At 37.1% G+C, this 121,896-nt stretch overlaps 2 protein-coding genes across 3 annotated transcripts; both read right to left on the minus strand.

The window, feature by feature from the left end:
• Nucleotides 1-4,304: 4,304 nt before the first annotated feature.
• On the minus strand, nucleotides 4,305-73,706 carry nup160 (nucleoporin 160). Of its 2 annotated transcripts, none has more exons than XM_084396353.1 (35): nucleotides 73,604-73,706; nucleotides 72,958-73,066; nucleotides 57,765-57,975; nucleotides 54,661-54,886; nucleotides 47,029-47,104; nucleotides 46,817-46,931; nucleotides 46,407-46,646; nucleotides 46,223-46,320; nucleotides 40,735-40,819; nucleotides 40,583-40,651; nucleotides 40,127-40,210; nucleotides 39,882-40,052; nucleotides 35,861-35,960; nucleotides 35,044-35,206; nucleotides 34,836-34,960; nucleotides 32,054-32,214; nucleotides 31,817-31,953; nucleotides 29,503-29,573; nucleotides 29,255-29,414; nucleotides 27,165-27,234; nucleotides 25,526-25,624; nucleotides 24,240-24,360; nucleotides 24,055-24,149; nucleotides 23,329-23,423; nucleotides 23,111-23,207; nucleotides 20,815-20,920; nucleotides 20,572-20,732; nucleotides 19,493-19,553; nucleotides 18,993-19,103; nucleotides 18,045-18,168; nucleotides 17,860-17,961; nucleotides 17,636-17,777; nucleotides 15,113-15,238; nucleotides 9,314-9,409; nucleotides 4,305-4,670 (listed from the first exon to the last, which is right to left on the minus strand). In XM_084396353.1, the coding sequence occupies exons 1-35, from the start codon at nucleotides 73,692-73,694 to the stop codon at nucleotides 4,587-4,589; spliced, it is 4,182 nt and encodes a 1,393-aa protein (XP_084252479.1). In that variant the 5' UTR covers nucleotides 73,695-73,706; the 3' UTR covers nucleotides 4,305-4,586. The 2 variants fall into 2 exon arrangements, with proteins under 2 accessions (XP_084252479.1, XP_084252478.1); XM_084396352.1 differs by having other exon boundaries at nucleotides 72,958-73,069; nucleotides 73,604-73,704.
• Nucleotides 73,707-94,139: 20,433 nt separating this feature from the next.
• Nucleotides 94,140-121,334, minus strand: frs2b (fibroblast growth factor receptor substrate 2b). Its single transcript, XM_084397163.1, has 7 exons — nucleotides 120,986-121,334; nucleotides 111,339-111,446; nucleotides 107,776-107,864; nucleotides 107,473-107,659; nucleotides 105,696-105,854; nucleotides 99,639-99,808; nucleotides 94,140-95,617 (listed from the first exon to the last, which is right to left on the minus strand). The coding sequence occupies exons 2-7, from the start codon at nucleotides 111,367-111,369 to the stop codon at nucleotides 94,631-94,633; spliced, it is 1,623 nt and encodes a 540-aa protein (XP_084253289.1). The 5' UTR covers nucleotides 111,370-111,446; nucleotides 120,986-121,334; the 3' UTR covers nucleotides 94,140-94,630.
• Between the last annotated feature and the right edge of the window lie 562 nt (nucleotides 121,335-121,896).

Consider the following 121,896-nt stretch of genomic DNA (forward strand, 5'->3'; position numbering starts at 1 on the left):
CACAAGATAGTTCTTCCTTCCGCACTGATCCAGCAAGCTTTGAAAATTGCACACGAGACACATCAAGGTGTAATTCGCACAAAGCAATTCTTGAGAAGCAAATTCTATTGGCCTAATATGGACATGGAGGTTGAAAGAATGGTCAAAAACTGTAAAATGCATGTGTTCTGAATCAACCCTTGCATGAAGATCAACCACTGCATCCATTAGAACTACCACCTAGACCGTGGACCAAGATAGGTATTGATTTGGTGGGTCCTATTCAGAATGTCTATATACTTACTGTTATAGACTACTACACGTCATACCCTGAAGCATTAGTCATTGCAGATACAACTTACAAGACCGTTACCAAGGAAATGATGAAAATATTTCCCAGATTTGGGTATCCCTTGGAAGTAGTGACTGACAACGGAAAGCAGTTTGTCGGAAACGTCTTCGAGGCATTTCTGAGAACTAACTTAAGCACATCACGGCCTCACCTTACTACCCGAAAAGTAATGGTAAAATAGAAAGATTTAATCGTTACTTGAAGAAAGCCTTAAAAGCAGCTAAAAGTGAGGGAAGGAATTGGAGTGATGATCTCTCAAAGAAGATTTAAAGAGACGAGACGTAGGCTATGACAGATAAAATAAAAACATGACTGTGATAGCCTTTAAGATTGGTCTGATTTCTTCAAGCGTTTGCTATGTTTTTTTTTTTTACTATGCCTATCTTCAAGCGTTTACTATGTTTACTATGGTAACGGCTAGCGCATAGTCTTTTGCATCACAAACAGAAGGCATTCAAACATGAACGCGATTTCAATTATTTTATTTTTAAGTCTTAAATGCTGACAGAATCATCCGGCGCTGCCGTCTCCCAACGGTAAACTCCTCCTCTGTTGGTAACCACTCCTCTAGCCCGAGCTGGCCCGCTTTGGCCCAAGGTATTCGACGGGCCAGAAATCCTGGCCGTTGGCCCAGAGTAAGCCCCGATCAAGCCCCGGAAGTGACAGTGGAAACGCGACTGGCCCTGGCACGCACTAGCACGGCCCGGCCCTGGCCCGACAGTGGAAACGCGGCTATGGATTCCACCCAATTGGAGAGAATATAGAAACCCAATGCAAAATGGATCAGGAGGAATTGGACACAACTTCCCTCCGTATATCATATTCTCACTTATTCCATCATGTACACTCATTGTACATTTCATGTTCTATATACTCCACTGTGCTTCCGACACCTGCCTGCGGCTTGATCTAAAGGAACTACCTCCCAAACTGCAGATCCATTAAGAGAGAGACTAAACATTGTAGAGCATGAGCAAATTACCCACCCATGTTCCTCAACACAACAGTCTGTGGTAGTAATCGTTTCACCTTCAGCCCAATATCCATTTCTCCCTAATCTAATCACTGAATCTCCTTGTCTAACACCCACTGATTTGGATAGTCTAATTGTCATTATATTGCGCTTCTCATACTGAGGCAAGAGAAAACATAATTAAAGGTAATGTTCCAGAACCTGACAAAGAATTTTCATCAATAGCGATTTTAACTAATGGAATGTTTTAGCCTGACATCGTCATACTCAGATTCTAGTCAGAATGTGAGTCTGATACTGCTCCATTGAGCTTTGATTATGGGGCGTGTTTCAACCGAATCAGGAAGGAAAATGCCTCTGCACTCAATTGGATAGACCTACAACCAATCAGAGCAACGGAGTAAGTTTTCATTCATGTTTCCGATCGACAAATGCCTTGATCGCGGTTCTCTGTTCCTCTTTTAAAATGAATGCGCTGTCGATATCTTCTATAACAGACGCGATGGCGGAATCTACACATGATGTTTCATAAACAAAGTTCGGCAGGAGCACGTTCACATAATCAATCCAATCAACTTGTCATCAAACACCATGTCTACCCTATCAGCATGAGAGGAAACATATATTCACTCTGTCAACTCACCTAACATTCCTTGACAGTTTTCAGCATCCCTCCACTCATTCTTGGCCTGTTCTTCCACAGCCAGGAATACGGTGGGAGTACTTTGGGTTCGGGCCGAATACCGAGCCCGGAGCCTCTCCTCGGACAGCACGTCAAATATGCATTTATTCTATCTGACTTATTTGTAAGTGTGAACTCGTGAAATCTCAATTCTCAAGCGGCTGTCGTCTTTGTTGTTAACGAATTCAACCCAAGCGCTCGTTGGTGACGTAGATGATTACGTTGCTCATCTGTCCATCATCGTATAAAGCCCGCCCTGACAATTTGATTGGTCCGAACAATTTTTGTTCGGGCATAATAGCTCCTCAACGGAGCGAGTCCAGACCGAACTTCACGAACAAAAAAATTTGTGGGCGGGGCTAAGTTCGGCTGGCATCCAGGCTAGGAATGTTTATAAGTCAAATTAAGTTGATTACCGAAAACCAGTAACAAAGGTTCCGCTATTCGCTCAGAACCCTTTCGAATAACTTGAACATCCTCTAACATTTGATCCTTTAAATTCTGAGCAAAAAATATACATGCCGCACAATGTGTCTCAAAATTAGATGATTTTGTTAATGCATCTGCCAATTCCTTCACTGCATTATTAAGATGCTGACCCGCTGCTATAATGTGTAAAGAGTCCTTTACCAGTCATTTCCCACACCCACTGAGTGTATTCACTTTATTGATTCATTTGAGCAGTATTAGTTTTTGAACTGACAGAACCAAATACCCCTGCTATTGACAGAACCAAATACCCCTGCTACGTTCGATGGCACAGACCCAGAGCCGAGAGACAACAGCCAGCGGAGGAGATGAGGGAGGAGCCAAAGTGGAGTGGAACTGACGTCAACTGGGGGACGACCGACGGAGGCGGAGCCGATGGATCCCAGTGTGCAGACTGCGACATCGCTGTCCGTTTCCCCCGTTAACTCTGTTCCCCCGTTAGTTCATTGTCTGGAATAGCTTCACTAAGCCAAGTTTCAATTAAGTACAATGCAGTAGAGTTTGAAAAGTCCTTATTTGTGCAGGTGAAAAGTAGTTCATCCATTTTGTTGGGAAGGGATCAGAGATTCACTAGGGAGCGCGGTTCAGAAGCTGCGCTCACGGTGCTTAATCAGCGATCTTTTCCCGTTTGCGTCTGACTGTGCATTTGAACGGCACCGCGACAACTCCCACTAGAATGTCCAGTCAGAATAATCAGAAACTGGAAAAATGGTGTCTGTTACCTGATGTCCATAGTTGTTCGTCTCTGGTGAAACTGATAAAAAAAAAACAAAAAAAAAAAAACAACTGTCTAAACAGAACAAACAAAACCAACAATAATCAGAGAGCTCCACATCCAGGCTGCCACCCATGCCATCTTGTGATCAATCCAGGTTCTAGTAACCTGCTGCGTTTTGGACCAGCTGGAGTTTGTTTATTAAGCATGCAGGGCAACCACCCAGTACAGCATTACAATAATCTAGGAACGCATGAACTAACTATTCCGCATTTATCATTGAGAGCATGTTGTAATTTAGATATACTGTATTTTTAAGATGGATAAAATGTGGTTTTACAGACTTTCAAACGAAAGATTGGTATCAAAGAGCACACTCAAGCTTCCTAGAATTGAAAGAGCAGCCATAGGAGTCCGTGACATCTGGAGTGATACTGTAGTAGTTGTTGCATGGTTATAATTTTCTCTCTAATAGTATCAGTCTTGCAAGTATAGAAATTCATAAAAATCATTACTGCTGTGCTGTTTGGAAACAAACATCCAAAGTTGAAGCTTTATTTCTCGTTAATTTAGCCACTGTATCAAATAAATACCCAGGGCTGTGTTTGTTCACAACTTACATCTCATCTTAGTGAATACACACACTGCAAACCGTGGACACGCACACCTGGAGCAGTGGTTTTTATTGCTGTGGCACCTGGGTGGCCTTTTAATGAATGAATGTTGACACGTCAAATAGACACAGCGAATTAAAATGAGTGCAAGCATTCTTATCTCTTCCCCCAATTACAACAGCACCATAAACTGCAGTGTGTGTTGCTGCCGGTTGCAGGAATATTAACTTTTATTTTTAATTTAAAGACATGCATAGTTTATTCAATATACCATTGTTAATGGTAATAATAAAAAGGTTTTTTTCCCTGCAAAACCAGAAACATACTGAACAGTGACTTCAAACAGAGGTACGTACTAAACCATAATTTTTGTATTTAGACCCATACATTTTTATATATTTATATTCAATGAGTGGTTTTTGCAGCTTGTTTTCAAAATAGGCTCCTTTTGGACCAAAAAAAAAAAGTAATGAAGTTATAAAGTAAAGACATTACACATCTTAATTAAACAAAACTGTTTTATTGCATTCCTAATTCAAATCACACCAGTTAAGTCAAGAGAACAACATACAAAGTTTAAGATGTTTTTAACAGTGTCTTTATAAAAATACATTTTATCTTATCAAGAGACTGAACTGACACACATCAAATCATTGGAGTTAATATGTTTTCCATACATTGTTAGCATGGGACATCAAACAACTGCACGCCACCAACAAACTTCAATTTCATCTACATTACTCATAGTAAGTAAACATCCGAAAGGAAATTCTGAGCGGCGGTTAACGGGCCGTAAGTCTATGTCTGCTGCTCTGATCCACCAGTCTGTGATATTCTGACAGTTTATCTTTCAGATTCTTGTACATCTGTAGACAGAGAAGCCAGAGAGCATCAAGAAGCCATACATGCAGAATGTCATCATACTCAGATTTCAAATTAATTACATACAGTACTTTCATCAAATTGCTTACTCATCTTTAGTTGAATTTCCATTATCATTTTATGTATAGGAGTGGCTTCTGAGGTTTAAGACCTGAATGTTTATAGTAAAGCCTTGAATGTTTTTTTAAGTACCTTTCCCAAAAAGTTAAGCCTGGACATTTTTTTTTCCCACAGTGAAATCACTCAGAGCTACAATTTAATCATGACTCTTTACTTTTAGTTAATAGTGTGGTTGGACAAGCGCAGCCCTCTGCGGAGAACCTAGCGTTATTTACTCTAGCATGATTTTTGTTGCGATTTCCTGGGAAATCCGAAATGGTGCAACTGACCCAAATGTCAACACATAGGTTACTCTAGGTCTGCTGTAATTTAAATGAGCTTTAATTGTTTCAGAACATCTACATTATGTGCTACACTAAGCCTAATTTATAAATCAGGGATGAAAAATTTATGTTTAATGTAATTGTAACAATTTACATTCTAACAATTTTACTAATCTGAAATGAAGCACTTTACAGATCATTAATTTATTAAATACACTTTTATGCTTAAAAATAAAATTCAGATGATCTCCCAGTCTGAGTCCTGCATATGGGCACAAACTACTAATATTTGATCTAATGGTTGGAAAATGATTTACATTTGTCAATTGCAGTGCAGGGATCAATGGCTTGGACGGACCACAGATCAAATAGCTTATGTTTATTGCATATATTATTTTATTTACACCTTAAGTCACCTTCATCTCTGATTATGACGCATGTAATAATAAAACTCCATCCATTTTGTCTACCTGATGGGGACACTTAATATTCAACAATCTATCATTGATCTGACTGTAGCACAGTCACTGTACTGACGTTGTTGTATGAGAACTGAACTGGGCGATGACATTTTTTGTAGAGCTGCTTTATAGATGAAATTAACTAATTTAACTGAACCAACACTGAACTGACTTCAGCTGAACAACAGCCGAAATGCATCATTTTCCTGTTTATCACTGTAAAGCTGCTTGGAAATAATCTGTATTGTATAAAGGTGACTTGATGTACTTAAATTTTGTTAATGCAGGTATGGTTTAGATTTTAGATCAGTCTTTATGTTAAACGGGTCAAGCACAGAATTAAATTAGTGCTGCTGTCAGATAACGAGTCTGGTGTTCTGTGTGTGCGGGTTTAACAAACAAGAACCGTGCAGAACTTTGCCCTAAACTCAGACAGACAGACAGACATATTAGAGGTGTAACGGTACATAAAACTGACGTCTCGGTTCGGTACAGTGAACTTGTGTCTCCGTCTTTAAATGAATTAAGCTTAAATTAAAAGTTTCTTTAGAATACTAAAGGTTAACAACAGGGCCCAAACTATTAGCCCAAATTCAGTTATTTTTTTAGATATAATAATCACCTCATACATTTTTTATGCAAACATGTAAACTGCACATAAGGAAGTTTTTGCAATAACTTTAAATTTAATTAAATGTTTTTACTCCAATTCGTTGCTGAAATATAATCATTTACACACTGGCTGTCATTTTCATGACAGATATTTTAAATAATCAAGACATCACTAACAGGTTAAGTAAAATATAATTAATATATAGGCTAATATAGTGCATATACGGACTAACAAGCTGTGGACACTGAATGACTTGCCTGAGGCTCTACGTGGGATATTGTTACAAGCTGTTTTACTGATGTGTTTCCGCCGTTGAAACACTGAGCGATTACACGAGATCTAATACGTTTTAGTAAGTTATACTGTATCTTTCAACATACCTTCAGATGTTCATTCATGTTTATTAGGAAGAGAGGACTGCGTTCACATGCACTGCTGTTTAAACTGAGGCGCCTATATGGTGATTTGTCACGCCACATTAAAGGGGTCATATAATGCCATCTTTGTACAAGCTAATATGATTCTTTAGGGTAAAAAAAAACCAAAAAAACGGGTCGGATGCGGTTTTAAGCACTGTGGACAAAATCGGACCCGTGCAGGACTCTGGTTTAAGTGCATGTGTCTTTAAATGATAATGAGCTTTGCTCACCCCGCCCCTCTGTGGGGTGTTTTGACAACACCACACGTGGAGTGTTGCCTTGACAACAGTTGAGGGTATATTTTGAAGAATGGCAGCGGGAGTCTCTGAGGACACTGTGCAACCGTATCAATTTGAGAGTCGGAAAACAGGACGTTTCTGAATGGTTGGTTAACGTAATGTCACTTTGATCTATCTTTGTATGTACTGGCAGGGAAGACTAGTGAGATACGAACTGTCACGAACTGAGCCGTGACGTGCTCATGAAGCGGGCAGGCAGCCAAACGCCGGCGCTAACATTCAAGCTGTTTTGCCGCTATTCTCCGTGTCATATCGCTTTCATTGCCGTTTGCTGTTCTATTACTGGTGCACTATTTACAATGTCATTTACCACAGTTTGCCATAATTGCCAGCTAGTATGCAATGTTGTTTAAGCTGCAGGGAAAGGCCTACCGGCATTCTTAAATAGCAAATGTTTGTGCATGATCCCAGGCATATATTACACGAACTATACATTGTCATTTTATCACCCATCTGTATTAACGTCTTTTGATTTCAAGTAATGAAAATATACACACTGGCTGTCAAACTTCTTATTTATTTAGTTAAAAGCTTTGTAATTACAACACTGTACATACTTAACCCACCACCGTCCCGATCTCCGGTTCAACTTCCTGGTTTCGCGTGGGGAAGCCGAGGGGATGTGCCACTGGGTTGAAATAGAGGGGTTTCGTGGGTGATGGGTGGGAGAAACCAATATTGCAGGGGTGTTTTTGTGTTTATTTCTTGTATGGGTTTTTCTCTACAAATGTGATTTTGGTGGGGGAGAAACGTTTGGTATATGTTTGTTTATGTGTTGTTTGTTTGTTTGATTTATTATTCAATTATTTTCATGTGATTACATGGATAATTGTTTTGTTACCAATGGGGCAATCTAGTGGGTGGGGCTACAGCTAATTTAAGGCTGTATTAGGCCCCATGGCCTCGGTAGCAGAGGGGCTGAGCAGAGAGAAAGAACTGTGGCATAGTAATGCTGGTGGGTAAAGTGTGCAGGGTCTTGAGAGACGTAGCCTGGCAACTTAATGCCTATTTATTTTCTTTATGAACAGTTTTTGTTTTGCATTTTTTTGACTATCCTGACACTGTAAATATTTGCACGTTTTGAAAATATAAAAGGAAAAATAAACAAGAGGCTTTCTAGAAAGCTTGCATCTTCCCTGACTCCGCCATCGGTCATTTTGCCACACGAACGCTGTGTGTTTACTGATGTATACGTTAGTTCATTGACAGATTGATGTTACAGCTAATGGTCATGAGTCATGACTTTTTTTTTTCCGGTAAATGTAGGCTTGTCCGTGATGCGTAACGTTATCTATGCAGTGTTGTTAGGTACAACTGTCAGGGCTGAAGCACTAACATTTTACTGATCTGTTTAAAAAATAACCAGTCTGTGAGACAATATGACAGTCATTAGGCACATGAACAACACATACTCAGACAGGAGCTAATACCTTTTTCAATGTTCTCGTTTATAAAGCAGTCTGGTGTGTGAAATGATTCGCGCAAACATGAAAGCATTGACGTTGATCGTGGGGAATATTCCCTTCCAAAACAAAACTCAGCCTCTGCGTCTTCAGCGGTTCGGATTTAGGAACATCAAAATGACTGCTGTGTTCGTTATTACACCCAAGAACAGAACACCACAATCGCTTAGACGCTATTCTGCTCCAGCGTATCAACAATGCGGACTATGATGACAGCTCGCTCACGAGGGTCTGTGTTGAAACGCTGCTGTCAATCAACAATTGTGGGAGGGGCGTCCGACCGTGTGACGTCACACGGTCGAACGGCTTGATTTGAGAGAGGGGAAAACATATAAGAAGATAAAAAAAAAACCACTGGATGGATTTTTATCATTTTATGATAGTTGTGTACAGGCACTGCCAACACACATTTCAGTACAACCAACTTGTAAAAGTGCATGTACCATTATATGACCCCTTTAAAGACCGTCAAAACGGCATTTATTGTTTGAATTTCGTGATAACATGGACAATTTAAAAAATGACACCGTTTCTTATCGAAAATAACACCACACAGAGCTTATTGTGATTATTGGTGGATAGGCTAGAACGCTGTATTCGTCTTGTACACACAAGACATGAACATTTGCGGGACGAATACGTTTATGGTTACACCCTTAATTACTATTTAATCAAATGTCAAGGAAGAAAAATTAGTTTTGTGACATAAGGTCAATTGAGGTCAACCTCAACAACAGGCCAGGGCTGGCCGGGGCAGGGAGCGTTCGGTACAACATGAGAGTATTGCGATACATACTGTGGGTGGTACATCACGGTTTTTCTGTTTGGTTTGAATACCGTTACACCCCTATTGTATATAAAACTTTTGTGATTTTATATTTATTCCATCATTTCTGAATCCCTTACTAACCCATCTAAATTAAGTTTCTAAACTTAAACAAGAAATTAACATCTCAGACATTGATAATTGCAAGTGAACAATGTTTCACCTTTTCATTGATCTGACTTTCACTGAGGCTTCGTAAGAGCTGGTCGATAGATGTATAAGGCAGCCACACCAGAGATGCTGTAGCTGAAAGCGGCCGCTGTGAGGAAATCAAAAGACAATAATAAATACAATATAAACATTACTGTGCTAAAGTTAATCACATAGAGATGTTTGACAAAGTTGCAAACATTTATTTTGCAAAGAATGTAATAATCCAGTGAGATATATACACACATATACACAAGTTTTTGCTGGTCTCTTGAGTTAATGCAGGGTTTATCAAACCATTCCTAAAAGCCCCAAAACACCGTACAATCCGCTCGGGATGTAACAAATACCGTTTCTGTGTTCGATCCTCTACTAGTCCCAATTGAGAATACTCTCTCAATCGCACTATTTATAGTAAAAAAAAGAATAATTAAGCTAAGCTTTTAATGTCCCATACATCAATATTTGAATGATTCATAAAAGATAATCGCTGTCTGACTGTCTGAGATCATGATTAGTATTACAGGAGACAGTGAATGTACAGTCGTGGCCAAAAGTTTTGAGAATGAAACTACTTTTCTACTAAACTACTTTTAGATCTTTTTTTTCAGTTGTTTCTGTGATGTACTGAAATATAATTACAAGCACTTTATACGTTACAAAGGCTTTTATTGACAATTACATGACATTTATGCAAAGAGTCAGTATTTGCAGTGTTGGCCCTTCTTTTTCAGGACCTCTGCAATTCGACTGGGCATGCTCTCAATCAACTTCTGGGCCAAATCCTGACTGATAGCAACCCATTCTTTCATAATCACTTCTTGGAGTTTGTCAGAATTAGTGGGTTTTTGTTTGTCCACCCGCCTCTTGAGGATTGACCACAAGTTCTCAATGGGATTAAGATCTGGGGAGTTTCCAGGCCATGGACCCAAAATTTCAACGTTTTGGTCCTCGAGCCACTTAGTTATCACTTTTGCCTTATGGCACGGTGCTCCATCGTGCTGGAAAATGCATTGTTCTTCACCAAACTGTTGTTGGATTGTTGGAAGAAGTTGCTGTTGGAGGGTGTTTTGGTACCATTCTTTATTCATGGCTGTGTTTTTGGGCAAAATCGTAAGTGAGCCCACTCCCTTGGATGAGAAGAGAAGGGCAAATTTTCAATTTGCGCAATTTGAAGGACAATGGAAATGCAGCTACAGAAACATTCAGGTGGAGCACAGACACTGTCAGGTGACTTTTACTCTTACCGATATTGCTTATCGATCCGGTCCTTTAACAGTATTCTTAACGGTTCTCATTCACATATATATATATATATATATATATATATATATATATATATATATATATATATATATATATATATATATATATATATATATATATATATAACCAGCTGTTGTCAAGACTCATTTGTGCATACAAAAATCTCACTGGAGTATTGCAATTAATGGCAAAAGGAATGTTTGGAAATGTAAAGTGATATTTCCTGACACACTACAGAAAATATATAAATAATTAGGGCTGGGTATCGTTCAAAAAAAATTCGATACCAATACCGATACCTTGATTTCGATACCGGTTCTTTACAATACTTTTTTCGATACCAATTTTATGAAATCCATTTTAACAAGATTACATAACACATTACCTCAGAAAAACTTTGGTTTATTTTTTTCAGTTTGACTCATGCTCCTTAGCCAGTGCACAAAGCAACACATTTTTTTTAATAAAGAGCTCATGCTCACCAAAGCTGAATTTGTTTGATCAAAAATACTGTAAAACTTGTAACATTGTGAAATAGTATTACAATTTAAAATCTTATTTGAATATATTTCAAAATGTAATTTATTCCTGTGATGTCAAAGCTGAATTTTCAAAATCATTACTTCAGTGTCACATGATCCTTCAGATATATGAAAACAGTTTGCTGCTTAATATTTTGGAAACTATGATAAATGTTTTCATGATTCTTTGATGAATAACATTTTCAAAAGAACAGCATTTATTTGAAACAGAAATCTTTTGAAACATTACACGTTTTAATGTCACGATTTGAATCACTTTAATGCATCCTTACTGATAAATAATTCTGACTAACCAACACATTTTTGAACGGCAGTGCACATTCAGAAGGTCATTATTGCAATATAAACACTGTCAGAGTGATCAACAAGATATATCTTCATTTACCAGTCGAAGACGGAGCAACTTTCTGCTCTCATGTTTACTCCGTGCACTGTCAAGGTCTTCATCATATTTGTTGTGGTACCGGTCTTTGCAGCAATTATTTTACCGCAAATACTGCATCGTGCGCTGTTGGCATCGAGCTTGGAGAAATGTAGCCACGTACATCGACTTTTCCACATCTTTAGGGTATTGTGTGTGGGTGCTCGCATCACATATGAGTATGTGCGCGGAGAGTTTGTGTGTGTGTGTGTGTGTGTGTGTGTGTGCTCGCGTCTCATATGAGTATGTTTTAGGTGTGTCGTTGTGCATTTCATATATATTTGTTTGAGCACTGACGTTGACGAGTTAACCCCTTAGGTATCGAAATCTGGTACCGAACAAGAAGTCATTTTTCGATACTCGATAGTATCGAGGCAATTCGGTCGGTACCTAAAAAGTATTCAACTCGGTACCCAGCCCTATAAATAATTGGCTTAAAATCGTGTGTGTGGATGCACCAATACCACTTTTTACAGAATGAGTCCAATACTGATACTTTTATTTTTAGTACTTGCCGATACAGAGTACCGATACCTATATTTTCATTGAATTATTATTATTATTTTTTTTATATTGGGCAAATAAACCAAAATAATATGAATTAAATTAGTTGGCTTATTAAACAGATATTTCCTTAAGTTATTTACATGCCTAATTATGCCTGTTAAAATGTATTGTAGGGGCCACTGTTACTTTCTCTTTTCATATTATTGCTCCGTCATATATTCTTTAATTTAATAGCACAGTGAATATTTAGAGCTGCTCCACAGCAGTGAGTGATTTTCTCTGTCATGAATGTTAATCTAACAAAAGAAAGACAGCAATAGGTTTATTAGGCTGCTGTCACATCAAGAGCTGCACGTATACAACATACTGTTACACACGCATTTTCTTCTCTACTGCTTACGCTCACTTAAGACATAACCAACTATGTTTCACAAGGATGCTTGCCAATACGGGAATTTTGACATTTTGAGTGAATTTCTCCATTAAAGCGTAAGAAAAAATGAAAGAGAAGTCGATTTAATAGGCTATCTGCACGCCGTCTTTCTGGGCACAAGCTTCAGATGTTTTGCGCACAGAAAACTGCCTGTCATGTAATTATTGTACAGTTTTCCTGTAATAATGTAGGGAACAGTTATGCATAACAGTTTATGTTTTTACTTGCACCTACGATTTAGTTTTACGCATGTGTGCTGAGTGAACAATCAGCAATCAAGAGTATGCACCAGAAGTGCGCTCTTTCTCTCTTAACATTAGTAATATGCTCCTCATTTTTACTTTCTTTGCTATTGCCATATGACCAAACTACAAACTTTCCAGCGATGTCTGTGCAAAAGGGATGTGCGCTCGACAAGCTCGCGCTCAATCCACTCCGCGTTTCGTTTATCTGCTTGCACACAGCAGCTATATAGGTTTAAATATCAAATTTGTTTAACCAAATTATTAATTCAATACATTTACTTCATAGACATCCTTCTATGTAATATTCAACAATATTATTGATCTGCCTGCTTTGACACCATTAAATGAGAACTGAGCTGGACGATGACATCACTGTTTTCTCCAGAACGGCTGTATGGATAAATTAACTATATAAAATAACACAGGGTTCCCAACTTCAAATTCAAGGGCCTTTCAAGGACTTTCAGGTCCAATACCCTCAAATTCAAGGACTTAAAGTAGGGACACATTTCAAGTGAGAGCAAGGTTACATCGTGTTACTGCAGGGCTCCAGACTGCGACCAATTGGTCGCATTTTGCGACCATTTTTCCTGCCGGTGCGACCAAATATTTATTTAGGTCGCGCTGGCGCGACCACAACGTTGCTGAATTGTTGAAAACAATTCGCTATTGTCAGCGAATCCAAACAAAATGAAAGCGGAACGAAAATGCGCTACTCCTTTATGCTTCACGGACCGTTTATTAGTTCGGACCAATAATAGACAGCGCAGCGCCCCGAACTTGCCTGTCGCGGGCCGATTTCGATCACGCAACACTGTTACTAGGAGATCCAGACTCTGGAGATCCAGTGAAGAAATCCATTGAATTCGCCTCAGAATAACAATCGCTGCGAGATCCAGTGAGAAACATTCCGATTCGGCGCAGAGTTCTCTGTTATAAACCATAGATATCAGATCAAACAGCGCTGACGTGCAAACCAGGAGAAACACTTACAGAAGGCTTTCAGTCCATAAATCAGCAACATTCACCATGGATTTAATGTAGTAACTGTAACCATAATGTGACAGAAATAGTCAAACGCTTACAAGTACTACTCATCTTTTTCCAGCACTTCAAAACTATCATATATAAATGTGATTTTGTAAAATTTTTGTCATATATACATTTTTAATGTGATGACCAACACATTTTTTGTTCCTCCTTCAAAAATTGTCTTATTTAAACACTTATTTAAAAATAATAAAATAAATAAATTACCATTGTAAACAGTAGGATGCTTATTGGCTATTTTCACACCCTAATATAAATTTTTTTCACTCGGTTTGCTTTTTAATTAATATTAAGACATTATGATTGATAATAATTAAAGTTAATTTCATCTACACCCTAAATTAAGCTTAGTGCTTTATTGTCAGCCCCAGATATTTTTTTGTAGAACTCCGGTGCTGCTGCCCTCAGATGTTAGTCTGGAGCCTGTGAACTTCAAATAAAACTGCACATTGTAATATCTGTACGTTAAGTATTTATCATTAAATAATTTGTCAGTATTACAGTGATTTTGGGGGAAATTTGAATAATTGCATTGCAAGCTGATTTAAGGTGTGCCCCTAAATTTTCTGCTTGCGCTCCTAAAATTTTCAGTCAGGGGCTACAGCGCTCCTAGTAAAAAAAGTTAGTCTGGAGCCCTGTACTGAGTATTCGCTGACTTTAGCTAGCTTCTTTGCACGAAGAACAACAGTGACGAAACACGTTTGTCTGTTTAGGGCCACTGTAGAAACATGGTGGTGCAAAATGGTTATTTCAATGTAAGTGGACACACAATGTATGTAGATAGATATGGCTCATTCTAAGGTAATAAAAACATAACGGTTCATTATGTAAGGTCTTTATACACCACTGAAAATATAGTTATGTATATTATATTGCATTTTTGTCAACAGATCCTCCTAAATATTACACACTGCACCTTTAAAATATATGAATAAAATATATGAAATATATGCTTTTAAGTTCTTGCCTTATGGGTTTACATTATCTTAACAAGCAAAGCAATTCAAGGGCGACAGATTATCAAAAATGTTTTATGTTTATTGTTTATTATGTTTATTTATTGTTTATATAGCAGCATGCTTAACATTAGGAATAAGCAACCTTTTTTACATATGTCCAACCTACTTGTACATACTGCTATTTGCAAAATTGTATTATTGTTAGTAAAAACACCCATGAATTGCAAATGCACTTTGTAAGATTTCAAAAGCAAATTTACATCTATTATTTGCAATCTTGTAAATAAGAACCTTAGTGTCTACTACAGACTGTTTTTGGTGAATTTCACCTGTCTAAAATTAATTCTCTATTGTAATGAATGGTTGTAATAGTATGCAGGACTCCATACCTCTATTCCAAAATACTGATGTCCCTTTCCAAGCAAAGCATCCACATAATCCAGCACAAGCTCAGCTGCACACTCCAGGTGATCATAGTTCAGATAGAGACGCAGCAGCGCTGCAGCATCAACTTCCTGAAAGAGAACCACAAACATCCTTTATGTTATACTAATAGAGAAGAGGGATAGCATGGAAATCACATCTGTAAACTTACAAAAGGTAAGGTAAAGAAAGTAAGTTAAAAAAAAAAAGCAATGCAGTCTTGATCTAGATTGATGGAGGTAAAATGTGTGAAATGGTACTCTTGGATTTCCAAAAAGCTTTTGACAGTGAATCATTCAATACTGTTAGATAACTTAAGTGTCATGGGTTTTTCCAATTATGGTGATTGCCGGGTTGAACTCTTATTTAACTAGGAGAGTTCAAAGGGTAGAACATTGATGGGATTCTCTACGAGGAAACAATTATTAATAATGGAGTTCCCCAGAGAAGTGTTTTAGGCCCTCTTTTATTCCTCCTATACATAAATGATAGGGGAGCAGTTTGTGATTGTAATTTGTTTTTAAATGCTGATGACTCTGCTTTACTGGTTTCAGACAAGGATGTCGGCAAAATAGAAGTGAGGAGCTACAGTATGTAAGACTGGCTAAGATAAACTTATTGCATTTAGGTAAAACAGAATCCATGTTATTTGGGTTTAAAAGTAAACTGAACAAGGTTCCTAACATGTCTATTAATGTAGCGGTATTGTGTAACATCAAACAGAACTAGTGATAATTATCTCGGTTGTGTCCTTGACAATGATTTAAGTGGTGCAAGTATGGCTATGAAAACTTTAGGTAAGGTTAATGCTAGGACAAAATTTGTTGCTAGATATGTTAGTTTTCTGGATAAACAATTTAAAATGACTGGCATCATGTCTAGTGCATCACCATTTTTAGTACCAATGCATTTCTTGGGAGTCTGATCAGTCTTGTGTATGGTTGGATAAGTTCTCTAAAAATAGTTTTAATATGGTTAGTTTTAGGCTTTAGTAGTTGATGTATGACACATGTCGATGTATTCCATTTTAGATGTCTTGATTGGTTACCTATAGAAAGCAGAGTAGCACATCTTAAACTAAAAATGGTATCAAGATAATCAGTAAAAGAGCTCCTACATATTTTAATACATATTTCTCTAGGGCAAGTGAGAAACATTGTTATAATACTAGGCAGCCTTAAAGTCTTATTTTAATATATTTTCCATACATCACCGTTAATTAATGCGCCAGTGGGCGGGTCAAAGAGGCGATGATGATAAAGTATGCTTTGATCTATGTCTGTGCAGGCAGCCTTGCGCTCATGTATTCATCTCTATATGCCTTGGTCACACTACTGCGTTCGAAAAGCGAAAGCTTCTAATAGGAGAGTAAAAACTCTTCCGCTGCAGCTGTGACTTCTTGTTGTAAAATTCAGCACAGATACTTCTAAAAGACAGCAACTTCAGTTTACAATCATTAATTGGTATTGTGAAAAAGAAAAAAATGTGTCAATATTCTGATGCATATTTTGTGGCTTAAAGAGGATTACGCAAGCCGTATGCCCAATACTTCATGAGTCTGATTACCTTATTTTATTGCAGAACTGCAAGAATACAATACAAACACCACATCACATTAAAGAGCATTAGAATTAGACAAATTGTCATGAAATTAAAATTTACCATATTTACTTTGTAAGCGCACATTACTAGTCTTCTGGTGAACAATTTATCCGTGCGAAAAAAATATTTGTTTGTCGTGGTAATCTAATCAAAATCTGAAATTTTCCTTCCGCTCTGGATGGGTGTTCCTTTTCTGATGACGTCAGTTTGACGGCTTGGATTGAATATCTTTAACTCCTCTTCAACATCAGTCTGCTATGAGTGAGGGATGGAGAGGAGGTGTGCTAAAATAAAACCCTGCCCTCTATTCAATATTCCGTTTCACATGGAAAAAATACGTCACAACGCTTTTTTTAATCTAAAACTTATATTTAACAATATTAAGGTTCAAATATTTTCATGCGCTTACTTTATGATGCAATCATCAATAATTTGATCAAATTGAAATAAAGGAATATGTCCAGCCAATAGACGATTATTCAAAAATAACTAGTTTAATCATCGCAAAGTAAGTCTAAATAAACAGTATTAAATATTGACAATGCAGGTGGAAATTCCTTTACGCTAATAATCGGAGCAGGATGTGACGATATGCGGACTGTGATAAAGGCCTATTGCATAATAGAAACCAAGAAGTCCAAACAGAGTCGTTTTGGCAGCTTGGTTTCAATAAAAGCTTGTTTTAAGATCAACAAATAAGTTTTGAGTTCTAAAACTTATAGAATGTTTCTATAGTACAATGAACTCTTCTGTCAAAAGATGAGGGAAAATTTTATGTCTTGATTCATAACCCCCTTGAAAGAAATAGACAGAGACAATTAAACAACGGTAATGGCTTTTCTCTGTCTGACTGTTGGATATAATGCTGAAAAAACAACAACAACCACCTTGTAGGCATTGATCAGCCAATCAGGCACTGGCACCCCATGTGACAGCAGCTTGTTGATGACACAGCGGTGATATTGAGCATTCTGTGAGGGATATTTCTCCAAATAATGAGCTAAAAGTCGCCAAGCTTCATCTGTGGCGCTGTGTGGAGAGAAATTCAGTTTAGGAAGACATGCAGCGAAGTTCATCGTAATGATAAAGATCAGAGAGTATTTTGACAAACCTGGACTCTTTAGTAGTAATGATAGTTGGCAGCTGATTGGCTGCAAGCCAGTTCCACACCTCTGTCTGGTCCTGATCACCTTTATATTGCAGTTTGATACACCTACACAGAGAGAAAAATCTGCACTTCAGAAATCTGAGGAAATGGATTTAAAATGTCCAGACACTGGATAGATCATAACGCACTTGAATGTCAGTCCCTCAAAGATGGGTGTAAGGGATAAGTTAAAGGTCTGACACAGCGTCAGGGATGTGTCAAAAAGTCCTGTTTGGACAAGCAGAGCAACCATCTCTCGTGAAGACGCACCTCCTGTAAGAGAAATAACACCAGGATTAAATTAACCTTTCAAAATACTTTAGTTGACACTCTTGAGCAAAATGTTCAGTTTGTGTGTGCAAGATAACAAAATAAAAATAAAAGCAGCAAGTTTAGTCATACGCTATAGTGAAACAACCTGATGGCACATAAAAATTTTAAAAGCATACTCTGTGAAAAAATCAGAAATGAGGGCATATTCACACCGGATCTTCATGTGAACAGTGTTTAGCAGTATTGTCTGCTTTGGAAGAAAATCTTTCTCCACTTCAATTGTCTCAGGCCACATTTCCACTTATTCATTGTGACAAATAAAATATATACATTTTATTTAAAAACAAAATTACAATAATAATAATAATAATATTTTTGGCTGTCTGAATTTCTTTGCTTTCAACAAACTCAGCGCTTGCGGACAGAGATGGAGTTTGTGAGGGGCAGCATGTACTACACATCGAGATCACGAGCTGCTCGCATGCAAATGAACATAGCCACGCTTCATTCTGGAAAAGCAATTGCGACTTAAATGGTCACAAAGTAGAGCCCGGATGTAGTTTTGAGATTGTGTTTATAGTTAGTTAATATTTAATTGTTTCATAAAATGTGCCAGAAAAACTAATCTGTACAAATGACAGAATGTACATCTATTAAATTATATTGCCTTTAATAAATATTTCTGAAATGACCATCTATATGTATTAATATGTTGAAAAAGACTTCAATAGGATGTACTTTCTGACAACAATAAAACTAACACACCACACAAAGATCATGTGTGTGAGATGAAGATGGAATACACATTAGATAAGTGTGATTACCTGCGATAGCTGCTGAGGGGGGGTCCTGTTGAGCTAACGTTAGACGACTCCGGGCAAGAACATATTCTTTCTCCAAGTCTTTCAGCTCAAGAATGTCAATCTGTTGATTTACTGTGATCACATGACAAACAACTATAAAACGTGCAGCTTTTAAAAAATAAGGCAGAACACTAGATTTTGCTGATAGCGATAAAAAAAATTTAATAAAAAGATGATCAGATTAATAGACCTATTTTAAGATCTCTCTTTATATTTTGATCTCAAACATTTCATAATGTGATCCACAGAGAGTCAAGGACACATTAAATGGTAACAGCTCTCCGTTTGTGGAGGGCATAAATTGAAAGACTTTTGGACTGATTCATTAAGAGAAATCATACAATAAAGAAACGTGAGTTTTGAATGACCAATATGACTCATATGATCATATTTAGGTTTTAAATGGGGGAAACAAGAGCATAGTCCACATAATCTTAGAGGGTGTTTTTGGGAAGAATTACCTGGACTTGCAGCAAATTCACCATCATAGTTCCTTTTTGGTGATGTGCCTGGTCGTTCATACTATCAAGTCATAACATATATTAAAATACATTATGATATAATACATTTTACAATTTTATATTATAGATGTATACACATACAGTACTGTGCAAAAGTGTCTAAAAAAGTATAAATGATTCACAAAAACTTTTTTTCACATTTTTAAGGTGGTTATTTATATCCTTTACTTTACCAGTAGAATGTCAATTTAGATTTCCAGACATTCCTTTTGTAAATACTGTAATCATGCATTGAGATGTTTTTTTTTTATGGATGAACCCTACAATAGATGTATGACCACACAGAGACCTGACTGCACCAAATTAATCTAGGATTACTGAGAGAAAAAAAGTAGTAATTGAGACAGTACCAACTCTCCTGGAACATTTTAAAAACTGGACAAATTTATCTAGGAAAACTGGTGCTGTTTTAAAGGCACAGGGTGGTTATGCAGATTACTTATTTGATTTAGGTAACTGTTAATTGCTAAAAAGTATTTTTATTTTATTAAGTAATAAAAAATTTTTTTTTACATCCTCAATTCACACAAAAAATGTTTAACACGTCTAAAATGTTTGCTCTGTGAGTTTACAAGTGCATACAAACAATGGTGTGTATACAATGTGTCCAAAAACTACATGTGTAAACACTATTTATTTTCATTTAAAACAAAGAAAAAAAGATAGAATCATTGCACTCAACCATTTTTTTGGGGTATGTGGATCCGTAGAAATAATACTTTTAAATGAAAAAACAAAAAGATATGCACTCGCTTGTCTTCCTTTTTAAATTATATATATATAAAAAAAAAAGATTTATGCAACAAAGCACATCCGGGATCATTCAATTCAAATGAATTCGTTTGAGTTGAATGATCCAGATAAATCATTTAAAGTATATATATATTTTTTTAATAATTTAAAAAGGAAGACAACCGAGTGCCGATTTTTTGTTTTTTAAATTTAAAACAAATAGAAAATTCTTACTGAGCTATTCTAAGCACTCCACCCAAAGAATTGAAAAGGTTTTGGATGCCTACCGCTGCTCCAGAAGAGGGCTGCACAATCCAAGCATAGTCCGGATGAACAAGACGCAGGCAGTTGAGGGCAGCTAGGTAACAGTTCACCTGTTTCTGGAGACCACGGAGAGTTCGCACCTCTCGGCCCAGACGCATGCCGTACTCAAACATCACTGTACCGGCTTAAACACAAACATTTTATTGTTAGCTTAATGACCAATTTCTGGCTGAATCCTTGAAATATCCCTGTACCATCAGTTTTACCTTTCCTATAGTTGTGACGATTGATATGAAAAGCATATAGAAGCTCATAATAGTTGTGAGTCATGAGGTCCACAGCTCTTGCGCGAGACTCAATAATGCTGACCACCTGAAGAACACAAAGCACAAAAAATACAATGGCTTGCTAAAAATACAAGTAATAATGAAGTATGTAGTTTCTGTGACACTAATGGCATCCAGCAGATGAACAAAAATACAGCATATTTTGCAAACGTCCCCTCCGCGCTTCCCTCTGGCTCCACCTGCCACAGTAGACACACCAAACTCAAGATTTAGGTTGAGCTGGAAAGATTACGGCTATGAGCAGACCACGCTCAATGTTTAGATGGTGCCTGGGAGTCTCAATGTTTACACTTTTGGGGAGATAAACCCACAAATGGCATACTAATAGTAGTCAATGAATGATAAACTGAGTTAAGAGAATGTATTTTAACAAACAATACTACAACTTTAAAGACAAAGGGTTTAATAATAAGAAATCCAGTGAAGGTGTTTTTGGCCAGTTGAACTGACCATATTAGGTGATGATCTATCTGCTTTTATCAAACTCAAACTAAAATCTTATTCTACTCAAACTAATTAATGTTTAAAATGGGGGGGGTCTATTTCACTGAACATCAGTTGTATTAATATCAGTAATACTGACGTTCATTAATAAATAGATGCCATTAAACAAGTATTTAAAATATATTGTCTTGATGTCTACACTAATTTGGAGATTAACTGTGAAATTTTACATTATAAAATATATTAAAAACGTAAGTGTTTTTGAATGCGATTAATCACAGAAGAAATGTGTGATTAATCTAGTTAATTTTTTTTAATCGATTGACAGGACTCTGATCTATCTATCTATCTATCTATCTATCTATCTATCTATCTATCTATCTATCTATCTATCTATCTATCTATGGGATAATGTAGAGCGAGGCGGTTGTTATAGCGAATACAACCCCGACAGGCTGATCAGGACCCCAGAGGAGTCTTGAATCAGCCTGAAGGGGTTGTATTGATTGTATTGTATTGACAAAATATTGATTTAAAAAAGGAGTTTATTGATTTAAAAACGATTGTATTGCTTCCGCTAAAGAAAATAGTCTGTTCCGTCTCTACGTTAGAATCCTGTGTCCATAGCAACGCTCTGTTTTGCATGGCAACGGTGTGTTATACTTAGCAGTGTTATAATGTAGCATTCTACATTAAAATTCAACCAAGCCAAGGTTCGACATCTGATCTAACAATTTTCTAATCATATCCAGTTGCGAGAAATATTCCCTTTTTTTGGTACATTTTTTGAAAAAAATATTTTGAGGGTTTTTTTTTTTACGGCTGCCTCGATGGAAATGTATAACTGTTTCAAAAAAGTATTGTCTGGACCTCCGCTGAAAAGGAAATAGAGACCGGACCTCTTGGAACCTTAATAGAATACCCCTGATCTAGACGAAGTTTGAGCATTGAGACATACGCAACTAAGATCATTCAATAAACTCTGCTCTTTTATTATCATCACTTCATCTCCTGCTTCTGCTCTTCTCATCAAACTCTCAGGCTGATAGAAGGCTGTTAATAGAGTCTTGAGTACCAGACAAGACTTTCTGTTGACAGGTTTGCTGGGTTGCACACATCATTTGACAAGATCCGGCGTCCGGGGCTGGATTTGATATTTCTAACGTGGAGATTTCATCCGATCTAACAGTCTGTTGTCAATACATTCACTTCTTTTAATCACGATCAATCGCACAAAAGGGGTCAATTGTTTTAACGCGTTCATTTTGTAGTCATTCGCTATATCCAGCAAAGCAAAGCATGAGATCGAAGGGTGATTCTCACAAAACTTAATTTACTGCAAGCTTTTTTCAAGGTAGATTTAGGTGTCTTTACCAAATGATATAAGGAGTCCATATAATTCATACATTTATGCACACCAAAGCACCCATGAGAAATAAAAATGAAAAATATTTTCAGAATTCAGCCTGTAACAGCAAAGAGCTTAAGGTCATTTGCGCTACCGAACAGAATCATGTACATAAACTCCCGACTCCCAAGATCATCTAATTGGTATTACGTTAATGACGCAATTACACGTGCTTCAGTTTATCATTTATTTGCATTCAATTTTAACGCATTAAGAATTTATTAAATCGCATGTATTAAATGTCATCAGCCCTATTTTTTTTGTGAATTTTATTTCGATGTCCGTTTCAAAAACTTGTCTAACAGGGCCAATGCAGTTTTAAATACCTAGAAGGCACATGTGTGAGTAAGTATTCTGACCTACCTCATCATGTAAATTAACAAATGAGAACTGGATAAGATCCCTGAGTTGAGCACGCTCGCACAGAACCACCACCAGCTGTCGGAGACAGTCCAGCTGCCTGCAGACACACACACACACACACACACACACACACACACACACACACACACACACACACACAGAGAGCTCAAGTATTTACATTGAACTGTGGATAAGAAAATGATGTCATTACACAGTACCTGCTAGGATCAGGGTTTTGTGTCAGGGCCTCATACGCCTGAATGTTGTGTCCAAGATCCAGATGATGCTTGAATATACGAGTCCACAGAGCAGCCTAAAATACAGGTCAGTTTCTTATTAATATTAAATGGAGATAGACATTTTCAAAATGATGTTTGCTATATATCACTATGTATGAGAAGCTGACATATTCATTATATATTTTTATGATTTAACCTTTTAACAAATTTTTGAATAAAATGGATAAATCTACAAGGAAAATTTGCATTTTAGGTACTGTGACTGGTAAGTTCTTCAACTAGTTCATTTTCAAAGGCTGTAAAAAAAGGCTGTGTTTAAATTTACAAATTTTCCACACTCTCATCTGCGTCTTATTGCACATGAATGGTTTAAAAGTATTTGAATGAATGAGTGTGTGATCATATAATGAAACACTAGGCAAAGGATGCCAGGAAAAAACGAATGCTGCGTTAAATATTTTTAATGCATAAAAAAAAAGAAAAAAAAGAATGTGTTAATTTTGATAGCCCTAATCTAATTTGATAATTTTTTTAAACCACATAACGATCTAGGTACGATCATAATGAAAGGTAGTTATGCCATTTTAGGTTCAATCCAAACAATCCATCAGACAAAAAACAACAAATAAACAAAACAAATCAATAAGACAGGAATACACTATTTAATTTTTCTTGAATTAGTCACTCAAAACACAAAGTTGTTACCTGGCTTCTCTCGTCATTGGCAGCTTCAGATATGGCCAGCGTTGCCAAATTGATCACAAGCTCAGGCAAACAAATATCCTCCAATAACCGTAAAACCTAAACAAGTAAACAATTAGAATTATTACATGCCCATTCAAATGCTGAATGATAATTTTAACCTGTTCTGTGCTTCTAGCAGACGCTTTCCTTGTTGTAATAAAGTAATCGTGGGGCGGTCGTGGCTGTCTCCTCATCTGAACCTGTGAGTTTCATTAAAAACTCTTCTTTATCCACCTCAGTGGCTGCTTCCTGGAAACACTGCAATGCCTAAAACCACAAAACGCACATCCACACATGACAAACAACATCTGCAAATAGGCATCATTTCACAACACCTCTTTTGCATCTAGAAACAACTTTGTGGACTGCAAAGACGAATTTCCATTACTACATCTGCCATGTTTTGAGCATTGGAATGTCTATATAAAAAAGGCCACTGGCTCTTTAAAGTGTTATTTTTTCCTCCCATTCATGTATTTATGTGTGGAGTGGACAGTTTCTGCCTTGTGTAGTGTCTGGAGTAAATTGCAGGAAAAAATAAACAATTGGTAAAAGAGCCAAAAGGCTGTTCGCCTACGCTTGCATGCATTCCAGAGAATGCAAACAGACATTTGTCTCTTTTAACAATTGTTTAACAATTCTAGCTTCAGAAGCATCTGCTTTCATTACGGATTCAAAATGTTACTGAAACTTGGGGTGTACTCACACTAGGCGATCTAAACCGTGCCCAAGCACGTTTGAGCCCCAAAGTCTGGTTCGTTTGACTAGTGTGATCACGGTTTGCTTAATCGTCCCTGGCCCGGTTGGAAGAGGTGAGCCAGAGCATGGTTCAGTTGGGCTCCGGTGCGGTACACGTGTAGTGTGATCGCTAACCGCACCAGAGCACAGAACAGGGCATAACTGTCATCATTACGACAGCAGACATCTTCTATTACTATTGGATACTACATTTTTCAATTAATTTTTATTAAATCAAGTATATTTAAGCTTACAACGGGTCTGGTTCTCACCTTGATGAACAGAAATTGTAGTTTGTGAGTAAAGCTGCAAATTCAGCTGCCTCTGTAATAATCTTCTGCAATTAAACTGTGCCTAGTGTGAGTACACCCTTAATTTTAACAAGTTTTGGTCTTTTCTCATTCCGGTTGACATTGCGTGATTGTACTTGCAGTAAAACAGCAGGAAAATAGCTACCCTGGAGAGTCAAGAATATGGCAACTAAGTGAAATTACTTGCATTTACATTTATACATTTAGCAGACATAATTTCAAGCTACACATTTATAAAGGTCATACATTCCCTGGGAATCGAATCCATGATCATAGTGTTGTCAAATTATGCTTGGTACCTAGAGATTAGTTTTATTATTTTTTAATCTAAATATAGAGATTTCCTTACAGAGGCCCCATTGGTCATGCATGGATTTTCTTACCTTTTGCCCCTCACCACTGGACAGATAGCACTGACCCAAAACAAAACGATAGGATCCCACATTCACCTGGCACCAGGACCCAACTAATCGAACATATTCCTGTAGAGAGGCAGGATGCAGCCACAGTGAAAGTGTTACAACATTTTTAAAAAGATAATAAATTCCTATGTTTTGGTAGAGCAACCGCATTCCATATTCTGTTTGCAGGCTACACATCCAAGTTAAGCTGTGTTCATCTATTAATTATCAGGGAATAAACACTAAACAGCCCCATCAGTACAGTCACATTTGTGCCCTAATTGAGGTTTGAATACAAAGTTTGAATAATTTTACTTTACCAATTTACCAACCAGAACTTGTTTGACCGGTAGAGTGATGGATAGAGAGTGAAACAGAGACACTTTTAGAGAAAACACGGTCTGTGCAATGTAAACTGGAGGGGAAGTTGGTCAGCTGATTTATCTGAAAGACTGGAGAGATTGCTAACTTGTATAGCCTCTTCTGTATTATCAGCACAAGGAAGAGACAAGTGTAATAAAATAAATGCAATTAACAAAAGATAAGAAACATAACTAACACCACTAATAAATGAATACCATGAATGATAAAGGAATAAAGTGCATAAGATGCATAAAATACAAGTGATTAAGTTGAGTGTGGCTTTGGAAGAGTTATATTATCTTACAGAAAGATTGTTTCTCTGAAACTAATAAGGTGAAGTACCTTATTATGCATCAAACAAATAAATGAAAGATTATTTATTAACGATTATCAGTATATGATTTTCTAATTTACATTAGAGATAATATAGCTGATGATAGTTAATCATAATAGTCCAAAAATCACAACATGAGCTGTGACGCGTTTACCAATCACTACATTACTTAGAATCCTTGAATGGGCCAAAGTAAAATAAGTAAAAGTGTAAAGTAAAAGTGCGTCTGTTTTTAACGTGTCTTGACTGCCGTACAGTCTCTTACAGTGTGACATGGCTTCCAGTGAGGATCATGTTTGTACAGTCTGGCAAGGAACAATCGTAAAGGACTATTATAAATCTCAGTGTGTCCCACAGCGATCTGTCACACCATATTAAAGAGCGCCAAAACAACATTTATTGTTTGAATTTAATAAAATTGACAATTTTAAAGTTGAGACTTTGCTTCATATTAAAATGAACAAAGCCTTTTGCAATTATTGAATGGCAGGCACGCTACAAATTTTCTTAGGTTGTTCACGCTGCGCATCAACAGAAAACAACAGAGACTAAAAGATTTTAGATTTAAGAAACCATTTTACCAAAAAATCGATAAATTAATATTGTCAATCCAGTGTCAACACAAATTAAATATTTTACTGTTGTAGCTTATTCACGTTGTGTGCATGAAATGGACGAACACAGTCAGTTTTGTTCATGTTTATCCCATCGGAGAACCACTAAATTAAACGTCTGTTTTCAGTCACTGATTTCGACCCTCCAAAACTAATTCGGCTCAAATCAGAAAATAGTTATGCAATGAAATGTTCGGCTGAAACAGCTGATTTATACTCCATGACAACAGTCCCTTAAATGTTGCATTTTTATGAAGACCATGTGCAATCTGTGAAATTAGATATGTATAATTTCATACTGGTTTCTCACCTGCAGTTGTGCATATTGGCAGTTTCCCATCAGGCATTCAGGAAAGAGGAAACTGGGATTGCTGGGCCAGCTAGTACAATGATGCAAGGCAAATACTGAACTCGTGAACGAGCACCACCCAGATACTTTACAAACAAGAACGGTCTGAATATATCAAATGTCCAGTAGTGACATCAAAAGTGCTGATGTACTATGTCGATAATAAAAAGAGAATCAATATTCGATACGCCCAACTCACTGACTGACAGGTGATTGCTTAACGCTCACGTGCAGAGGTGAGCATGAGTGTGTTCTGAAGGGAACTTGGGGCATGTGGCGGTGTTAGACTGTCCTTGTATGACGCAACATTTATTTAAACAGTTATATCTTAAGGGAATGTGAAGTTTCAAGACAAAACATTTTAATTGAATGTTCTGAATTATGTTTTGAAGTTGAAAATAAAGTTAGTTGAAAATTACTTGACATTTACAAATTCTAATGATAAAAAGTAAATAAAAATTAAGAATTAAGTATAAATTTACCATTTGGATAACACTTTATAATAACTGCACACTAGTTTTAATTAGTTAGGCATTAATAAACAGTTAATCATAAAGAATTAATAGACATAAGTAGTTTATAAATACAGCTACAAATGCTTTATTCTTGATTTATAAGCATATCTATAATCTACAAACTATTTAAATGTACATTTTCAGACATATAGTAATAGTTACTTAGTGTGTCAATAAATGCTTTATTAACATGTATTTGTACTGTAATTCATGGTTAATTCAGGTAGTTCTAAAGCATTTAGTAGTGGTCAGTTAACTATTTTTGTGAGCTCATATAAATTGAGGACTATCCATGCCTTGTAAAGATTTTACAAAGGAGATTTAAAGGCTTAGTTATCTTTTAAACAGAAAAAGGAAACAAACAACAATGATACAGAATATATATTTAAGATGTATGAATGTACATTTAAATAGTTTATTAATCATTTACTTAAACTTTCTAAGTGATCTTATGAACCACTGACAACTCTGTTGGTTTGTTACCAACAGAGGTTTGTTACTGGTTTGTAAATAAAGCAATACTTTATTTAGAAATGATAAATTGATCATTAATAAAGTATGAAAATACAATTATTAAACAGATATGCTTACAAATCAAGAATAAAGCATTTGTAGCTGTATTTATAAACTGCTTAATGTCTATTAATGCTTTATAAATGATTAACTGTTTATTAATGATTAGCTAATGATTAATAGCGTGCAGTTATTATAAAATGTTACCAACTTTGGAAGTAGATGAAAAGTTTTGTATCTTGTAGATATTTTGGACTATCGCCTCAATCGCAGTTACTCACTGTTGCTGTGCTATATGGTCAAGAAAGCTTATTGTTTGCATGCGTTTAAGCATTAAGATTTAAAAACAGGCGATTTTTAACTGTTGAAGTGCAATTAACAGCAAAAGAACTCATTTCAGTATATTCAGTACCTGAAGGAGTTTTGGTTCTTGCCACTGTTGCCTTTTTCACCTTTTTTCCCCTTCTTTGTTGCCATTGGCTTGCTTACTATATCTATCTATCTATCTATCTATCTATCTATCTATCTATCTATCTATCTATCTAAAAATTAACTAAATTAACTTTTTTTTTACAACAAAATGAAACAATCACTGAACTTAAGCTGGACTGTGACACTATTTTCTTCTGGAAATAATCTTTTTTGCATTATTTTCCTGTTATCTCTGTAAAGCTGCTTTGAAACAATCTGTATTGTAAAAAGCGCTATATAAATAAATGTGACTTGACATGTGCGCGCTCTCTGAGAGACTGTTTCTCAGTGCTGTCCGAGAGACATGCGTCAAAGAAAACACATACCGCTGCTCAGAGCACGTGTGAAATGAATGGAGTGCTTTTTCCCACATAATTGGGCTTGAACAGTTAAATATACATACTTGTGTTAAATATCATATATCATTATTGTGAAACAAAATTACTCTCACCGTGATATTAAGATTTTGGTCATTTCGCCCACCCCAAGTACAGACTACTGAAATGTTGGTCTCAACACTAGCATCCAGCATACTACACATCAAGAGGATACAGAAACTGACAGAGTAGTGTCAGGACACTGGAGATCATCTGTGGCCAGTGCAACATGTTCTGGTTGCCCTCCACATCCTGCTGGGAGAAGATCTGAGACATGATGGCTTTACGGGCCACATTCTGGTAGAACAACTCCACAACAGTTTGAGGATTCAACACTAAAGAGAGAAAAAACAGCGAGGATCAGTCAGCCTTCTCATCATCAGTCATAACCTGTGTTTCTTATATTGTGGCGATTCATTTTACCTGATCTGTTGGAAGTAGGAGTCGTTGAGTCAGACAGCTCCAGAACAGACAGATGCTGAAGATCAGCATTTCTAAAGAAAAACAGATAATGCATGAACTAATGACCTTAAATAAACCCAGTAACAATTTTATAACAATCAAAGACGAACTAAAAGAAATGACCAGCATATGTAGTTACTATAAAAAAATTATAAAATATTATTATAACATATAGAGGCAGAAGGTCAAGATAGTATTGAATTCCTTGATTCACTGAACCTATCGTTCGTCAGGAAAACAAAACAACTGTGTGAAAGCATAGATATATCTATCGATCTGTAGATTAAGGTCTATGGTTTTGCATAAAAGGACTTTATCTTGCTGTAGTTTATTGCAGTATCTTAAGCCCTATTCGGACGGGACTAGTTTAACATGGAGAGGTGGGGTAAAGTAATTATCACCAGAGCTTCTCAGTGATTTCTGTCCCGTCCGATTGTGCCATCTCAGTAATCATTACGGACAATGTCAATGTCATTACAATGTCAAAGATTACGGCGACTTTTACCTTCAGTAAAAAGGTCCGGAAAAATTACCTCAGGTAATACTAATCCCGTGCGAATAGACCCGCTGTAAATATGAAAAACTTTCTGCGGTTTTCAAGTATGGAGACACTTTAAAGCAGGGGTGTCCAAACTCAGTCCTGGAGGGCCACTGTCCTGCAGAGTTTAGCTCCAACCCCAATTAAACACACCTGAACCAGATAATCAGACCGTGATTATCTGGTTCAGGTGTGTTTAATTGGGGTTGAAGCTAAACTCTGCAGGACAGTGGCCCCCCAGGACTGAGTTTGGACACCCCTGCTTTAAAGCATTCAGTTGCGTTCTAGACACTGGGACGAGTCTGTGGCAAAACTCAAGTGTTTTACACACACCATTCAGATCAGAAAGAAGATCGAAAGCACTTGTTAGAGGCACGCTGTGACTCCATGTTGCTTCAAGCGCATCATTCTGCACACGGGATGAGCATAAACGCTTTGTGCTGCTCTGTATTGGAGCCTTTCATATTATAATACTTTTACGCAATGAAAGATTATTAATAGCCTTTCTTGTTCTGTCCTATCGATCATATGTCGCTTAAAAAGCTGCACTATAAATTTAAAAGAAATGTCTTTTAATTATAGTATATATTTATATATAAATATATTTCCTTGTTTTTCATGAATGAAAGAGCCTGACTCCTGTTTATTTTTAATGTCTGCCAAGCTAGTGAAGCACTTGGTTTATTTACAGTTGTTGCACTGGTACAATTATTTAATAAATAATTCACTACATTTGTGTCTGTTTGTTATTTTTGTTTTACAAAGTTAGGAAAGTAATGTTTAACAAGCCTGACGCCTTGAACAAAAGAATGATCCCAGTCTCTTCCACAAAGCAAGAGTTTATTAGGTAATTCAGCAGTTTTAAAATTATTATTTTAGTATCGAATCGGTACTCTGTATCGGCCAATACTGAATCCTAGGTATCGGAGGCAAAAAAGGTGGATTGGAGCATTTCTTTTATATATATATATATAATATTTATTTATTTTTAAACTGTAAAGACCAAACCGGTTTTCACACTCCAGCCTTTTGCAATTGCAGGAATCGATGCTGATCCAATCGATCCTTGTATTAATTTACAACAACTAACATCTGTCTTATTTATGCAGTTTTACAGCAAAAAAAACCCAAAACAAAACTGTCTGAGTGGAGGGTAGCATTTAAAGTCTTCGTTTTCACTGAAAAAAATTATACCCGTTTCAGCAATTAGGTTATTGTGTGTAATTCGGCAGCCATTTACACACATTTGCAATATGAATCATAGCTTAAAGGAGTCGTATGTAAGATTGTGGCCAAAACTGGTACTGCAATCACTTTCAAATTACTGTAGAGCAGTGTATCCCCTCCCCCTCCCCCCTGACTCGAGGTTGCCAGATAGGCTGCAGGATCCAGCACGAACGTTTGTAGCTGCGGTAACTAGAGCTGAGCTGGCAACCCGGATGCCGAAACACTACTGACTTTGTGATTGGTAGATAGGTGGAGGGTGGCGCTTCAGGCCAAAACACAACATGACAACATCAACATCATTTGAGGGCTGCAACTATCACTTTTAAATGACAATATCCTGGCCGGGCTACTGTTGTCAGTGATATAAGTATTTGAAATGAACATGATTTCTTAATGTCTAGTGACATATCAGGGCCATTTTATGATTAATTGAAATACATTTCTTACATACAGCTCCTTTAAATATAAATATTTGGATCTTATTTTTCTGGAATGGGCATGTGGACTCACAGTATGTCCAGTGGGACGGATGAGGAAAGCGTCAGGCTCATCTGTCTGAGCAGATGATACGTGCAAAGCAGATTAGAGCATCGAGGAATCAAGTCTTGCTGCAACTGCAGTAATTGATTACCACCCGCAAGAAACACCTGCACACACAAACAATAGGCAAAGAGTACTGAAAAACTTGCTTCAGGTTTTAATTTTACAAACAGCCCTAACTGAGACACATGCTAAGTGTGTACTCACATTGTCTCCAATCCGCAGGTAGAGTTGCAGCAGGATGAGCAGATCTCTGCAGAGGAGAGTTCGGGTCATGGCAGTCTGGCACACAGCTTGACAGATCAGACTAGCGGCCACACTGCTGCCGTACAGCTGAGAGAGACTAATACGCACTCTCAGAGACTGACCTGCAACAAACATCACATCAGTGCTGGTTAGAGGAACAGTTCAGCCTAACATTAAAAGAAATCAGTCATCCTTTAAATCACCCCTTAGTCGTTCTGAGCTCGTACAACTGTCTTTCTTAATCCATGAAAGACAAAAGAACACAAATACACAAAATAATAATAATATTCAGCTGTTTACCACTCAACAATAGCAGATTGTGACCACAACCACTAAAGATGTATTCTAGAACCTAGAGCTGCACGATTATGACAAAAGTAATAATTGCCAATTATTTCCCTTGATACTGTAATTGTGATAATACAGATTTACTGATATTTAACACGTCTGCCGTCTGGGAGATGGTAAAGGAGTGTGAAATCAAGGACAAAAAGACAAGCCAATAGATTCCTAAACACATGAAACACCAACTTCCCATTATCTTCACTGACTGATACCTTGATTGTTGCACAATGCATATTAGCACTTTTTTTGTCTCTATTTATATAGTATATTTTGTGTAAGGGAGACATGCAAAGTAAAAAGGTCACTGTGTGGTCAAAACAGAATAAAATGACCAGAATAAAAATAAACATTGTTTTATTCGTATTTGTTCGGAATGTTGTTTTTGTTCGGAAAGTAGTTTCTCTTCTTTAGTTGAGTAGTTTCTTTAGTTCTATATACCATTTCCATACAAACTTGTTTTCATAAAAAATATTATATGTAGTATTTATTAAAACAAATTTATTAACTATCTTCCAATATTTGCCTCCTGAAATTCATTTCCAGGGGCATTCTTTTAACCTTTGTAAGGACAATTTATGAGACGTGACAATTATATTTATTTACAGACTGTTTAATGCTGCTCAAAGATGTATTTACACAACAATTAGATAATGTAAATATAATCTACACACTATAAATTATAAAATAGGAACTCATTACAAAGTAGGACTGTAATATGACAAAAGTAATTATTTGAATATTGCTCTTGATATTGTAATAATGATTATTCAACTCAATAAATAGAATATATAAAAAAAACTGTTTGGGGAACCTGCATCATATGACTATAAAGACAAAATTTATTTAACTGATTACTTAGATATAATAATAATAATAATAATAATAATAATAATAATAATAATAATAATAATAATAATAATAATAATAATAATAATAATATATATTATTTATTTTTTACAAACTTGTCTTGGTATTATCATTTTAAGGCCTTCTTTCACTAATGTTTCACATATTACTTTTAACTATACATTTAAAAGGATAGTTCAACCAAGAAACATTGTCTTCATTTACTCACCCTCATGTTGATACAAAATGATATGACTTTTTTTTTAATCTGTGGAACCATATAGAGTTCAGGTCAAAAGTTTGGAAACATTACTAGTTTTAATGTTTTTGAAAGAAGTTTCTTCTTCTCATCAAGCCTGCATTTATTTGATCAAAAATACAGAAAAAAAAAGTAATATTGTGATATATTACAATTTAAAATAATTGGTTTTCAATTTATTATACTTTAAATTATCATTTATTTCTGAGATGCACAGCTGAATTTTCAGGATAATTTCTCCAGTCTATCACATGATCCTTTAGAAATCATTCTAATATGATGATTCATTATCAAAGTTGGAAGCAGTTCTGCTGCTTAATATTTTTTCATAACCTGTGATACTTCTTTTTAGGATACTTTGATGAATAAAAAGTAAAAAAGAAAAAGAAAAAAAGAAGCAAATGTTTTAAAAATAGAAATCTTTTGTAACAACAATATACACTACTGGTCAGTAATTTGGGGTCAGTAATTTTTTTCTTTCTTTTTTTGAAATAAATCAATACTTTTATTCAGCAAGGATGTTAAATTGATAAAAAGTGATAGTAAAGAAGATTTATATTATTAGAAAATATTTTTTTATTTTGAATAAATGCAGTTCTTTTTAACAAAGTTAAAAAGTTTTATTCATCAAATATATTAGGCAGCAGAACTGTTTCCAACACTCATAATAAATCAGAATATTAGAATGATTTCTAAAGGATCATGTGATAGACTGGATGTCACATGTGACACTGAAGACTTGAAGTAATGATGCTGAAAATTCAGCTTTGCATCACAGGAATAAATTATTTTTTAAAGTATATTCAAATAAAAAAACTATTATTTGAAGTTGTAATATTCCACAATATTACTTTTTTTTTTTTTTTTCTGTATTTTTGATCAAATAAACACAGCCTTGATAAGCATTAGACTTCTTTCAAAAATATAAAAAAAACTTAATGTTTCCAAACTTTTGACCTGTACTGTGTATATGTATATGTATATGTGTATGTATATGAATGTATGAATTCCTTCTTTTGTGTTCCACAGAAGAAAGAAATTCATACACAGTTTGGAAAGACATGAGTGTGGGTAAATAATGACAGTATTTTCACTTTTTGTGTGAACAATCCCTTGAAGTATTTGTAGTGATGGCATGATAATGGTTTGTCTGAAGTTGATCGAACCCTTTGATCAGATGTACTGCCAAACTCAATGTTTTTGTAATTGATTTTTCTCAATTCCAGTACACCCAGGTAGCCAGTACTGGTTTGCAAGGTTTTTATGGATTATCTTTGTGTAGCTTAATGGTACCTGTAGGTCTGGTGTCCGTCTCTGCATCAGCTTCAAGGTCCAGTTCTCTGAGCAGTGTGTTCATGGCAACAATGGGGTTAAAGATGTCTTGCAGTTTGTTTGCAATCTCCTCGACCACATTCATCCTGAAGAGAACATTTCACTTTAGACATCAAACTGATCAATTACTAATGTGATTGCATTAAATCAGTGATACAAGCATACTGACTCGCTGGCCAAAAGACCATCCAGTATTTTCTCTGACACTTTCTCTGGAGACAGTAGGTCATCAAGGGCTTTCTCCATCTCATAGGCCAAGTCCTCTGGAAGAGACTCGTTCACCAGGCGCAGACACTGAACCAGCTGCAGGACGTCACGGCTCACATCTAAGTCTAATAAAAGGCATGTGATCAGATGAAGACAAAAAAGAAGGAAACCCTAACACCTAAAACTCCACATTTGAATTTAGCAGTTGATCATGTGATGCACAGAACGTTCTAATGACACCGGTGTGATCAAAGGGTTAAGTTGCAACGAAATGAGGCACCGAAATCTGCGTTCTGATTCGGTCCGGTACATACTGGTCATATAGATATTCTGTACCCAACCTTAATGATAGGCGACTCAAACACACATACAGCACTTCCAGAGTAACATTTACTGTGAATCGAAACTGCTGTGCTTCACTCTGAAAAATGCAGCGCGTCAGACTATATATTTATATAACTGCATCACAACTGTTGCGATTTGATGACACTGAGCCATCTCACATTCTCACAACCATGCATTGTGAAAATTCATTAATAAGTTACCTGGCAAAACCGATTTTTACTAGCATTTTGCGCTTTGAACCCTAGCTAACATGCTAAGGGTGTCTTGCAGATGGCGCCGCTCGTGCAGCACTATCAGAAGCAATTTGTGCTTGAAATACTGTACATGTATTAGAAAACGTAACAATTTACAGTTTTGGTAAATGTTTAGAGCCATTTCGCAATTTTATTCATCATTCAGTAACGATGACACTGGAGTAAACACTGCCCTCTTACCCTCAGCAATTGGAGTCTCCTCTTCAGAAAACTGGTATTCATCAGAGGAAAGGTAAAGATGGTCGACTGCAAAGCAGGGTAACAGGAAAGACACAAAGCCCTGTAAAAGAGTGAAAAGATTAGCGATCAACCAATATATATCGGCAATGCCGAATCGCCGATATCTGACATTTTTTAATTATTGGCATCAACCTGTAGTTTTTTGGTCTGTTTGACCGGTAAAGGCCCCAATATAATATACTCACAGCAAAGTTATTTTTCGTTTAGGGGTAAAACGAAGTTCGAAATACATGACCAGCGATATACTGTTAGCGAACATCCGATGCCGCCCACACTGCTGAGAGCGGCATTTGGATGAATATGTAAAATGTGCTGCGTGCTTTCCTCAAGAAAACACACACAACAAAATTGAGAAAAAGCATTTTTTAAAAAAGCATCTGATTATAGCAACGTGGATATCTTTGCACAAGCTCTGCAATTCAGCATATATGAGGTATATGTCAGTGGAGCACAGATGCACAAAAGCTCATGTTTAATTCTGAGCTCCCATTCTTTTTTACTGTCCAGTCTAATAAGTCACAGCAAAAATGGATTTATTGCATTTAAAAGGTACAATATGCAACATTTTCTGCCGCTAGAGGGCGCTACATTCCAAACAACAACAACGGCATAGCTTGATGACGATGTGAAGGAGCGTGGAATGATGGGAACTGTTGTTTTCAACTCCACCGTGGATGTAAATCAGTCAGACGGGAATCGAAAAATCATGTTCATGGATGAGGTTAAGTTCTATTTTTATAAATGTTGCATTTAATGACATGCTTTTTGTGGCGAGGGCGGCGTGGTTCAGCGCGGTCTGTAACGGGAGAGAGAGAAACGAGACGCGCAAGTAGGTCAAGTGCAGACAAACACCTGTGGCTTATTGCAGTATTATTGGCGTGGAGCTCGCTTATAAGACGCGCTGGAACGAGAGAGAGAGAGAGAGAGAGAGAGATGGACTGAGGACTGTACGAGGGACTGGAGAGAAAATTGGACGCAGAGAAAGAAAAGCCACAGTGAATGCGCGTTGTGCGCGACTTTTGTTTGTTTCGTTTTATTTTAATAAAGTACGAGTCCCAGTCATGCCGACCCCTGTCTTCTTCCTTCTTGACTCTTGAACCTTATCACACTTTTATTTCATTAAAATGAATTAACAGCAAGAAAAGTAAGCTTTAATACTAAATTGTTTATCAAGATGTTACTGTATTTGTCGAATTCATTGTTGTGATAACGCTGCAGTTTTACGTGTTCTAAACAATTGTTGTAAAAGTACATTCGAACATACCCACATCATTTGCCAAAATACTGATTAATCTTTATGAATAACACATGGCCATAAACACCTGAGGGTTGTTCCATAAAACAAGATTAGAATACAAGCCAGGCTTATTTTGGTTAGTCAGACTTATTGTTGGTGGATTCTGTTTCATAAAGCAAACTTAAAATAGTTCAAACTTGGTTACCCTAGCAACTTATGCTGGGAAACTAGCCTGGTCCAGGGCAGGCTAACTGTCAGGCTAAGCCTCAGTTGTTAAACAGATCCTCTAACACTGACCGACAAGAACACAATGATATTACCACTGACACTCTCTCATACCATTATTTGACTTTATTAACCACTATTAGTCCAAAAATAAATACACAGTATACAGAAAATCTAGATAGATAGATAGATAGATAGATAGATAGATAGACAGACTACAGGTTTTTTTTTTACTGGCTGAATGTTTTGTGGCCAAGATTTAATTAAGATTGTTTTAAAGATTTATGAATACATTTCTCTCTGGTTTTGTTTGGCAGCTGTAGAAACTAAATCTAACCACTCATTTAAAACTGGGGATTATTGCTTTCTCCAAAAAAATATTGCATCAAAAGCTGTAATTCTCAGCATTCTAAATAAGTAGGCCTATATGTCATCTTTATTAAGTAGCATAGGTCCTATACCCAAAACTATATTTTGTATCTTTATATATTTAGTTTCTTTAAAAAAATCTTCCCTGAATTAGGCTTCTTCTGTTCAATTTTTTTTTTATTAGAAGTAGCCTATAAAATATATGAGTGTAATGAGCTAGAAGTTCACTGCAACTTATCCAACATCCTAAAGATAAATTATTATAATTAGAAGATATTTCTGGTGTTATAAAATATCGCATATTAATTTTCCAAGCAAAATGTAGCTATATTTTAGTCAGAATTATTGCGCTCCTATATGGCGCGCAGCAGCGCTCGTTCAATATGAAGATTAGCAGCAAAATGGATATATTTGCATGACTTTCTAACATTTACAGATGGAGAATATAATTGTAAAATGTAAGTTTTGCACTGAGAAAAAAAAAAAAACATGTCACAAACGCATAAAACAGCACAAAATATACGCTGTTTGATGGTGGATCGATTTGATCTATGATCGACCTCTAGGGCTGCTTCAGAAACGCGTGCACACGCAGTTATCTAGACTAGATAAACCTGGATCAAATTAGTGAGATTGCGTGAACTTCAATGACCTTTTATGGAACCACTTTAGCCCCAACTTATTTGTTAGACTCATTCAAGTCCGGTTTTGGAGTTTAATCCCCGCTTTTCTAAGCGTCTTTTATGGAACAACCCTCTGACGTGATAAACAATGTCAATAAACTAAACACAAACCTAAAGCAATAATACTTTCCTTGCATAAACATAAGTATTACCGAATGCTACATTTGGAAAATATAAAATTAAGCATGCTTTGTCGACAGAACCAGCTGCAATCAGTAAAGAATAATTGTGTTCCATAACGACAGCACGAAACAAGCTAACGCGTTGCTTGATATAGACGCAACAACTTCCGCATTTTTCCAGGACTCCACTCTGACTCCACGCAGTACGAGCGGAAACCGAGGGTAACGCGGATATGACGCCATTGACTGGCGACTCCCAGATCCCCCCTGCTCTAACGCCCCGTTTCCTTGGTTAAAATCGCAATTTTCTCACGATTTAAAAATAGTTGGAAACATTTGGGATATTGTATGTAATCAACTTAAAATATATAACACTGGCCTTGAGATTTTGGGATATTTTAATGCAAAAATCTTGCATATTGTACCTTTAAACAAGTCTCTAAATATCTAAAAGGTGTAATTTCATATTCCAGCTATTAGAGCTTCTGAATTGTACATTGTCTCAGCCCGTATAAAAACGTATTTATTCTGCATGTCTCTGGACTTACGAATGCTGTGCACATCATTCAGGAGATTTTGATGCCACTTGAGGCATATGCGAGAACAACTTTTAATCCTAGAATTTTGATGTACTATATACAATTAGTAACTCAAATTAATGTCATTCAATGTGTACTGTAGCGTGACCTGGTCTTTAAGTGAGAAAATGTGATTCCCATGCACAGACTTGGACCAGACTACTAAATGCACTGCTGGTTGCAGTGCTTAATTAGTTAAGTTTCAATATGTTCGAAGATTAGTGGGATTATTAGTAAGTATAGAGGTCAATAGAACAATTCCCCAAAAACAAAAATAAAAGTAATATTTCTGCATTATAATGTCAGACAGAGCATTCAAAATAATTGAAGTAAGTTTTGTAAGCACCAGTCAGGGAGTGTCCTGCACAGGCTGGAGATTCTCATGAAATCCATTATTCAAATACAAATTACTGCTTTAAATAAACGATTAGGTTACATTTGATTTATGAATCTCATAATTTTACAATTCTGATCAATACTCAGCCAGAGTATTGTGTACAGAGTAAAGGAATTGCAAGCATGGCCTGAAGGAGGCTTCAGAAAAAAAGTCGCTGCTGGTTGAGGCAATGTTTCTATATCAGGCTGATCCGAAAATCAAACAGCCGTCTATAAATGAAGCATTCAAATTAAGAAAAGCGATTTGTACTAAAGCAGCAAATAGGGACAATTTTGATTTCATTTGACCTACACACACACACACACACTTAGTTCACTTCAACAAAATGAAGTGAGGCTGAGATCTGGTACCTTCTTGAGGACGCAGACCATGGCTGTGGAAGGGCTCACATGCAGGGCGAGTGGCGTGGACAGAACGTCCTGGTACTGTACGCAACATGCGTAAAACTTCGACCAGAACTCCACCTGCAGCAAGCGGTAGTCTTCCTGACAGAACTCGTACTCGGTCACACTGGACTGAAGCTGAACACAATGTTTAATTAAAATTTTGCTGGTAACAAAAGAAATGAACAAAGGGGAAAACAGCACCACCTTACCTCATTTTCCACTGCGACAGTGACCTCTTTCTTCAGCTCCTCCCATGATAAGTCAGAATATCGCTCTGTACCTCGTTTGTAAATCTGGCAGAACGGAATCAACTCTTCTTAATAAATACAAGTATAAACATATCAGTTTTTCTGTTCACATGGTGGAATGGAGGTTTGTATCAGAATGTAAGTTGCTGCTTGTTGTGGAGTGATCAGATGAAAATGAGGCTCAGGCACCAACATTTGAGTGAGCTGTGCTCTCTGATGTGTCGGTTGTGGTTAAAAACTGTACAATAACTTTTCCTGTAATGCAAACTGCTTATTTATTAATTGAACTCCCAAAACAGTATTTGAGGACCTTGATTTTTCTGATATTTGCTATTTAAAGGAGATGGCCTCTAGGAACTTTAATTGAATACCCCTTGCTCTACGACCCATTAAGAGTGAATGAAAGTAAATTTGTACCTGTAGAGCTTTAATGATGGCTGAGGCTGTGAAGCGCAGTGGTGAAAAAAGTACATCAAGATAGATTTCCTGTTTAAAAACAACAACGTGTTAGGGAAATGATACAATATGTCACCAGTTTCAGCATTCACATTAGAACCAGATACACTTACCCGTGGGTCTTGGTCTTCACCAATCTGAACTTCCTCCTCTGGTGATGGCTGGACAAACACCTGGTTCCACCTGCCTGTTGTGTTACTACATTTTAAAACATAAGTAGCAAAGTCAGACAAAAGCAGAAAATATTTGTTTATATACATTGTGGGGGAATTGTCTCATCCCCAGCCAGACACACCACATCTAGCCCAGATATCCATCCAACGCATTTATTTTACATGAGAGAAGGGATTGGGGGCAAACGCGGTAAAAGGGAGGGGCCAGTCAACCTTAAGTTAATTCTATAAATGTAGCGAAGGTGTTGCTTATGTACTTCTGACTTTAATATCTTTTTTGCTCTAATTTAATTAGGCTGATTTCATTTTCTAATTCTGATATTTTATTCTCAATTAGTTTATATGAGATGCAAATGACAAGGATTCTCCATTGTTCATGAAGTGTTTGTGTTATATCTGTACAATACATAGGCCTTGTCCACACTAGTTTCTATAGAAAATGCATCTATTTCTCTCATATTTGGCCTTCCGTCCACACTGAGACGTTTTCTCCCGCTCTCCCATATAAATGCACACACATAATGTACAGACAGACACACACTATAAAAACAGAGAATTATAACGGGTTCGTTTGATTTTGGTTCATTCACACTGCCAGTGATTTTCCGGAATCAGAGAGTTTCCTCATTTTGACAGTCACACACAACCCGTAAAAATCTCGTAAAGACACGTGACATCGATGTGACTTGTAATGTCTCAGCAGCGTCTTAAGTTTGCTTATGAGCTGCAATTTCTCTCTTGAGAAACCACGCTTGTGCATTTTTTTCTCTGATTCGATCATAAACTTGCCCATTACGTACCGTTTCACTTGCTGGCGAACGATCACTACGACACAGCATTATTGTATTTATTTTCAAGTTTGTATTTATTTATATAGCACATTTAAAAACAGCAAACAGGGCTGACCAAAGTGCTGAACAATACACAAGATACAGAACAAGGACATACCACACATTCATGACAAAAGCTCACAATGAATTAAAAGCTAAAGAAAAAAAGTAGGTTTTAAGAGAGGATTTAAAAACAGTTAGAGACTGAGCCGCTCTGATGTAAAATGGAAGGCCGTTCCACAGCCTAGGGCCAGCAATCGCAAAGGCTCTGTCTCCTCTATTTTTTAATCGTGATCTGGGGACAGACAAAAGTTTCTGATCATGTGGACAAAGAAGCTCGGACAAATAGCTAATTATTACAACTTTTGTTCACACAGCGCGCGTTCCAGGACTGAACAAGGCAATGTTACTAGGTCCCCAACCCAGAATCGATGCCGGCATCAATCCCGGGTCGTGTTTTTGTTCACACAGAAGGCGTTCTGGCAATTTCCAAGCAATTTGCCGTGATCATCGCACTGTGTAAAAGGGGCTTTATACTACTGATTATGAGAGACAATTTAAAAGGGAAACATGGATTGAGATCTCTAGGCCAGTTCAACACCTTGAACTCTTCATGTTCCTAAAACCATTCCTAATCAATGTGTGCAGTGTGTCAGGATGCTTTATCCTGATGAAAGAGGCACTTCTCCCAGGGAACACTATTGTCATTATTGGGGTGTTCCTGGTCTGCAACAATGTTTAGGAAGGTAGCACATGTCAAATTTACATCCACATGAATGGCTGGACACAGGGTTTCCCAGCAGAACATTGACCAGAGCATCACACTCCCTCCACCAGGTTGTCATCCAACGGTGTATCCTGGTGCTGTCACTGGTAAACGCTGCGCACGCTGCAGGTAAACGCTGCACACGCACACGGCCGTCCATGTGATGTAAAAGAAAACGGGACTTATCGGACCAGACAACCTTCTGCCACTGCTCCAAGGTCCAGTTCTGACGCTCACATGCTCACTGTAGCCGGTTTTTGGCGGTGGACAGGTGTTATCTTAGGCACTCAGATTGGTCTGTGGCTACGCAGCCCCCTACACAGCAGAATGTGATGCACTGTGTACCAGTAATTTGTTTAGGCTTGGTTTGCAGGGAATTCCAAACCTGCACACATATATTCAAACGCACATAACTATAGAACCCGTTCTTAATGCGCATCTGAACGCCATCAGCGTTTCTCACAGGTTCGCGTTTAAAGTCTGTGTAGAGAGAATGGTGTCGTCTTGGCGGCCCTAATTTAAAAACAAATGATCGTTGCGACGGAAGCGAATCAATCAAAACTAACTTTAGCTGGAAAATAACTTTATTAAAGAACCGCTATAAAGCCAAAACAATCTTACGTTAAATTATACATTTATCTCTGTAAAGCTGCTTTGAGACAATCTACATTGTTAAAAGCGCTATATAAATGAAGATGACTTGACTTGACTGTGTGTTGTGACATTTCTCCCATAACCATCATTAAAACTTTGTATGACTTGTGCCACAGTAGACCTTTCCCCTTCTTGAGCATCGATGAGCCTTAGGTGCCCAACACCCCGTTGCCGGTTTGTGTTTGTCCCTCCTCGGACCACTGTTGTAAATTTCTCACCACTGCTGACCGGGAGCAACCCACAAGCCTCGCCGTTTCAGAGATACTCTGCCCCAGTAGCCTTTGCATTTTCAAAGTCGCTCAGATCTTTATTGCTGCGCATTTCTCCTGCATCCAACACGCTGATTACGATAACTGATTGTTTGCTTACTATCTAATCTACCCAGACATTAACCCTCTGGGGTTGGCAATCACGCCGGCATGATCTGCTCGCTTTTTTTCTTATCAGTGCAAAAGAGACTCAAAATACTCTGTCGATTTTGATCTTACATACAAGTGTATGTAATACAAGAGTATTTTGTGTATACTCACAATAAAAACAAAGTGTTGTGCTTTTTGCCAAATAAAGAAAAATAAACATGATGCGAGTTCTGCCTTCTCTGTGAGTGAAGCCCATTCTGAAACGAGTCCAAAAATGAACTGTAACTCAGCGAATACTCAGTCAAACAGGCACACAGGCATGAAGCTTGAATTCTCTTCTTTTAAATGAAGTAATTTATATAAAAACAAATATTCTCAGTTTATGTAATCTGTATGAAAGAGAAATGTCAGTCTTTCTCATCTCAGCTCATTATAGCTCATTAAGTTTTAATATGACCACGCGCTATTCAAACGCAAATGATCTGAAGCGATCCATGCAAACGTGTCAACGCCCACATCAGCTGGATAAAACACACCGCGAGTTTAATCAGACTCGTGCACTTTATGTCGTCTTGCTTCGCTGTGAGGAATAATCCTTGGGAATAATTTAGTTTCACATCGAGGAGCAACGGATCCAGCTATTCAGAGGACTGTAGTAAGTTTTTTATTCTTAAGTGCTTTGTTCTAATCGTGATATGCAATAGTGTCGGTAAACGCAAAAAGACTGTTTGAATATGAATCGCGTGTCTGTGTGTGAATGAATGAACGGCACAGATGTTTACTACAGCTGTAAACAACAGCGCACATCTGTGCCTTTCGTTAACACTTGCACTTACATTAGTAAACATGTTATTTTTACATGAACACATCTACTAGTAGCTTTTACCAAACTATATTTCTATACTGAGATGAGTAAAAATCGACTGAAATATGTTGAAATAAAATGTCTTTGTATAAGCAACGTATTAAACTGCCAATTAACATGTATATGCAAATATATCATAAAACCGATATGTTACAGATGAAATATGAATGTTTAGACAAGATTTCGTTGAGTTTTCGATAGATTATACTGTAAAAAGACTACTGTCACATCAAATAAGCTTTTGTTTGCCAATTTCTGCTCATGTTAAATATATAGTATGTGATGTTTTGTTAAAAATAAAGTAGGTATATTGAATTATCAACTAAGATGTTATTATAGTGTTTGTTCCAATATTCAAACTAATGAATCATTAACTTTGAAATACGTATGATAAAATCAATGTACTGTATACTTTTTAAAAAGAACGATTACACTTGAAATAGTGTTAAAATTGTAATTGTTGATTTATATGTGAAAACTATTTAATAAAATAGCAAAACATATATTCACAAGGTAGATGTAAGTAACATCTTAACAGGTCAATATAAACCGTCTCATTAAATTATTTAATATAGTTTTTTGTTAGTGACACATTTGGGGAGAGGATATATTCCAAAACTTCCTGAAAATACAGTATGAGAATTAACTGCATAGTTACTAGAAATGTTTACCTTGGATATTATGCAATTTGCATGCATACAAAATAAGTCCTCACATTCTTTACTTGTGGTACTCTGTGACACACCTGAATGAAAGGCTCATTATGCGGCTCATTACGAAGCTCATTGTGCGGGTCTTTGTCTTCTCAGGTGTGAATCACGCCCCCACGCATATTGCCTTTCCAAACAAAATGTGTCTTACAAAGTTTAAATCAATGTATTGTTTTAGGTGAATGATTAGGCAGGATGATTTTCAGATCATTTTGAAGCAAAAACTCTAGGCAACAACATCCATTATTCAAAAGTATTGTGGACACATATTTAGTATGTGTTTTTTGGCCTTATTTCAGAAACTTTAATTTTGAGTTTTTTCAATAACCATGCATAAACATTATTCTCTCAAAAATACAAACATGTACACACGTTGCTCACATATTATGGTAGCCCTGTTTGTGCTAAATAGATAATTATACCTTTGCCATTAATATGTTTATAAGCAACTGGAAAAAAAAACCACACACAAATGTCAGGGCATGTCAAAACATCTCAAGGACCCCAAAAACACCTTAGACCCCAGAGGGTTAAAATGTGGCCTTGTTAGGACTGGTCAATGTTTTTGCTCATCAGTGTTTGAGACCTATTTTTCAGCAGCATTCAGTATGGGATTTGACTGTTTAAAGTGAAAATGAAGTGTCAAGCTAACATTATTTAGTAAACTGTTTTCCACTCTAATCAAAAATTATAAAACAAAAGGTAAACTTGGAATCAAAGTAGGAAATATTTATTTTGCAGTTTGCATCAGCTTTGATCTATGAATGTTGTGGAATGACAGACGGATGTTTATAATGGTTGTAGTTCATTTTAATTTCTGACAGTAATTTTGGCAACATAATTGTATAGCCAAAGATAAATATGGAAATCTTGAGACAGTGGGACTTGAGTTCGAATGTGTATCATTCCATGCTGAAAAGTATCTCCGTTTCAGCAGCGGTTTTTGAAAATGGACTCTTTTGTCCTTTGCTTTAACTATGTAACAGCAATGCTAAAGTGGCCTCCCTTTTGTCTTCTGATGCCCTGTGGCTTCCCAGTCTCCATTTTTCACTGTCTCGGTCTTTATCCTTTACTATCAGTCCTCCACTGTCTGACTTTAAGTGTCTCTCTAATTATCTCACATTTATTGTGTTTGTTATATCATTTGATTAGATTGGAAATCCATTTAAATAAAGTTAACTTGACTGCTTCATTTCCACTTTAGTTCATAGATTAAGTGGGCTATTTCACTCTGCTTTACTCACTGCTCAAAACTGATGTACTTCACCACAGTCTGGTTGTCATTATCCAGCCAAACAGCCCAAATATCCGTCGCCGTCAAGACAAAATCCACTACTGTCTCCTGTGTCACACAAACACATATCATTATAAGTACAATTCCATCAGTAATCATATAAAGGATTTAATGTTTACTGTACTGAACTCTACCTGTGTTGAGAATAGAGTTGAGATGTGATCCAGGCTATAGCGATTGTTCTCATTGGCCACTAGCTGCAGCACACAGAACTGACTGCGATTGGGAACTGCGAGGTAGACGGCGAGACACAGACCGATGGATGAGGAGAAGAAGAGTCGGAGCTTATGAGCATGCGCTGGAGAAACCTTCACATCCCCACGACCCACGGGCATATACACCAGCATATCAGTCACCAACAGACACATCTGATGCTGAGAGACAAACAATTTATACATCAATGTGATTGGCATGAAACTAGATAAAGGAGTGAAACGCGCACAGATGACATGTTACACATAGTTGCTGAAATTTAAAGACATAGTAATTACATCTTGATCCGAGAATGAAGTTGGATGTATGGATAATCAGGAGCCAAACTGACCTTAAATGACCACATCCGCAGCTTATGATCTTGACACAGCGCAAATACAAACGTGTCGTCCTCTAGCTGGTGGACAGCCAGACTGACGGCTACATCAGACGTGCTCTGATCTCCCCTGTGAATGGGATCATCCGTTTAAAAAGTTTCTGCTCTGTTTTGTATTGTGTGTGATTCAATTAACATTTAAATTGTATGCAAAAGAAATAATGTACCTGATAGCAGTAGGCATCCAGCCGGCCAACCGCTGCATCATTGAACTCTGTTTTAACTCCAGAATTGACACGGTCCCTTTTTGTGACAGAAAGAGGAATCATGATTTAGTAAAACACAGGTATCTGCACATTATGTTAACCCATAAGACTTTAGAGTTCATCTTCAGAACACAAAAATGAAAATATTTGTAATATTCTCTAATTATGTTTATCTAAAAAGGTAAAAAAATACCAGGACTTTTACGTGCTTTTCCCAAATCACTGAAGTGATCTCGCGTCTGCACTAAGCTGATATCTCTAAATAAGCTCTAACTTTAATAATATTCGACCAAGGGAAAAAAGGCTTCTGGGGGGTGTTTGGCTCAAGGTCATGGTGCAAAGGAACCTAGGTTGATTTTACTCTGAACCATCCCTTTAAGAAAAGGCATAGTTCACCCAAAATCTAACATTCTGTTGCCGGAGTGTTTTTATTTTCTTGATGATCTTTTCTCTTTTTGTATTCCACAAAAGTCAAACAAACAATCCACCTATTTTTATGCATACAGATATTTTGCACCAATTTCCCAAGAAGTGATGATTTTTTTCACTTGAACACATGGGATGGAAACGGTGCTTTATTCGAAAATGTTTTATGCAATATTCCAATTTCTGCGCAAGTTTAATTTGCAACTTTGGATGGAAACATAGCTATTGATAATTGTTTTGGGTGACCTATTCCTTTAAACAGCAGAATTAAGTTGTATGAACTATCAGTAACTAATTTAGTAACATTTTTACCCTTTTGATGAAATTCAATTCAAATTCTGTAATTGTTTAAAAAGGCAAGAACTAGTGGAACTACTAAAATAGTGGACAAAAATCTGGCTAAAGTAAATAGTTCCAAATAGTTCTTTACTAAATGCCCTTTGTGTTAACGTTACATTTTTATAAGGGTATTTAACATGCCACTTAAATTAATAGTATGCCGAAATTTAAGACCTTCACAAACATGAATGCTCTTTACATGACAATCTGGGGCTCAGGTCAGGAAGCAGACAGACTGGCTTAACCGACTGTCTGCTAGCGGCCTCGCGTCACCAAGGTCAGATAAATCCTATCACATAGAGCCTCTTTCGCATAGCTATCATCATATAGAGACTGTGTCTGTTCCCCGAATTTGGAAATCCAAAAAACGTTTAAACCCAACTATGGTTAAAAATTTAATTGATGTTCAACAAATAAAAAACAGCTATAATACAGATGAGCAAATGCTAAAGCTTGGGTTGCTGAATATTCGATCGCTTACTTCAAAAGCACTCGTTGTTAACGATATGATTTCAGATAATAACCTAGATGTGCTGTGTTTGACAGAAACCTGGCTAAAACCAAACGATTACATTACTTTAAATGAATCAACCCCGCAAGATTACTGTTATAAACATGAGCCTCGTCTGAAGCGCAAAGGGGGTGGTGTTGCTGTAATCTATAGTAATAGTTTCAAAACCACTAAGAAATCAAGTTTTAAATATAATTCTTTTGAAGCATTGGTGCTTAATGTAAAAATATATAGTGTAAACGATAAATCACGTTTGAGATTTGTGCTGGCTACTGTATACAGGCCACCAGGGCACCATACAGACTTTATCAAAGAATTTGCGGACTTTCTATCAGAATTAATATTGACTGCAGATAAAGTACTAATTGTTGGTGATTTTAATATACACATCGATAATGAAAAAGATGCATTGGGATTGGCATTTAAAGACATTGTAAATTCAATTGGAGTTAGACAACACGTGTCAGGACCTACTCATCGTCGTAATCATACTCTAGATCTAATATTATCACACGGAATAGATGTGGATGCCGTTGAAATTCTGCAGCAGAGCGATGACATCTCAGATCATTATCTAGTCTCGTGTAATTTGCATTTAGCCAAGGCTGCAAAGCCGACTCCGTGTTTCAAATATGTGAGACCTATCACTTCTGCTACTAAAGATTGCTTTATTAATAATCTTCCTAATCAGTTTCATCATCTCAGCATCTCAGATAGCTTAGAAGAACTAGATATTACAACAGAAACGTTTAACTCTCTCTTTTCCAGCACTTTAGACACAGTTGCTCCGTTGCGCTTAAAGAAGATTAAAGAAAATAGTCCAACGCCGTGGTACAACGAGCACACTCAGGCACTTAAGAGAGCAGCCAGAAAAATGGAGCGCAACTGGAAGAAAACAAAACTAGAGGTATTTCGCATTTCATGGAAAGAGAGCTCAATTACTTACAGAGAGGCTTTAAAAGCTGCTAGATCTGCTTATTTTTCAACCCTATTAGAAGAAAATAAACATAACCCTAGGTATTTATTTGAAACGGTGGCTAAACTAACGAAAAATAAAGCTTCAAGCACCGAAGTTTCCAAGCAACACAGCAGTAATGACTTTATGAACTTCTTCACTTATAAGATTGATAATATCAGGGACAAAATTATAACTATGCAACCGTCTACTACAGTATCGCATCAGGCAGTGCATTGTAGTCTCCCTGAGGAAAAATTTGATTCATTCGTTGCTATAGGAGAGGAAGAATTTACTAAACTCATTAAATCATCTAAATCTACAACATGTATGTTAGACCCTACACCGACTAAGCTACTGAAAGAAATACTTCCAGAGGTCATAGATCCTCTTCTTAATATCATTAATTCGTCTTTGTCACTAGGATACGTACCAAAAAACTTTAAGCTGGCTATGATTAAACCGCTTGTTAAAAAAACGCAACTTGATCCTTCAGAATTAGTCAATTACAGGCCGATCTCGAATCTACCTTTTCTGTCAAAGATATTAGAAAAGGCAGTATCCTCACAACTGTGTTCCTTTCTTGAAAGAAATGATATCTGCGAGGATTTCCAGTCCGGATTTAGACCGTACCATAGTACCGAAACAGCTCTCGTTAGAGTCACAAATGATTTGCTCTTATCATCCGATCGTGGTTGTATCTCTCTATTAGTGTTACTCGATCTTAGTGCTGCGTTTGACACCATCGACCACAACGTTCTTTTAAATAGATTAGAACATTATGTTGGCATTACGGGAAATGCACTAGCATGGTTTAAATCATACTTATCTGACCGTTATCAGTTTGTAGCAGTAAATGGTGAGATGTCTCATCGATCACAAGTTCAGTATGGCGTACCACAAGGCTCAGTACTAGGACCGCTGCTGTTCACTCTGTACATGCTACCCTTAGGAGATATCATTAGGAAACATGGCATTAGCTTTCACTGTTATGCCGATGATACTCAGCTCTATATTTCTTCAAAACCTAACGAAACTTATCAATTCACAAAATTAACGGAATGCATAGCGGATATAAAAAATTGGATGACTTGTAATTTCCTACTTCTAAATTCTGAAAAAACAGAGTTTCTAATTATTGGACAAAAAACGTCCTCACGTAATAACCTAGAATACTGTCTAACACTTGATGGCTGCTCTGTTAAGTCTTCGTCGTCGGTTAGGAACCTGGGTGTGCTCTTTGATACCAATCTTTCATTTGAAAGTCACGTGTCTAGTATCTGTAAAACTGCATTTTTCCATCTTAAAAATATATCTAAATTACGTCATATGCTCTCATTGACAAATGCGGAACAATTAGTTCATGCGTTCATGACCTCAAGGCTAGATTATTGTAATGCTCTACTAGGTGGTTGCCCTGCACGCTTAATAAACAAACTACAGCTGGTTCAAAACGCAGCAGCTCGAGTTCTTACCAGAACCAGGAAGTATGACCATATTAGCCCAGTTCTGTCAAAACTGCATTGGCTCCCTATTAAACATCGCATAAATTTTAAAATATTGCTGATTACTTACAAAGCACTGAATGGTTTAGCTCCGCAGTACTTGAGCGAGCTCTTAACGCATTATAGTCCGTCACGTCTATTACGATCTCAAAATTCCGGCCAGTTGATTATACCTAGAATATCAAAATCCACTGCTGGCGGTAGATCCTTTTCCTATTTAGCACCAAAACTCTGGAACAGTCTTCCTACCATTGTCCGGGAAGCAGACACACTCTGTCAGTTCAAAGCCAGATTAAAGACACATCTCTTTGACCTAGCTTTCACATAATACATTATAGACTTCTATAATTTAATGTTATGCTGCATAGATTAGGTCAGCCGGAACCGGGAACACTTCCCAAAAATCCTGATGTACTCGTTACATCATGAGAAGAATGGCATCTACGCTAATTTTAGTGTCTGTGTTTATCCCAAGGTTTTTCCTGCAGCCTGCCGGATCCGGGCCGTATCCAGATCTGACGAAGGACCTTCACCTGGACCGATGACAACGCAGTGCTGAAGTGCCAACTAGTCTCTCCCTATGGAGGATCCCACTACCACTCTACAGATAAGGCGTTGTCGGGAAAATTCGTCTTGCGGTCCTACCCCAAAGCAACAAATAAAATAAAATTCCTTATCAAACTTTATAAGGAAAGACAAGTATTTTGTTTAGGCTTGGCTTGTAGGGAATTCCAAACCTGCGTATATTCTAACGCACATAACTATAGAACCCATTCTAAATGCGCATGTGACCGCCATCAGCGTTTCTCACAGGTTCGCGTTTAAAGTCTGTGTATAGAGAGAAGGGTGTCGTCTTAGCGGCCCCTAATTTAATAACAAATGATCATTGCGACGGAACCAAATCAATTAAAACTAACTTTAGATGGAAATAACTTAACTCTGCTGTAAAGCCGAAACAATCTCTGTTACCTTAAATTATACGCTTATCTCTGTAAAGCTGCTTTGAGACAATCTACATTGTTAAAAGCGCTATATAAATGAAGATGACTTGACTTGCAGAACTTACAAATATTCAACTTTTTACAAATTATGTTATGGATCAATTTCATGCTACTGTTATGTCCTTTTTGGTGTTTGAAATAGAACAAAAACAGCTTCATCACAATGTCGTCTTTTGTGTTCCAAAGCAGAAAGTCATGCAAGCTTGAAACATGACAAATGTCTACGGCAAGCATGCCAGGTGCCAACGCCATGCTGCAACGGCTTGAGACAAAGCATCGTTTCAAATCCCTTTGTCCTTTTGGCATAAGCAAGTGTGTACAGCCATTGCCAAAAGTATTGGCCGTGACATAAATTTAGTTTCTCTCAAAGTTTGCTGCGTCAGTATTTGTAGATAATGTTTTTCACATGCTTCAAAGGTATACTGTAAAACAACAATAATCATAAGTTTTAAAGGCTTTTTTTTTCTGGCAAAAACATTCAATATATAACAGTCAATATTTACAGTGCTGTTGACCTTCTTCATGACCTCTGCAATCCACTCTGGCATGTTGGATATCAGCTTCTGGGCCAAATCCTGCCTGAGCCAGCACTATAGGACGTTAGTGTACACGGATTGGCCGAACGCACGCGAAACACCAGCACCCACCCTTTTTAAAAAAACTATGTAAACTCAGAGATTATCACCTATAAATTTCCTCCAGAAACTAACTATACAAACATGTAAAACAGTGGTAGATGGGCCTCTTAACCTTTACGCTAAGGAGAAAATCCAACGCAACTTTGAGGGGACCAAGCGAAACATGATCATGCATTTCTGCTCAGCTAGCAACATTGGGCATCAACCACACTTGCATACGCTAATAACTTTTCATATACTGTCTACTTTCTATGTCTAACAGTTCTATCAAATATCGTATCGACAGATCGTAAACTAATGAACACGGAGAATGCAAGCACTGTTTGTTTGCTCAGGCTCTGGCATTCTCAGCGCCATCAAAATAAAAGTCACAACAACGAGCCCGGCTTACGTCACTTCAAAGTTCCGCCCTGGTGGCTAGTTCCTAGAACTATCCGATGCGAAAGCCCCTATATGGTGCTCCATCATGCTGGAAAACGCATGGATCTTCACCAAATTGCTCCTGGATCGTTGGGAGAAGTTTATCTTGCAGGTCATTTGATACCATTCTTTATTCCTGGCAGTGTTTTTGGGCAGAATTGTGAGAGAACCCACTCTCTTGGATGAAAAGCTACCCCACACATGGATGGTCTCAGGATGCTTCACTGTTGGCACGACACAGGACTCATGGTAACGTTCACCTTTTCTTCTCCAGACAATCGATTTTCCAGATGTCCCAGACAGTCCGATGGGGGCTTCATCAGAGAAAATAACTTTGCACCAGTTTTCTGCTCTCCAATCCCTGTACTTCATGCAGAATTTCAGTATGTCCTTGATGGTTTTCTTGGAGAGAAATGGCTTCTTTGCTGCCTGTCTTGACACCAGGCCACCAGTTGGAGAGAACTCTTTGCCTCAACTACCTGCTGCCAACATTAGAAAGATCTGCACAGGTGCTGACACAATTCTGTAGCTTCTCCTCAAGAGGAGACAGTCCTAGCGCTTACTGGACACTCTGGGACGTCCTGATGCCTTCGTCACTGCAGCTGAACCTCTCTCCTTGATGATCTGGTGAATGGATCTTTCAGGTGTTATATTCTTTGCAGCAATTTCCTTGCACGTGAGATCTTGATGCAAATTGATGATGGCTGCACATCTTTCTTTGGAGGTAGTTCATTTAGCTTGACCCTCCATCCTCCTCATCCCATCCCCTCCCGTGCATCCATAAACGGGCTTTTCCGATGTAAATTTGGGACTTTGAGCGTTCCTTCTCCTTTTCCCTCTTCTTTGCTATTTGTTCATTGGAACGTCGTCTCAAAATTCAAGAGAATGTAATTCTAACGTTAGTCGTTGTCTATGACATCTCTCCTCTAGCTAACTTCCCTCTTCATGCTTCACTCTCCTCCACTCCCCACACCCCCTTCATGTGCACGCGTTCAGCCTAAAAAAACGTGACATCGCTTAGAGCACCTTTAAGCTTTTTGCAATTATTTAAAATGCATCTTATCACTCTGCACATTAATCCAGAAACAATGTGAATCAGCACCACAACAACTGAAGCAGAAAACTTTGTGAAACAAAATTTATGTCAATGGCAATTCTTTTGGCCACGGCTGTACATAGCATTGATTAAAATTTGTTCTATTTGCTTCTGATGTGCCATGCAGCTTACAGCCTGTGTATATTTTCACAAGTAATTTACCAATTATTAGACTCAAATATTCTATATGTCCCCTTGGCATATCACAATTGGAAATTAAGAAACTACAATTTTAACAGATATGAATATTTATGATATGTAATACTTTAAAACTTTGCTATATATATATATATATATATATATATATATATATATATATATATATATATATATATATATTTATTTATTTTTTTGTCAAACTTTAAGGATCCACAAACTATGTATCAATGTATACAGGGTAAAGCTGCATTCACACTGCCAGCGACTTTGCTAGTGGGTGTTCCCACTACTGGTTGCCTAATAACACTTATGAATGACATTCACGACTTTTAGTTGTTGCTCATGAAAGCCGCCCTTCATTTGCACAAAGTTAAATCTCAACTTTGTGCCGCTGGATACGCCAATTTCCTGTCGCCAACGGTCACAGGAAATCGCCAGCTCTCCGTTGTAGTTAATGGGATCACGTCGTTTGTCACTGCGTGTCGTTGGAAGTGTGAAAGCAGCTTTACAGATAAAGATCACTATAGATAGATAGATACAAACCATCTTGATCGTGAGGAGGTAACGTGACTATAATAATGCTGCCTGACGGTGAGGCAAGAGCAAAGAGAGCTTCCCCTTGATGACTGATCCAGGCGGCAGATGTGGATGGAGAGGTCGACTGTGTTCCCTGTGCAAACGGGAGCACATAACTGTGGGCTGGCTCATTTAAATTCAGCTTTCCAATGTCTGTGAAAATGGACTGCATCTGGAGTTCAGTGACCAGATCCTATAAGAGAAAAGGTCATACAAATTACAGATTTGTATAAGTAATATTACATTCATATTACATATTACATTACATTCATATTTCTTATATGCAAATTTTTTTTTTAAAAATCACAACTTGAGGCACACTTGCTCCGTTCTGGATATGAACTGTGATCCGTGTTGCGAGTGTTGATAAACCGCATGTTGTTGTTAGGCTACATATTAAATATTGTTAAAGTCATATTTCCATGCTTTTGGTGGTCAAACTCCGCTCTGACCACATCACGTGGAAAATTCAAACAACACTTTTGTGCTATTGTACTGATACACTTATGACGTGTTCAAATGCAAAGCTAATGGTTCACCATTAGAGGTGAACGAACAACACTGTAACTAGGGATGCTAACGATTAATCGATCGATTAATAATATAATTATTTAATCGAATAAAAGTTATCTATTGTCAATTAAGCAAGGTCATGCGCATGCGTGTTGCTCGCGTCAGTTTGAGCAGATATCATTTGTAATATGTTTATTTTGTATATATCCGATTAATCTCATATTGGATGCGCTTTCCATCCAACGGTTAACCCGTTGCAAAGGGTTTCAGTTTACCGTGTTCAAAACAGCAATGCTCTGCTTATAATAACTATGATTGGGACTGCACATCCACAACAGGAGTTAGACATTATGACAAATAGGCACAACTGAGGCTGTTGTGACAGTTGTATTAGTCGTCATATTTGATTATTAAATAAGTAATTTAATTAAATGATCAATCACATGGACTCATTTTACAATACTGCTAGCCCTTTATTTAGACTAAAAACCACTCGCATTCATTTGGTGAGGAACAGCGTTTTGAGCAGCATTTGCACACCGTCATGCTGTTGGCTAAATGCCACAGCAGCAGACACATATTGCAGTATTAAGGCTAACTTAACGATTAATCGACCGTTAATTTAAACAACGATTGATCATGGGAATTTGTGTAAATTGACATCCCTAACTGTAACAATCTTGTGTGACATTTGCATTCTCCGCTGTAATGCGATCTCATGCATAATCCAATCGCAGTGATTGGATTAAATTAAGTTTATTCTCTTGAATAATACAGAGAATCAACTTTGCTTTTTAAACCGGAAGAATGAAATAGCTCAGAAAAAGAAGCCACTTTTCTCTAAATAATAAAGTGTTTGTTGTTTTCATTGATGTGCATCTTGTACATAACTGTTAACATCTCAAGAAATGTTTTAGGCTTTCATGACTCTTTAATATGTAGCTTTTTTTGACAATTTGTATCGGGTGTATCTGCTCCATATCTATCGGATAAGGAGCCGTTCACATATCGTGTCTAAAAATGCGTGGAAAGTGCGACCGCGCCGTTTTCTCCTCCTTTCCACAAGCGCTTGCGCTCCCGTGGTGTCTGTTGTTGCTATGCAACCATGTGCTCTCCAAGATGACGAGGAAGTATCAGCAAAAGCTTAATTGATTTCTAGTCCTTGCATTAGCTTTACTACTAGATATATCTATGGAGATGAGAAATGAAAAACCCGCCCTGTACAGCTATGATCAGCTGTTCGGCCGAGCTTTCGGTGTTGTTACAGAAAAGCTGAAGCTGATCTGTTGCTTTTTGTCACATGACCTGCGGTGCGCTTGCGGCATTCTGAAAAGTTGAGATGTATACAGTAAAGAACGCCCCCTGTGCCTACATTTGAAATAACGAACTTGAGCGTGCATAAGATGCGATATGCGAACGTCCCTAAGGGGTCCTTGCCCTGAAAAACATTTAAAACTCCTGACTTATTCTATGGCTGGAAAACTGCATGCACAATTACAGGTTGTCCAGGACTTGTTGAAAAGCTGATAATTACGAATTGTAGCCTCATAAATTGAAAAAGGAACATTGATAACAGCAATACTGGACATGCTAAGTAGGGTGGTCCTTATTTTTAAAGTCTCCAATTGTCATGCTCTTAACCCTTTAAATTGTTCCTTTATATAAGAAAATACAGCATGCCAACTTTTATGGCAGTAACATAATTACTGGTAGCTCAATAGCTTTAAACTTTCTGAGATTTTGATGATTTTCGTAAAAACAGATAATTTGAATTGGTTTTGTACCTGGCTAGTAAAATTCCAAAAAAAAATCTCCATAAAAGCATCTAATGCACCATATATTCCTAAATATGTATTTTAGATACATATCTCAGTTTACTTATCGTAGAAACTAAATCCAAATTAATCCATCCATGACCCGGTTTAGCAGATTTACCTTTCCTGGTGGAATCAATACATATTTCTATTGATGATCACATTGGTTATTGTTTGAAATTGACCCGGAACTTTGGCCTAATCAAGCAGATTATCAGGAGGCACAGGCAATTACACATGCAATGAAAGTAGTCAATGATCACGCCGAGAGAGGAGTGGCTCTGATTCAAGAATATAATGGCTATCTCACACACTCTGAAGTCAACACTGGCTGCTGAGCATCAGAAATGAGGGATTGTTGAAAATGTTGTGCTTTTTTTTAGATTGTTGTCATTGTTGCTCTGATTTCAATAAAATGTAGTTCATTTGCAGCAACTTTTAATATTACTTGCATATCACAATAACGCCGCACAGCTTAACATAGGCAATCTTCCACATGATTGAGCTACCTCTAAATATCATTTTTTTGTCAACATTTTTGCATATTTCTAATTTTGAAGTTAAAAGGAACAGTTTAAGAGGTTAAGACACTAACATTTTGCAAAAAAAAAAAAAATTGGACTTGATAAGGACCACCCTAATGCTAAGCTCCACATTTAGCTGCATCTGAAGGGGAAAAAAACATGTTGATTTAGTAGCAGTGAGAAAGGCCTATGAAAGCAGAGTAAAGATCCTGTCACTTACACTGTGGTACATGCGAGTGGGGTGCGGCAGAACCAGGCGATGGACTGATTGGCTGGTGACGATCAGAATGAGGACGTTGTTAAGGGTCTCTTGTATATAAACTCCTCCAGGCAGCAAGAGGCAGTGTGGGATACGCAAGCGGACAGCATTATTCAGAAGATTAGTGTCCAGCGACTGCTCGACAAACTGAACAGTGTCACCTGAAGTGGACCTGGAAGACAGGAGACATCCTAATGTGTAAATACTAAAAGGATAAACAAACTTATTTATGTTAACAGAGGAAGTCAGTGATATTAGGACTGTATAAATTAAATGTAGAGATACTGTACACCCCCCCGTAGAGATAATTTCATTTTCATAAACGTGCACAAATTCATTTAACAATGTAACATTGTTAGAATAGCATTACATCAGGGTAGAAAACATGCATATTGTATAATATCCTTTACATCATTACAATATAGGGCTGCACAATTAGCTGAAAAATATCAGATTACAATTATTGCTACAGTGATTAATTCAAATTATAAATTACAACACTATTTACATCTACTCCCATTGTGCCTGTTTTGTATTTACAGCGTGTTTTTGGCAGCGGTTGAATATTGTAATAAAACAAAGACTAGGGCTAGGTATTGACACAGATTTCACAAATCGAATTGATTCCAATTCTTGATTTGATTTGTTAAGGCCCCGTCCACAGGCATTCAGTCGTTTCACGGCTGACATTTGCCTACACTGAGGCCATCCTTAAAAATATTCTTGTTTGCCATAACCCGACCGACCCAATTCATTATTTTTTTTCCGTTTTAGTCCGACCGACTTGCCGATTGTAAACTTGCGTTAAGACCGATCGATTTTTTTTTACTCTTCAAACAACTAATACAAATGCAATAAAATGATATGAATTATATTTTAGTAAGTATTGTGAATATAAATTGCCCATAGGCCTACATACAAACGTAGGCTATACGCTCTCTTTTAAATAAAAACCTGTGGCGTCATCTATGATTATAAGGGCTGTAGGCTATATGCGAAATGAAACCGAAAGTTATCCTTCCAGTCCAGATCCAATGCTACCACATCTTTACATTACTATTAGGCAGTTACAGCGTTATGGACGTGACATTTGTCAAAACTTGAAATATAAATTATCAGAAAATGCGTTTAATACTACATTGAAATGTCTATTTATACATCCATACTCCCTTAATAAACGTTAGAAAAATATTAGTATACACATGTGTTTTATATTTAATATGAGGGAAATACACTTGCATACTTAAAGGCACACCGTGTAACTTTTCAACCTTCATAATATATTTCCAAGACCCTTGTGATGGTACATCGACTTACAATAGGTTGAATGACACGTCTGCCAGAGCCTGACGGGGTCTGTATCGCTTTTACTGGCACTATGTAACTTCGGGGTTCAGGTAGTAACCCGAGCACAAAAAGAACTACAAAATTCGACTGCTTTACGGCATACGTCACTTCCCCCACCACTTCCTCAAATCTGGATGTGAGAGGCCAACCAGCGATTGTTTTTGGCTTTCGTGCGTATGTTTTTGTCATGGGGGCTGTTTACACCTGGCCACTTCATGCGTTTTCTCAGATCGGATAGCTATCGGATCGTGAAAAGACCAGGTGTAAATGCCCTCCGAAATGCATTCAAGACGGATTTGAATCCGATCGCTCAAACCACTTCAGGAGGAGCTCTGAGACGCATTCCAGACGAAACTGGACAAGTGTAAATGCATCTGGTTGTTGAAACCACATATGTAAATTGTACTCCTCCCAAAAATGCTAAAATAAATAAATAAATAAACGTGTGAAAGCGTGTTATAGGCTATGTAATGTAATAGCCAGATATGACGACGCTACTGGAATATGCATCACCGCAGATGAGAAGCTGAGCATCTATTCATCAAGCCAACGTGCAAACTATCGCAAATCAAAGTGAAAGTAAGTCGCAGACGCTTAACACACAATCATCATCATCATTAAAAGTAAAGAAATGAAATGATCTTACCAGGGATTTAAATACGTTTCGCAAAAACACATTTATGTGACCAGGTGTAAATGGAATCGTTTTGATAAATCAGATAGCTATCCGATCTGAGAAAACGCATGAAGTGGCCAGTAAATAAATCTCTTATTTGTAAACTTGGAGGGGTATTTACGACAGTGCAAGTATTCCACAGCGACTCTAGGGGTCGCTGTTTGACAAAAACACAATTTCTACACAGTGTGCTTTTAAATGAAAAACTTAAGTGTTGACGCGACACAAAAAATCTTTAACTTTTAGGTGGTAAAATATGTTTTAGTAATTCTATGAATTACACTGCGCAAACCAAAAGTAATATACCCACCGGATGAAGAAGGGTTGGCTCTCCACAGAACATAATATATTCATTTTATTTAATTTTTCGCGTTCGCATTTATGAGGAAGAAACAATGTTACGGACGTGAGCGCTCTGAAAGCGGCACTACAAGACTGCTTTAAAACTTTCACAGAGATCTCAAACAGGCATTTAAAACACCAAATATTAAGGATTGGAATATCAAGCAAAATAATATTCGATGATTGATCGAAAATCGTATCTCTCCCCCCACATGCTCACCGGCAACATGCTCACCGGCAAGACGCTCCGACATAAAATTTCTCTGTAGCCTATACTGTAGGCTAGTAGGCCTATGTGTTGTAGCCCAGTCATTAAAAAACTATTTAGTTTCATATTCATGTTTAAATAAAATAATTTTTATTTTATTTTACTTTATGTTGATTATATGAAAAGTGAAAAGCATGAAAAGATAAGATGATCCCGAAAATATCGGGAGACAAATGGAGTGGGCAGACATGATTTTGACCACTTCATTAAGTTTGTTTTTGTAGAAAGCCTTTCTTTAAAGTGAATTTCGTTTTGTATTAATTGTATCTTAATTTTAATCAATGTTTCATCAACCAATTGCCTGGATTTATATGATTTATATAATTCATGGGATTTATAGGATTTATATAATTCATGGATTTGAATATAGCAGGCAATATAATCAGGACACGGAGGCGCTGGCGCGCTCCTCTCTTAAATGAACCGAAACTCAGCGTATAAGCTACTTGCCTCACAGACCTGAGAAATATATATATATATATATATATATATATATATATATATATATATATATATATATATATATATATATATATATATATATATATATATATATATATATATATATATATATATATATATATATATAGAGAGAGAAAGCATGAAATGTGTACTTTTAAACAAAATTCAAAACGAAAGAAAACAGACTGTTCTCTGCTTCTGTAATCTGTATGAAATGTGCATTTCTCTCTGGCGCGTTCACTACTGCGAAGATCGCATCGTCAACTTGATCTTTGACACAGAAAACACTTGTTTATTAAATAAACAATTGAAATGTCTCCGTGATATATTTGACATTAATAATCATTACTTTTCCCAGGTCTTTGTGATAGCTATAAATGTATTTATTTAATCAAAATCTCTCTTTTTTTTCTCTCGACACCTCTTTAATTGTACTTTTTTTTTTTTTTTTTTGGGCTGTTACGGCAAACCAAAATATTTTTAAGGATGGCCTGAATGCAAGCATCATGTTGTGTCAAAAGCAGAAATACATGCAAGTCCAACCCAAAAATGTCTCTATTTGCAGTAGTTTATATCCAGCTGGTCAATTTTGTGCATTCATTAGCCAGTGAAGTTGAATATTTAAAGCTACTGACGTAAGAAAGCAAATTGATATGTTCATGCAGCTGACTGAAAAAAACAAATCAGAAACCCATTCAATTTCAGATCTTTTTTTATCACTACTGCAATACATATTTTGTTATTTTGATTAGATAATCATCTAGTGTTCTATAATAATAGAAACAAGTGAAGTGCAAGACTATATATCATATACATTTATGTAATTTCAATGACTGTTTGGATTTATATGAAATGGCAACACTTTACAATAAGATTCCATTTATAACATGAACTAAGGTTAATAAATGCTGCAGAATTATTGTTCATTGTTATTTCAACAATTACTAACACATTTTTTAATTAAGTTTTGTTTATTTGTTAACCTTAGTTAATGCACTATGAACTAACATGAATGATCAAGGTACAATTGTATTGCTCAAATATTAATAAATACTGTAAAAATGTATATTGTATAATCCATATAGTTCATGTAAGCTAGCTAATACATCCTTGTTTACAAATGGGATTTGCAAAGCGTTACCTATGAAATTTGCATACATGTTTCTAGGTTATATCTAAAGAAACACAATTGAACTAATATTTTAATGTTTAAATTACTTTCTGTAAAATTTGTTCTGTAGAACTTCTCATTTTAATATAATTCATATTTATATATTTAGCACATTTTTATGGTCCAGTAAAGTTTTTTTTTTGTTTTTTTTTAATAAAGTTCAGCACTGTTTAAGTTGAACATTAAAAAACAGCAACAACAACTCTTCCTCTCCTCTAAATGGCGGCACGTGGGTGGAAATGTGCAGATTAAGGGACGGAAATAATATAATAAGATCGCCTTCCTATGTCACTAGGGGGGTAAAATCTGAGCGGCTCAAGAGTCAGACATTAGACATGAGTCATGCGATATGCAAGAACTGCAAAACAAAAGTTAAGTTCTCTGGCAACACGACGAACCTCTCTCTGCATATGGCAAGACATCATTCAGACCAGCCAGCCCTGGTCGCAGCAGGTAGCAGCACACACCTGTCATCTCAAAAGCAGCCAACGTTACCTGATGCTTTTAAACCAAAACTCCCACCCACATCTCAGCACTCTCAAAAGATTACAAATGCATGAATGCGCTTCATATGTCAGGATTTATGGCCATACAGCGTTGTCGAGTATAACGGCTTCAGGCAATTGCTTCATGAGTGTGAGCCACGCTAGACAATACCAACACGTCAGTTTTTAACAGAAACGGCAATTCCCCGGTTGTATGATGAAGTTAAGCGAGACGTTCTACTGTCACTCTCTGCGATGCTCGGACTTCGAGAGCAACCCAATCAGATGTTAAGATAACCTGCCACTACATATCTCCACAATGGGAACTTGTCTCGCGCGTTCTGCAGACTAGAGTGATGTTTGACAATCACACCGGAGCAAACATGGCATATTTGCTAAATGATGTGATGCACGAATGGGTAATAAAAGACAAAGATCCAGTACTTGTGACTGATAATGCATCTAACATGACAGTAGCTGCAGAACTTGCCAAATTAGTTCATGTGAGATGCTTTGCCCACTGCTTGAATCTGGTTGCTCAACGGGCTATGAAGTTAGACAGTTTCCTGTCTTCTCGGAAGAGTTCGGAGCATCACAATATTTTTTAGGAAAAGTACAATCGCCCCCCATGTCCTGCATGAGAAGCATCAGGTACTTTGACAAAAGGCTCATTGGCACCTATCATCAGCTTCGTAAAGCTGGCTCACTAATTTTAAACGTAGATGGCTCTGATTTGGAGGCACAAACTAAAAAAAAAAAAAAAAAACGTATATTTGTTAAATTTGATTCTAGTCTGTCCTTTGACTCTCATGTGCGGTACACTGTTAAGAACTTTTTTCATCTCAGAAATATTGCTAGACTCCACTCTATGTTATCCCTCTCTGTGATTGAAAGGCTTATCGATACCTTTGTTTTTTCCCGCATTGACTACTGCAATGCACTTCTTGCTGGGGTTCCTAAAACCACACTTAAACTACAATGTGTACAAAATTCTTCTGCTAGGATCCTGACTGGAGTCAGGAGAAATGAGCATATTACACCGATTTTAAAGTCTTTGCACTGGCTCCCGGGCTCCCGAGTATGCTCACATATAAGGCACTGCATGGTCTGGCCCCTCAGTATCAGTCTGCGCTTTTAACTTTATGCACACCCTTTTTGCGCTGCATTACTGTCAACTGAGGTGTGGAAAAATGCCAAAGATCTGTGGACATGAACAGAAGCAGACATAACCTGTGCTGAAGATGTAATAAACGAACTGAAGCCACTTAAATTGGCAACTCACGTTATGTCCGAGGAGAAGACCCCTACGGTGTCTATTATCACACAGTTACATGCTCAGTTAAGTCATGGCACTCAAATTGAAACCACCGAGTCGGCCGAAACCGAAACCACTCACCGAGTTATTGAGTGCAATAACTGCCGCGTCACTCGGCAGAGACGCAGGGCATAAAGATAGCTGTGACTAGAGATCTGGAGAAGAGCTATGAGCGTGGATGACCTCAGCATTGGATCCGCGCTTTAAAGCACTGCCCTTTTTGAAGGAGGAGAAAAGACAGGAGGTCTACACCAAAATAGCAATGGAGGCATCACAGATTTCATTTGCAAAAACCAAGTTAGTTAAATGTTTATTATATCAGCTAGTTATATTATAATAATGTATCCTCACTTCATTTTATAGATTCGTTTTTTATACTGCTGTTTCTCTTGCTATCTGTAAAAATGATTTCTTTGGATAATATCAACTCAATATATGTTCTCCACTGCTGGAGATATGACAGCTAAGAGGAGTGCTCTTAACCATGAGCATGTAGATCGATTGTTGTTTCTTACATCTGAAGATGTAATCGTTTTAAATTATTTCAACGTAATGTGATGAAATGACTTTGTTTGGTGCACATTCCAAGACCACATTGTTAAATACTAGGTGTTTAAAAGAGTTTGAGAAAACTAAGTTACATTTAAGTTGTTACAGTTTTTGCTTTCATGGAATATGTTTTAAGTTCTGTTTAGTCATTGAGCATTGTACCTCAATAACTGAAATTACAATTATAGTGACAGACTTTAAAAGCACCCGTTCAGACCCTGCGTCCATTACAATGGACATCACGTCAACCCCCCTTTTTTTTTTACTTCTGGAGCATTTCACCTAGTTTAAAGCCTGCAGTCCATTAGATTGGACGCTTGTCATCCAATCAAATGGCAGTAAAGCTCTGCATGTAGTAATTATAAAAAAAAAAACACTACTTTGAAGAGAAGCATGTCAGCACTTCACTCCAAACACAGAAGCAAGCAACATTTTCTATGGTTTTATTTACATTTTTTTATATGTTTGCCAGTATTTCATAGTTTGTATGTGAAATAGAAAGATTGAACTTATTAAAGTTAAAAATCGATTGTAGAATTGCAAATTTTAATTCAGGATTTTTTCAAATGTGTCTGTCCATTAGAATGGACAGTGGGTTCAAAAGCCTGTTACTGAAATCACATTCCAGTAACTGAAGTCCAGTAATGCTGATTGCAATTTCTTATAAAAAAATCTACATCACAGTACCGATACATTTTTGAAACTTTTTCATATGCAGAATATATAGTTCTTGAAGTGCTTGAACATATAGCTGATGGAAATATCTCAGATGTTGACTTTATGTGGAGTGATGAGGAAGATGGAGATGTAAGAAAAATATCCATATTTAAAACTGTATAAAGTAAAATGACTAGCTTCCGGCCAAACGAACATACGGATTTGACTTAAATCTAAAGCGTAACTTGAATATGATTTTTTTTTTTTTTACACAAACGCATCGCTTCGCTTCAGAAGGCCTTTATTTACCCCCCAGAGCTGCATGCATGGAGCACTTTTATCATGGATAGATGCACTTTTATGGGCTTTCAAAACAGAAACAACCATTCACTGCCATTATAAAGCTTGGAATCCAGGACATTTTTTAATATAACTCCGATTGTATTCGTCTGAAAGACGAACGATGTCATACACCTAGGATGGCTTGAGGGTGAGTAAATCATGGGTTAATTTTAATTTTTGGGTGAACTATCCCTTTATCGGTATAGTACACCCAAAAATTATATTTGTCATCACTTACTCATCCTCATGTTGTTCTAAATCTGTGTGAGTTTCTTTATTCTGCTGAACACAAAAGATGATATTTTAAAGAATGTCGGTAACTAGACAGTTGACAGTAGCCATTGACTTCCATAATATTTTTTCCTACTATAGCCTATATTTTCCTTACAACTACATATTATATTATTATGATATAATATTATCATTATTAGCAATTATTTTGAAAATTATGATAATATTTAGCAGTAATGTATCAATATAGATATTACAGTACAATACCGTATAATTAATTACAGCAAAAGCAGAACAAATGATGAAATACAGTAAAAATATAGTAAGGTACTATTTGGTAGTTTACAGTACTGATCTTGTGTACTGTAAAGTGAATTACAGTACAGTTACTGGAAATCAAAATACAGTAACTTGCTGGCAACCGTGCTGCCAGTAATGTACTGTAGAAATACAAGAAAATCGTTAACAGAAATTGTTTCAAAGATGCACACAGGAAATTACTCTAACATGAATGCATTGATTGATTTTGATTGGTTTATTTTGTTATGAATAAACAAATGAGCGATCTATAAAGCAAAAACCTTACAAATAAAGTTGAAATGTTGTAATGTTCAAGTTTTTGATCTAAAAAAAGAAAGATGAGCAAACAAAATGACTCTAACATGACCATATTGATTGATTCTAAGATATTTAGTTTGTTACAAACAATGTGCAATCTGTAAAACAAAAACCTCAAAATTAAAGTTGAAATGGTATACTGTTGAAAAGTTTTTGACCTTGAGAAAAAGCTTTAAGTATATATTAACAATTTTTATGTTTATTATTTAATTTTATGTTGGTACATTTTTGTGAAGTACACCTGTTTTGACCTGACGTCCATTGAAATGGACAATTTTTTTAACAATTAAAGCCAAACATTTTTTAATTTTTTAAAATTTGGTCTCATTTATAGAAGCCTCATGAGCTGGGAAAATGTACTTTTATATTTTTCAGAAACTTTAAACATAATTCAGGTCTGAAGGGGTTAAAAGCAAAAGGAAGAGCCATTCTAAGCTTTGTGACACTTTAATTCACCTAACTTTTTTTTTTTTTATGACAAAACTAAAGTTCATTTATCACAACGGCAGTGGCTGAGTGGTTCATGTAGGTTGTCTACAAACCGAAAGGTTGGTGGTTCAATCCCCGGTTCCACTTGACCAAGTGTCGAGGTGTCCATGAGCAAGACACCTAACCCCAGCTGCTCCCGACGAGCTGGCTGGCGCCTTGCATGGCTGACACCGCCGTCGGTGTATGAATGAGTGAGTGAATGGGTGAATGTGAGGCAATGTGTAAAGCGCTTTGGTGGCCATAGGTCTGTGAAAGCGCTATATAAATGCAGTCCATTTACCATTTACAACTGTTATAACACTGGTAATTCATTAAACAGATCTTACTGTTACTAAACTCAAATTAAATTCCAAATTGATCCACATCATGAATTTCCCGTATTATAAATGTGAGACCTGCGGGAATCATTAAAATTAGTCGCAATACCCGCGCCGAAATTCGAGCCCTGCTACTCTATAGGTACTCAAGATTAACATGAGATTGGCAAAAACTGTGTGTGTTATGTACCCTTTAATATTTTTTATCTGCCTGCTTTGATAACATTGTATGAGAACTGAACTGAGCTGGACGATGATGTCACTGTTTTCTAGAGATAACTAATGATTTTTACAACGGAAATGAATCAATGCTGAACTTAAACTGGACAATGACTTGATTCTAGATCTGCTGTCCAGTCAAAACAATCTTTGTTGCATTATTTTCCGGTTATCACTGTAAAGCTGCTTTGAAACAATCAGTATAAGCGCTATATAAATTAGGGATGCACAATATATCGACCACATATCGATATCGGCCCGATAAATGGTCATTCTTAATGTTATTACCGATCCGCTAAGAAAATTAGGCCGATATATTAAAGCGGATAGATAATGGATTATTTACTTCAGCTGAAAATCTTCAGATGCGAGCTGTTCATCATGATGGTTTTGAATTGCTTGATATGATTAGAATCACTTCAAAAAGGAAGATACAGTTAAGTGCATCACAAATCTGTCATAATACGCTTCATAACATTATGAGAACACGACTGTAAATGAATGTTGTGAATTCTTGTTCACCAGTATTTCAGTGCGACGCGAGCGCATTGTGACGGAAAGAGCGCATCTACATTGTCAACACAGTCAAGTTCACTTGAGCATTCGTAGCATTTTGTGCCATTGTAAGTTGTAATATGTTTATTTTGTGTATAGATATGTATATATGATTAATCTCATATAGGATGCGTTTGGTTGAGTTAATGAATGCAGTAAAGCGTTTCATTGTACCGGTGATCATCTTTCGCTTTAGCAAGCGCAGCTCAAACAGCAATGCACATAAATAACTATGATTGGGACTGTCATATACATGACATTATAACGAGAACACTATTGTAATAAAACGTTGTGAATTCTTTAGGTTTAGTTGCATTCTTCAGCAACCGTTGAGTTCATTACATACATAAGATTTGTTTTGTTGGGTTAAATAACCCGCTAGCAAGGATCTTTACCAATTTTGGTTGGGTTGATTCATGTACTCACCCTCATGTCCTTTCAAACCTATACAATTTTCGTTCAACTTCCAAACACAAAAGAATTTTTTTTTATGAAACCTGAGAGATTTCTGTCCCTCCATTTAAAGTCTATTCCTCTAAAACTTAAAAGATACAAAAAAATGTCAAAGGCATCATAAAAAGAATCAATCAGTGGTCTAATCCAAATCAAAGTCTTCTGAAGAGACAAGCGTGACTAGTGCGTATGGTCACATCGTGACTTTTTCCGTTGTGCAGCGCGGAGAACAGGTGAAGATGATGCCGAGCAGACGGACACTGACCTGGTGGCCAGAAAAAAATTCTGCCTCTGTTATATTGAGCAGAGAGAGGTACTGTGCAGAATTTGTAAAATTAAAGTTGCTACATCACGTGGCAACACGACAAATTTATATCAGCACCTGAAACAGCACAGAGAAAAGTATGATGATGACGGTGGAAGCACAGATTAGTAGAGAAACAGCTAAACAAAACAAAGAACAACCTGTAAGCCGAACAAAAAGCACAATTACAGATGTGTTTGCGAGTGTCGCGCCATTTGAAAAGTCTTCACAGTGATATAAAGAAATCACCGACTCCATAACGCACTGCTTGGCAGGGACATGACCAGGGTCGCAATCACAACAGACAGCGGCACTAACGCTGTCAAAGCGGTGGAGCTTATTCAGTGGACTGGGTTCCAGTGCTTTGGGCAGAGACTTTATCCGGCCATCGATAAGTTAAATTTATTTCATCTTTTGTTATTAGGCTACAGCAAATATTTTATACTATTACACTTTTAAGAGTACAATAGTATAAAATATTATACTATTATTTGGGGTTTTGGGGTAGTTGTACCGTCAATTTAAGTCAAGTCACATTTATTTATATAGCGCTTTTTACAATACAGATTGTTTCAAAGCAGCTTTACAGAGATAACTCTCTCCGCTCTGGGGTAAACCGTGATGTCATCGTCCAGCTCAGTTCAGTTCTTGTATAATGTCAATGCAGGCAGATCAATATTATTGTTGAATATTAAATTAAATGTTAAATTTAATGTCCTCAACTAAGCAAGTCAAGCCAATGGCAAAAAAGGTGTTTACCTTTTTACTAAATTGGAGAATAACTATTTTAAATACAGTGTTGAATTATGTGTGCCACAAATCATAATAAGAGTGGCCTATTTTATTAAGGGCTAATTATTACCATGAAACATAATTCTGTAAGAGATGGTTGTGTATAAATGACACATTCGCCACAGCTATTTGTCTACTACTGCAGTATCATTCATTAGGCTTAGAGTGGTGACATGATATGAATATTAACTCTTGTGTTGTAATTTTTGTATTACTGTTTTTATGCTATTAGTTTGGAACTTATGTAATAAGAGTGTGAATATGTAGTTTGAGTTGAGAAATACACATTCCAGCATTATCAGTAATCTGTGTGTGCATTTTCCTTGAGAACCAAGCAAGTTGACTCATGATACCATTTGTTTATTATATCGTAATCGCAATATTGACCTCAATAATCAGAATATTACATTTTCCCCAAATTGTGCTGAAAACACTGAATAGTTGTGTGTGCAATATGAAAAGCACTGAGCGCCTCCATCTCTGGCACAGCGCCAGCCAAAGCATGTTTGAATTTATCATTGACGCATTGAACGTTCTAATGGCACTGGTGTGATCGTATGCGTCATGGGTTAAAATTAGGGCTGGGCGATTTAAATCGTGAGATTGTTATGCGCATCTCGTCAGTAAAGCCGGTTCCTTGATTAGTAGTAAATTGCCATCACCTGCTTTCAGATGGAGCGGCATTTACTACAAAGAGCCGTAGTTAACTGACAAGCTGAGCCATATCGCATTAATATCGCGGACGTATCGCCAGCGATTATTAATGCGATATGGCTCAGCTTGTCAGTTAACTACGGCTCTTTGTAGTAAATGCCGCTCCATCTGAAAGCAGGTGATGGCGATTTACTAATTTACTAATCAAGGAACCGGCTTTACTGACGAGATGCGCATAATAATCTCACGATTTAAATCGCCCAGCCCTAGTTAAAATCAATCTCATTTCGGGGGTGGAGGGGGGACAAATGGAAACTGAAGGGGCACAAATCAGATCTGAGGATGCAATGCCCCCTTTTGCCCCATCGTAGTGCCGGTCCTGTTAATAACACTGCATGAGATGTTATCAATTTCTTTTTACCATTTTTACTAAAACTTCCAACAAACAAACCAAAATAATAGACATGATTTTCTCAAGCCACATGTAAAATAAGATTATTAAATTGAATATGAAAGTTGATGACAATAACAATTCAGTTTATTCCCATTATACTGACAAGGATGTTTAAAGAGGTCACCTTTCTTTAGTTCCTAACGGCGGGCGTACACTGTGTGAGTTCGGAAACACTCGGGAGGTTGTGAGATATTGCACGTTACGAGTCAGTTCACCTGATAATCGTGTCAAAGCAGCTGGTACACAGTTATTTTGTCCCAAGCCGGCGGCAATCACTTGAGCTTTCGCGGTAAACACAGAGACCGGATCTTTATGTCGCAGGCAGCGATGGCTTCAGATAGAAAAATGACAGAAATGTGTGCAAATTATTTGTTGAAAGGCAGAGAACAGCAGCCATTCCTTTCAACATAAACAACTAGAGAGAGAGAGAGAGAGTGTGTGTGTGTGTGTGACAGTGTATGTGCACGCTGTATGGTTGCCGCCACTGAGCTATGGCCTATAGCTTAATAATAGTCATCGATCTAGCCTGTGACGTGGTTGTGTATGATTTGGCAATAGGGGACAGCCTATACGCGGGTGAAAATCGGGCCGACTCCCCGAATATTTTAAACATCTTTAAGTTATCAGGAGGTCCGGAGGTGCTTGTAACGTGCTGGGCTTGGTTCGTAATTCCTCTCACACGCTGCGAGCATCAACGATTTCCATGCAATTTCCCCCGAGATAAAAAAAAAAGCATCTGCGAGCTCGTATGACAACAAAAATCCACACCGTGTACGCCCGGCTTAAGGGAGAGATGGATTTTTGTCTTTATTATTATTTTGGTCTGTATTGTTTGGTTATGGTGTTATGTTTCAAAAAGCAGCAATAAATAACACTTTAAAATCTAAGGAGTGTTCATGTGATTACATTGTTGTGAATTTAATGAATGCATAATAATTGTGAAACCGTGATTATAATCGTACCAACAAAATCTATAATCATTGCATCCCTAAAACAGATTTACAAAGACACACATAGTGTAGAAAACACTGACGTTCAAATGCTTGCATGGCACATGAAAACAACATGACAGCGAGTAAATGCAGGATTTAAAATTTGTGATGAACTAACTATTTACAGTTTGGGAATACTCATTTTGACATGCTTTCTTGCAATTAGAACTGTGATTGATTGCTTTGATCATCTGAAGCGCTCGCGCTGGAACGGCATGAAAGCACAAACATCAGAAGTATAGAAGTATGATTATTCAAAGAATTTTAGATGGTTTATTCTTCATTTGTATAGTCCATTAATCGCGGGAGAGGCGGAACATAGTGAGAACCGTAAGAGTGTCTGTGTAAGAGATCCAACGAACGCCTGCATTAAAAGTGTGAGTACTGCGTGAGAATTATTTTTTAAATGTATGGAGTTTCAGTGACATTACTACATTAAACTACTATATATAATGTTGAATATAATGTATAATAATGCAATGGGGGAATATTTGTGGGCCCTGATAATAATAAAATAAATAAAAAAAAAAACTCTCTTTATTTTGGCTTAACATATCGTGACAGTTCAGTATCGCAAATTTTTTATCGAATCGTGACATGAGTATATCGTTACACCCCTAGCCAATATATCGGTTATTGGCTTTCAAATATAAAGAATTATCAGTTATCAGTAATGCTACAAACAATCAAGGTCTTAAAATGCCCTTAGTCAAAACATATCTAAAGGAAACAATTTGATCTTAAGCCCGGGACACACCAAACTGACACCAAAGAACTAGCGCTGATGTTGTCGCCTCGCATCAGGGGAAAAAGCTGCACTTGAACACAGCGAGAGAACTACAGCCGACTGTCAGCTAGAATGAGCGTTCTGCACCTGCGTGTAAATGAGACAACGGTCTATTTCTGCAGATATATTCATCTATATTCGTCATTCAAAAAGGGAAACCAACGCTGCAGATACACAAACCATAAACAAAGCAGTGTGTGCTTACCGTTTTTGAATATCAATCCTGCTAAACACTTTCTTTATTCCATTCCGCTCATGTTAATATTGAAATATTGAATATATGGCTGACCGTCGGCTTGGTGTGTCCCGGGCTTTACATGTCTTAAAACAGAATTAAAACATTACTTAAAACTTAAAACATTTTGGCACACTAAACTGCACTGTGATCTGCTGTTTAACCAATGACATCACACAATTTTGATTGCAATAATAATAATAATAAAGTACAGACTCAAGGACACTTCAGTATACATTTCTAATGTTGTTCCAGACACTCTTACCTAATCCAAGTTTCTGAACATGATGAGGGAGATAATTTCTAAGAAGGTGAATCACTTTTTATTTGATGGAGAAACTACAATATAGGCAAAAGCATTAAGTTACTGTATCAAAAGAGAGGCTGAAAGAGTTACATAATAAACCTCAACATCAGTCAAACGAGTGAAAAGCTCTCACCAGTGGATGAATCTGTTGCTGGTGACTGAGAGGAGTTTCCCACTGTCCTCATAAGAGAATCCACCAGCACTGTCTGCATACTTAACACCGCCAGAGTTCACCCCAACACCTGCTGGACACATACAAACACTTCAGTGAGTGAGTGGATTTATATTTCTCTTCATATAAAAAACGCTTACAGGCATATTTTGTTTTCAGTGTTTAAATGCCAAAAAAGTGACAAATCCTCTTCAAAATGTGTTTAAGTTACATATGCATACACACACCTAACATATTTAAGTGCGACACACTTTTAAACAAGTTTATTGATACTTAACATCATTACATTGTAATCTAGCGCGGGTTTGGTACTTCTGCAAAAAGGTAGAGGTAAGTTATGTAGTAAAACCCTTTAAAAAAACTGTAATTCCTGGATACTGACAGCAAATATCAGTAAAAAAAAAAAAAAAAAAAAAAAAAAAAACATATTTAACATAGATTTATGTGATCGTTATACAGTATGACCCACAACACCAGTTGTGAGTCTGCCATGGCGTCACACACGAGCTGCTAACACTAAAGCCACCATTTAATCGCCCAGCCTATTTTAACGCAAATCTGATTGAAAATGCCGTGTCTACAACAGTTTAATATTAAAAGGAGTTACCTAGATTCAGTGTTATCTGTCTGAATCGTGAGACAGTCTCTCTTTCAAATCCGCAGATCTCAATGTAACTCCTCTCCAGAACACCCGCCATCTTCACGCGCTGCACGCTGGGACTGAGCTCGCGCTTCCGCCTTTCAAAACCTTAAAGGGCCAGTAAACTACAGTTTCTTCAATCCTAACGTTACAATCACCATGGAATCAAAATGTACAATACTTTTTGATGGAATATTGAATTATTTCTTTAAAAAAATTTACCCGTGCGTGCACATGATTTTTTTATTTATTCATGTGCCTTCGTAATATATATATATATATTAATAATAGCCTTTCATAATGAAATTACTATAAGAGTATTTATTCATAGCGCCCTATGAAAGCAGACTGTTAGACTACTACCGTAAGGACGGTGAGCCGAAGCTTTTTACAATATATTTTGCAGCTTTTATTGTCAAAGTGTTTTCAAATTTTTATTAAAAACTGATGTCTCAGGTTGTTTTAGCACAATACACAAAAGCACACAATAACCGTTTAACCACATAGCTGAAGTTTTCCAGACATAACTTTCATCTAGCCATTCATAACACATATAGGCTATCATAAGAGTAGGCCTATTTATCTTCATCTGTTCTCATTCATTTTAACATATTTGTTTATTTTTTAATCAAACTGATTCATAGTTTAATTAATGGATCATTTGCTAGGTTATATAGGCTATGTATAGATTTACAGAATTTGTTTTTCGATTGTTAAATATATGTATTATTATAGGCTAAATGCAAAATATTGACATCGAATTTACAATCTTGAAAGCCTATAATTAAAAGTAATGAGTTGTTGTAATTAAATTTAGTAGACACTGGGTATAACTGTGCACACAAAAGACTGAGTCTCGCTGTATTGCTCAGGCTGCACTGCAGTGTCTATTCACAGGTGCGATCCCACTACTGATCGGCACGGGGACTTTGACCTGCTCCGTCTCCGACCTGGGCCGGTTCATCCCGCCTTAGACGACCTGGTGGTCCCGGGCTCTCCCAGGAGCACCATATCGATACCGAACTTAGTGCGGACACCCGATCGACATAGTCCACTGCAGCCCAGAACCCCTGAGCTCAAGCGATCCTCCAGCCTCAGCCTCCCAGTATCTTGGATTACAGGCGCGCGCCACTGCACCCGGCGAGAGCTGCGGGAATCAACGCTGATACTGAATCTAGTGGCTCACAGCGACATCTAGTGCATGAAAATAGATGATTAGGTTACAATAAGGCAGTGTAAATTAATGCTTTTTATAATCTCCTTGGTAGATTTTTTTTTTTAAGAATATTTTCTTCATAATTATTTGTTTTCACATTCATGCTTCAAGTTGATTCAGCACAACAGACACACTCTCACACACTCACTCACACACACACACACACACACACACACACACACACACACACACACACACACACACACACACACACAAAAACTCAATAGCTGTTTAACCACATTTAAGTTATACATTACTTTCATCAAGACAAGAGTAATTGCCTTTCATAATGCAATTAATTAAAGAGTATTTTCATAGCGCCCTATATGAAAGCAGACTGTTAGACTACCTACTGTAAGCACGGTGAACTGAAAATGATCTCTTTTGTAGCTTTTTTTTGTCAAAAATAAGTGTCTTCAAAATTGTATATAAAAAAAAAAAAAACCTGATGCCTCAGGTTGTTTAATTTATAGATTAATAAATTTATCATTTGCTAGGTTATATAGGCTATGTATAGATTTACAGAATTTGTTTTTCGATTGTTAAATATATGTATTATTATAGGCTAAATGCAAAATATTGACATCTAATTTAAAATCTTGAAAGCCTATAATTAAAAATAATGAATTGTTGTAATTAAATTTAGTAGACACTGGGTATAACTGTGCACACAAAAGACTGAGTCTCGCTGTATTGCTCAGGCTGCACTGCAGTGTCTATTCACAGGTGCGATCCCACTACTGATCGGCACGGGGACTTTGACCTGCTCCGTCTCCGACCTGGGCCGGTTCATCCCGCCTTAGACGACCTGGTGGTCCCGGGCTCCCCCAGGAGCACCATATCGATACCGAACTTAGTGCGGACACCCGATCGACATAGTCCACTGCAGCCCAGAACCCCTGAGCTCAAGCGATCCTCCAGCCTCAGCCTCCCAGTATCTTGGATTACAGGCGCGCGCCACTGCACCCGGCGAGAGCTGCGGGAATCAACGCTGATACTGAATCTAGTGGCTCACAGCGGCAGCGCTATCTAGTGCATGAAAACAGATGATTAGGTTACAATAAGGCAGCGTAAAATAAAGCTTTTTATAATCTCCTTGGTAGATTTTTTTTTTTTTAAAGAATATTTTCTTCATAATTATTTGTTTTCAAATTCATGCTTCAAGTTGATTCAGCACAACACACACACACACACACACACACACACACACACACACACACACACACACAAAAGCTTGTTTAACCACATTTAAGTTTTACATTACTTTCATCAAGACAAGAGTAATTACCTTTCATAATGCAATTAATATAAGAGTATTTATTTATATCGCCCTATATGAAAGCAGACTGTTAGACTACCGTAAGCACGGTGAACTGAAGCTTATCTCTTTTGTAGCTTTTTTTTTGTCAGAAATAAGTGTCTTCAAAATTGTATATAAAAAAAAACAAAACTGATGCCTCAGGTTGTTTAATTTATAGATTAATTAATGTATCATTTGCTAGGTTATATAGGCTATGTACAGATTTACAGAATTTGTTTTTCGATTGTATGTATTATTATAGGCTAAATGCAAAATATTGACATCTAATTTAAAATCTTGAAAGCCTATAATTAAAAATAATGAATTGTTGTAATTAAATTTAGTAGACACTGGGTATAACTGTGCACACAAAAGACTGAGTCTCGCTGTATTGCTCAGGCTGCACTGCAGTGTCTATTCACAGGCGCGATCCCACTACTGATCGGCACGGGGACTTTGACCTGCTCCGTCTCCGACCTGGGCCGGTTCATCCCGCCTTAGACGACCTGGTGGTCCCGGGCTCCCCCAGGAGCACCATATCGATACCGAACTTAGTGCGGACACCCGTTCGACATAGACTAGTCCACTGCAGCCCAGAACCCCTGAGCTCAAGCGATCCTCCAGCCTCAGCCTCCCAGTATCTTGGATTACAGGCGCGCGCCACTGCACCCGGCGAGAGCTGCGGGAATCAACGCTGATACTGAATCTAGTGGCTCACAGCGACATCTAGTGCATGAAAATAGATGATTAGGTTACAATAAGGCAGTGTAAATTAATGCTTTTTATAATCTCCTTGGTAGATTTTTTTTTTTTAAGAATATTTTCTTCATAATTATTTGTTTTCAAATTCATGCTTCAAGTTGATTCAGCACAACAGACACACTCTCACACACTCACACACACACACACACACACACACACACACACACACAAAAACTCAATAGCTGTTTAACCACATTTAAGTTATACATTACTTTCATCAAGACAAGAGTAATTGCCTTTCATAATGCAATTAATTAAAGAGTATTTTCATAGCGCCCTATATGAAAGCAGACTGTTAGACTACCTACTGTAAGCACGGTGAACTGAAAATGATCTCTTTTGTAGCTTTTTTTTGTCAAAAATAAGTGTCTTCAAAATTGTATATATAAAAAAAAAACAACCTGATGCCTCAGGTTGTTTAATTTATAGATTAATAAATTTATCATTTGCTAGGTTATATAGGCTATGTATAGATTTACAGAATTTGTTTTTCGATTGTTAAATATATGTATTATTATAGGCTAAATGCAAAATATTGACATCTAATTTAAAATCTTGAAAGCCTATAATTAAAAATAATGAATTGTTGTAATTAAATTTAGTAGACACTGGGTATAACTGTGCACACAAAAGACTGAGTCTCGCTGTATTGCTCAGGCTGCACTGCAGTGTCTATTCACAGGTGCGATCCCACTACTGATCGGCACGGGGACTTTGACCTGCTCCGTCTCCGACCTGGGCCGGTTCATCCCGCCTTAGACGACCTGGTGGTCCCGGGCTCCCCCAGGAGCACCATATCGATACCGAACTTAGTGCGGACACCCGATCGACATAGTCCACTGCAGCCCAGAACCCCTGAGCTCAAGCGATCCTCCAGCCTCAGCCTCCCAGTATCTTGGATTACAGGCGCGCGCCACTGCACCCGGCGAGAGCTGCGGGAATCAACGCTGATACTGAATCTAGTGGCTCACAGCGGCAGCGCTATCTAGTGCATGAAAACAGATGATTAGGTTACAATAAGGCAGCGTAAAATAAAGCTTTTTATAATCTCCTTGGTAGATTTTTTTTTTTTTAAAGAATATTTTCTTCATAATTATTTGTTTTCAAATTCATGCTTCAAGTTGATTCAGCACAACACACACACACACACACACACACACACACACACACACACAAAAAGCTTGTTTAACCACATTTAAGTTTTACATTACTTTCATCAAGACAAGAGTAATTACCTTTCATAATGCAATTAATATAAGAGTATTTATTTATATCGCCCTATATGAAAGCAGACTGTTAGACTACCGTAAGCACGGTGAACTGAAGCTTATCTCTTTTGTAGCTTTTTTTTTTGTCAGAAATAAGTGTCTTCAAAATTGTATATAAAAAAAAACAAAACTGATGCCTCAGGTTGTTTAATTTATAGATTAATTAATGTATCATTTGCTAGGTTATATAGGCTATGTACAGATTTACAGAATTTGTTTTTCGATTGTATGTATTATTATAGGCTAAATGCAAAATATTGACATCTAATTTAAAATCTTGAAAGCCTATAATTAAAAATAATGAATTGTTGTAATTAAATTTAGTAGACACTGGGTATAACTGTGCACACAAAAGACTGAGTCTCGCTGTATTGCTCAGGCTGCACTGCAGTGTCTATTCACAGGCGCGATCCCACTACTGATCGGCACGGGGACTTTGACCTGCTCCGTCTCCGACCTGGGCCGGTTCATCCCGCCTTAGACGACCTGGTGGTCCCGGGCTCCCCCAGGAGCACCATATCGATACCGAACTTAGTGCGGACACCCGTTCGACATAGTCCACTGCAGCCCAGAACCCCTGAGCTCAAGCGATCCTCCAGCCTCAGCCTCCCAGTATCTTGGATTACAGGCGCGCGCCACTGCACCCGGCGAGAGCTGCGGGAATCAACGCTGATACTGAATCTAGTGGCTCACAGCGACATCTAGTGCATGAAAATAGATGATTAGGTTACAATAAGGCAGTGTAAATTAATGCTTTTTATAATCTCCTTGGTAGATTTTTTTTTTTTAAGAATATTTTCTTCATAATTATTTGTTTTCAAATTCATGCTTCAAGTTGATTCAGCACAACAGACACACTCTCACACACTCACACACTCACACACACACACACACACACACACACACACACACACACACATACACACACACACAAAAACTCAATAGCTGTTTAACCACATTTAAGTTTTACATTACTTTCATCAAGACAAGAGTAATTGCCTTTCATAATGCAATTAATTAAAGAGTATTTTCATAGCGCCCTATATGAAAGCAGACTGTTAGACTACCTACTGTAAGCACGGTGAACTGAAAATGATCTCTTTTGTAGCTTTTTTTTTTTGTCAAAAATAAGTGTCTTCAAAATTGTATATAAAAAAAACAAAACTGATGCCTCAGGTTGTTTAATTTATAGATTAATAAATGTATAATTTGCTAGGTTATATAGGCTATGTATAGATTTACAGAATTTGTTTTTCGATTGTTAAATATATGTATTATTATAGGCTAAATGCAAAATATTGACATCTAATTTAAAATCTTGAAAGCCTATAATTAAAAATAATGAATTGTTGTAATTAAATTTAGTAGACACTGGGTATAACTGTGCACACAAAAGACTGAGTCTCGCTGTATTGCTCAGGCTGCACTGCAGTGTCTATTCACAGGCGCGATCCCACTACTGATCGGCACGGGGACTTTGACCTGCTCCGTCTCCGACCTGGGCCGGTTCATCCCGCCTTAGACGACCTGGTGGTCCCGGGCTCCCCCAGGAGCACCATATCGATACCGAACTTAGAGCGGACACCCGATCGACATAGTCCACTGCAGCCCAGAACCCCTGAGCTCAAGCGATCCTCCAGCCTCAGCCTCCCAGTATCTTGGATTACAGGCGCGCGCCACTGCACCCGGCGAGAGCTGTGAGAATCAACGCTGATACTGAATCTAGTGGCTCACAGCGACATCTAGTGCATGAAAATAGATGATTAGGTTACAATAAAGCATCATCAATTAAAGCTTTTTATAATCTCCTTGGTAGATTTTTTTTTTTTAAAGAATATTTTCTTCATAATTATTTGTTTTCAAATTCATGCTTCAAGTTGATTCAGCACAACAGACACACTCTCACACACTCACTCACACACACACACACACACACACACACACTCACACACACACACACACACACACACACACACACACATCTTTGTGGGGACTCTCCATAGACGTAATGGTTTTTATACTGTACAAACTGTATATTCTGTCCCCTTACACTAACCCTACCCCTAAACCTACCCATCACAGGAAACATTCTGCATTTTTACATTTTCAAAAATATATAATTTAGTATGTTTATTAACCCATTTCCCTCGTGGGGACCGCTGGCTGGTCCCCACAATGGAGGTGATATCATGTTTTACTATCCTTGTGGGGACATTTGGTTCCCACAATGTAATATAAACAAAAACACACACACACACACACACACAGTACACACACACACACACACACACACACACACACACACACACACACACACACACACACACACACACACACACACACACACACACACACACACACACACACACACACACACACACACACACACACACACACACACACACACACACACACACACACAAAAAAAACTCAATAGCTGTTTAACCACATTTAAGTTTTACATTACTTTCATCAAGACAAGAGTAATTAAATTGCCTTTCATAATGCAATTAATTAAAGAGTATTTTCATAGCGCCCTATATGAAAGCAGACTGTTAGACTACCTACTGTAAGCACGGTGAACTGAAAATTATCTCTTTTGTAGCTTTTTTTTGGTCAAAAATAAGTGTCTTCAAAATTGTATCCAAAAAAAAAAAAGATGCCTCAGGTTGTTTAATTTATAGATTAATTAATGTATCATTTGCTAGGTTATATAGGCTATGTATAGATTTACAGAATTAGTTTTTCGATTGTTAAATATATGTATTATTATAGGCTAAATGCAAAATATTGACATCTAATTTACAATCTTGAAAGCCTATAATTAAAAGTAATGAGTTGTTGTAATCACATTTATTAGACACTGGGTATAACTGTGCACACAAAAGACTGAGTCTCGCTGTATTGCTCAGGCTGCACTGCAGTGTCTATTCACAGGTGCGATCCCACTACTGATCGGCACGGGGACTTTGACCTGCTCCGTCTCCGACCTGGGCCGGTTCATCCCGCCTTAGACGACCTGGTGGTCCCGGGCTCTCCCAGGAGCACCATATCGATACCGAACTTAGTGCGGACACCCGATCGACATAGTCCACTGCAGCCCAGAACCCCTGAGCTCAAGCGATCCTCCAGCCTCAGCCTCCCAGTATCTTGGATTACAGGCGCGCGCCACTGCACCCGGCGAGAACTGCGAGAATCAGCGCTGATACTGAATCTAGTGGCTCACAGCGACATCTAGTGCATGAAAATAGATGATTAGGTTACAATAAAGCATCATCAATTAAAGCTTTTTATAATCTCCTTGGTAGATTTTTTTTTTTTAAAGAATATTTTCTTCATAATTATTTGTTTTCAAATTCATGCTTCAAGTTGATTCAGCACAACAGACACACTCTCACACACTCACTCACACACACACACACACACACACACACACACACACACACACACACTCACACACACACACACACACACACATCTTTGTGGGGGCTCTCCATAGACGTAATGGTTTTTATACTGTACAAACTGTATATTCTGTCCCCTTACACTAACCCTACCCCTAAACCTACCCATCACAGGAAACATTCTGCATTTTTACATTTTCAAAAATATATAATTTAGTATGTTTATTAACCCATTTCCCTCGTGGGGACCGCTGGCTGGTCCCCACAATGGAGGTGATATCATGTTTTACTATCCTTGTGGGGACATTTGGTTCCCACAATGTAATATAAACAAAAACACACACACACACACACAGTACACACACACACACACACACACACACACACACACACACACACACACACAAAACTCAATAGCTGTTTAACCACATTTAAGTTTTACATTACTTTCATCAAGACAAGAGTAATTAAATTGCCTTTCATAATGCAATTAATTAAAGAGTATTTTCATAGCGCCCTATATGAAAGCAGACTGTTAGACTACCTACTGTAAGCACGGTGAACTGAAAATTATCTCTTTTGTAGCTTTTTTTTGGTCAAAAATAAGTGTCTTCAAAATTGTATCCAAAAAAAAAAAAGATGCCTCAGGTTGTTTAATTTATAGATTAATTAATGTATCATTTGCTAGGTTATATAGGCTATGTATAGATTTACAGAATTAGTTTTTCGATTGTTAAATATATGTATTATTATAGGCTAAATGCAAAATATTGACATCTAATTTACAATCTTGAAAGCCTATAATTAAAAGTAATGAGTTGTTGTAATCACATTTATTAGACACTGGGTATAACTGTGCACACAAAAGACTGAGTCTCGCTGTATTGCTCAGGCTGCACTGCAGTGTCTATTCACAGGCGCGATCCCACTACTGATCGGCACGGGGACTTTGACCTGCTCCGTCTCCGACCTGGGCCGGTTCATCCCGCCTTAAACGACCTGGTGGTCCGGGGCTCCCCCAGGAGCACCATATCGATACCGAACTTAGAGCGGACACCCGATCGACATAGTCCACTGCAGCCCAGAACCCCTGAGCTCAAGCGATCCTCCAGCCTCAGCCTCCCAGTATCTTGGATTACAGGCGCGCGCCACTGCACCCGGCGAGAGCTGTGAGAATCAGCGCTGATACTGAATCTAGTGGCTCACAGCGACATCTAGTGCATGAAAATAGATGATTAGGTTACAATAAAGCATCATCAATTAAAGCTTTTTATAATCTCCTTCGTAGATTTTTTTTTTTTTTTAAGAATATTTTCTTCATAATTATTTGTTTTCAAATTCATGCTTCAAGTTGATTCAGCACAACAGACACACTCTCACACACTCACACACTCACACACACACACACACACACACACACACACACACACACACACACACACACACACACACACACACACACACACACACACACACACACACAAAAACTCAATAGCTGTTTAACCACATTTAAGTTATACATTACTTTCATCAAGACAAGAGTAATTGCCTTTCATAATGCAATTAATTAAAGAGTATTTTCATAGCGCCCTATATGAAAGCAGACTGTTAGACTACTGTAAGCACGGTGAACTGAAAATTATCTCTTTTGTAGCTTTTTTTGTCAGAAATAAGTGTCTTCAAAATTGTATTAAAAAAACTGATGCCTCAGGTTGTTTTAACACAATACACAAAATCACACAGTAACCATTTAACCACATAGCCGAAGTTTTCCAGACATTACTTTCATCTAGCCTTTCTTAACACATTATATTATTTATCTTCCTCTGTTCTCATTCATTTGAACACAACTGATTATTTTTTTAATCAAACTGATTTTAGTTTAATAAATTAATAATTTGCTAGGCTATATTGGCTATGTATAGATTTACAGATGTTGTTTTTCGATTGTTAAATATACAGTAATTAAAAAATGCAAAATATTGACATCTAATTTAAAATCTTGAAAGACTATAATTACAAATAATGAGTTGTTGTAATCACATTTATTAGACACTGGGTATAACTGTGCACACAAAAGACTGAGTCTCGCTGTATTGCTCAGGCTGCACTGCAGTGTCTATTCACAGGCGCAATCCCACTACTGATCGGCACGGGGACTTTGACCTGCTCCGCCTCCGACCTAGGCCGGTTCATCCCTCCTTAGACGACCTGGTGGTCCCGGGCTCCCCCAGGTACACCATATCGATACCGAACTTAGTGCGGACACCTGATCGACATAGTCCACTGCAGCCCAGAACCCCTGAGCTCAAGCAATCCTCCAGCCTCAGCCTCCCAGTATTTTGGATTACAGGCGCGCGCCACTGCACCCGGCGAGAGCTGCGGGAATCAACGCTGATACTGAATCTAGTGGCTCACAGCGACATCTAGTGCATGAAAACAGATGATTAGGTTACAATAAGGCAGCGTAAAATAAAGCTTTTTATAATCTCCTTGGTAGCTTTTTTTTTAAAGAATATTTTCTTCATAATTATTTGTTTTCAAATTTATACTTCAAGTTGATTCAACACACCACAAAAAAAAAAAAAAAAAAAAACAACCAGCTGTTTAACCAATTCAGTTCTCCATAACCAATATATACACACACACACACACACACACACACACATATATATGTGGCTAAATTAACAAGAAATAAAGCTTTTACTTCTGAAGTTTCCAAAGAGCATAGCAGTAATGACTTTATGAACTTCTTTACTTACAAGATCGATAATATTAGAGATAAAATTATAACTATGCAACAGTCTACTACAGTATCGCATCAGGCAGTGCATTGTAGTCTCCTTGAGGAAAAATTCCATTTATTCATTGCTATAGGAGAGGAAGAATTGTCTAAACTCGTTAAATCATCTAAATCGACAACATGTATGTTAGACCCTATACCGACTAAGCTATTGAAAGAGATGCTTCCAGAGGTCATACATTCTCTTCTTAATATCATTAATTCACCTTTGTCACTAGGATATGTACCGAAAACTTTTAAGCTGGCTATTATTAAACCTCTTATTAAAAACTTGATCCCAGAGAATTAGTCAATTACAGGCCGATCTCAAATCTACCCTTTTTGTCAAAGATATGAGAAAAAGCAGTATCTTCACAACTATGTTCCTTTATAGAAAGAAATGGTATCTGCGAAGAATTCCAGTCAGGATTTAGACCATATCATAGTACTGAGACTGCTCTCATTAGAGCTACAAATGATTTGCTCTTATCATCCAATCGTGGTTGTATCTCTCTATTAGTGTTACTTGATCTTAGTGCTGCATTTGATACCATTGGCCACTACATGAAAATTATGTTGGCATTAGTGGAATTGCATTAGCATGGTTTAAATCATACTTATCTAACCGTTATCAGTTTGTAGCGGTAAATGAAGAAATGTCTTTTCGATCAAGTTATCAGAACTTATCAAGTTCAGTATGGAGTACCACAAGGCTCAGTACTAGGACCGTTGCTGTTCACTCTGTCCATGCTATTGGGAGATATCATTAGGAAGCATGGGATTAGTTTTCACTGTTATGCCTGATGACTAGTAATTTCCTATTACTTAATTCTGAAAAAACAGAGTTTCTAATGATTAGACCAAAAACCTCTGCACATACTAACCTAGAATACTGTCTAACAATTGATCAAAAGTTCTTACCAGAACCAGGAAGTATAACCATATTAGCCCGGTTCTGTCAACACTGCATTGGCTCCCTATAAAACATTGTATACATTTTAAAATATTGCTGATTACTTACAAAGTACTAAATGGTTTAGCTCCCCAGTACTTGAGCGAGCTCTTAACGCATTATAGTCCTTCATGTCTATTGCGATCTCAAAACTCTGGCCAGTTGATAATACCTGGAATATCAAAATCGACTGCTGGCAGTAGATCCTTTTCCTATTTAGCACCAAAACTTCCTAACATTGTCCGGGAAGCAGACACACTCTGTCAGTTTAAATCTAGACTAAAAACACATCTCTTTAACCTGGCATACACATAGAACATACATTCCTATTATTCAAATCAGTAAAATGATTATTAGGCTGCATAGATTAAGTCAGCCGGAACCAGGAACTCTTCCTATAACACCCGATGTACCCATTACATCACAAGAAGAATGTCATCTACACTAATGCTAGTCTTTCTGCTTATTCCGAGGATCACTGTTATCAGCTGAATCCGAGCCGTATCCAGACCAGATGGAGGACCTGCTCCTAGACACGACCACAATGCATCCCTGAAGTGTCAGCAGAGATTGTGTCAACTAGACTCTCCCCTATGAAGGCCTCATCGACACGACAGCCATCGGCACTGATCCTCAACAAACCTGTCTCCATACCGACGTGACTCCGATATTCAACCAGATGGAACTGGATAATATTCAGATTTTTCCAATCCAATCTGACTTCTGACTTGTAATGCTGCCTGAATCATACTCATACACTGTTGGTTCATTGGCCAGAGGAGAACTGGCCCCCCGACTGAGCCTGGGTTCTCCCAAGGTTTTTTTTTTTGTCCTCCATTCTGTCACCTGATGGAGTTTTGGTTCCTGCCACTGTCGCCTTTGGCTTTTGGCTTGCTTGGTTGGGGACACTTAATTTTCAACAATATTATTGATCTGCTAAATCAATAACTAAATTAATAACTTTTTTTACAACAAAAATGAACCATCACTGAACTTACTTAAGCTGGACTGTAACACTATTTTCTTCTATATCTGCTGTACAGCAGAAACAAACTTTGTTGCATTATTTTCCTGTTATCACTATAAAGCTGCTTTGAAACAATCTGTATTGTAAAAACCTCCACATAAATAAGGGTGACTTGACTTGACTTAAAGTCACAGCTTTAGTCAAAGAACATTAATCTATATTTAATTTATTTGTTTATAATTTGTTTACAGTTAAGACTGTAAAGTGTTTGATAACTTTATTCAGTTTCTGTATATTTCTGTATATATCAGTATACTATATTCCTGTTAGACAGGCAGGAAGGCCACAATATAATTTATTATAATAGGTTTATGTGAAGAGTGTTTTAAGTTCACTTAAATTAAAAGTTTTTTTTTAAAGCCTAATAAATGTTGAAATTGATAGCTTTCAATTATACTGTGATGTTCAATGCCTATCATTCATTTTTAACTAACCACTTATTAATGACTTACAACTGAACGTTATTATAAAGTGTTACCGAAATCTCATACAGCAATCATGAGAACAGCAACATGAAAATAAATAAGAACAACCCGTCAAAGTCTTGAACTCTTGATTAGTTTGATTCCATAATAACCCAATGGATGAATTGCAAAGCAAGTGCATATTTATTATCTGGAGGGCAGGCTACACGAATAAACAAGGTATGCAAAGTGACGTAAAGGATCGCTGATTAATGATTAATTTTCACACTTTTATCATATAGTGACCAGTGGTGTTGTAAATACCTAAAGAGTTACATATACCAAGTAAGAAAACATGTAAGTGGCTACATGTGGTGTGACAGAACTTCAAAACCCTAGTTGTCTATAAAAATCTCACACAGCAATCATGAGAACAGCAACATGAAAACAAATAAGAACCCGTCTGTAATGAAGATTCAATTTCAAATACAAAATCTCTTTATTGAGAGTATATCAGATGCTGGGAGCGTGATGGTGTGCAAAGTCCAGTTAAGCCCTGGGTCCTACCACCTTGGTGAAAACTTGCTGGGACCCGAGGGGTACATATGCCTCTTGCAAAGGCTTCACCAGAAACCATTGGGGAACAGGCTTTGACCCCATAGGTGATATCTTTTCCCTTCAAGGTTTAGTCATAGAACATTACTGGAACAGAACAATACATCCACACCTGCAAACTCATCTCATTCAAAGGCTTACCCACTGCCATGGAAACCGCCGAGACCCTTTTTCATAATGTCTTTCGTAACTTTGGGTTACCAGAAGACAATGTGTCGGATAGAGGCTCACAATTTACCTCTCATGTCTGGAAAGCCTTCTTTCACCTTTATGAAAGTTACTCTCCAATGACAGCAGATGAGGATGGTGTTGATTGTTCACCATTCCAGGATGCTTGCCCACTCGTTTGTGGGCTCTAACCGAAAACTAGTTTACACTCATGAGGAGTGTGTTCCTCCAAAACTTAAGTGTGAAGTGTGTTGTAGTAGCCTGGTAACTGATGCAGTACCTCACAGCAGAACGCTGGATTCAGCCAACCAGAAGCATTTCAAATGTGTTTCAGAAATGCAGTCTTTCTAGCATCAGCCTGCTTGTATATGGTCTGAGTTTGACTCTGAGGATGTCTTCTCTCTTGGGACCCACATAACTGGCACTTGACCTTGAATTGACAACTGGCATGACCTTTTGTTCTCTCTTCTAGTCACCAGCTTCTGGCAATGAGATGGTACCTTAAATTGTAGATTATACAGACTACGTTTACAAAGTAGAAATACATGGAATAATTTGTGCAAAATAGTACGGCTTCAAGGGTATTAGAGAGTAAAGGTGTTTGTAAAATAAAAAATTTCAGGAATAGCACTGTGTATTTTATTTTTATATGCACAACTCACTTTATGGTCTGAAAACATAATAGTATAAATAAGCTAAGTCGTTATTATATAAACATAAAACAAAGAAGAGACAAATATAAGGAATAAAATATGCAAAACAACCCTATTTCAAGTTTTTTTTAAAGAAAACAAATGTAAGTTTGTAAGAAGGACGGAGGAAGAAGTTTGGAAGTTTAGGCAGAGGAAAAGCACTGTGTATTTTCTATTTAAAACAGTTTTCAATTTTGTTTTAAGTTTGTTAAATACCATACGTATACTGTACTTTATGTGTTAATTGAAATCATATGATGTATTTGTTTATTGACTACAAATCTGAATAACATATTTAGTGAAAATACATGATTTGAATAAAATGCTGTTTATTAACCCGTTAACCTGTATTAACCTTAACCGTTGGTCTCACACATCCGCCATGTTTATAGTCTTTTAGCACACTTTATAAGAGGCTGCACTGGTTACACCACCCTGAGGACAGCCCTGCCACCACCCATCAGATCCACAGAGGTGGAGCTGGACTAGTCAAGTCAAGTCACCTTCATTTATATAGCGCTTTTAACCATATGGACTGTTTCAAAGCAGCTTTACAGTGATAATAGGAAATTAAAGTAACAGAGATTGTTTTGGCTTTACAGCAGCTCTAGAATAAAGTTATTGTCCAGCTTAAGTTAGTTTTGATCAATTCGCTTCTGTTGCAAAGATAATTAGTTATTAACTTGGGGCCGCTAACATGACACCGTTCTAACAGAAAACCCTTAACGTGCTCCGGCCCGCTCATCCGCACAACAGCAAAAAAATGCAAACCTGTGAAAACGCTGACTGCATGCACATGCGTATTACACGTTTAGTCTATAGGTATGCGTGTTTGAATACACACTCACCTAAAGGATTATTAGGAACACCATACTAATACTGTGTTTGACCCCCTTTCGCCTTCAGAACTGCCTTAATTCTACGTGGCATTGATTCAACAAGGTGCTGAAAGCATTCTTTAGAAATGTTGGCCCATATTGATAGGATAGCATCTTGCAGTTGATGGAGATTTTTGGGATGCACATCCAGGGCACGAAGCTCCCGTTCCACCACATCCCAAAGATGCTCTATTGGGTTGAGATCTGGTGACTGTGGGGGCCATTTTAGTACAGTGAACTCATTGTCATGTTCACGAAACCAATTTGAAATGATTCAAGCTTTGTGACATGGTGCATTATCCTGCTGGAAGTAGCCATCAGAGGATGGGTACATGGTTGTCATAAAGGGATGGACATGGTCAGAAACAATGCTCAGGTAGGCCGTGGCATTTAAACGATGCCCAATTGGCACTAAGGGGCCAAAAGTGTGCCAAGAAAACATCTCCCACATCATTACACCACCACCACCAGCCTGCACAGTGGTAACAAGGCATGATGGATGCATGTTCTCATTCTGTTTACGCCAAATTCTGACTCTACCATCTGAATGTCTCAACAGAAATCGAGACTCATCAGACCAGGCAACATTTTTCCAGTCTTCAACTGTCCAATTTTGGTGAGCTCGTGCAAATTGTAGCCTCTTTTTCCTATTTGTAGTGGAGATGAGTGGTACCCGGTGGGGTCTTCTGCTGTTGTAGCCCATCCGCCTCAAGGTTGTGCGTGTTGTGGCTTCACAAATGCTTTGCTGCATACCTCGGTTGTAACGAGTGGTTATTTCAGTCAAAGTTGCTCTTCCATCAGCTTGAATCAGTCGGCCCATTCTCCTCTGACCTCTAGCATCAACAAGGCATTTTCGCCCACAGGACTGCCGCATACTGGATGTTTTTCCCTTTTCACACCATTCTTTGTAAACCCTAGAAATGGTTGTGCATGAAAATCCCAGTAACTGAGCAGATTGTGAAATACTCAGACCGGCCCGTCTGGCACCAACAACCATGCCACGCTAAAAATTGCTTAAATCACCTTTCTTTCCCATTCTGACATTCAGTTTGGAGTTCAGGAGATTGTCTTGACCAGGACCACACCCCTAAATGCATTGAAGCAACTGCCATGTGATTGGTTGATTAGATAATTGCATTAATGAGAAAATGAACAGGTGTTCCTAATAATCCTTTAGGTGAGTGTATATGTGCGCAGGCGTATAGTCTTTCTTAACAAATTGACCTAAACAAATGACTTGTCTGGCCTTAAAAATGTATAATACAGAATTATTTATCGCTTCCGAGTAGCCATGTGACCTGGAACTATTTTGACAACTTTTTATCTGTACAGAGGTAAAGGGAAGGAGAAGCGAGCTTTCACAGTAGAGAGACTAGTTGACACTTCAGGACTGCATTGTCGTCGTGTCCAGGCGCAGATCCTTCATCAGATCTGGATACAGCCTGGATCCGGCGGTCTGCGGTAAACCTCGGGATAAACAGAGAAATTAATATTAGCGTAGATGCCATTCTTATGATGTAACAAGTACATCAGGATTTATGGGGAGTGTTCCCGGTTCTGGCTGACCTGATCTGTGCAGCCTTACATTGAATTATATAAGTTTATAATGTATTATGTGTATGCTAGGTCAATGTGACTGCAGAGATGTGACAGAGTGTGTCTGCTTCCCGGACAATGTTAGGAAGATTGTTCCAAAGTTTTGATGCTAAATAGGAAAAGGATCTACCGCCAGCAGTCGATTTTGATATTCTAGGTATTTTCAACTGGCCGGAATTTTGAGATCGCAATAGACGTGAAGGACTATAATGCGTTAAGAGCTCGCTCAAGTACTGGGGAGCTAAACCATTTAGTGCTTTGTAAGTAATGTGCAATATTTAAAAAATGTATACAATGTTTAAAAGGGAGCCAATGCAGTGTTGACAGAACCGGGCTAATATGGTCATACTTCCTGGTTCTGGTAAGAACTCGAGCTGCTGCGTTTTGGACCAACTGTTGTTTATTTAATAAGCGTGCAGGGCAACCACCCAGTAGAGCATTACAATAATCTAGCCTTGATGTCATGAACGCATTAACTAATTGTTCCGCATTTGTCATTGAGAGCATATGACGTAATTTAGATATATTTTTAAGATGGAAGAATGCGGTTTTACAGATACTAGACACGTGACTTTCAAATGAAAGATTGGTATCAAAGAGCACACCCAGGCAATGGTCCTAGTACTGAGCTTGTGGTACTCCATACTGAACTTGTGATCGATAAGACATCTCTTCATTTTCTGCTACAAACTGATAACGGTCAACATAATTTTCGAGTCTATTTAAAAGAATGTTGTGGTCAATGGTGTCAAACGCAGCACTAAGATCGAGTAACACTAATAGAGAGATACAACCACGATCAGATAATAAGAGCAAATCGTTTGTGACTCTAATGAGAGCTGTCTCAGTACTATGGTACAGTCTAAATCCTGACTGGAAATCCTCCAGATATCATTTCTTTCTAAAAAAGAACATAGTTGTGAGGATACCGCCTTTTCTAGTGTCTTTGACAGAAAAGGTAGATTCGAGATCGGCCTGTAATTGACTAATTCTGTAGGATCAAGTTGCGTTTTTTTAACAATCGGTTTTATCATAGCCAGCTTAAAAGTTTTTGGTACGTATCCTAATGACAAAGATGAATTAATGATATTAAGAAGAGGATCTATGACCTCTGGAAGCAATTCTTTCAATAGCTGAGTCGGTATAGGGTCTAACATACATGTTGTCGATTTAGATTATTTAACAAATTTAGACAATTCTTCCTCTCCTATAGCAACGAATGAATCAAATTTTTCCTCAGGGAGACTACAATGCACTGCCTGATGCGATACTGTAGTAGACGGTTGCATATTTATAATTTTCTTCCTGATATTATCAAACTTGTAAGTAAAGAAGTTCATAAAGTCATTACTGCTGTGCTGTTTGGAAATGTCTGGGGTTGAAGTGTAAATGTTTCAAATAAATACCTAGGATTTAGTTTTTCTTCTAATAGGATTGAAAAATAAGCAGATCTAGCAGCTTTTAAAGCCTCTCTATATGCAATCGAGCTCTGTTTCAACACAGTGCGAAAAATTTCTAGATTTGTTTTCTTCCAGTTGCGCTCCATTTTTCTGGCTGCTCTCTTAAGGGCCTGAGTGTGCTCGTTGTACCACGGCGTTGGACTATTTTCTTTAATCTAATTTTAAGCGCAAAGGAGCACCTGTGTCTAAAGTGCTGGAAAAGAGAGTCAAAAGTTTCTGTCGCAATATCGAGTTCTTCTAAGCTATCTGGGATGCTGAGATGATGAAACTGATCAGGAATGTTATTAATAAAGCAATCTTTAGTAGCAGAAGTGATAGGTCTAATATATCTGTTTTTTATCTGTTGAACATCAATTACATTTTTACCCTTAAATGGGTGTGGGAGTTTTTTATATTTCCTAATTCGAGGAACAGACACAGTCTCTATATGATGATATCTAGGTGAGAGAGTCTCTATGTGATGGGATTTATCTGACCTTGGTGAGGTGAGACAGCTAGCAGACGGTCGGTTTAGCCAGTCTGTCTGCTTCCTGACCTGATTCATGTTTGAGCTCTAAGACTATGTGCCATATTACTAGAGAGAAGAGCAGCACCATCCCAGGAGGGATGAATACCATCTCTCTTTTCCAATTGTCTATGAATTCTATATTATTTTGCAGACACCACTTAGACAGCCAGCCATTGAGTGAGGACAATCTACTAAATATCTCCTCACTCCTGCGAACAGGAAGGGGGCCAGAGCAAATTACAGTGCCTGACATCGTACTTGCGAGTTCACACACCTCTTTAACGTTAATTTTAGTGATCTCCGTCTGGTAAAGTCGAAACATCATCAGCGCCGACGTGAATAATAATCTTAGAGAATTTACGATTAGCATTAGCCAGCACTTTTCAATTTTCTTTGATGTCAGGCGCTCTGGCTCCTGGCAAACGTGTGACTATGGAGCTGGTTTCGCTATTTTCACACTCCATGTAATAGAATCGCCAATAACTAGGGCACATTCAACAGGATTCTCAGTGGGTGTTTCACTGAGTGGGGAGAATCTATTTGTTATGGTGATTCAAATACTTTATTATAAACATATCATCATAAACTCCAGTACATCACTCACAATTTCTACTTTTGTGTTCCACATATATAGTCAATCATACAGGCTGTGTGGAGTAAATGATGACATTTTCTTTTTTGTGTTGAACTACTTCTTTAAGGTATTCTAAACTCAACATTGTCCTCAGCCACAACAACTTTCACTCAGACTTGCCACTAAACGGCAGTTAGAGGAAATGCAGAGCATGATTAAAAAACATGGATTGAACCTGAAATAATTTTCCATAACGCTCTATTTTTGCTGGAGATTTAAAACTTTGGCAATATTTTTTACTGAAAAATAATACTGCTGAGTTATGAAGCATGCTGTCTGTTACTGAAAAAGAAAAGTTCATACATGGCTCACGTCATGGCTTCAAGACTAGATTACTGTAATACATTATTGGCTGGATATCCTATATACACTACACATATGCTACATATTCTGACCTGTAATGCTGCCTGAATCATAATCATACACTGTTCGTTTGTTGGCCAGAGGAGAAGTGGCCCCTCCCCCCCGACTAAGCCTGGTTTCTCACAAGGTTTTTTCTCCATTCTGTCAATTGAAATTGAATTGAGTATGAACTCCTCTAGCAGAGTCAGTTTCTTCTATAAGTACCCTTTTCAAAATCAGAAAAACCATTTAGAATTTTGTCAATGTAAAATTTGATGAAATTACACTTGTTTTGATAGTATGTAAGTGATGTTTTCAATTGTTCATGGATATTTATAATAGGAGCTCCATCTGATCACACTAAAGACACAGAAATGCAATTCAGCAAAACAGTAAGCAGATAATATCTGGATATGAAAGGCATGTTTATGGCAGGTGTAAGGGGCCACAGTGCAAGTATTATATTAGTGTACAGCTTCAGACTAAAAACCTCAATCAAACAAAATAGACTTTTATTGTGCCAAGTATTGAAATCTACTATACGAAGCCAAAAATTCAAAATGTAGTGTGTGAAGTTATCTTTAGATACAGATTTTAAAACATCTTAGTCACTTTATAAAGGGTAAATAAAGGAAAAAACAAACATATGATCAGTAATACTGATTTGTACCGTATGGAATGGACCTGTGGAATGTTGTCCAACCTTGTTATTAACATAATAAAACAAAATAAACAGGCACTGAAAAACGAGTGTAAGAAAAGTAGTAGTATATTACCATAGGAATAAAATGAAGGTATATGGCGAGCTCCTCTGTTAATTTTCTCAAGCCAACATGAGACAGAGTGACACTCTTTTAACTACATGAAATCCCTACAAGTGTTACAAACAATACAACATTTGTGATATTAAGTCCACCTGCCTTTGGAATAAATTGGGAAAGTTTTAGAAACAAACAGGAGTGTCTTCCAGCAGTCCCAGGGATAGGTCACATGGGCAGATCAACACTGTTATGGCGCGTTTTCCTGGAGGTCCCATCGTAACGGGGCAGTGCTTTCTGCAGGCTCGACATGGCAGCCGTGCGCTCCACGTCAATGACCGCATACAGCTCTGTCCTGCGGGTGGGCGTCTGGGGCAGGGGGGACGTGGGCGTCTTCGGAGTCTGAGGGTTGCTCGAGTTCTCCGTCTCAGTCTCCACCTCGATGTAGTTCAGTCTGTGGGACTCTAAACAGGGGCGGCGGAAGTCGAAGCTAAAGAAGGTCGAGGTCGAGCGGTCCCGCCAGCGGGCCGACTCCAGCTTGTGAGCGCTGAGGGGGGCGGTCACGTTCTCTGTGTTGATGTAGTAGTGAGTGGGGTCAGGGCTGTACTGCCGGTGGTTGTGGAAACCGTTGATGGTTGACGAGCAAACCTCTTCCCCGTCCTCATCTTCCGAGCCGCCCTTTGGGTGTTCTCGTAAAGGAGGCAAGGCTGGGAGGTTCTCGTAGTCCAGTAAAGCGGTTCTCCGCTGGGCTGAGTTGTTGATGTTGGCCTCAGGAGTGAGAGGAGGGGGCGGCCGAGTCCGACGGCGAGAGAGAGCTACGGCGGAACCATTAAAGTTCTCAGGAATGATTGAGACTTCAGGAGAGATTTCCTCAGATCTACCGCTCTCAATCACATCTGTGCTGCTTGTGTTTTTAGGGTGTGAAATAACATTCCCATTTGAGTTCTGGTTTGAGCTCCTCGCCACTGCCTCTGCTCCAGCACACTGATGTCCTGACAAATGTGCCTCTTTCTGCCTCTGTCGCTGCACAGGAGTCGGGCCCAGCACAAAGCGAGCACCTTCAGGCTCCAGCTGCACTCGAGGGCCAGGATCAGGAGCCTCTTGAGCGAAGGGTTCCTCTCCATCAGGGAACGGGACATTCAGCACTGCAGGAACATCGGACACACTTGGGCTGTGCTGCTCCAACAGACCAGTGGTGTTCACATAGGTGTGTCCCTGAGGAGACGTAACAGAAGACATGCTTTAGTGACGTTTAATAAGAATAACCAACAGCTTGTTGTTGTGGTCGTTAACCAATAATTTTACTACTTTCGTTTTAACTCCTTCCAACTGGAGTGGCAGCTTAATTCCTTAAAAACACTCCACCAAATAGGTGTAGCTTAAAAGCTTAAAAGAATGGTATTTACAGTACAATGCAGTGGTTTTCAATCCTGGTCCTGGGGACTCACCGCTCTGAACATATTCTGTCTCTCTTCATTAACACACCTGAATCAAATCATCAGCTCATTAGAAGAGAGCTCCAAGAACTGAACTATTGTATCAAGAGACATACAAAATGTGCAGAGCAGTGGGTCCCCAAGACCAGCATTGAAAACCACTGATATAAAGCATTTAGATGATCTGATCAACACTTAAAAAATAGTTTTTAATTTGACAACTGTGTTCCATTTTAATATTTATGAAACATGGTCATAACAATTACAATAGGAATCGGAACAAAGATGCAAAATGTAGTGTTATGTCATACATACATCATTAATGAAGTATTAGAAGAATAGCAGGGTTTTTTCTGCATTGAAAATATTTTGGTGGCTGCCAAAATGAATCTTTGTCCTGCCAAATATGTATTTGCTCATCTAATGTGACTATAGGGCTGTGACAGTGGCAGTTGTTTACCACCGCGGTGGTAATGGACCAACTACCAGTTAAACACCACACTACAGCCTGTAAAACTAAAGTTACATATTATTTCAATATTTTTTCAATATTATTATAAACGTTTTATATTTCCCGACAAAGATGCGCCATATAGCCTACCGCTCTGTGCTTTGAGAGGGATGTGGGACACGAGCAGGAAAGAGACAGTCATTCTCTTTTCTAATATCTTCATGTTTTCTCCTAACTGACACTTGTTGTAAAAAGGTCTGAAGAGCAAATGTTATCTTCCGCAGTGTCAAGACATTTAGGCTGTTTGATTTTGGGCTGCCAGAGAAAGAGAAACTAAAATCCCAAGCGTGTGTGAAATGCGCTATAGCTTACTATACAAATAAACTTGACGCGCTTTACCATAATAACAAGCACAAACTGTGTTAAATAGTATCAGGCCTATTATATTCTCATTTTTACTGTGGTAAAGTAGAGAACCCCCCGCTGTAGGACAAATTAAAAGCGAACCAAAGGAAGAAACGTTTATAATCCCCTGTGAAAATGGGCAAAAGAAACAAGACATTCAATGTCCAATGGAATATTGTTAAATTTGATGATAATCGGGTGACCAGATCGCAATGTGCCCTATGTGACGACCTCTGCTGTACTGCAGTACTGGTACCCGCTGATAACCGGTTGCTTTAAATTGCTCCCGTGAGTGTTTGTGTAAACGCTCTGTGAAGAACGCCAAAGTTGTCCATTAACAACGTGCTTTTGATGCAATTGAAGAAATGTAGGCAATCACAGACATATCTGTTGAGCGTGCGAACGCAATGGCCAATCAGATGTGTTATAGCCCTGTTCAGACGGGATTAGTTTTACATGGAGAGGTTGGGTAAAGTAATTATTAGCAGAGCGTCTCAGTGATTTTAGTCCCGTCCGAATGTGTCTCTATCTCAGTAATCATTACGGACAATGTCAGTAAAGATTACAGTGACTTTTACCTTCTGTAAAAAGGTCCTGAAAAATTACCTCAGGTAATGCTTATCCTGTACGAATGCTAATGTTGTATTATCCTAATGCTTCCCCTCGTGTGTTTTTTGACCTACGTGAGCTACCATTTGCAAACCAATCATCAGCATGCTTTCATTTCATTTTAAAATGGATAATATCCCACAACAAAAAATAAAATGAATAAATAGAGCCAAATCGCAAAAAAAAAAAATGCGAAGATGATCCATTTTAATATCAGCGTAAGAATAAGATGCGTGTCTAGATTTCGCTGCTCACTTAGGTGGGTTTATTATAAACAGCCACTTCTATAAACTAAAATTTTACTCAAATAAGGTTTATATAATCAATTTAAATGATAATAATAAATTAAAAGACATATACGTCATAATGCACGCAAGCACAGCACATGACCCAGCCACATCTAGAAAACACACTCCAACCTCTGTAATAAAAACGGAGATGTTATTCCCATCCGAATCGGTACATGAAATCACAGACGCCGAGTGATAATTAAAGAAAAAAAAGACTGCCACTCCAGGTTAGCGTTTGTCTCTGCAGTTAAAAAGAAAGCTAACAATTCTGGCTATACTTTCGTTATTTTTAATAATTTCTTTATTCTTATTTTATTTATTGATCAATTTAACTTTTTGTGGCTTGTGTTTTGAATAGACGTTCCCCTGTACTTTAGGCATTTTGCAGACATTTGTTCTGCACCTTGTGACTTGATTCTGACTTTTTTTTTTCTTTTTTTTTCTTTATTATAAAGGAATATTCTGTTTTTCGGTGCATCGATGTTGCGCTGTACACAGGCAATTTAGTTGATTTAATTTGATTTGTCGACATGTGAAATGCAAATCCTGACTGCAGTTATCTATGTTATTTCTTAGTTTTATGGATCCAAAATGTTTTTATAATTTTTCTTCTATATCTTTGTGTGATGTTCGTAAAATGTTAAAGCCCTGCCCCTCTCCCCCTCACACACACACGATTCGAGTATTAGTCGACTATAGGCAAGACTTGGCAATTCTGATTCAACTATGTAAATCCTTAGTCGGGGACACCACCACTTTCTTGTTCACTTTTCAAATCAGTAACATTTGTTTTATGATCTGTCCTTATAATGATTATCTTTTAATTCCTGAATAGGATGATATGAGTTAATATAACAAACTTTGCATTTATTTTGGATTTATTGTCAGTACTGGGCTCGCCGTTCACATGGGTAGGGTACTTTGTATTGTGTGGGGGGATGACCATGTTCATCTACCACCAACTAAGACCACTTTTTCAAACCCTGAATAGACTACAATTATAAAAAAATATATATATTGTAAAATTAGCAAGTGGTGCGTGAAAGTACTTAAATGTAAGGTGCAAATGTAAGGGGGCGTTCACAAGTCACACCATGGCAGAATAGTAGGAACTAGAAAGAAAAGTTGGTTGGGACAAAACTTTTATATTGGCTTGACAAAGCCTTGTCGGAAATTTCTAGTTTTACAAGCCTCCTAGCATGATTTATCATGTTGTTAGCATGTGTCTAGCATTATTTTATATTTTGCTAACATGTTTGTTGCATTTTTAATTCACTGCTGATGTGAATTAGCATGTTGCAAGCACTTTAACAGGTTACTAGCATGAATTAGCATGTTGCTAACATGTTTTAGCACATTGTTAAATTAATATTTGTTGTTAGCATGTTTCATAAGTAAGCACACTCCTAACATGTTTTAGCACATTGCTAACATGATTTAACATGTTGCTAGGATGAATTCATTGCTGATTCTTTGCTAGCATTAATCAAAATGTTGTTAACATGTTTTAACACACTGATAACATGATTTAACATGCAGCTTGATTGTTTTAACATTTTGCTAACAAATTAACAAGCTGGTAACGTTTTAACACATTGCTAACATGATTTAGCATGTTGCTAACATGTTTTAACAAATTGCTGACATGTTTTATTATGTTGCTAGAATGAATTAACATTTTAATAGCATTGTTGTAAAATTGTAACATCCAAACAAGTTTTTAACATTTTCTAACATGTTATTACTATGAGTTAACATGCTGCTAGCAAGATTTGCTAACATGAAATAACATGTTGAAGGTCTTACGGGTTTGGAACGACATGAGGGTGAGTAATTAATGACATCATTTTTATTTTTGGGTGAACTATCCCCTTTAAATCACTGTCATTGTGAATAGGATCTGAGACTGGTTAGGTCTTAAAAAGGCAAAAGGAAATAACACATTATTAATTAAAAAACATCCACTATGTTTTGTTAATAATTCAATTTTCCAAGTTATTGATGAAAAATAATCTGCTGCCTCTAGATATTCCATTTCCACCTACCCTTACAGCCTCTTCCGCAGCTAAGAGAGGGTGTGTGGACTCCTCGCCCAGTGAGGGAAGGCATGTGCTCCCCACAGATGGATGCCGACTAGAGGGGTGAGAAGACGCATCGCCCAATGAGGGATACCGTAAGCTGCCATTTGGTAAGGTGGGGAGAATGATGCCAGGAGCTAAAGCAAACAATCAAACAAACAAGCAAAAAATAAATAAGGTATTATCTATATACATTTATTTACATTTTTGTATATGATTCTACTTACAATTAAACACTGCATTTGACATACAAGTAACCAGATCTTATTTGCAGTGCAGTTCATTGACTTCCACTCACACCACTGAAAGTCATCAGTACATTTTTATACACATACATAATGATAAAGTCTCTAAATACAGCTGCAACATTCAGCATCAACTAAAACTGAAAATAAATTGAAAGAAAAATAACTAACTAAAATAAAGGCTTATTAGACATGATATCACTAACACTATAGATGGTTCTGATAAAGCAACATCTACAGATGTTTTAGGAGGTCTGACAGCTGGGCAACACTGATGAGTTTCATAAAGAAGAGAGTTCATTGGTCAGAGTGAAAAGGCTTATTCAAACCCCAAAAGGTTGGGGTTATACTGATTATAATGTGACGTATAGTGTAGTGGTTGATAATTTAAGTAGGGCTGCCCCCTGGTCCACTAAACATTAGTTGACGAGACACTTATTAGTTGAGGACACTTAATATTCAGTAATATTACTGATTTGACAGCATTGACACCATTGGATGAGAACTCAACTAATGGCGCTTTTCCACTGCATGGTACGGTACGGCTCGGTTCGGTACGGCACGCTTTGGCGCTTTTCCACTGCATGGTACGGTACGGCTCGGTTCGGTACGGCACGCTTATGGCGCATTTCCACTGCATGGTACGGTACGGTACGGCTCGCTTCGGCTCGCTTTAAATGGTACCACCTCTGTTGAGGTTCCAAGCGTACCGTACCGGTACTAAAATGTGACGTGAAAACACTGAAGATCACTGATTGGTCAGACAGAATCGTCACTACCAGTGTCATTGTATTTGCGACACGAGACCATGCACGAGACAAACCCGCTAGATTTAAATAGCCAGTAGACAACAGCCAACGCTGTAGTGTCTTGCAGTTAAAAAGTTTCTTGTAAACTGTTTCTTGCAGTCAGGGGCGGCGCCGGATAATTTTTAACGCATGTGCTGAGGGCACACACACACATATGTGTGTATATATATATATATATATATATATATATATATATATATATATATATATATATATATATATATATATATATATTATTAATAAATGAGCAAAACTTGGCCACAAAATATTTAATATTCAATTATTTTAATGATCACAATTAAAGTTTTAATTTTATTAAATTGAACAAGCGCAAAATTCAGCATTCAATCAAATATTCAAAAAGACTTAATAATAATAATGTTATTTCTCTCTATAGGCGCGTTTACTACGAATATGGCGATCGTCAACTTCATCTTTGCCATGCACAGACAGAAAACACTATTTTATAAATAAAAATCACTGCACGCGTCCCTGGATTTACAAACGCACATCTTGCTTGTTGCACGCACATTATGTCGAAATAACGAGATATTATGTTGAAATAACTTTTTCTTTTTGAATATTTGATTGAATGCTGAATTTTGCGCTTGTTCAATTTAATAAAATTAGGCCTATATATAGCCTATATATATACTATTAATAAATGAGGCCATAAACCTTGGCCACAAAATATTTAATATTCAATTATTTTAATGATCACAATTAAAGTTTTAATTTTATTAAAACGCGTGCACTGATTTTTATTTATAAAATAGTGTTTTCTGTCAGTGTCTGTCTGTGCATGGCAAAGATGAAGTTGACGATCGCCATATTCGTAGTAAACGCGCCTATAGAGAGAAATGCACATAGGCCTAATGGATTACATAAGAGAGTAGCCTATTTCTTTTTGTTTTGAATTATTTCGTTTAAAGACATTTCAAGCTTTGTGTATTTGAGGATGAGATGCGCTCCAGTTAACGTACAATGCAAGTGACCGCTCGGGCGCCTCAATGATTAAATTGTCTATTTTGCATCTTATTCAATCCAGGCAATTGTTTGATGAAAAAATTATTAAAATTAAGATACAATTTATACAAAACGAAATTCACTTTAAAGAAATGCTTTCTACAAAACAAAACTTAATGAAGTGGTCAAAATTATGTCTGACTCGCTCCATGTCTCTCTACTCGTGCTGTTCACTTTTCATCAACATTATAGGCAGATGGAAAAAAAATAACATAACATTAACTAAATGCGCTTTTTTAATGGCAGTTACACATTAGGCCTAGACTTTCTATTTGTAAAGATTGCTGCACATTCATTTAATTCTGAATTTTGCACACACAAGTTGAAAGGCATTTGTTCAAATCAAGTTCACGGATAATTGTGCGTGCATTTATTAATCATTATGATACTAAAATCATAAAGTAGGCTATGCTATGTACAAAAAATCAGATGAGCCCAGAATATGAACGCAACGTTTAATTACACGTTAAGAATTTTCCTTCCATATAGGAAACCATTATAAGAACGTTTAATTTAAAAACATCCACATGCCGAGAATCAAGAGCACCATCCCCTGTGTTGTGCGTTTGAAATGTGGCGCGTTTACGATGATGTCATGGCAGTAGAGGCGGCAACTATAACGATCAGTCCCACCCATTTTGAAGCGGTACTAACTGCAATGGAAAAGCAACCGAGCTAAAGCGAACCGAACCGTGCCGTACCGAGTCGAGTCGTACCACGCAGTGGAAAAGCGAAGCGAGCCGAACCGTTCCGCGCCGAGTCGAACCGTACCGAGCCGAACCGTGCCGTACCATGCAGTGGAAAAGCGCCATTAGCTGGATGATGACACCTCTGATTTCTGCAGAGGTATTGAACTGAAATGAATCAACACTGATTTCAACTGATTTGACATTTAATTAGGTAAAAGTCAAATTAGGTAAAATGCATTGTGTTCAAAAATAAATGTGTTTTTTGAACTACACTAAACTAAATCAAAACTCACAATTAGTGAAGGAAAACTAAATTGGAATAATAGATTCATTTAAAAATGGAATTACAAACTAAATTCTGCAAGACCCATGACTGACAATTTCTTTAGAATTTGGGTGGAAAATATGCTTATTTGTCATCACCATAATGCAAAAGTTTTCAAACTGTTTAGTTCCTGGAGCCTTCCAGCACTGAGTATTGGACACACCCAGCTCAGATCACAGGCCCTGTTTTTACACCTGGTATTAATATGCGTTTTGGTCGATCAGATCACAAGTGGACGAGGGAGACACATTCCTGTTTACACCTGGAGTTTTAATCCGTCTCTTTTGTCCACTTTCAACCACTTCTGTCCTGATTTCTTCGATGGGAGGGTCTATGGGTGGGTAAATGTATGTTTTAAAAAAAATTTTTTTTAGATCTTTCGATTTAATGGATTATTATTATTTTTTATTTTTTTACATATGAACGCACACGGAGACGACTGAAAAACATACGGAGAGCAGCAGCTTTCGTTTCTCCTCTGATAGCAGCAAATTCACGCCAAACGCTGCTGAGAGAACATTGTGCTTGGTATCTTCAAACCAAACTTGGAACTCCAGCCGACAGTTTAAATCCAGCCTGGCTAGAGCCGCTTCCCATTATGTTTACGCATTAAGCAGGCGGTTTCCGAACACTTGAAGCAATCCGGTTGAATGTGTTTTTGAAGTGGTAGAAAGTGAACTAGCTCAAAACGTTGTAAACCCCATTTACACCTGTATTTAGTGTCGTCCATTTGTGATCCGATAAATCAAAACGCATCTTAATACTAAGTGTGAACAGGGCCATGAAGTACTCTACAGCTGATCATCTTTCACTCCTGCATTACAATATTTTTGTATCTATGCAAATAATTATAAATTAAACAATACATAAAAATACCATGATATACAGTACTTTAAAATTTAAATATTTTTTTGTTGCTGTAATGAAATTTATTTTTACATTACGATAATGAGAATTGGAATGTCACAATGCAGAAATCTTAACGGTCTTAAAAATACTTCTAAGTAAAATATACTTATTTTCTTTTTTTATATTTTTAGAGCTACAAAAGTTTGATGAGATTCACCCAGTAAGTTATAGCAAAGACCAGCTCCTAAAATAACTATTCCTACTCTTCAAGATCTTGGCAATACTTTGAAAAGATTTTTCTGTATTTAATAGAGCTGTACATTAATCGTTTAAAGGTGCCCTTGCATGGATTATTTTATTATTTTAGAATGTTTCCTGGGGTGCCCTTATAATGTTAGTATGTTTTTTAGATCAAAATTTGTTATAATTTAGAAATAAAAGGCATTTTTCCTAGCCTGATTTTAGCCTCTGATTTGAACACTCTGTTTGAAGGGGCGTGTCAGCTGTGAGACTTTAGTGTAAACGCCCACTGCTGTGATTGGCTGCTGTGAGACTTCAGTGTAAGCCTGTTGATCACGTGAATGAAGATCTTATTATTGCAACGCAGTTTCTGCACTCTCACTAATGATTTCACTAATGCAAACATGATGTACGTACAGTAAGAGCTTCGTTGTGCAGTGTAACAGCGTCATTGATTTCATAACGAGTTTTGGCAAGTGTCCAGATAAACTCGCGCTGTGTGATTGACAGCTTGGGCGACTGGAAAGGGATTGTTCTTTGATCGCTATCTGTATATTAATCACAGTTTAAGTAAGATTATTTTCATCCTACTAAGAGAAACGACGTGAAGTTGATCGTTTAGTCACTGGCTTGATTTACTGATGCATAAACAGTATCGAACGACTTTGAGAGAAAGATTATCTGTCTGAACTTGAACAATTACACTTCAGACATTCACATAACCCACTGGTTCTTCAGAGGCTCGGATGAAGGAACTAAAAAAATACTTTTGTGTTCATTTGTACATCCAAACACTGAGCAACTGCCATGCTTCGCTCGTTTGCAAGCCATGATGTCTCTCGAAGAAAAATGATTCGGACGATGATTCGGCGTACATATTAATGATCCCGACTGTTGCGTCACAGTCGGTGTTATGTGGAGATTCGCCTATTATTCAGGGGTGTTTTTCAAAAACGAGATTTAAATAAGAAGGAGAAAACAATGGTGTTTGAGACTCACTGTATGTCATGTCCATGTACTGAACTCTTGTTATTTAACTATGCCAAGATAAATTCAATTTCAAATTCTAGGGCACCTTTAAAGATTGAGATCTTGACTCAAATACCCATACGATCTTGATTCTAAATGACAACGATTCAGCTAGATATCTATTAAACATTTTGACATGTACAGATATGAAACAGTTTCACAAACAGTCTTTTCAATCACAGAGTATCATTATTTCTGTCTTACAATAATTCTAATTATTAAGTACTGGTATAAAGGTTTATATAAACACTAATCTCTATGGTAGTTATCAAAATAGAGTCAATCGCCTTTTGAAAGTAACATAACACTTAAAATAAAGATTGTTATGCCAGAAGGTGGCTTGTATTTGAAAAATGATTTGTCATTGAATCATTCATTCAAAAGATTTGTTCAAAAACACTGATTCATTCAGTAATGAAACAAGTGAAGTCTTTATGAGTGAGTCGTTGAATCAATAAAACCGATTTAAAAAATAACTAATGAATTCGATTTAATTAAATATTTTTTAAACAGACAGCAGCAATTAACATTTTGTCAGAACCTCTACATTAACTACGTAAAATAACTACGTTATTTTGTTTTGTTTGTTCAGAATCGTGATCTCTATTTTAAACGAAAGCATCGTGTCTGTCAATTTATCCAGAATCGTGCAGGTCTAGTATTTAGTTTAACATCCAAACACAAGTCTGGAGAACCAAACCTGTTTTGAGTGTTTTATAGAACTTAGGTCAGGTGGTGGAGCTGTACAAAGTCACATGTTTCTGTTCAGAGCTCTTATTAAATGTTGATGAATGAATGAAGTGCAGACATACTGGTTGGTGTGTGTGGTGTGAGAGGAAGGTCTGGTTCAGCTTGTGTGAGGGTGGGCTCAAACACCGGCTCCTCTACTACGCTGATGCTGTTATTATGCATGATGTCCTGCAGCATGTTGAAAATCTCTTCAGCACGTGAACACTTGAAGGCAAATATCCCTGCAGATTGTGAACACAAACGGTTAAAAACACTTGCTGTGCTGCTGTAACAGATTACCAAAAAAAGACCAAAAGTGGACACTAACTGTTGCATATATGGTGGCATAATAAAACAATATTCTAATACATACACCTTAGAGCTGCACGATTAATCGCTAAAAGATCGCAATCTCGATTCAAACACATCTCATTTATAAATGACAACAATTAAGCTGTGTCTATTAAACTTTTGACAAAAATCACACCGGAACATTCAAATTTGTTCAAGAGAGAGCAGTAACTTATATAGGTATGGTATAAAAAAAACACATTCTTTTCAACCACACATTATCATTATTTCTGTGTTACATACATATATATATATATGTGTGTATAAAAACAATTTATGAATTATATTAATGCTTTTTACGCATTAGAAAATGAAGACTACACATAATCTTATCAGCATGATAAGCATGAAATAAAAGCATGAACTCGTGCAATAGATAGGCAGTGCCAGGAGTAATTGCTGTCCATAATTTGGGTCAAGCGCGAGTTCTCACAAAACTCCCATTAAAATCACAGAAACTGACGACACCGCGACATTAATCTCTTACATCGAATCTGCCCTTTGTTGTTTATGATGGGAGAATCTGCGAGTTTCAGTCAGGATTCAGTCAGAAGGAACGCGCACTGAACAAAACTTTTCGTTTCAGCGATGACTAACTCAACGGAAACGTGTCGATTGGTTACAATGCTCAATGCTGCAAAACGAAATTTGATGGAAATGCCGCAGTCGGATGGAACGAACGAACATGAAGTATTGTAGATTGTTTAACCAATATTATCACATTCTATACATTTTTTTAAATACATTTCCAAGACTTTTCCAAAACTTTCTGGGTTTATTTATTTTTCCAAAACCTTTCCAGGTTTTTATGACCGTACGAACCATAATTTTACTCACCGGTCACAGTCTTGTGATGTTGACCAGCATCTGACCACCAGTGCACACTTGAGTTTCTACTGTGTTGCGGACAGTGAACCCCAACCCACCCTCCCCCCTCCATTTTTTTTATTACTGATCTGCATGATTCACGTGGGTCATGATTTTAGCCTGATATAACCAGAATTCCGGATTAATCCGAAAGAATCACATCCCTGGTTATTTTGTTTAGTTGTTTGTTCAGAATCGTGGGAGATTCATGATCTATGTTCGAAACAAAAAATGTATCCAGAATCGTGCAGCTCTAATACACCTTATGATGGACAAACAAACACAACACAAAACATGTAGCATTATTCTGATACTTATCAGGAAAGCCAACATTTGCTAATCCTGCAAGAGGCTGCAGTGTTGAATCTAAATGTTGGGAGCACATCAAGTCGGACTTACCTGATCAAGCATGCAAACGCTCTCAAGCTCATCCTTTTGAAAGCATGGGTTCAAATGTTAACAGTCGTATATTAATAAACTGTGCAAAGAGCTGGTGATCAGACCTCAATTTGGATGCCTTCAAATGGCTGAAACGTCTGTACCAATTATTTCCAAGTCTCACAATATATATTTCTTAAAAACTTGTAAATATATTTAAGTATGATGTGCCAGAGTGTATGGTATGGGAGATTTTAGCTTTACCTTGACCTGTCTGACAACGACGGCCACTCTCAAATGAGAAGAGGTTTGAATCGTAGCCATAGCGACGCAGGCACAGGTAAGGCCACTTGACAGCATCACATTTCCGTGTGCGTAGGACCAGCTCATCCTCCGTCAGCTCCATGATTCCTGCTCCCAGCTCATTCCCGTCATCATCCACATTCACCACCTGAACACATCCAACCAAACCAAACTCAACACAACCAAATGGACTCCGCAAACAAAGCCAACCCACCACAAACAAGATCATTATAATGTAATGCAAGTATGCTGAAAGATACTGACCTTAAATTTACTCTGGTGATTGTCAGGGATTGATTCTTTATCTGGACAGCTAAAACAGCTTCCCATGGCTTCTTCAGACCATTTGATACCTAAAGCAGAACACAAAATTCAGCAGTGTACAACTGGCCTGAAGCACAAATCAATTTTGACAGTAAAAGGGAAAACAGGAAATGTGGATTGTTAACAATCTGTTCTTCTAAGTCCTGTGGACTGGCTTGATGGGCGCAGTTTTCATCTACGAGTTTATGCATTTTGGGATGGGACATATCAAACAACTCATCCATTTTTTAAAATGGCCAATAGTAGGAGTGTGCAATATGTATGTACATCTGTTAAACATTTTTTAAATTATCTCATTCAATTTCCTCACTCAAAGTATTTATGTTTTTTCTTAATGTACAATTTATAGAATTATGTGTTGATTCATATTTATATTGTAAAATATTACAAAAATGTAAAAGTGCACAACTCTAGATGATGGCATGAAGTCATTTTGTTGCAATAGCTTACACACAGTACAAGAAAGCTTGATTTCAAACTTTGAATTGAATTTATAAAAAATTAAATAAAAAAAGTAAACGATGAGCAATAAAATATGAACTAATTACAAGCAATAGCACATATAAATACAAGAGAATAAAGAAACAAATGAAATAAATAGTGCTGTAAGTTTTTCAGGTACAGAAATACTACAGAAAATGAATAAAGAAATCAAATATAAAATAACACTGGAATACTCTATATATAAATACAGATTAATCCTTACAATTAAAGTTCAAAAAGTTACTCAGTCAAGACCAGAGAGTGATTTTCTCTGTGTTCTAAATTCACTGTAAACCATGGCTTCACAGGCTTAGGCCATCCTTAAAAAATATTCTTGTTTGCCGTAACCCGACCGACCCTGTCAATTTAGGACCGACCCAAATAATATATTTTTTTCCCTTTTAGTCCGACCGACTTGTCGGTTGTAAACTTACGTTAAGACCTACCGATTTTTTTTTTTACTCTTCAAACAACTAATACAAATGCAATAAAATTATATTAATTATATTTTAGTAAGTATTGTCAATATAAATTGCCCATACTCCTACATACAAACGTAGGCTAGGCTCTTCCGTGGCGTCATCTATGATTATAAGGGCTGTAGGCTAGGCCTATATGTGAAATGAAACCGGAATCGCGACACTCAGGGAGAAAAATGCGTTTAATACTAATATATTGAAACATCTGTTTATACATCCATACTTAATAAAGGAGTCCAGACGTTAGAAAAATATCAGTATACACATGCGTTTTATATTTAATATGAGGGAAATAATACACTTGTGTTACGGTCCGGACTTGACACAAAAAATCTTTAACTTTTAGGTGGTAAAATATGTTTTAGTAATTCTATGAATTATACTGGCAAACCAAAAGTGAAGCCCACCGGATGAAGAAGGGTTGGCTCTCCACAGAACATAATATATTCATTTTATTTTATTTTCGTTTTCGCATTTCGCATGAGGAACAAACAATGTTACGGACGTGACCGCTCTGAAAGCGGCACTACAAGACTGCTTTAAAACTTTCACAGAGATCTCAAACAGGCATTTAAAACTCAAAATATTAAGGATTGGAATATCAAGCAAAATAATATTCGATGATTGATCGAAAATCGTATCTCTCCCCCCACATGCTCACCGGTAAGACGCTCCGACATTAAATTTCTCTGTAGCTTGTAGGCTAATAGGCCTATGCGTTGTAGCCCAGTCATTAAAAAACGATTTAGTTTCATATTCATGTTTAAATAAAATAATATATATCTTTTTAATTTTATGTTGATTATATGAAAAGTGAAAAGCATGAATAAGATGATTCCGAAAATATCGGGAGACAAATGGAGTGGGCAGACATGATTTTGACCACTTTATTAAGTTTGTTTTTGTAGAAAGCCTTTCTTTAAAGTGAATTTCGTTTTGTATTAATTGTATCTTAATTTTAATCAATGTTTCATCAACCAATTGCCTGGATTTAATAAATATAGCAGGCAATATAATCAGGATACGGAGGCGCCGGCGCGTGAACTGGAGATCGTCTCTTAAATGAACCGAAACTCAGCGTATAAGCTACTTGCCTCACAGACCTGAGAAATATTATATATATATATATATATATATATATATATATATATATATATATATATATATATAAAGCATGAAATGTGTACTTTTAAACAAAACAATTCAAAACGAAAGAAAACAGACTGCTCTCTGCTTATGTAGGCTAATCCGTATGAAATGTGCATTTCTCTCTGGCGCGTTCACTGCTGCGAAGATCGCGAGTCAGCATCGCCAACCTTATCTTTGACACAGAAAACACTTGTTTATTAATAAACAATTGAAATGTCTCCTTGATCTATTTGACATATTAATAATCATTACTTTTCCTAGTTCTTTGTGACAGCTTTTAGGTGCGTTATTGTATCTTACACATTAAGATGGCGTTATTGCCACCCTTACACATGAACGCGCCCCCACCGCTCAATAGTTAATATTATTCTTTGGTGTTCAGTTTATACAGGTTTTCTAATTGTTATTTAATATATAAATATAAATGTTTTTTTTTATTTAAATTGTTTTAATCAAAATCTCTCTTTTTTTCAGACACCTCTTTAACTTGGCACGAAACTCTGTCAGTGAAGTCCCATTATGCAAATTTGTTTAAATTCATACCAACGTATTCACCATGACCAAAATTGTAGTTTTTTTTGGCTGTTACGGCAAACCAAAATATTTTTAAGGATGGCCTTATTGCTTTTATAAAACAGTTATTTCACATACCTGGCAAGCTTTCATAAAATAAAATATAGCCTAATGCTATTGATTAAAAATATAATTCTTCCGCCAAGCAGTATAGTTCTTCAGAAGCGGAAAGGTTGCTTTACTAATGTAATGATGTGTATGCTTGATTAATTTACAACGGCTTAGAACGTGGCTCAACCAATTATAATTAACCTATCCGTTTTATAATAACTCAATTCGGTACTTGCAAGCTGTTAGAGACGGCTCTGAGTGTGTGAGCGAGGGCACAGAAAACTGCATTTATTTTGCAAGTGTATACATTCTTATCATTATTTTCACGTTTTCCACATATTTTATGGGGGAAAAGTTTTTTTGCAGCGGTATAAAAGCCCTTCTGTTTTCATAAATTTAAGAGTTATTGTGAGTGATAATAATAATAACCGTGTAATGCTGTGAAACCATGATATTTTCTGAGACAGTTATCGTACTGTTATAAATCACTCACATACAGTTGCAATAATAGTGACCAGTATATTGGACCCAACAGTAATGTCAGACCAAACAAGGATGAGTAACCATTATATTGCTTTATCTGTTAAAGCTAGTTTAATATTTCCTAAGCTGTTACGCAAGCATAGCAGTAGGAAATAAGGAAATGTTTAAAATGTGAAGTGTTTAAAACAGAAGGGCAAAACAGAGCAAACAATGACCAATTTCTTTAAATTATGGATTATAAATTATGAAGCATGACCCCTTAAAAGAGTGAAATTTTTTTCTTACCCAGATCCAGCCACCAGGGTTCCTGGTTCATTCCCCAGCCCGAAGCAAACAGTCATTCTCTAAATGCAGAAAGGGTTTTCAGATGTGACAGCTGCGTCTGAAGCACTTCTGTAATGTTGAAAAAACAAATCAAATAAGAAACATTTTCATATGTACAGCGCTCTTTAGTGTATAGAGGCCAATTAACACTGCCACAACAAACTCCCTCAAACACAGATGTTCGGTTTTGTTGGGTCAGTGTGTTCACTCTGCTTGTGTTTGTTGGGTCAGTGTGACAGTCATAGTTATGTTTTCCAACATTCTGAATCCAACTGCTTCGAACCACCAACTTAATTTTTTGGGAAATTGTTGTGTGAATTTGCTTTAAAAAATGTACCACAAACACATTAACTAATAAAATAATTATATAAATAAATAAAAACATACACTAACTAGCATCTCCATCTCCACTCACCATAAATGAGGTGAGCCTTCAGATGTCAAGTTTGGCTGTACAAAATATCTACAAACATCCTGTATTTTAAAGTCATTTTGGCCACATATAGACTGTAAAGTTTAGGAGTCTCAACCTCACTTGAATACGGGTGTGAAACCTCTAAATGATCTAATCCTCTAAATGTGTGTGTATGGAACAGGACTCACTCCCGAAATTGTGATGATTGACACTGTGGTAACTGGGGTTGTGCCAGAAGCCTTAATCTGAATTCGGAAAGGCAAGGAAACTGAGTAAAGCATTCTACGGAGCCCCTAAAGGGACATGGTTAGGTTTGCTGTGGCAGCCGGTTACATTACAGTGCATCAGACTTCACACAGCAAAAAATGCTTTTCTTACTTAGTATTTTTGTCTTGTTTCCAGTCCAAATAATAAAAAAAAAACTTAAATCAAGATGCATTTACTAAAGTAGTAAAATGCCATAAGATATTATGTCTTGTTTTCTGGGGAAATAAATCACAATTAAGTGAGTTTTTGCTTAAAACAAGCAAAATTATCTGTCCATGTGTTAAGAAAAATAATCTTGTTTCTGTTTGAGTTAAGATTATTTTTCTTACCCCATGGACAGATCATTTTGCTTGTTTTAAGCAAAAACTCACTTAATTTTGATTTATTCCCCCGGAAAATATAATATCATATCTGATTTTACTTATCTAGTAAATGCATCTTGATTTAAGAATATTTGGATATTTGGACTGGAAACCAGACAAAAATACTAAGTAAGAAAAGCATTTTTTGGAGTGCACTTATTACAGTGCATCAGACTTCACTTATTACGTGAAGATAGTAAGGAGAGGTGACAGACAGGACAATGTCGGATGAATTGGTGCGCAACAGATCCTGAGCATCACTGACACACATCATATCTTGTAAAATGTGCGGTCAGTACCGCCTCTACCTATACACAGAGTACGTGTGATCACAAATTCAAAAGTGAAAGTAAATAGCAAACGAGCATTCAAAAGTGATTTCAATACCCAGCATATTGATAGCTGTTGCATGAATCCTGCAAATTACATACAATATAGTTACTTGGGGTGTAATGATACACTCCAGTGATGCGCAGGTCAACAACCCGCACCCGACCGACGTTTTCAACTAAACCGCCCGCAACTCGGACCGCAAAAAAAAGAAAAAGAAAATATTGTACCCGACCCGCATTTTTGAAAAGCATTTTTCTAATTTTGTCAAGAATTATAACAAAAATCGCCAATAAGCTCATAATTTGTACTAAAATAGTGTATATGTTTAGTTTTAAAAACAATTAAAAAAAGCTGGCTATGTCTATTTTGATGTTTCTGCGCAAGTTCAGCAGACAGTGAGGTTCGGGTTTGTTCCGATCAGAGCTCGTGAATGGAGAGCGCATTTCTGAATATTCCGCTCCGCTCACTCATTCCGTAGGGTCGCTCGCTCAACCCAGAATGGCCTGCTGGTTCGAAAATGTGGAATAAGGGCTGCCTCCGACAAAAATTTTTTTTCTAGTCGACTAGTAGTCGTTCATTTAAGCCATTCGTGGACAAATTGCCCCTTTATATTAATTTAATTACTTTAATAGGCTATACCCTACAGGATAATAAGCGTTATGACCGCACACATAAAGCTTGCCACAAAGAACCGGTTAAAGTAATGATTATGAATGTGTCTAAATTAGCAAGGAGACATTTAAATGTCTGTGTTGCTGCAAAGATGAAGTTGACGATGCGGACTCGCCATGAACGCCAGAGAGATTACATAATCAGAGAGTAGCCTATTTATTTTGGTTTGAATATTTTCGTTTAAAAGTAGACATTTCAAGCTTTCTGTAATATAGCCTATATTTCTCAAATCTGTGAGGCACAAGCTGAGTTTCGGCACCCTCCAGTTCACATGCAATGCAAGTGATCGTGCCGGCGCCTTATTACATTGTCTAATATAGCCTATATTTGCTTCTTATTTATTAAATACGGGCAATTGATTGATAAAACATTGATCAAAATTAAGATACAATTTATACAAAACTACAAAATCTTTTAAAAAGAGTTTTCTATAAAACAAAACTTAATGAAGTCGTCAAAATCATGTTTTACCAAAAACAGCGCCGTTGCTAGGAGGGCACCAGCGCCTCTGCCTTTCAGCGCCTCTGCCTCGCGAGTGGATGATATACCTTTAGTGGTAGTATACCTTTAGTTAAGTTATGCCTTAAGAGTCTTTGTAGCGCCCTAAGAGACAACGTTATCGGAAAATGCAGCCCAGGTATGATGCGTATGATGCATAATGGAGATTCCAAAGCGCTCTTCTTTGGTCAGAACCATGGAGAGCGATCGCGGATAGGTCTGTCCTATGCACCGAAACTTTTAACAATGCAACAAAATATTTAAAGAGCATCAAGCTATTCAAATCTATATTATGTATACGCACAGATAATATAACAGTAGGCTATATTAGTCAATATTTTTTTTATTAGGTTAAGCAGTGATTGGATAACGTTTTTTTAATTTAATTTAACGTTTTTAATTTAAGGCCCACCCACAATTGGTCTGGCCCATCCAAAACTGGAATCCTGGCGCCGTGCCTAGTTGGTCGTGCCAGTTTTGTGGCTATCAAATGTGTAAATAGCATCGCAAGAAGTACACATGACAAAGCCAGCACTTTGGTCATCATCTTTCATTATTTCGGCAAATGTCTCCCACACTTTGCTCTTTCTATTTGTGTATTTGCGGAGCTTCCACTCCCCAGTCTTCACCTTTTCTCTTGCCGCCTCTATCTCTACCTGCAGACTGAGCTCATGCGTCATCTTCGCGCCAGTTATTCAGCCAATAAAGTGTAGGCCTATGTATTTCATAGAAAATTGTGTCTAGTACTATATAAATTACAAAGGTTTATTTGGCATCTTTATTTCAAACGACCTGACCGACCGCGACCCGAATATCATTAAAAATATTTTTGGATGACTCGTAACCGCGGGTGACCGCAGGCACCCACTCATTTTGGATCAACCCGCGCATCACTGATACACTCATGTCACGATTCGATACAAAATGCGATACTGAACTCATGATACAATACTATCGCTATATTTTAAGCTAAAATAAAGAATAATTTTTTATTATTAATATTTTATTATTATTAAAATAATGTTATTATTATTTAATTATAATTAGGACCCACAAATATCCCCCCATTGCATCATTAAACATTATATTCAACATTATATAAAGTAGTTTAATGTAGTAATGTCACTAAAACTCTTTAAACTCACGGGACACACTTAACGACTGTAAGGCCAATTATGAATGTAATTTGATACGTATGACTGATCATGCCCAAACGCGCCAAGTCAGCGACAGTTGCATTCAGTCGGTGTTTAAAATCTGCTCCAGTCTTTGGAAACGGTCTGTGCGTTCAGTTCAGTCTTAGAATGTTTCAGCTAGTCGTTAAGTGTGTCCCCGGCATTAACGACTAGCTGAAATATTCTAAGTTTTCTGTTTCCAATGACTGGAGCAGATTTTAAACACCGACTGAATGCAACTGTCTCTGACTCTGTGTTTGGGCATGATCAGTCATAAGTATCAAATTACATTAATAATCGGCCTTACAGTGGCTAAGCGTGTCCCCGGCTTTACACAGACAAGCCGTGTACACTGTAAAAAATGATTTTTTGGTGAAGTAAATACTACAGAAAAAAAACAATGTAATTTACATGATAAAGTTAGTTCAGGCAAGAATTAAAAAAACGAAGTAAATTCCATATCAGTACTTAATTCAAGCGAGTAGAAATGAAAGCGTAAATATCAACTCAATAAAATTAAGTAAAAATTACTCAACTTTTCTGATACTGGGGTTCCCATCATGCACTGGACCTTGAATAATTAATGAGGTTCATTTTTCACTGTTTTCCAGCTGTATTTACACTGTTTTATCATTGCTTTTGTTGTCAGGATTAGTAACTTGCCATTTTGTGACATTTCGAGTAAATTTTCTGCTCAAAATGACACATTCAAACACAAAAATGATCCATCAAATGTTACCGTCATTGTGTATTGTCTACCAAGTATTGAGGTCTTTGCATTCACATGAGGCTTAACATCTGACAAAATGTACTATAAATTACTTAGATAATCTAAGTAAAGCACATACTATAAATTACTGGTATAATTCAATATTATTGTTTGAGTGAAATGTAATGCAAAGGAAATTTCAACTAAATCGATATTAATCAACCTTTTACTAGCCAAGTTAAAATTCACTTAACTTAAGTTTACTTAATTCCATATTCCAAGTAAATTTGACTTGAAGATTTCTAATTAAAGCTACTGATAAATATGTTTGGGTTTTTACTTGGCAAACTTTGTAAATTTACCATTTTCTGAGTGAAAAAACTTAGCAAGCTTTTTTCAAGTAAATCCTACTCCAAATTTTTTTCAGTGTACGTGCTCGCTATGTCCCATTAGTGCTCTATACAAATAAGAATAAACCATCTAGAATGCTTTGAATAATCATGCTTCTAAAACTAAATGTGACATGGTGATTTAAATGATGTTTTTGAATTTACATGTTTAAATGAATTTACAATTTTGGGTGAATTATACCTTGTAAATACAATAAACTGAGCCATGGGCAAAACTATTAAGTGGACCTGTCATATAAATGGCTTCCAGTATGAATGAAACAGACGTGTGTAAAGCGCTTAGTAATGCTCACTCCATCCTATTTAGTGTAAAAAATAGGAAAAGTAATCCTTCTCTCCAAAGAAATGTATATGATAATCCATATGTTTTTCTACAGTGTGCAGTTTTTTTCCCCCACACTGGATGCATAAGAGGCTCATATTTCATATTTAAGACAGAGTCGTTCTTGAATTTGCATACCTCCAGAAATTATTCAGATTTTGTCTCAGATTGTCATAATTATTTATATAATGTTTTATAATAAATCCTTAGACCTTTCTAATGATTTATAGTAATAGCCTGCCTGGATGTCAGGTAACCATGCAGTATTTCATCAAATAATTTTCTGTGAAATATATATATATATATTATTCTAATAATGTTATATTTATAAATTACCTTAGATTACTAAACTGTGTGTACAAAACAGGATTAAGCACTAAAGGTGAACTGGCAACTGAATTTAGCTGAGTGTGTATGTAGCCTTTAAGTTGTGAGAACAAGCCTCTGGCAGGAGGTAGAGGTGAGCTTTCTTAATAGAAAAAAATGGTTTGGAAAATGAAACATTCCTGACATATTTTCATAAAGCAATTCACTTCTCACACGCACGCATTTGATACCATGATATTAAAACTCATTCTAAAAAAAATACATAGAAAAATAAAAATCGTTTGCCGCCTTTGATCTTTATGACCTAAGACTTAAGAAATTGAGGGAAAACACAGCATTCTAATTTAGACTGATTTTACAGATACTTGTTTAACCTTCACAATTACAAACTGCAAAACATTTGAGTAAATAGACTTATAACTAATGTCATTAATTTAGATGTCTGTCTGCCTTGCAGCTGATCGATTGCTCCCGTCTGCATTGCTGCTGGATTGCGTCTGTAAGCTCCGTATAGCTTTCTGTTTTGAATCTCTATTTACTATCATTCCTTTTTGTTTATATTGCTAATGTAACTTACTCATCAACATATATTAGAAATAGTCTATTACACGGCTCTGTGGAATACTTGATTCTGATTGGTGAATCGCACCATCAAACAGTACGTTTTTCCCAGATAACAGCTGCTGAAAACAGAAACGCAGGCTCAACCGGGTCACTGAAGTCAGCAGTGCTACGCCTGCTAGGTGCGTTTTTTTCGTTGTGGAAGTTTTGTATTTGGTGAGCTAATAAAGTATTAAAACTCATCGTTTAATTACTACAGTTATTTAATTATGCCATCCAGTATCGTGGACTCGCTCTCTTATTTCATACAAACGCAGCTTCGGTGGTAAGACTGTATACCGTATCTCTTAAATGTCCGTCTAGTTTGAACTTGCAGTGCTAGCAATTGCTCTCCGCGGAAGCTTTGCGTTTAAAAACCAAAAAAAATGTTCAACTCAGATCAATATTTCGTGACTAATTATTTACTTATGTGGCAAGTACCTGTGTAATAAGTGGGATAATGTACATCCAGCCGGTGGTTCTCTCAAAATAACCCCCTTCAGGCTGATTAAGACCCCAACGCGAACATCATCACCTTGTCGGGGGTTATTTTGAGAGAACCACCGGCTGGATGTACATTATCCCTTACATATTGCCTATCACATTAATCTGACATAGCTAGCTTTTATCTTATCGCTAGCACAACACGCTAGTATCTTGCTAGCTTGCTAACTGTGTTTGCCATCTTTTTTTCTCGTGCACGTTTGTGCTTTTTACGAGTCTATCAAACAACTGTGGTAAGTAGGATCAGTCAACAAACACGGTGAGTAATGTCTTCTCCTGTTATTGTCACTTACACTTCGTGTCACATGTATAGCATAGCCTTCTCTGTCAGTACTGAGGGCTTTACAAGTGATAAATGCAGGGAGATAGTCAGGCTGGCGTAGAAGTTTTTAGAACTAGAGACACGCATCCAAAATTTTATTGAGGATAGTAAGAATGCAAAAAATTTAACATTCACATATTTATATCAAACTCTTATAATAGGCAGCCTAGGCTCTGAAATCTTCAGGCTATGTGTTGGTGGGTATTATCACAAAAGAAAAAAGTAGAAGGAAAAATAAGGAATATTTATTGGGGAAAATATGATGTCTTTAAAGGAACTGTCCATTTGTATAATTGTGTTAAATGTGTTTGAATTGAAAGACATAATAAAGTACATAATGTATATGTATGTATATATATATGCTAAAATATTTGTTATTTGGACATTAGATGTGCCTTATTTAGAATTTTAAACCTACAAGTATTTTTTTTTATTTTTATGATAGCAATAACTGTAAGGGGACTATTGTAATGGGGTAAATCAAATTTAGCTAATATACTGTCAATTACTAAGCTCAGATTAATCTTACCAGTTAAAATTTATACTGTGCTTTTGTAATTATTTATTTTTAATTTTGTGATTTTAACTTCTGCTTTAAATAGCTTTTTTTTAAGATTGTGTTCTAATGTTCTTCTAATAATCATAAAAATGTACTACAGCTGCCAAACAAAACCAGAGAGAAATGTATTCATAAATCTTTAAAACAATCTAATTAAATCTTGGGCACAAAACATTCAGCCAGTAAAAAAAGAAAACCTGTAGTATATATATTGTATCTATCTATCTATCTATCTATCTATCTATCTATCTATCTATCTATCTATCTATCTATCTTATCTATCTATCTATCTATCTATCTAGATAGATAGATAGATAGATAGATAGATAGATAGATAGATAGATAGTCTAATTTATCATTGTAGCCTTATTTAAGTTGATTTTCTGTATACTGTGTATTTATTTTTGGTCCAACAATGGTATGAGAGAGTGTCAGTGGTAATATCATATCATTGTGTTCTTGTCGGTCAGTGTTAGAGGATCTGTGTAACAGCTGAGGCTTAGCCTGACAGTTAGCCTGCCCTGGACCAGGCTAGTTTCCCAGCATAAGTTGCCAGGGTAACTGAGTTTGAACTATTTTAAGTTTGCTTTATGAAACAGAATCCACCGACAATAAGTCTGACTAACCAAAATAAGCCTGGCTTGTATTCTAATCTTGTTTAATGGAACAACCCTCAGGTTTCAAAGTGCAAACTTTTGAAAATGATGCCTTTACCTTCTCCATGTAAACAACAAAAACGTGAATATGTGAAAACAGTGACGTCATGCACACGCGTATTATGTGTTCGCGGGGTGTTTCTTGAGAAAGTGACAACGCCAACTACTGGCCTGGCATGCATTATACAGCCTTTTTAATCATTTTTGCAGATCCTTGTGAACGGGGATCGTTTTGACAACGTTGTCTTCTGTTTTTAGTAGGCTACATCCTTGTCATGTAAACATAACCTAATACATTTTGTATTGTACTTTTTTCTCTGCATTTTGGCCTTTTTTATGCTGAAATAGCATTTTCAAGAACGAAAACTAAGCTTTTTGAAAACGCTCTCCAAAGTGGATATGTAATCATGAGACGCATATTGTACTGATAGATATTCATGTTTATCCCGGTATTGTGCCTGTTATGTGCTATTCACTTTCACACAGTTGCTAATATATGTTACTTTGTACACTCTTCGTATAACAGTCCTGCATAGATGACAGAAAACGTACTCCCATTTGCTGTCCTGCGGCAAAACATGAGCAGTATCGTTTTAGAGCAAACATATAAATGGTGACTGAATGAGACCTGGACACATCAGTGAATGGTGAGTTATTTGGCTAAATAAAATGATCCTGCCGTTTTCAGATGTATCCGGATTGTTGTAGACGTAACCAAGTAAAAAATAAGACATTTTCCTTAAACCTTACACACACATAAATGCACACATCTTAACCATTTTTTTCCAAACTAAATGTTTTAAATATATATTTTTAAGTTAAAGTTTTTTTTTTTTTTATGTATAATTAACCAATTTTTGTGGAGTCACACCACGTTACGTTGCAAACTGAACTAACCTTGCCTGAGGTTAGTTCATTATCTGATATTTTATTGACCCTGACACACAGACATGAGGGTCCACTGGGGCTCTCTATCATGACATATTGTCCTGTTTGTTTGTTTGTTTGTTTTTCTTTGGTCGCACCACATCAATTTTATTAGGTGGTCTGAGGTTTTAATTTACATATATGAATTTCATATAAAATATATAAAAATACAATATAAAAAAATGCAGTAAATAAACATACTCTTTATATTAATAAGCAGCACACCGTTTACATTAGCAGGGATAGTTTCAATGCAGGGTTCAATTCAAATGTGTAACTCACTTAAACTTTATCAACTGACTCTTTTAAACTACATTTATCAACTGACAAGACTCAAAGTGAAAATAGAATAAAATACAAATTATTGTTACTCGATCAAATCACAATAAACCAAATCAAGTTTGTACTGCCACATTTTTGTTGTGTATTTCTTTCACATATTAATTTAATGCATGAATTCCACTGGATTAACGTAGCCCAGCTAACATATACATCAGATACGATTAGCTAGATAAACATATTCTATTAAATAGATGGGGAAAATACTTACGATAAGCTTGTGATCAATCAGGATGGGTACTTTTCATCGATTAATATTCCACATATTATCACAGGTTCATATGTTAACTTTATGAAGAGTAAGAATCATTAGCCAAACTAGCACAAGTCCGCCCGAGCGCCAAAATAATGTCCCCTCTTTCACTCAATAACCACACGTTAACTCTATAAAGCACGTTTAACGGCCCGTCGTAGCGTATGATGATGTAAAGTTAGAGTTCGCATTAAAGAGTAAAATCGGAGTTAGGGTTATTTGTTGGTTAATTTTGTTGCTATCTGGGGCCGCTGCAAAATAGTGTGTGCTAGCATTAGCATTTAGCTAGGGGACACTGCGCATGCGCGGGTGTAGGTCATTTTACGTGGGTTACGTTGGGCGAGTGTTGGAGGCTCAGCGCAGAATGGGTGGTCTGAAGTGCCGCAACAACAACAGTTTACAGTACCTAATCAGGTCTCCAATACAGAGTGCTACACATAGCATTATTTGATGTTTCTTGAACGATGGACAGTTTTGGCCTTGTGGACTCAATAAACTCAATTAAACCACTTTATTAATCTCCACTAGTTTAATTTAAATAGGCTAATGTCCAACAGTGGATTAACTGTACATACATCACAGGGAATTTTTTTTCATTTTCTTGAAACAACAAATGTCATTTACACCATTAAAGTTCTATAGGCCTAAAAGGCTGTATCTCGATAACATTCTGTGGTAAACAAAAAAATCATATGGCAGACTCATTTGTCTTTGTAGCATTTTGTGTATCCTAAATGCACACAATTAAGGTAACCACTGGTTCTTGAGATAAGGGACAAAACATGTCCAACACACAAAAGCCCACTTTATGTTAAAAATAAAGAGATTTGTCAAAATAAAAAATACTTAAAAAGTTACATTTAAAGGAA

Source organism: Rutilus rutilus (assembly GCF_951802725.1).
Source record: "Rutilus rutilus genome assembly, chromosome: 23".
Classification (NCBI taxonomy): Eukaryota; Metazoa; Chordata; class Actinopteri; order Cypriniformes; family Leuciscidae; genus Rutilus; species Rutilus rutilus.

Coding starts and splice junctions, on each gene's coding strand:
- nup160 (XM_084396352.1), bottom strand. CDS start 73,694: ATGGCGGGTGTTCTGGAGAGGAGTTACATTGAGATCTGCGGATTTGAA. Junction 25,625..27,164: donor GCCAATATGCACAACTGCAG/GTGAGAAACCAG, acceptor GCCTCTCTACAG/GAATATGTTCGATTAGTTGG. Junction 24,150..24,239: donor ATTACTTTATTACAACAAGG/AAAGCGTCTGCT, acceptor TACTTGTTTAGG/TTTTACGGTTATTGGAGGAT.
- frs2b (XM_084397163.1), bottom strand. CDS start 111,369: ATGAACCAGGAACCCTGGTGGCTGGATCTGG. Junction 99,809..105,695: donor CACACCACACACACCAACCA/GTATGTCTGCAC, acceptor TGTTTGCTTTAG/CTCCTGGCATCATTCTCCCC. Junction 95,618..99,638: donor CTGCGGAAGAGGCTGTAAGG/GTAGGTGGAAAT, acceptor ACGTCTCCTCAG/GGACACACCTATGTGAACAC.